At 47.7% G+C, this 144,179-nt stretch overlaps 2 protein-coding genes across 2 annotated transcripts; one reads left to right on the top strand and one right to left on the bottom strand.

Moving 5' to 3' along the window:
• Positions 1-7,348: 7,348 nt before the first annotated feature.
• Sdr42e1 (short chain dehydrogenase/reductase family 42E, member 1) lies at positions 7,349-19,955 on the top strand. Its single transcript, XM_032887970.1, has 3 exons — positions 7,349-7,448; positions 16,624-16,717; positions 17,464-19,955. The coding sequence occupies exons 2-3, from the start codon at positions 16,650-16,652 to the stop codon at positions 18,575-18,577; spliced, it is 1,182 nt and encodes a 393-aa protein (XP_032743861.1). The 5' UTR covers positions 7,349-7,448; positions 16,624-16,649; the 3' UTR covers positions 18,578-19,955.
• Positions 19,956-51,307: 31,352 nt separating this feature from the next.
• On the bottom strand, positions 51,308-132,883 carry Plcg2 (phospholipase C gamma 2). The gene is made up of 30 exons (XM_032887542.1): positions 132,746-132,883; positions 131,441-131,534; positions 130,479-130,526; positions 122,379-122,463; positions 120,806-120,889; positions 112,493-112,536; positions 111,818-111,890; positions 107,393-107,494; positions 105,330-105,448; positions 103,700-103,785; positions 101,198-101,348; positions 99,589-99,757; positions 98,303-98,407; positions 96,265-96,354; positions 95,639-95,814; positions 95,339-95,539; positions 93,327-93,446; positions 88,694-88,874; positions 86,980-87,051; positions 84,208-84,317; positions 81,158-81,254; positions 79,772-79,838; positions 78,013-78,170; positions 76,469-76,571; positions 75,124-75,333; positions 73,221-73,366; positions 72,072-72,186; positions 71,056-71,223; positions 64,886-64,974; positions 51,308-51,527 (listed from the first exon to the last, which is right to left on the bottom strand). Exons 1-30 carry the CDS (start codon positions 132,879-132,881, stop codon positions 51,339-51,341), a joined length of 3,588 nt encoding a protein of 1,195 aa, XP_032743433.1. The 5' UTR covers positions 132,882-132,883; the 3' UTR covers positions 51,308-51,338.
• Positions 132,884-144,179: the final 11,296 nt, after the last annotated feature.

Here is a 144,179-nt window from a genome sequence, read left to right as displayed (position 1 = left end):
CAAGGATACTTGGCAGGGCGATGAAAGGAACACGCCCTCCAACACTTCTCCCTGTCTTGGCATATGCTGTTGTACTATCTTGTCTCGGTGCCAAGGTCAGACTGCTGGTAAAACAGAAAAACCTCCAAAATATTTGCTCATTAAGCCTCTGCCTGTTGTAAAATGGTTAGGAAGGAGCATACATACCAGTGGATACAAGTCAAAGAGAAAACACAGATAAGATATGTGGGGTTGGAGGGGTGACTTCACGGTCAAGGGTGCTTGGTGCTCTCACAGAGGATTTGAGCTCATTTCCCAGCAGCCATCTCACAGCTACCATGACTGCAGCCCCAGGGGAAGCAACATTCTCTTCTGGCCTAAGGCACCTGCACTCATGTTCACATAGCCACAAACAAACACACATTCATCACATAAAACTGTATAACATGATATAGTATAAAAATTATAATAAATATTAACACAATATAATAAATATTATATAACATGTAATACAATGTCATGTGTAATATAATATAAATGAACAATGTGTTTATTAAAATATATAAATAAATATTATATTTATGAAATATGTATTGTGAATATATGTATAAATATATGGTAAATACTTAAAATTTATAATATGAAGTATTTTAATATCTCTGGATTATATTAATGTTAATATTTTGGTTGTAATACTATTCTCTAGTCTCATAAGGAGCAGTTACTGAATTTACTGAAACATATACGGGAGCTCTTTGTATTATTTCTTAAAAGTTATTTCAATAAAAATGCAAATTATATATGATATGCATATGTTATATTGTATTATAAATATATGTATAAACATATATATGGTCTTACATAGTAGTTAGGCTACGTGGGTTAGCCAAGCTAGTACGGGGGCTCTCCTCCATGAGGCCATCTGGGAGGCTAGGTTTCTCTGTCTTACTGCTATCTTCACACACCACACACACACTCACACACACACACACACACACACACACACACACACAATTGAAGGCCAAGTAGACAACTGTTCTGGTTTTCTTTTCTGTTGCTGCAATAGAGAACTGACCAAAGCAACTTGAAGAGAAATTCGCTTTACTGTTTTAGGTCATGGTTCATCACTGGAAGGAAGATAGGACAGGAAATAAAGACAGAAACTGGAGGCAGGAGCCACTGGCAAAGGCTGCTTATGAGCTTGCTCACTGGACAATGCTCGGCCATCTTGCTTACACATCGCAGGCCCACCTGCCTAAGGATGGTGCCACCCACAGTGGGCTGTACCCGCCCACATCAATCACTACTACAAACATGGACACAGGCTATTCTGATCTGGGTGGTTCCTCAGTTGAGATTTTCTCTTCCCAGGCGACTCTAGATTTGCGCCATGTTGACAACTGAGACTTAACCAGCGCAGTGACCACTGAATTTCAGCCCATGGAAAAGGAAAAGTGGATGGGGGTGGGGGAGGGGTGGAGGAGGGGAGGGGGAGGGGCGGAGAATCAACTCTTTTTAACGTCTGATGCAAGAATTGAACAGATCATTTCAATCACACCGTTCTGGTAAGAACTTAGTCACAGGGGCACACTTACCCACAGTGAGGACTGAAAAGTACAGAACTATTATAGATGACCATGTAGGACAGTAAAACACTATCACTGTGGAAGGAAGGAGAGACACACTTTGGGTAACAACCAACGATGTTCCATAAAGTACAAAATGGTTGCCTTTGTTGATTGAGTGTTTTGGATGTGTGCCAAAACACCTTCTTCTGGGTACAATCTCTGACATGTTCTACAGTATTTTTCTGTCTTGACATTGATAACGGAAGCAAATTCTGTCTGTGTTAGACCTAATAATGTCCCCCGAAGTATCATATCCTACCGCCTGAAAACCAGAAACATAATTTAGCATGGCAAAGAGGGCCTTGAAGACGTGGTTAGGTTATAGATCTTGAACCAGTGACTACTGTGGGTTATCAGTATGGCTTCTAAATGTACTCACCAGTATAAATAAGAGAGCGCAAAACGGAGATTAAACTCAGAGGAGAGAGAGGCTGTGCTACACGATAATAGAAGAGTTTCAGCTTCTGTGCTCTTTGAGGAGAAAGTGTCATGAGTCAAGAGATGCAAAAAAAATGCATAGGGTTGACAAGAGAGCTCAGCTCAGTTGCTTGTCACTAAACTTGACGATCTGAGTTATATCTGCAGGACATATATGTTGGTAGAAAGAGGGGGGGAAATTCCATAGGGTGTTCTCCTCTTTAAACACACACACACACACACACACACACACACACACACACGCTCAGTAAATGTACTTTTAAAAAATTTAAAGAACACAACTCTTAACATTGGAATACATAGCACAGCAAATTCTCCTGCAGTTCCTCCATGGGTAGCCAGCCACATCGACACCTTGACTTTAATTAGGTGAGAATGACTTCAAATTACTGCCTCTGGAGCTATAAGAGACTAGACTTATGGTTTTAAGCTGTCATATTTATGTTACTTTGTAACAGGAGACACTGGTAGGAATAATAATCCAGTTTCAGCTAATCAGAAGACCCCTTCCAGCTACGTTCGTTGATTGAGTAAGAGACGGTCACATGACCCATGCCTATCCAACCAGAATCTTGACGGTCACATGACCCATGCCTATCCAACCAGAATCTTCCCTACAACAGACTCAAAAACAGAAAGCCTCCTTTCCGAGGAGTCCAGGAAATAAGGAAGATGCTGGCTTTAGCTACCAACACATTTTATTTTTATTTTTTCTTGCCACAGTAAAGAGGCCAGCCAAACATTAGCAAGCTGAACTGAGAATCGACTGAATTTATCCTTTGAGTTTCCAGTAAAGTGTTTTCCTTTGATTTTCTGGTAATAGGATGAATTTGTATGATCGTCAATTCAAAACTGACTAAGTGACATAGCTGGCCTCTATGCCCCTCATTTCCGGAATGCACTGAAGAGCGGTGTGACAGGCATGAGCTTCAGCAGTGCCCTCGAAGAACTCGGAAAGCTCGAGTGGTCTCATTCCCTAGGAAGTGATACTGACGCCGAAAGATCCGGTCATGTGTCATGTGACCATCTCAACCAATCACTGTCAGTATGAAATGAGGCACCTCTTGGCTCGGAAACTCAGGAAAACATAAAATTTCGTATTTTCTTGTTGACATTTTCATGCATGAATATAATAAATTTTAGCCTAATATCTTCTCTAATCTCCCCTCCTCTTTCTCCCAGTGAGAACTGTCTTCTTAACAAGTGCTCTCCTACTCTCGTGAGTGTGTGTGTGTGTGTGTGTGTGTGTGTGTGTGTGCGCGCACATTAGTATCATGGTTGCATGGGTTGGTGGTTGCCCAAGCAACTTGTCAGTGGTTACATCACTGACAAAAGAAGTCACACCTCTTCCACCAGCTACCACTATCAGCAGTCCCTCAAGGATGGGTGGGTCTTCCTGAGCCCCTCCCCTCTCTATGCTGAAATGTTGATGGTGCTGATCTAGTGCGTGTCTTCTGTAGGGAACCACAGCTGTAGCGAGTTCCTGAGTCAGGTCCAGAAGACACTGTTTTCCAACAGTCCCCCCCCAACCTCTGGCTCTTACAATCTTTCTGGCCCCACCCCTTCTGTGATGTTCCCTGAGCCTTGGAGATGGGTGATATAGATGTCCCTGTTTAACGCCTACTTACTGTCTGTGCTTTGACCATCCATGAGTGTCTCTATTAACTGTCATCCACTGCAAAGGACATTTCTCTGGTGGGGTACTGAGAGCTGAGCTAATCTTATGAAGTTTTTAATCAGCGCTATTTAAACTCGTCATTTAATTTGTACTGAGAAAGGCGACGGTTCTAATAATAAGTTATTGCAAAGTTTTTTTTTAAGGGAAAAGAACAGCCATTGACCCAGATTGGATGCTTGATAATTCTTAATAAGTGCTATAAATGCTCATAAAGGAATGTGAAGATGCTTAATTGCTGAATAAATGAAATATAAACATTCATTAAGTTACTCGGAGAGTTCTTTAATATGTAATGGGGAAATCGTTTTATCAAACACACTGTAAGTAATGCATGCTTATTTTCTTTCCTAAAACAAATTAATTCTTGAAATCATTAACCACCATTTAAATGTTTCTTGGCTTTTGTCTATTTGTTTCCCCCTTTTAATTTTTTTCTAATTGGTGAGGGAATACGTCCATCCAAGAGACAGAGCAGAAAGGACGGGACTCCAAGCCCAGGGAGACGAAGCCTGAGACTTTAGGTCCCAGCTCTGTCATTCATAATTTCTATTTCTGAACAAATCACTTAACTTGATTGATTTTCAAGGGGCTTTGGGGAGGGTTCTATTTTTAAGGAGGTTTATCTTTTTTATTCATGTGTGTGTGTGTGCACATGCACGTGTGTGCCCGTGCACTCATGCATGCACATCCACAGTGCATGCATGCGAGTGTGTGGGTATGGGCTTGCTAACTTGAGACAGGATCTCTCACTGAACCAGAATCTCACTGAGATTTCGAGGTGTTGACCAAGCCTGCATGGATCTCTTTTGTATGTTGTTGTTGTTGTGTTGTTGTCGTCATGTGGGTGCAGGTACACATGTATTACAGAGCATGCGTGGATATCTGCACGGAGGACAACTTTTGGGAGCTTGCTCTCTGTCCCAGGAATCGAACCCAGGGTCTCATTTCCCTGCGGATGCATCTCTCCGGTCTGCACAATGATTCCTTTAGAAACTGCCCCAGTTTGCAGTGGTCGTTCACACTCACGCTGCTCACCCAGGCCCTTCTTCCAGCACTGCCTTGCCACAGCAGACTCCAATAGAGGGTTTGTTTGATCTAAGCTGGGTCAGAGGAACATCGGACCTGCTTAGAGATTTGAACAGCTACAGGCAGAAACATGTCATGTGTTTTATGTGCTTCACAAAATTTAAAACTGGCCTAAGAGCAGGGGAGAGGCTGGACGGTTTCCAGACTTTTAAATAGGATTACTGGGGACAGCCAGGATTGTACTTCCCCTGCCTCAGTGACTCTGGAGGCGCTGTGTGTGGAAAAGGATAGCACATCAGGTGGAGAAAGCTCCTGTCCTTGAATGAGCGTGTGGCTCACAGAGAGAGCACTCTCTCCTTTCCTGCAGGCTGAATTTGGTGTTGATGAGAGCGAAAAGTACACCTGCATGAAACCGCTAAGGTTTGGGAGATATCGTGGAACATCCCCCAATAGTTTCTGGAAACACCTGCGGCTGATCAACCCTTTCTGGACTTCTAAAGATCGGCCTATTAATACTTAGGGCGTTCCCTGGGGTCGGCTTCTGTTCGCTCGCTATTCCAGAACTTTAACCTGAGGGCGCGCAAGAATCCACTCACCTAATGGATGTGTACGAGATTCTCAACACGCAAAGTGCGGCGAAGCTCTAAGGAAGCCTGCCGGAAATGCGATCTTTCTGAAATGCACCGTAACCCAGATTTGCCTCAACAGCAACCTGCGGGGTCCCAGATCCAGTCTCCTTACCCTTGATCTCCTATCCTCTTTTTCTCCATTGTTGACTCTTTCTCTGGTCACCTCTACCTTAGATTTCTTTATCTGGGCTTTTACAAATAAATAAATAAATAAATACAAAATCCACTAACCAGCAGTGAGAACTCAGGGAGCAATTACAAAGTCTGTAATTTTCCTTTCAGATGTAAATGTTTATATTTTAAGAGTCCTCAGGGGACAAAAGAATATTAACATTTAATATAGCACTCTTCATGTTTACCCGTACAGGAAATGTGGGCATCCCCCGGAGGATCCTGGGATTGCTCACAGGAAAACAATCTCCTGTATCGAATTCTCGGGGGCCCCTTCTTCCACGGCTGCTGGTCTCAAGAGTACGTAGCTGGGCTCCCAGCCTCTGAGCATCCATCCGTCTTTTTCTTTCCTAAGTGCTTTTTCATATCTCAAGGAGCCATAGAAAAGCTGTCCCTACAGACCACTCAGTACAACCCTATCTCCCTCTCTGAGGCCTACAGCCAGAAGCTGAAGACCGGGCAGTCAGGAAAGTCAGGGTCCCACCAGCATCTCGACTTTCTTCTTCTGGCCCCTATTTTTATGTCCCGGGGCTTGCATCGTCTACCCTTGCGTATACCTTTATGTATATTCCCGAGGAAAACCAAGCAGTCAATGCCAGAATTCCTGTGAGCCCATCTGAGTCTGAATATGGGACCAGGTTCCATTGACAGGGAAAGCACTTGAAGTAAAAAAAATCTTCATTTTTCCAGTTTGCAGAACAAAACCCCCTGATCCAGGGGCCCATATAAAGCTCATGTCTCCTTGGGTCATTTACACAGATGGTACAGCTTTCTTTCCATAACCCCGCAGCCCTAATGGGAGGGCCTAAGGTGTTCCTAAAAGGGAGAAAGCTAACTTCCTCTCCTCGAGGCTTCTGAGTTCCTCGGGAACAAAGGTTGGTCCTGGCTTGTTACCTAGTCAGCGGCCATAGTATGCGGAGCTGAAAAAGCAAAATCAGGGACACGACTAAACATATCCGCATCCATATAGAGATACCAAAGCTCAGAGAAAATACACTTTGAAAAGAGAAGCTGGGGCTGGAGAGATGGCTTAGCAGATAAACGCACTAACCGCTCTTGCAGAGGACCTAGGTCTAGCTTCCCACACTTACGTGGTGGCTCGCCACTGGCCTGCAACTCCAGTTGTAGGGTTTCTGGGGCCTTCTTCTGACTTCCTCAGGCACCAGGCGTGTGGCTGCATACCATGCAGGCAGAAAACTCATACACATAAAACAGAGTATCTTTAAAGAAACTCGGAGAGTGAATGTTCCGTTACTTACAGACCTGCATCTGTCACCCATCCATTCTCCACCCAGGACCCATCCATGCACCCACATACCCATCCATCCACCCGTTTACTCATCCATCTGTCCACCATCTATCTATCCATACACCCCCAACCACCAACAGCCCATCTACTCACATGCGTACCTACTTACCTACACATCCATCCACCCACCAATCTTCCTACCCGCCCACGTACCCATCCACCCACCCATCCACACTTTTACCTATCCACCTACTCACCCATCTATCTATCCATTCATTCACCCACCCACCCATCCAAGGAAGCCGGCTGAGCTAAACCCCTTCTTCGATCCGTTCTACGCTCATTAATAGGGGTACACAGAAAGGTGGAAGCCTGGAAGCAGAGTTAGAAAGGAGTCTAAATGACCCTCTCGGAGGACTCTGAAACACACTGCTGGAAAACTGGGGGAGGTTAACCGCGAACTGCCTCAGCACCCTTTGAGACTGAGGAACCACTTGCTCATCATAGAGATGAGGGAACCTCCGGGCTTCCTAGAGAGACCCGGAAGTGGCTTTAGGACCAGTCTGACAGCTTTTGCTCCAGAGCCTGGGCAGCGAGGCACCAGAGGCTCTCTCATCTTGCTTCTACAAGCCACGCTGTCATCTGCCTCTGTGAGTGGACCGGGGTCGCCAGGGCTGTCGTTACCCACGGGGTCCCTATTCTGGGATGGCAGGGCGGTCCTAAGCGCACTTCGACGGGCTTGTGAAAAGCCGGCTGAGAGTGAAAGGAGCGAAAGGTGAACATGAGGGTAACAGGTGGCATTGGAGAATGGCGAGTAGTGAGTGGGTGATGATGATAGCTGGTAGTTAAGGTTGACAAGTGACAGCTGAGGATGACTGATAGCTGCCGAAGATGACGGATGGTTCTTGAGGGTGACAGGAGACATCTGTGGACTAGGGTTGTTTAAATATCACCAATTTGGATGCCTCTAATTGCTGCCGCCTCAGAACTGTGCTTAAGCATCCGTGGTATACCTTTAAAACTCCTTGCCTCTAATAAACAAGTGTACCACACTCGTTGTGATTTGCATTGTAAGGAGGAGGAGGCAAGGTTAAAAAGTTGTCCAGGGTCACAGAAGTAGCTGTTAGTAGATCTAAGTCCAGGACCCACAGTTCATGATTCCCAATATAAAAATTGTAATGCTGCATCACACACCCCACTGCCTCATGGGAATAGATAAGGAAGCTCCTCCTTTGCCTTCCTGAGCCATTGCAGAATGTTCTGATTGTGAAATCGTACACAATCCAGATCTATGTTCACTCCATACCTATTGCTTCAGGTCACAGACTCTGCCCTGCCCTCCGGGATTGCTGTGGTTAGGACATGAATGATGGAGTCAGGTGTCCCTTGGCCCAGTGGATACATAGAACCCTGTATCCACTCACCATCTATGGGACATGGAGTTGTTGATCATTCTGTCTCTGGGCCTGAGTTTATTCACTTGCAAAACAGGACCCATGGATCACCACGGTCTCTTTAGGTGTCATAATTTATGAACACATTGTAACACAGTGCCTGGCGCTTATGAAATGGCAGGAGACACCACTGTGGTAGGATGGAGGGGCAAGCATGCTGACTTCGAGACAGAAGGCGACGGGAGTGTAGCAGAGACGGCGAGGGTGGTTTGGAAATCTGTGGAGGGCTCATCCCACCCAGATCACTAGGCTGTAGTCTACTAGGTGCTCTTTGTCCCTGAAGACAGTTCGAGGGAAGGAGTCAATATTCGCATAGAGTTTCCATGGTAATTTGAAAAAAACAGATGGGTAATGATGACTATAAAAATGTTTGCAGGGATGGGAAGATGGCTCGCCACTTGCTATAGAGTATTTGCCGTGCAAGCATGAAATGGATGCTGGCTACAGGGGCAGAGATGTGAAATCCTAGCCCTGGGAAGGTAGAATCAGATGGATCTCTGGGGACCCACTGCCTAGCTAGCTGAGCCAAATCAATAAATCCAGGCAGTGAGAGACCCTGTCTCAAAACAAACTAGAACTACAACAAATGGCTGGGCCTGGAAAGATATAGTTCAGCCTCCAGAGGACCTGGGTTCAGTTCCCAAAACCTATGTTCAGTGGTTCACACCCCCTGTAACTGCAGATGTGGGGGACCCAATGTCCGTTCTGGCTCTGGTGGACACCTGCACATACCCAGCATGCACTCACCTAGACATGTGCAAGCATGTGCATAAAATAAAAAAAAATAAAATAAAAAAGTAGGGAAGGGGAAGGAGGAGAAGGTGAGGAGGAGGAGGAAGAGAAGAAGGGTAGCTGAGGGTAAGCTAAGGGTGAGCTCTGAAACAGCGCTGTCTCTTTAGGGAAGCGATGATCACTCGGTGACATAATTTATAAACACGCTGTAGCTGTAGTGTAGTGCCTGACACGTTAAGGGCTTAGGAAGTGACAAGAGACACCGCTAAGGTAGGATAGAGTGGCTTGCATGCTAACTTCAAGACAGAAGGAGGCACTCGAATAGCCGAGAGGGCGAGGACTATTTGAAATACAAATACGAGAAGAAGAAAAACCACTCCATTTCATTCCCTGATTGTTAGCACTGTCAAAGAATTGCAAGTGCTTCGTGTGTGTGTGTGTGTGTGTGTGTGTGTGTGTGTGTGTGTGCGTGTGTAACAGATATCTAGGTGAAGGGAGAGCGGGGCTGGGCAAGAAGACTGACTCATATAAGGTGATGACAGTTTCACTGTACCCGGGGATGAACTTGAACTGGTGAATCTCCTGTCTCTGACTCCCAGGTGCTGGGGTGACAGGTAGATAGATGTTTTATCTGTATGAAAGCAAGGATTTTGTTTTTGTTTTGGGAGGGGTGTTGTTATTTAACATTCTGGCTTTGAACTCTCTAGCTGGAGTCTCCTGCCTCCACTACCTCAGAGCAGGAATTTCAGGTTTGCACTGCTATGCCCAGTTTATGCATTACTGGAGAAGGGAATCTGGAGCTCCCTATTAGATCAGCCTCTACCTCAGTAGAACTTCATCTCCAGCCCAGTTCCTTTGTTAGCCAGGTTTTTTGTTTGTTTGTTTTGTCTTGTTTTTTAGCATGCAAGGCAACTTAGTTCAGTGGTAGAATTTTTGCCTAGCATACAAGTCCCTGGGGTCCCTCCCCAGCACTACAAAAAAACAAAATATCTAGCCATTAGGACATCTTAAACTCTTTCTGCTTTAGCTGCTGTTGGCCAAATGCTAATTGTGCCTCCTTGTCTGACTGAGGTGAGGTGCCAGAGGGCAAGCGGCCTCGTGGCTTTGAACCATGGGGCTGGAAGAACAGTGTGCATAATCTCTGGTTTTTATTGCTGATCCTTAGATTTAATTAGGTCTTTGTAAATCGAAAATACTCCGGGGCATATTTCATCACTGTGTATCTCTAACTCCCCGTGGGATGGCAACTGTTACCCTTGCTTTACCTTAGCATGATCGAGATTTGAAACTCTCTCTTGGTCAGGCGGATTTGAAACGTCTCTCTTTCTGCCTCCTGTTTGTAATTAAGATTCCTTTCCCTTAATCATGTGCTTAGCATTAACCTGTTTCTGAGAAAATGACAGCTCGGGTCGGATGCTGCCTCTGCCCATCCCAACAGAAAAGCAATTACTGAGCAAAGCTACATTTTGGAAGAGCCTCCAAGCAGTTGCAATGATACAGCGTGACCCCAGGAGGAGTCAGATGGGAGTTAACCATTAAAACAGAAGTCCTGGGGTTGGGGATTTAGCTCAGTGGTAGAGCGCTTGCCTAGCAAGCGCAAGGCCCTGGGTTCGGTCCCCAGCTCCGAAAAAAAGAAAAGAAAAAAAAAAAAAAAAACAAAAAAACAGAAGTCCTAAGCATGGGGAGGATGGAGAGATGCTATACACTCTTTCTCCTCCTGACTTATCTCTCAGGGGGATTTCCTGGGTAGACTGTTTTTGCTAAGATCGATCTCTCTCTCTCTCTCTCTCTCTCTCTCTCCTCCCCTCCCTCTCTTCTTTCTCCCCTCTCTTTCTTCCTCCTCTCCCCCTCCCTCCCCCCCTCCCTCCTCCCCCCTCTCCCCCTCCCCCCCTCCCTCCCCCCCCCCTCTCTCTCCCCCTCCTCCCCCCCCCTCCCTCCCTCCTCCTCCCCTTTCCCTCCCTCCCCTCCTCCTCTTCTCTCCTCCTCCTCCTCCTCCTCCTCCTCCTCCTCCTCCTTCTTCTTCTTCTCTCTCTCTCTCTCTCTCTCTCTCTCTCTCTGATTTCGGTGTGTGTGCATGTGTGGGTATGGGTATGTGCTCATGCACGTGCATATGGAAACCAGAAGAGGTCCAGTATCCACTACTCTCCACCCTCTTCTTTTGAGACACAGCCTTTTTACTGGATGTGAAGTTCCCTTTTTCAGCTAGACTGGCTGGCCTTGAGCACCAGGAATCCGTCCGTCTCTTGCCTCCTGATACTGGGCTTACAGACACATTCAACCATGCCTGGCTTTTGGGTGGGTGCTGGGGATCTGAACTTGGAACTCAGATCTTCACACTTGTGTAGCAAACTCTTACTGCTAGTCCCTCCCCCTCTCTGTTTTTTAATGTTCTTATTGTTGTTATGGGTGAGGTGGCTTCTAGGCCCCCCTTTGTGGCTCCTGACCTCAGAAGACTTTCTAGACCTGGAGGGCAAGCTTTGTTTCCAGTAGTATTTGTCTTGCTAAATTACAAATGTTTTTAACCTTTCTATCTTGGCCCTCCCATAGATCAATTCAGCGGGTTCTTGCCTCAGAACTCTGGAACTAGCTAGAAGGTAACATCTAATAGGCCTGGCAAGTTTCTGAGTCTGCTCGTGACTGGACCTTCCTGACCAACCAGCCTTCCGACTGAACTGGAATGTGTGGTTACGAAAGCAAAGAACAATCCCGAATGTTTCTCTGTCATAAGTTTTTAATTAGCCTTACCTATGCTTGGGCCCCTCTCAGTGGTGTTCTACGGGGATATAGAAAATAGTTTGAACTCTGTTATCTGGCATCGCGTTTGCCACGATGCCTGTGTACGTGCATGTGTGCCTGTGTGCGTGCATGTGTGCCTGCCTGCCTGCCTGTCTGCCTGCCTGTCCTTGGGTGTCATTCTTCAGGTACCATTCACATTAGTTTATTTTAAGGCAGGATCTATTACCAGGATCTGGAGAGCAACAATTAGCCAAGGCTGACTGACAAGAGAGCCCCGTAGATGTTCTCTCCACCTCCCCAGCCCTGGCATCACAGGTACACGCCACGACGCCCAACTATTTTTTTTTTTTTTACATGAGGTCTAGATATACACTCGGGTTCCTGTGCTTGCTAGACTAGCACTTTACCAACTGAGCATTCCCCCAGGCCCCATGGTCGTAGTTCTTCCTACAAGTTGCATAATTTCCAGCATCCCTCTGTCAGAACCATCACCTTCCTCCAGTTTTTCCTTTGTGCTACCTGCCGTGACCTCAATATCTTTCCATCTCATCTCCTTAGTCCCAGCTGAGTGTGCTGGTCCTTAGCTCTTACCCAACACCCCTCCACCAGTGTAGCCCCTTGTCACCTCTTGCCTGGACTCTGTTCCAAGCCTCTTCCTTTCCTCAGTAGAAGCCCACTCTTTATCAGAAAGCATGGATACTCTGCCAAAAACCAAGTTTCCGATTATCTACAGGATGGAGTTCAAATTCTCAAAAGGGAACTCCAGACTGTTTCTATGCCAATTTCAACGTGCCTCCTTCCCCAAGTATATTTGGACATGATAGCCTTTGGTCACATCCCAGCTACATGGAGTCCCCATAGCACTGGTCTAGTATAGCCTCCCCAGTGACCCTTCAATCTATTTGTGATGTGCCCCAAGCCTGTACAAACCCTCCACTTCATGTGAGTCTTCCTGAATCTCCCTGTGGTCCAAACTCAGCTCTGAGCTTCCCCTTCCAGGCAGAGCTCCCTGCCTGGGGTCAGAATCAGCCCCCACCTTCTGTGTTCCTGCAGCACTCTGCTTGTATCTCCCAGGAAAAGTAATTTTGTTTCACAGTTGATCTTGTACGTTTTCATTGTCCAATGTGCTTTAGGCTCCAGCCCACCTCTGGCACCATGGTAGGAAGGAATAGTGGGCAAACCTTTGGGAGGCGGTACCCAGAGGAAGGAAGTTAGGTCATTGAGGGTTGTTGCTGTAAAAATTATTAAAAAAAAAATGCTGTCTTTTATCCCACACTAGGTCCGGCACCGAAGTGCCCCAAGACATCTGTTGGATGTCTTCATCTCAGTCGGCAAAGCGTCTCACCCGCTCTGCTCCATCACATATCACACTGCCGATGGCTTCTCTCTGAGCCTGGCAGCAATCTCTCTCCCCATCTAGTTCCCAAGGCAGGTTGCCACCATGCCAGACATACACGTGTCTCCAGCCAGCACATGCTCTCTTGAACTTAAATCGCCACATGAGAGAACACACAACACAATAACCTCTGACCCAGTTGATAAGATATAATTTGCTCATCTAGACACACAAAGCCCTGCACACACCCATCCCTTAAGAACATTCATAACGACCTGTAAGTGTGCAGAGAGGACTCTTAACGTCAGCCTCCATGCTCTCTCTGCTCCTTCTCCCCACTCGCTCCAGCCTCTTCCTCTCTAAAACTTTTCTCCCGCCCATCCTTCCTTCTCGTCCAATGACAGGCCTCGTTCTATCTTGTACCCGCCTTCGCCTGCGTAATGACATCATCCTACGGAGGGTACATCCTTTGAGGAACTTCGAAGCCTTTCTCTCTTGCTTTGCCTTCATCCGCCATGCGGGGAGCCTCTGCGCTCCCCAGCAGATGCTTTGGTCCATCATGGGCTCCAGAACAACAGAGCCAACCGGCCTCAGATTTACACTCCTGCAGCTACGAGTCAAAATCGAGCTCTCCTCCAGAGAATCCTCAGGTCCCTGTCTTGTCCTTTAGATGACCAGCGGAAGTCTCTCCCCGTAATGAGTGCCCCAGCGCCAGCGCCCTGTTGTCACTGAGCCTGGCATCTGTCCCATTCTGTAACTTGACACTCTCCAGGAAGTTAGGTTAAAAATGGGAGCATCGAACAGCATGGATGATAATGCCATTTGATACCTCAGGGCCCTGCTCGCCTGCATCTGTCACCGTTTTACTAAACTGGCTATGTTTTGGGTGGATAAGAATCATCAGGGCAAATATTTCTTGGGAATCGGTCAGTTTCTGAGTTCGGTGAAGGAATACCCCTGTGGGAAAGGGAAAGACCCCTTTTCTGTGGAATTTCCATTCTGGGAAAGGGGCACAGCAATTTAAAGGCACACGGACATGGAGCCTGCCTTGAAAAAGGCAGGGCAGCTGTAGAGTAAGGAGAACTGAGGTGTCGTGAGGCCTTTCTGAGGAAAACCTTACTCCTGAGGAAGCTACACCTGGCCCGGACCGGGAGGAGCCATGGGTCACACTGTGCTAAGAACAGGGTACACCCGAGAGCCTGTCATGTGGCGGAGAAGAAGAGAGAATCCACACGACTCAAGCAGAAAGCATAGGTAGCAGAGGGTCATGGGATTGAGAAGGTCATGGTTGAGACAAGTCATGGGATGAAGTCAGGAGTCTGGAAATATCAGTCTGTAGTCCCCAGCACGAGCGACATTTGCTTTCATGGCCACTCCAGTTCCAAGTGCTAGCATTCTGTTTTCAGAAAACAGGACTGGGATGTGACTTGGTGGCACAGCACAGGCCTCGCATGTGCGAGGGTTGCGTTCAAACTCAAGCAGTGCAAAAGATAAGATGGCTCAGAGGTTAAGAGCACTGGCTGCTCTTCCAGAGGACCAGGGTTTGATTCCCAGCCCCTACATGGCAGCTCACAACTGTAACTCCTATCCAAGGGCATTTGACCCTCAGGTACTTCATGCCCATGTATACATGAATACGTAAGGAAAAACTCTCATACACATAAAAACCTGTACATACATATATGTATACGCACAGACACATATACTGTTCTAAGGCCAGCCTTTGATATAGTAAAGAGGCGCTCATGTCTTGGTCTTCACAGATTTTCTTGTAGCATAACGATGACACTTGCTTCATGGGACCCAGCTGCCAACCTCCACACCATTTTGCCCAGTTTTCTGAATGGTTCTTGCTGCTGTTCCTTGTTGCCTCACACCTCTGAGACTATGGGTGAGCCTTATCTACAGTTGGGACTCTCTGTGAGTGATTCACTTAGCCTCACCGGCTAGAGACACACTGCACAGATTTCTAGAACATGTTGATCTCTGTTACCCTGCATCTCGAGAGCTCTAATCATGGCTGTACAGGAAATACTGCATTGATACGCATCAGAGTTTGAAAGAAAGGACCTGAGAAATGGCACCTGTGGGGCAACCATAACCATGTTGTGTCTCTGGGAGGTTTTGTCTACACTATCCCACCATATCTTTATAAACTTTCGAGCTTGTCCATGGCTCAACTTTCTGATGACCCTACAGATTCAGAGCAATTTATTGACCCAAAGTTACACAACTAAAAAGAACCCAGGTGCCTGTTCTCTTTCCTCAAAGACCCTGTTTCAGGAGTTAAGAGTATGGGCTCATGGTTATCGCCTATCTGTTGGGAGAGTTATTTACTCTTGGCTGGAAAAACAGGGTGATGACAGTGCTGTTTTTGTAGTTCACGTGCACATAAAGTACCCTGTAAGCTGTGTGACACTCATGGTGTGCACCACAGCACATCTGTCCTCTCTCTTTCTGCTGTACACTGCAGCTTTTCTAGAAGCACAGAGACGTCCTGAAATAGAACAGCACACAGCTTACAGGAAAGTAAGGTTTCGAGAAAGCAAAGTGTCCCAGACAAGCTCACAAAACCATCTCGAGCCTAATGCGCCTGCCCCATGTCCCTAGCTGCCCCATTCACCCTTGAGTTACTACTGTTCTCATCTTGGTTCGTGCGCTCACGTCACGTGGCTCTTCGCACATGCGCCCTCCCTCCCGGGCAGCCCCAGGCCGTGCCGCTCCTTGAGCACCTGGATCACATTCTTCCTTGTTCAAAACAGAGTCATGGCTGGTGGTTGGGAAGGGGCAGTGGCTGCGGTCTTGATTACTGTGTACCTCTGGGTCCATTTCTCTGCTGTGCGGAATGAGTTCTCTACCCCATATCTGATTGTTCCATTCTTGAGAGAAAATAGTACTGAGGCCTGGGGACGAATCTGCTGCAGAGTAAGCAAATGAGGAGGGAGACAGAAGCAAGACACCCACCCTGTCAAATGCCCCAAGTACACTCCCTCGAAGCACTCACAAGGTATCTAGGATAGAGGGCATGATTCGCTACAGAAAGGTATTTTCCTATTTTTAAGCATGGGGTTAACAAAACAACCACACACAAAGCGCACTGTACATGCGGAAGCTTCTGCAGAATTCTACCTTGGGTTTTCTGATGCACGGGAGAAAACCCTCCTCTCAAACAGCTTCAAAGCGATTGTTCCCAAAAGCCCCGATCGGTTCCAAAAATCCACAGGAACGCCTCATATCTGTATTTACTCAACCTTCACATTAATTTTGTAGCGTAGGCAAGGAAGGCACGTCTATGTTTACATTACACAGGACGAAATCGGAAGCCACCGAGTAAGGGGGTGTGGCTAAAGTGCAGACCTGTGACCAGAGCCACACGTCTCAGAGAATCGCCGGCACTAAGGTATTCTGTTTGGTTTGGGTTTCTGGGTGCTGGTCCCAAAACCAGAGTTTCATATCTGCTGGGTACACGTGCTACCACCGAGCAGCAGGCCGGCCACCTTTTTCTTTTTGTTCACGAAGGTGACACATGTTTATACAGGGTCATAATGCTGTGCTATCCTCCTGCAGGTCCAGTTGTCCTTTCACTGTCTCGTATGGACTCCCCAAGGTTCCCAGAGGAAACCGTCCTCATTACCGGAGGAGGAGGATATTTTGGCTTCCGGTCAGTTCATCTACAAAATACCCTCACGGAATTCTTCCATTGGATAGTTTTCTATTCCGGTGCTTAGATACACGTACAAGTTTATATAGTTTCAAAAGAAAAGTGAACTCCGGTGCTCACTGCTCAGGCTTGAAAACTGAAAAACAAAAGTTTATTCCACTTCAAGAAACAATATTTTTAAAACCTGTAAATTGGGGCTTGGTGAATATTCATATCACCAAAGATAATGTTTTTAAGGACAACTGTAATCATTTCCTTCCCATCGCTATGACTAAATGACTATCTAACAAGAAACAATGAAAGGGACAAACTACCTGGACTCATGGGTTAAAGGAGTACAGTCCCTCACAAGAGCAGGGCACGGCGGTGGGAAGGAGGAAACAGGGAAGCAACATGAGGCCGGGTCTGTCTATCCAAGCCCAAGGACCACCTCTAGCGGCTCACTCTCTCCAGCAAAACCACGCCACCAGCAGGGGACCAAGTGCTTAATGACCTGAGCCTGCTGGAGAGGGTTCACATTCAAATCACAGTAGACACTCTGTCACAGATACATTGTGGTGATTCACTTTGTTGAGGAGGGAATCCTTGTTTTTCCAAAATCTAAATAAGACCTGTAGCAATAGATATGTATGGTAAATAACTCAGGATGAGTTAACAGGACTTGCTACCTTACTGGCAGGTCTGACGCTCTCCTCAGACACAGCCGAAGGGTCACCTGACCTAACCCCTGATCTTTCTCACCTCAGCCTCGGCTGCGCTCTGAACCAGAAAGGAGTCCGTGTGATTCTGTTCGACATCATCGAACCGGCCCAGAACCTTCCAGAGGGAATCACATTTGTCCGCGGGGATATCCGCTGCCTCTCTGACGTGGAGGCGGCCTTCCAGGATGCTGACGTCGCGTGCGTCTTCCACATCGCCTCTTACGGCATGTCTGGGAGGGAGCAACTGAACAAAACCCGGATTGAAGAGGTCAACGTGGGTGGCACAGAGAACATCCTCCAGGCCTGCCTAGGGAGCGGAGTGCCCAGCTTGGTCTACACGAGCACATTCAACGTCATCTTCGGAGGTCAAGTCATCAGAAACGGGGACGAGTCTCTGCCTTACCTGCCTCTTCACCTGCACCCAGATCACTACTCCAGGACCAAATCCATTGCAGAGAAGAAGGTCCTGGAAGCCAATGGCTTGGCCTTCAAGCAAGGCCATGGCGTACTCAGAACCTGCGCGATAAGGCCAGCTGGCATCTACGGGGCTGGAGAACAGAGGCACCTTCCCAGGGTGGTTAGCTACATTGAGAGGGGCCTGTTCAGATTCGTGTATGGGGATCCCCAAAGCCTGGTTGAGTTTGTCCACGTGGATAACCTGGCGAAGGCTCACATTCTGGCCTCCGAGGCTCTGAAAGCTGATAAGGGCCACATTGCTTCCGGGCAGCCCTACTTCATCTCGGACGGTAGGCCCGTAAATAACTTTGAGTTCTTTAGGCCACTGGTTGAGGGTCTGGGCTACACATTCCCTACCACCCGCCTACCACTAACCCTCATCTACTACTTCGCTTTCCTGGTAGAGATGACCCACTTCATTGTGGGCAGGCTCTACAACTTCCAGCCCTTCCTCACCCGCACCGAGGTTTATAAAACTGGCGTCACACATTACTTCAGCCTAGAGAAAGCCAAGAGCGAGCTAGGCTATGCACCTCAGCCGTTCGACCTGCAGGAGGTGGTCGAGTGGTTTAAAGCCCATGGTCATGGCCGAAGGCCTGGAGGTCAAGACTCAGAGTTTATTCTGTGGGATGGAATTCTGGTCCTACTCTTGGCGTTTTCTGTTCTGACCTGGATCCCTTCTTCCACAATCCTGTCCCTGTGAAGAGAAAAACTATACACAGGAACCGAGCCTCCTTCCTGGGATGGTTTTCAACGATGCAGGTTTTGAAAGATGTGTCATATTATCTAGTACCATTCCTGGGTCTTCAGATTATTTCCTAACAATGAATCTCCAAACATCATGGCCAGGGCTACCTCCTTATGAGTGGTTGATCAGGGAGACTGCTGAGGCCTCCAAGACAGCATTGGCTCTTGCCAATGCTCTTGGTTGCCCACCAGAACTAGGTAGTAAGCCTCTGTTGCCTAAGGTGCCATGCACCTTAACTACAGCACATAAAGAAGTCCAACTGGAACTGAACTGGAAGCTTCCTCCCTGCCTGCTAGATTTCATAGTTCCGGAAGGGTCTATACTAGCGACTGGAGGAAAACAGTCTTGTTCAGCTGTGGAGCCTGCATGTAGCACTACCAATACTGGGCAAGGTGTACCCTCGAATACACTCCTGGCATGTCTGTTAGGGGATAACCAACTGCTTCCGAGTTGGATTGGAGGCTGGCTCCCTAGGAGGGAGTTTGTTCCTGGTTCCTGGTATAAACCTGGCCGGAAGCTCATGAACAGAGAGAGGACACAGGCCAAGTGTGGCCTACTTCTGTTGTTTTGCTGGATAGAGAAGCCGTACCCATGAAACTGCTCTGTAAATGTTTGTTTATATCCGTAGATTAGTGCTACTCTCAGCTGTAATCAGAGACGCTTCTCTCTGCTGTGGGCACCAGTCATGCTTCCGAGGCTCATAACTGGTCCAAGTGCTAAGTGTTGAGTGTTCATCCAGAGACAGGACGTCTGTATCATTCCCTGAAAGCCTCACAGGACTTTGTAGCAAAAGGGAAAGAATGCATAAGCTGGAGGAGGTGGAGGGGGAGAGGTTGCTGGTGTTGGTGGTGTTGGGGAGACTGTCTCCTCAGAATGACATGACTTCTGTCCTCATGAACTAACTATAACTGTGATACAGTACTAGACTCCGTACGATGAGGCCTACCCCCATTCCATCATGGGAAGGAGAGAAGCTCCTAATACTCAATCCTCCCGAAAAGATGAGGGTGGTTGATAGTTTCTGGGGAGGTGGAGACAGTTTCTCTAGCAATTTAGTCCCTTCTAAGTTGCCCCATTCTCCTATAAACAAGCTTAATGAAACTCTTTCACACACACACACACACACACACACACACACACACACACACAGAGACATGGTTTAGAAAGCAATCTAGATGGGAAGAGGTAAGAGTTCTGTGGGAATGGGACATAACAGGGTGTGGGGGCGAATCCGATCAGACTACCTTATATACATGTTCCAACATGTCATAATGAAACTCTTATACACTGAATCCGTACTAATAAAAAAAGAAAAATGAATTCTTGGGTTAAATATTCACTACTTTCCCTGTCTCACTGACCCTGCTGGGACACAAGAAGACACAAAGGTAAGTTAGAAGTTTGGTTTCTGTCTCCTTGAACCCTAGCAGAGTGCAGCAGGAAGTTACTCTGATGCCAAGAAAAGAGTAAGTTGAGTTAGGAACTCTGGATGTCTCAGAAGCCAAGAAGAACCCATGCTCACTTCATACACTGCGTGTGCACAAAGCAGTAAAATCCAAACTGGTATGGAATAGCCCACAATGAGGCTCGTGTCTTATCCCTAGCAGACCAGTCTCAGGGGGCAGTGGCACCCTCTAAAACCTCTGCCCCTGGTGGTACAAGGGCATCCCGCCTATGTGACCATGGGTCATATTTATGTTGAAGCATAGGACCCTTCTAAAGATTAAATTAGACGTCTACAGCACACACATACATACACACATGCATGCTCATGCAGGCACACATGCACACACACGCGCAGGCACGTCACCATAGTTACCAGAATTGTCACCGTACATTCCCTCTGAAGGGTCTCTTCTCAGGAGCATTCTCTTTGGAGGGCCCATTGTTACCGAAGTTTCTGTAATAGACTCCCCAGGAGCCCTCAGCAGTGTGTGCTGTGTGAAATCACACCATAGCTCTCCCACAGTGCTGCTTGCTGGGAGATGGTGGGCTCCAAAGGCAGCTTCCAGGGAGGAACAGTGGCAGCATTGTCTGGCCACCCAATGAACCATTGTAGACAATGTTTATATTTGCACAGTTGCCCGGGAACCAGAGGAGGAGGAAGAGAGTCTTTACTGTGCCCAAGTTTCATCTGCAGGAAGACAGTAGTGGAGCATGATGGGATGTTGCACTGGAGCATGATGGGATGTTGCAGTGGATGGTACACAGAGTTATTCTGGGGGAATTTGAGAATCTAATAGGTACATGGATGGATACTTGGGGGATGTCCTGCACTCGATGCCCCAAGACGCACATCGTCAACATATGTTTGTCCTTACCCCTGCAACCTGTGAGAGCTTGGCTGTCTACGACTGGGAAATGAAACTGACCACATTGACCCTTTTCAGGAAGCAGTCTGCCTCACTGTTTGTTGCGAACATAGAGGATGAAGCGTTGGGGGTGCTCTTACCCACGGAATCTCCCCCATAGATAGGGCTACATTGCTCTTAGAACCGTATGTTTGTAATCTGTCCCTGGGCTCTCTGAGGAAGGTGGCACAACTATTTCAGGCTTTCAGGCATTTCAAGACAAAATGTCCCTGTGAGAGGATTTCTGACACACGAGGCAAGTACCACTGTCATTGAGCACCACAGTGGGCCCCTCAGAACGTGTTCTAAATGGCTTCGAGTTTGGAGTTTCTGGGATGCCCCATCACATGACTCAGGAGAAGGTCTCACATGTCATGGGGACATCTCTATACGACTGCTGAACATTGTCGTGATGTAGCTTCTGGTATCCAAAACAGGCAATCCAGGAGGGTGAGGCGGGTCTTAAGTGTCACAAACTGTCAACCCCCAGCACTAGTAGAGATCAGTCTTATTCCATACAGGAGAGGAGTGGCTTGGGGTGTTGGAAACCGTCATGGAGTCTGGGCTCTGATCCCCACCACATCACTGATGTTCCAGGACCAGTAACCTGCATCTGCAACTCCAGTTCTTGCCCTGCTTCCTGTTTGGTCCAGACACCTCTTCACATTTCATGTTCCTTCCATGGACCTGACAGTGCTCATTACAAATGTAATTTTTCTTAACACTGTTTCCCATTAGTCTTGTTGCCCTTCGTTCAATTAAACAAAAGTGTTACCCACAGATCTCTTTGGGATGAATATTCTACCCAGACCACTGAGGAACCATGCCCAAAGTTCCTGTAAATTCTGTCCTCTGAAAGCCCCCTCCCCGCAGAGGGTCTGAGGTCTTAAAAGATCTCACAACCATAAACTCAGTCACACACCGCAATTTCCACAACAAAGTGTTAATATCCTTGGGAGACATTAACTGGTCAAAATGCTTAGCTCTATTCCGTGGAAAAGGGGGTCATTCAAGGTCACGGCCACCAGATGGCAGAGGTCATGGGACGCCAGGGTTAGCCTACCACACACCTGGCGGTTTGTGTGTTCTTCCTCCTTGTAGGGGTAAATACAACATTCTGACACATCATTTACTGTCTCCAACCTTCGTAAATAGCCCATCATGATACAATCATGTGTTAGCTAAGTCAAGACTAGGAAAGACCTAGAAGGTAACTGGAGACATTTCACATGGGATATGGGGGCAACTGAAGATCCTGTGGAGTGCTCAGGAAAGTGGGAGGGGATAGGGATGGAGTGCTCTGTTATCTGCACTCTCCCCACAGATAGGCTATAGGCTGACTGCATCTTTGAGTGTGAATGTTCCGGTGTACGGAGGCATCGGACGCACGCATGTGAAGTCAGAAGTTAACCTCGGGTGTTGTTCATCAGAAACTATCCACCTTGTATGTTGAGACAGGGTCTCTTTCTTACAAGCTTACAATCCACCACCTTTCCTTTATAACAAGAACTTTAATGACAAAAGCCCAACCTTCCACTTCCATGGGTGTGGTCGCCGCATGCAGGCCTGACCAATCAGAAGGCTGCTTATAGTCACCTGACCAAGAAGAGCCATTCAGCATCCTCTCCACCTTCCAGCACCTGATCTCAGGCCTCCGGGGACGCCAGAGATTAGTCCTCCCTGCCCAGGTTGCTGCCCTGGGAAGGGCAAGGGTTTAGTGCTATCATAGTTCTCCCTCACAGAGAGGCCTGAGCTCACTTGATGGTGCCCGGGTTCCTGGGTCACTCCAAGTTGGGGAAGAGAAGAGCCTTGCTCACATCACTGTGGACTTGTCACCCACCCAACTTCAGCAAATCCATCCGCATCTACCATCTAAGCCACAAGTCGCAGCCTTTCTGCGTGGGACTTTTTAAGTTAGGTTTCCCAGCCATCAGAAAAAGGTTCTGACTTCAGGTCTCCGTGGTTTCTAAGCACCTGGACCCAGGGGAGCGCATCTGTGCTCTGCCTTTCTCTAGTTTGCCTCTGTGCCCTCTTCCTGACAGAGGGGGACACTTTCGATAACATCTGTGGAACTGAACACTCACTTGACGTTTTCTTCCTGAACTGGTTATTTCTTAGCTTTCAATCCTGTTTGAGTTGTGTTAAGCAAATCACGTGGAATTTGGCCAATTAAACAGTCTAGCTCTCTCGGTCTATAAGAAAATGAACAAACTGTCCCCTTGCCCGTAAGTCACCCCATCAGAGCAGGAAATGGGCCTGTTCTGTGTAGTGGAGCACAGCCTCTGTATCATATGTGCTACTGAGCAGTGGGGTGCATTGTCAGCCAGCGAGGCTCCCCTCTGAGATCACCACTAAGGGCCTTTGCCTGTGACTCTTAATTCTACCCAGTAAAGACACTCGAGGTCCGGTTAAAAATGCAGGCTTGGGGATGTCTACAAAACGGCAGGTGAACGAGCTCTGAAATTGTTCCTTTTCTCGTGAGAACCTGAAATAATTGAGAATGAGGAGGTGATTAGGAAGTGACGTCAGAAGTTTTGTGTGTACTTTAGAGTGGGGAGGCAGAAGGTTTGTGTTGGTTGGGAAGCTGCCCCGAGGTGCGCAAGTGTGTGTGAGCATGTGTGTGGTGATCAAAATGGCTCAGGCCATGGAACGTGGCATATTAGGGGGCGTGGCATTATTGGAGGAGGAGTGGTCTTGTTACAGGAAGTGTGTCACTGTGGGGGTGGGCTTCGAATTTCCTATGCCCAGGCTCCTCCCAATGTAGAAGAGAGCCGCCTCCTGGCTGCCTGTGGAAGCAGTCTCTCCTGAGCACCTTCAGATCAGGATACAGAACTCTCAGCTCCTCCAGCACCATGCCAGCCTGGACACTGCCATGCTTCCCACCATGGTGATAATGGACAGAACCTCTGAACCTGTAAGCCAGCCTCAATTAAATGTTGTCCTTTGGAAGAGTTGTTGTGGTTAGGGTTTATTTTCACAGCAATAAAACCCCAAATAAGGGGGTGGTGGTGGTGGTGGTGGTGGTGGTGGTGGTGGTGTGTATGTGTGTGGCTTGTGTGTTTGTGTGTGTGTGGCGTGTGTGTTATGTGTGTACATGTGTGTGTGGTGTGGTTTATACACACACGTGTATATAAGACAGAAGACAACTGTGAGTGTCCTTCATTGGGTACCATCTGCGTTTTCATCGAGGGACCAGGTCTCTCTCGAGACTGGAACTCTTACGGGCTACATTGGCTGCCCATCAGGTATCTGTCTCAGAGCACACCGCCATGCCTGACATATTCCAGACGGTCCGGGAGAAATCAAACTCAGAGCCTTACACTTTCAAGGCGAGCGAGCTTCACAACTGAGCCGCCTCCCCAGTCCCACAGGTGTTTCTTTATCCTCCACCAAGGAGGGATAAACAGTTCCAGACAGCAGACACAGGTGCTCTTGCAGGATGCTAAGTGGGGCCCCTGAGTCCTCGTGGAACCGCTCTTTTTCGGGTGATTGGCTTAGCAGGTGCTCAGTACCCTGTGGCCGAGTATATGAAGGCTCAGAATTGATTCATAAAAGACCTGGCGTCCCAGAGACCTCTTACCACTTCCTCTGAGCAGGGTTAGATCATTTCTCTCTCTCTCTCTCTCTCTCTCTCTCTCTCTCTCCTCTCCTCTCTCTCTCTCTCCCCTCCCCTCTCCTCTCCATCCCTCCCCTCTCTCCTCCTCTCTTCCCTCCCCCCTCCCCCCTCCCTCCCTCCCCATTCCAAAGAGTCCTCCTTCAGCCAAAAGGATTCTATAAGCCTATCTGCTTCAACCTAGTTTACCTAATTTTCCTGGGCTGCAGCCAATAGATGCCCAGGAGTAGTGGCCAATACAATCAATGATTATTGTTCGTTTGCTTTTCAGGCTTTTTGTTTCATTTTGACATTTTTTTTTTTACCTTTTGTTTTGTTTTGCTTTGTTTTGCTTTTTTTGTTGTTCTGTTTTATTGAGAGAAAGAGAACAAGAAGTTGGATGTTTAGGGAGGTGTGGAAGATCAGGGAAGAGGTAGGGAGAAGAATATATGATAAAATATATCCTATAAATTTAAATAACATATTTTTTAAAAATTGAAGAAATAGGCTCAACCAGTTTACAACGTCTCCAAGCTCTGTGGATCTGTCACTGTCCGCTCCTGTGTTTTAGAGACCCTGGACACCAGGAAATATACTTTGTCACTAAAACACGTAATTGTGATTAAAGCCAAGCCTAACTCATTACAAAATTACACACAGCAAAGAGATCTAACAGGAGATTTATCTGTGGAAATTTACAGTGTTTATTATTCAGAGAGCTGGTTGGAACAAGCAAGTAATTAAAAAATTCATTCCCAACATCTAGAACTTTAATCCTGGCAAATAATTTCAATATTTTTCCTCTCCAGTCTTCTAATGGAGCCTCACAGGAAAAAGCCTTTACTATATACACATGTGTGTGGTGTGTGGTGTTGTTGTGTGTTGTGCTCTTAACAGCTCCTCGGTTCATGTCTGAGATAGACAGCAGGTCTTTTTGAAGTCTTAGCTTTTACAAGGAATTACTCACTGTATTTCTGGAGTAATTGTTGCAGGATATTTGATCGCATTGTGACCCCCACGATTGTGTTATTATTTATGGAAAAGCCCTGTTTCTAGTTGTGTGGCTCCCCCTTAGTCCTCACCTTCAATCCCTCTGGCTGGAATACAGACTTGCCCTTAGGACACACTTTGAATCACAAACAATGGAGGTAAAGTTAGTTTGTAGAAGGAAGCACCTGTGTTTAAAAGTGATGTCTAGTTGAGTGGCAGACAAAGTGACGAATCACAGAAAGATTTGACACTATAATAGGATATGTCCAACTCTCATGAGAAGAGAGAAGAAAGGAAAGCTATTTAAGGGGCAGTGCAGAGAGATAAGGGGGAGGGAGGAGGGAGAGAGAGAGAGAGGGCAGGCAGTTTTACTGGGAGAGTTCAACAGAGACAGGTTGCAGAGAGGGATCGAACTAGACACAGGTAAAGACAGAACAAGCCAGAGAATGAGAGGAAGCCAGAAGATCAGAACACACTGTCAAAGTTAGCATGAGGCCAAACAGAGCAATTCATTGAGAAGCTGAGGAAAGCCAGATTGAATCAGTCAGCTTGGAACAGCCACAACACCTGAGTCGAACCAGCCAGCCAGAGTTTAGGGAAAAACAAAACAAAACAAAACAACAAACAAACAAACAAACAAAACAAGAAAAGGTGAGTTCATTCAGCACGAGTCTCAGAGGCTGAAAACATTCATTCTAGGGCTAGATTAGATTGTACAGAGGCTAGAAGCTTCCAGGGTTAGTCCCTGGTTAGCAGACTGAGGCAGTGAGCCTCAGAGATGACAAATACTACAGGAGAATAAAAAATGCCTTTACAGGTAATCACACACACACACACACACACACACACACACACACACACACACACACACACACACACACTCACACGCTGTATTTTGCTCACCGTGTTCAGCGTGAGGATAAAGACAGATGTCAACCATCGCCCCTGTTCACTAAAGCGCTCAGCTTCCCGTTCTCAATGGGCAATGGCTTCTGCTCCTTAGACGCTTAGGCTGTATGGTGCTCTCTGTTTCTGGGCTCATTGGGTTTTCTCAGTGCCGTAACGACTAGGAACGTTATTACCGCCTGTTTACATGGGAGGAGACTTGAACTTGAAGAGGTGATGTACTTTCCCCAGTGTTACCCACTCAAGTGGCCAAAGCTTAGATTTGGGCCAGGCCTACGTGAATTTCAGAAACCCAAATTCCATTCTCATGCTGTCTATCTCTGTCTCTTCTCAGTTTCTCTCTCTCTCTCTCGCTCTCTCACTCTCTCTTTTTCTCTTGTGTGCTCTCTCTCGCGCTCTCTCTCTCACTCTCTCTCGCGCTCTCTCTGTCTCTTCTCAGTTTCTCTTGCTCTCTCTCTCGCTCACTCTTGCTCTCTCTCCCTCTCTCTCTCTCTCACTCTCTCTCTTGCTCTCTCACTCTTGCTCTCTCTCTGTCTCTCTCTGTCCCTTCTCAGTTTCTCTCTCTCTCTCGCTTTCTCTCTCTTTCTCTCTCGCATGCTCTCTCTTGCGCTCTCTCTCTCTCTCGCTTTCTCTCTCTCTTTCTCTCTCGTGTGCTCTCTCTCGCTCTCTCTCTCTGTCTCTCTCTGTCTCTCTCTGTCCCTTCTCAGTTTCTCTCTCTCCCTCCCTCCCTCCTTCCTCCTCCTCCTCTTCTCCCATTCTTTCTTTTTTTAATGAGGAATATAAAATATTTATCATATAATAATATATGGACATATAAGGTTTATTGTATATTTGATAAGAATTTGTAAAATGCCTACATTACTCTACATAATTACCAGCTTTTTTTTTACTCTTTTTTTCTGTTGTTTTTTTTAAATTTACATTTCAAATGTTATTCCCTTTCCCAGTTTCCCAGACATAATCCCCCTATCCCATCCCTGACCCCTTCTTCTATAAGGGTGTTCACCTCCCCATCCACCTCCCCTTCCTGTCCCCCTGACATTCCCCTACACTGGGGGTTCAACCTTGGCAGGACCAAGGGCTTCTCCTTCCATTGGTGCCCAACAAGACCATCCTCTGCTACATATGCAACTGGAGCCATGGGTCAGTCCATTGGGTAGTGGTTTAGTCCCTGGGAGCTCTGGTTGGTTGGCATTGTTGTTCTCATAGGGTTGCAAGTCCTGTCAGCTCGTTCAATCCTTTCTCTAAATCCTCCAATGGGGATCCCATTCTCAGTTCAATGGTTTGCTGGTAGCATTTGCCTCTGTATTGACATGCTCTGGCTGTGACTCTCAGGAGACATCTATATCTGTTTCCTGTCAGCATGCACTTCTTAGCTTCATCAATTTTATCTAGTTTTGGTGGCTGTATATATATGGACCACATGTGGGGCAGACTCTCAATGGCCATTCCTTCAGTCTCTGCTATAAGCTTTGCCTCCCTATCCTCCCCTATGGATATTTTTGTCCCCCCTTTAGAGGAAGTGAGCATCCGCACTTCAGTCATCCTTCTTCTTGACCTTTATGTGGTCTGTGGATTATATCTTGGGTAATTCGAGCTTTTGAGCTAATATCCACTTATCAGTGAGTGTATTCCATGTGTGTTTTTCTGTGTTTGAGTTACATCACTCAGGATGATATTTTCTAGTTCAATCCATTTGCCTATGAATTTCATGAAGTCATTGTTTTTCATAGCTGACTAGTACTCCATTGAGTAGATGTACCACATTTTCTGTATCCATTCCTCTGTTGAAGGGCATCTGGGTTCTTTGCAGCCTCTGGCTATTGTAAATAAGGGAGCTATGAACATAGTGGAGCACGTGACTTTGTTGTACATTGGAGCATCTTTTGGGTATATGCCCAAGAGAGGTATAGCTGGGTCCTCAGGTAGTGAATTGTCCAATTTTTTGAGGAACCACCAGGCTGAATTCCAGAATGGTTGTACCAGCTTGCAATCTCACCAACAATGGAGGAGTGTTCCTCTTTCTCCACATCCTCGCCAGCATGTGCTGTTACCTGGTTTTTTGTCTTAGCCATTCTCACTGGTGTGAGGTGAAATCTCAGGGTTGTTTTGATTTGCATTTCCCTTATGACTAAAGATGTTGAACATTTCTTTAGGTGTTTCTCAGCCATTCGGCATTCCTCAGCTGTGAATTCTTTGTTTAGCTCTGAACCCCATTTTTTAATAGGGTTATTTGTCTCCCTGCGGTCTAACTTTTTGAGTTCTTTGTATATTTTGGATATAAGCCCTCTATCTGTTGTAGGATTGGTAAAGATCTTTTCCCAATCTGTTGGGTGCCGTTTTGTCCTAACAACAGTGTCCTTTGCCTTACAGAAGCTTTGCAGTTTTATGAGATCCCATTTGTCAATTCTTGATCTTAGAGCATAAGCCACTGGTGTTCTGTTCAGGAAATTTTACCCAGTACCCATGTGTTTGAGACTCTTCCCCACTTTTTCTTCTATTAGTTTGAGTGTGTCTGGTTTGATGTGGAGGTTCTTAATCCACTTAGACTTAAGCTTTGTACAGGGTGATAAGTATGGATCGATCTGCATTCTTCTACATGCTGACCTTCAGTTGAACCAGCACCATTTGCTGAAAATGCTATCTTTTTTCCATTGGATGGTTTTAGCTCCTTTGTCAAAGATCAAGTGACCATAGGTGTGTGGGTTCATTGCTGGGTCTTCAATTCTATTCCACTGATCTACCTGCCTGTCTCTGTACCAATATCATACACGATTTTTTCACGATTGCTCTGAAATACTGCTTGAGGTCAAGGATGGTGATTTCCCCAGAAGTTCTCTTATTGCTGAGTATAGTTTTCACTAGCTTGGTTTTTTTGTTTGTTTGTTTGTTTGTTTTGTTTGTTTGGGTTTTTTTGTTATTCCAAATGAATTTGCAAATTGCTCTTTCTAACTCTATGAAGAATTGAGTTGGAATTTTGATGGGGATTGCATTGAATCTGTAGATTGCTTTTAGCAAAATGGTCATTTTTACTATATTAATCCTGCCAATCCATGAGCATAGGAGGTCTTTCCATCTTCTGAGATCTTCAATTTCATTTTTCAGAGACTTGAAGTTCTTGTCATACAGGTCTTTCACTTGCTTGGTTAGAGTCACACCGAGATATTTTATATTATTTGGGACTATTGTGAAGGGTGTCATTTCCCTAATTTCTTTGAGTAGAGGAAGGCTACTGATTTTTTTGAGTTAATTTTATACCCAGCCACTTTGCTGACGTGGTTTATCAGGGTTAGTAGTTCTCTGGTGGAATTTTTGGGGTCACTTAAGTATACTATCATATCAACTGCAAATAGTGATATTTTGACTTCTTCCTTTCCACTTTGTATCACTTTGACCTCCTTTTGTTGCCTGATTGCTCTGACTAGGACTTCAAAGTACTGTATTGAATGAGTAGGGAGAGAGTGGGCAGCCTTGTTTAGTCCCTGATTTTAGTGGGATTGCTTCAAGTTTCTCTCCATTTAATTTAATGTTAGCTACTGGTTTGCTGTATATGGCTTTTACTATGTTTAGTTTTGGGCTTGAATTCTTGATCTCTCCAGGACTTTTATCATGAAGGGGTGTTGAATTTTGTCAAATGCTTTCTCAACATTTAATGAAATAATCATGTTTTTTCCTTTGAGTTTGTTTATTTAGTGGATTGTGTTGATGGATTTCCATATATTGAACCATCCCTGCATCCCTGGGGATGAAGCCTACTTGATCATGATGGACAATCATTTTGATGTATTCTCGGATTCAGTTTGCAAGAATTTTATTGAGTATTTTTGCATCAATATTCATAAGGGAAGTTGGTCTGAAGTTCTCTTTCTAGGTTAGGTCTTTGTGTGGTTTAGGTACAAGTGTAATTATGGCTTCACAGAAGGAATCTGATAGTGCTCTGTCTGTTTCTATTTTGTGGAATAGTTTGGACAGTATTGGTATGAGGTCTTCTATGGAGGTCTGATAGAATTCTGGACTAAACCCATCTGGTCCTGGGCTCTTTTTGGTTGGGAGACCTTTAATAACTGTTTCTATTTCTTTAGGAGTTATGGGGTTGTTTAGATGGTTTATCTGTTCCTGATTTAACTTTGGTACCTGGTATTTGTCTAAAAAATTATCCATTTCCTCCAGATTTTCCAGTTTTGTTGAATATAGACTTTTGTAGTAGGATCTGATAATTTTTTGAATTTCCTCAGATTCTGTTATGTCTCTCTTTTCATTTCTGATTTTGTTAATTTGGATACACTCTCTGTGCCTTCTGGTTAGTCTGGCTAAGGGTTTATCTATCTTGTTGATTTTCTCAAAGAACCAGTTCCTGGTTTTGTTGATTCTTTGTATAATCCTTTTTGTTTCTACTTGGTTGATTTCAGCCCTGAGTTTGATTTCCTGCCTTCTACTTCTCTTGGGTGAATTTGCTTCTTTTTTGTTCTAGAGCTTTCGGGTCTGCTGTCAAGCTGCTGATGTATGCTCTCTCCTGTTTCTCTTTGCAGGCACTCAGAGCTATGAGTTTTCCTCTTAGCACTGCTTTCATTGTGTCCCATAAGTCTGGGTATGTTGTGCCTTCTTTGTCATTAAATTATAAAAAGTCTTTAATCTTTCTTTATTTCTTCCTTGACCAAGTTATCATTGAGTAAATTGTTGTTCAACTTCCATGTATATGTGGGCTTTCTGTTGTTTTTGTTGTTATTGAAGACCAGCCTTAGTCTTTGGTGATCTAATAGGATGCATGGGATTATTTCTATCTTCCTATATCTGTTGAGGCCTGTTTTGTGACTGATTATATGGTCAGTTTTGGAGAAGGTACCATGAGATGCTGAGAAGAAGGTATATCATTTTGTTTTAGGATGAAATGTTCTATAAATATCTGTTAAGTCCATTTGGTTCATGACTTCTCTTAGTCTGTCTATGTCTCTGTTTAATTTCTGTTTCCATGATCTGTCCATTGATGAGAGTGGGGTGTTGAAATCTCCTACTATCATTGTGTGAGGTGCAATGTGTGATTTAAGCTTTAGTAAGACTTCTTTTATGAATGTAGGTGCCCTTGCATCGGAGCATAGATATTTAGGATTAAGAGTTCATCTTCACTCTCTTCTATACCTGTTATCCTTAGGTTTGATCTTTTCGTTGTGTCCTGGATTTCCTGAATGTTTTGGGCTAGGAGCTTTTTGCATTTAACATTATCTCTGATGGTTGTTTTGGTGAATATGAAGTATCCTTCCTTATCTTTTTTGATGACTTTTGGTTGAAAGTTGATTTTATTCGCTATTAGAATGGCTACTCCAGCTTGTTTCTTCAGACCATTTGTTTGGAAAGTTGTTTTCCAGCCTTTTACTCTTTGTCTCTGAGGTGTGTTTTCTGTATGCAGCAAAATGCTGGGTCCTCTTTACATATCCAGTCTGTTAGTCGATGTCTTTTTATTGGGGGAAATTGAGTCCATTGATGTTAAGAGATAATAAGGAATAGTGATTGTTACTTCCTATTATTTTCACTGTTAGAAGTGGAATTATGTTTGTGTGTCTCTCTTCTTTTGGTTTGGTTGCAAGGAGATTACTTTCTTGCTTTTTCTAGGGTATAGTTTCCCTCCATGTGTTGGAGTTTTCCATCTATTATCCTTTGTAGGGCTGGATTTGTAAAAAGATGTTGTGTAAATTTGGTTTTGTCATGGAATATCTTGGTTTCTCCATCTATGTTAATTGAGAGTTTTGCTGGATATAGTAGCCTGGGCTGGCATCTGTGTTCTCTTAGGGTCTGTATGACATCTGCCCAGGATCTTCTGACTTTCATAGTCTCTGGTGAGAAGTCTGGTGTAATTCTGATAGGTCTACCTTTAAATGCTACTTGACCTTTTTCCCTTACTGCCTTCGATATTCTTTCTTTGTTTTATGCATTTGGTGTTTTGACTATTATGTGATGGGAGGAATTTCTTTTCTGGTCCAATCTATTTGGAGTTCTGTAGGCTTCTTGTATGTTTGTGGGCATCTCTTCCTTTAGGTTAGGGAATTTTTCTTCTAGAATTTTGTTGAAGATATTTACTGGCCCTTTACGTTGGGAGTCTTCACTCTCTTCTATACCTATTATCCTTAGGTTTGATCTTTTCATTATGTCCTGGATTTCCTGGATGTTTTTGCATTTAACATTATCTTTGATGGTGGTTTTGGTGTTTTCTATGGTATCTTCTGCCCCTGAGGTTCTCTCTTCTATCTCTTATATTCTGTTGGTGATGCTTGCATCTATGACTCCTGATCTCTTCCCTAGGTTTTCTATCTCCAGGGTTGTCTCCTTTGTGCTTTTGTTATTGCTTCTATTTTCATTTTTAAAGGTCAATTCCTTCACCTGTTCGGTTTTGTTTTCCTGTAATTCTTTAAAGGATTTTTGTGTTTCCTCTTTAAGGGCTTCTACTTGTTTATTTGTGTTGTCCTGTATTTCATTATGGGAGTTATTTATATCCTTCTTAAAGTCCTCCATCATCCTTATAAAGTGTGATTTTAAATCTAAATCTTGCTTTTCCAGTGTGTTTGGATATCCATATTTGCTTTGGTGGGAGAACTGGGCTCTGATGATGCCCAATAGTCCTGGTTTCTGTTGCTTAGGTTCCTGTGCTTGCCTCTCACCATCTCTGACAGTGGCTTGACCCTCCTGTAGGCTTGTGTGTCAGCACGCCTGTAGACCTGTTTTCTTTCAGCCAAATCTGGGAACAGAGAACTCTGCTCTCAGGTATGTAGGCGCTCCTACCAGCTGGCGTTCAGCTCTCAGCGCAGGCAGAAACCCAAAGGGTCTGCCCCCGACTGCCCCTAGGTCCCTGTGCCCAGGGGGCACAGGTAGCACTAGACGATTTCCTCTTGGGTCACGAATGTGGGCAGAGAGGAGTCTCCTCTGAGTTCTCAGGAGTATCCACACTTCTGAGGGTCCAGCTCTCTCCCCCATAGGATTTGGGTGCTGGGATCTGTGGGATCTGTTCAGTTCGGTCCTCCCATTCTTTCTTGATGGGGTCTCACGTAGCCCACACTGGCCTCTAACTCACTAGGTGGCCAAGGATGACCTTGACCTCCTGATCCTCTTGCTTCTGTCTCTTAGGTGCAGGGATGACATAGACCACCACTGCTGGTTTACACAGCTCTGGGGATAGAGCTCAGGTCTTCATGTGTGCTCAGCGAGTAGTAGTCTACTAACTGAACTCTACACTCGGTCCCCCAAACTCTTAACTGCCATGTTTAAAGTGGCTTTACTGTTTCTCATAAGTTACATCAATAATTGATCAAGGTACGGGTCTATGGCAGAGACAGGGAAGATCTATGAAAGGCTGAAGTCCTGTCTATTCTGTGGGCAGTGTGGCATGCTAGAATCTGGTCTGACCATCTTTGGGCATTCTCTAAGACTTGCTTTTGCATGTATCCATGTGCTGACACAGGTCATGCTGCCTGTGTCTCCATCTCCCCTCTGAATCACTGTCTGGGGAGCAGAGCTGCCGTGGGTTGGCCTAATGTTGCTTGTATTTTCGTGCTAGTTTGGGGTCCCCAAGACTGGTCACCCCAAAGATGAGTCTGCAAATAAGACATTGAGCCCCCAGTTAATCGTGGCTGGCGAATAAAGATGTCAACAGCCAGTAACCAGGCAGAAGAAGCATAGGTGGGGTTGAGATTTCTCAGGTTTGGGGAGAGAAAGGACCACAGGAGGAGGAGAAGGAAGAGGAGGAGGAGGAGGAAGAAGAGGAGGAGGAGGAGAAAGAGGGAGAGGAAGAGGAGGAGGAGGAAGAGGAGGAAAAGAAGAGGAGGAGAAAGAAGAGGAAGAGGAGGAGGAGAAAGAAGAGGAAGAGGAGGAGGAGGAAGAGGGAGAAAAGGAGGTGGAGGAGGAGGAGGAGGAGGATGCGGCCACCATAGAAGAAGAAGAAGGAAGAATGTGCAGGAGGGGAGAAAGGAGAGCCAGCCATGGGTTAGCTGAACCATAAAAACTGTCACCATGTGGGCTGGCCAACTGGAGTTAAGAGCAGCCCAGATAAAACATAGTGAATAGTAACTGATAACTCAGGGTTATCGATAGGAAAGTAGATTCTAACAGCACGGAGGGCAGGCAGTGGCCCAGATACTGTGCTGCTTAAGGCATATCAAAACTATAAAGACGGTGAGTGTCTTTCATCCAGGAACTCAATGAACAAGGCCGGGCAGAAGCCCTGGGCTGGGATTTTCAATAATTTCTACCACACGGCGCCCAGGCATCACTCACCGCTGGTAGACATTGCCTTCCCTGCAGTCTTGCACCACTCTGAAGGTGGGACACAGGCATGAGAAAAGCTTGCAGAGAGCAGAAATGCAGCATCCAGCTGGCTTAACTCCCCCTAGATGCTGACATTCTGCAGAAATGTGACGTTCAGAGCTCCAGGGATGCCTGAGGCTTTCCTTCTAAGAAATCCTTTGGGTTTGGGCATTTGCTAGCACTTCTGAGGGCCTTTCTAGAAACTGCCTCTACTGTATGGGTTCATGTATAGACATATGGAAGCCAAAGGACAACCTCAAGTGTCGTTCCTCAGGCACCATCTACCTGGTTTTTCAAAACAAGATCTAACACTGGCCTGGAGATGGAGCGGTAGGCTAGGTCGGTCAGTCAGCAAGCTCCAGGGTTCCTCCTGTCTTCAGGCCCCTGCACTGGGATTCCATGCATATGCTACTCCTCCTGTTGGTTTGGTCTGTGTAGGTGCTGAGCAAAGAGTTCACGTCCTCGTACACAGCAAACACTTTACCGACCGAGCCATCTCCACAGTTCCCAGGATCCATCTACCTCTTCCTTTCAGCGTGAATTTCCACAATTACGCCCCTCATCTGTAAAGCGGAGAAAATGCATCCCCGCTCTATCCCCTGGGAGACCTGTATGGATTAAACGACAAGCAGCCCTTCTGTATCCTGCACATGGGTCCTTAATTAAAAATGGCTCCTCGGAGAGCAGTAGAAGGGTTCGCATGAGGGAGCTGGTGGGATGTGGGGAAGCTTCAAGACACATTAGTCGGTTCTGAGGCAGTCGAGACAGATGCTCAACACACAATTAGGGATGCTGTGCTGGAGACCGGATGAGGAGGGCTGAGTGCACAGGTATGATGGAAGTGTCTCATCAACTTTGCAGTAAGACATCGCTTGTCTGTCTGTTCTGGTCTTGACTGTCTCCATACAATGTTGCTGCGGGCTCCAAACTGAAATGGAGAACTTTTTGAAGTCAGAGAGTCCAAGCTAGAGGGCAAACGGTAATTGAGTTTTTTCTGCTCCGAGTTCTGTAATCTAGAGACACCCCTACTGTTCTTTCCTGGTTTGAAAGCACACAGGACTCAGAGTCAACCCCAAATGAGGCGTTGGCCTAGCCCTCGTTTCTGTGTATTCAGAATGCTTTTCCTCAAGACATGGTTATTGGCACACTAATTACTGATATTCTGGGGTGTGGTGTAATATTTTGTTACATGCTGTGATGGTCTGTATATGCTCAGCCCAAGGAGTGGCACTATTAGGAGGTGTGGCCCTGTTAGAGTAGGTGTGGCCTTGTTGGAGTGGGTGTGGCCTTGTTGGAGTGGGTGTGGCCTTGTTGGAGTGGTGTGTCACTGTAGGTGTGGGCTTAAGACCCTCATCCTAGCCACCTGGAGGTCAGTCTTCTCCTAGCAGCCTTCAGATGAAGATGTAGAGCTCTCAGCTCCTCCTGCACCATGCCTGCCTGGACGCCGCCATGTTCCTGCTTTGATGATAATGGACTGAACCCCTGAACCTGTAAGCCAGCCCCAGTCAAATGTTGTCCTTATGAGAGTTGCCTTGGTCATGGTATCTGTTCACAGCAGTAAAACCCTAACTAAGACACATGCTTACTGTGAGCAGATGACAGCCATTGGCACAGTGATTGTATTGGAAACAAAGTCTTTGATAGCTGTCTTGAAGTGGGCAGTTGAGCACTGCTGAGTGTTCCTGTCCAGCTGTAGAGCATCAATTCTGTTCCCCTTAACTGGGCTCCCAAACACATTCACTGCCCTCTCTGCCCCACCATCGCCACCTCCCACTCACCCTGTGCACGTCCCATCCTCTGGTAACCATTACCCAAAGGTTCCCTTCTCTCACTCCGTCTGTGGCTTCTGTGAGTGCGAAGATGCAGATGCAACTCTGGGTCTGACTCTTCACTGAACAGTGTCTGTCTTAGGGTTATTCTGCTGCGAACAGACACCCAAGGCAACTCCTATAAGGACAACAACATTTAATTGGGGCTGGCTTACAGGTTCAGAGGTTCAGTCCATTATCACCAAAGTGGGAACATGGCAGCATCCAGGCAGGCACGGTGCAGGAGGAGCTGAGAGTTCTACATCTTTATCCGAAGGCTGCTAGGAGAAGACTGGCTTCCACATGGTTAGGAAAAGATCATGAAGCCCATGCCCACGGTGACACACTTCCTCCAACAAGGCTACACCTCCAAATAGTGCCACTCCCTGGACCATATTCATATTCATAAACATATTCAAACCACCATAGATCCCTTCTCTGATTTACTTAATTCCCATTCATGAGTAGGCTAGCTATTGTGTTTTATATGTAGGTTCTGTGTTCTGTGACCCATCTATCAGTTCTCATAGTCCTTTGGTAGGCTCGTTAGTGGGCTTTTATCATATGGAAACAAAAATAACCCCACCTCACCCCTCATATCCCAAACACCCCCCGTCTCCCTCCCCACATCTGTGCTGTATCCTTTCTCTTGCCCACTTGCTTGGCTAAGATTCTCACCATGTATTGGTGAGAGTGACGAGATTGGAATCCCTTTGTTTGTTCAAGATCTTAGAAAACTGCTTCATCTTCCGTGTTTGTAAGACATAAGCTATGACCTTGTCACGGGATGCCTTTACTATGTTGAGGTACGATCTTTTCACATCAACATTCGTTCAGGACTTTTACCGAGAAGGGAAGTTGAAGTTTATGAAATGGTCTTTTGACATCTCTGGCGATGACCATGTGGGATTTTTTTAATCCTTGAGCGTTTATTGTTATATATTACATTCATTGATTTTGAGTGTCTCGAACCTCCTTGCCTTCCTGGAATTAAGCCAACACGATTATGGTGTGTGATCTCTCTACTGTGCAGATGAGTTTGATCTGCAAATATGTTGTCGAAGACTTTCGCACCTTTGATCATTGGGGGTTCTCTTTTGCTGTTGTCCTTGTCCAGCTCTGGTGGGCATCGTGTCGCCTTATTTTCTGTATTTCTTATATTTCGACGTTAGGGTTTATGCATCTGCGGGGATGGCTCTCCTCTCCTCTTTCTCAGTAAGCAGCTTTTCCTCATGGTGGGAAGGGTGGTGTCATTCCTCTTGATGAGTGTCTTCCCAGTTGAACCCTGTAGGTCTTCCCTGTAGCCTCTTTAGCTGGACTTGGTGGGTTTGAGCACCATGTATATCACATCCACGACAAAGACCCTCTGTCTGCGGGTCTTATAATAATTCAAGGTGGTGTGGTGTAGACAACAGAGCATAAGGTTTGTGTACCATGTAGCTGTCAAATAGTGGGAGTGTAGCCTCTATCAGCTGACGGAGGCTTCCTCAGGCATGGTGGCGATTAGCTGTGTACTTACAGGTGATTTTGAGGCTGGTCATGGTGATAGCCTAAAGATCTTGTTCTCTGATTGGTCACCAGTACATATCCAGAGATCCTGTGAGGTAAGTAACACAGTTCCCTCCTGTAGGACTCATGGCCAGGCAGGTCAGCAGGGAACACCTTGACAGGCAGTGTGTGCCCGTGTAGATGACTGACAGACAGTGTTGGGAGACTGTATTTCTCCTCTCTGCTGCTCCTGTGAGCGTGGCCAGCCAAGAATGGGACCTCAAAGCTCTCCTCAATGTGCCTGCCTGGGGACCTGTCAATAACGGGGAGGGTTGGTTCCTTATTCGTTTGATTGGTTGGTTGGTTTTAAGACAAGGTCTCACAGAGCCCAGGCTGGCCTCAAACTGGCTTATGCAGCAGGGTGTCCTTGAACTCCTAATCCTCCCGCCTCTATGTCCCTAGTGCTGGATCACAGGAGCACACCACCACACCCCGACCAACCCCTAACCTTTTTCTTTTTTTTTTTTTTCTCCTTCATTTTTTATTCTTCTATTTTTGAGATGATAATACAATTACATTTCTCCCTTCCCTTTTCTTCCCCCAAACCCTCCCACATACCCCCACATAGGCTCTCCTTCAAATCTACAGACTCTCTTTTATTGTTGTTGCATGTATGTATGTATATAAATATATATATATATATATATATATATATATACTTCAATATGGCCTGCTTAGACTGCACACTGTTATGTGTCTGTTTTTAGGGCTGAGCATTTAACAGTGGACAGCCAATCGGCGTGTTCTTCCTGGGGAAAACTACATCTCTACCTCCTCCCACTTTTCTTCAGGGGCCTCCTGTAGCCTATAGCTCTTCGTGTAGGGCTGAGGCCTCTTGGGCTTTTTCCTGTCCACTTAGGCTTGTCCATTGGAGGTGTCTTTGTTGAGCTTGTATCTAGACAGTCATGTTGGTGAGGCTTTATGGGTTTAGCTTCTAATAGCACTAGGAGACACAACACCGCGGTCACACTCCTCTGACCTCTCAGAGTCTTTCTGGGCCCCTCACCCCAATGTTTCCTGAACCTTAGTGTTGTGGGGGTGTTTTAAAGATGTGTCCATTGTGACTGAGCTCCGCAATTCTGCGTTTCGGTCAGCTGTGGTTTTCTGTAGTGCGTATAGCTGGTTGGGGATCGGCGGGGAGCTGGGTATAGCCAGAATTCCAGTGGATCCCCCAGATCTCCCTAAGAGAAGGGATAAGGGGATAAAGGAACCCAAACATGGGTGTCAAATGATCTGTTTCCTGGTGTCCTCATCCCTGGAACACACACAGAGCCCCACAGGGCTTTGCATGTACCTGGTCTCAGGTCTGGGTAGTGGCGCCCTCCCGTTCCTTCCCATGTAATGGTCTGCATCTCTCAGGTGTTTACATCAGAGCCACTCCAAGACCGCCTCATGAGGCAGCCACCCGCTAAGGCGGTACTGTGAGACCCACGAACCTGAAACTGAGAAAGGGATGGAATATTGTGGCCCAGGAGTAGTACAGCTTCGGCCCAGAGGCCCCACCTCCAGATGGCCCCTAGCTATAGGACCTCAAGAGTTCATGGAGGATGCAGAGACGCTCCAGGTCTTTTGCCTGTTTAGGACGTGTGTCCGTAAGGCTCTGGCTTTACCAGAGCAACTTTCTGGGACTCTATCCTGCCTTGATCCTGTTACTGTTTTAGGACAAAGGTACAAGCTCTGGGAGTCCTGTGGACTGGGCCCAGCCATCCATCCATCCATCCCAACATGCCCCACAATTAAAGAGCAGAACAGGGAAACTTAATCAATATGGCCACATTGAGTAGAGGTACTGAGAATGGGGGCCAGCAACCCCCAAGTCTTATCTTCAGGGAACTGACCTGAACTTTCAGTTTAAATGGTAGACAAACGGGGGCAGGGTGCAAGAGCTGGGCATGACAAAGCACTGCTGATCGAAGGGTGACCTGACTTGCTCTGTACCTCAGTTCTGCTTCTGCAAGGTCGTCGAAGGCCGTACCACTGCCCTCATTTGACAAAGCAATCTGACAAACACAAGGCTCTATCTAGTCCCCTGCCCCAGGGCACATCTCTCCACTGTAGATAGTTGCCCTCATTTGGAGGGTGGCCCGACCTGTGAGGTTCTGCTGTAATCCAGGATGACTGCTGCCTCAGGACTGGAGACCGTAGGTGCCTCCGAAGTTTGGCACAAGATGATCCAGTCCTGATAGGAAATGTCCTCCCCCACTCCACCCCCGGGTTTTGGTCATGGTACCTTTGGCCTTGAAGAGGGATAAGATGAAATAGCTCCTCCTAGTTGTCTCACAAACACCACCACGGCCGCCACCACAAGTGATTAACCTGTCTGCAGAGTTAAGCAGGTAACTGGCCCCAAGCAATGGTGGGATGTGAAATAAAGGCAGGGTTACCGACCGGCCTTTCAACCTGCCGTGGTGTATATTGCACGCCCAAGTGAGTGACTGCTTTTTAACAATGTAACTTCAGGGCCTGGAGAGATGGCTCTGTGGTTAAGAGCACTGGCAGCTCTTACAGAGAAGCCAAGTTTAGTCCCCAACCCCAACAGGGCAACTCACAGCAGTCTCTAATTCCAGGTCTGGGGATCTATCACCCTCTTCTGGCCTCTATCGGTACTGCAGGCATGTGGTGGTCCTACATACATGCACACAAAACACTCAAACACATATAAAAATTAAAATTGAATACGTATAAACCAGCTTTGAGAGGAGAAAACCTATTTTGTACATTTATAGTAGAACGCACCGAGAAACCCTAAATTCTGGGTTGCAATAGTATTCAGCCATCACTGTGTGTAGAACTCCCTTGCTAAAGAAAAGGTTATGTTTGTCAGTGATCCTCTGAGGTAGACCGACTGGCTGATAGGGGAGTGGGTTTTCTTGTATGTAGCAGTGTAAAAGGATGTACATCAAACACAGAAAAATTACGAGGAAAGACACAGGATGAAACCCAGGTGCCCAGTTCCTGACTGTATCCATAAGAAACAATGAACGGCAGCCACCTATCAGAATGTAACAATGAACGGGGAGCCATCTATCAGAATGTAACCATTTGGGGAAAGCCCTCCCACAAGCAGCCATTTTGCAGAAGAATAAATACTGATACAAATTGTGTCACACAACGCTACTTTGACCAAACTCCCAGTACCAACATTGAGGTCACAGCAAAATTACTCATAGGTGCTATAGTACAGCCAGGAACCTGGAGAGCATTTCCATGGCTTTTTTAAAAAAGACATTTTCAATGCATTCAAAGGGATGTTTGTGCTTCAGTAAAGTAGGCATTCCTAAACCCCCAAAGCACTATTTGGTTTTGTCTTTTAATGGTAAATATTTTGTCCTTCGTTTTCTCAAAGCTGAGCATGTAATTTGGATGTCTGTCTCTAGGTAGCTCTCGCTTACAGTGGCTGTCCCTGGAAAATCAATGCGATAGCTCTAAGCAACACACTGTCTCCTCATCGTGCTGATTGTTCTTGTTCTGCTAATTTAGGAGACAGTCATGTTGAGGGCCAGCCCTGGTGAGGATGGAGACCATTCCTCGTAGATGTCCTGTTCCCAGCAGGCCTCCGCAGGCTCCAAGATGGTGAGTGTCCTGCTTTGTGATTTAATATATGCTCTAGTTTAGAGCAGATTCCATGTGCTACTTAAAAGAATTCCCACTCTGTGGCTGCTGTATAGAACGCTCTACAAATCTCTGTTGAGTGCATTTGACATACAGTATAACCTATGCTTCTCTGTTGCTCTTTTGAGAGTGTCGAATGGTGAACCCAGTAGTAAGGGTAGGATGTTGAAATTCCCAAGTATTATTTACTGAAGCTTACATATCTCTTTAGGTTTCTTGTTGTTATACATACATACATGTTGCATACATGTAACATACATGTTGCATACCTATCATCTTAGATCTAGAGTGATGGCTTAGCCATTAAGAGCACTGTATTGGCTACTTTTGTGTGTCAACTTGACACAAGCTGGAGTTATCACGGAGAAAGAAGCCTCCGTTGAGGAAATGCCTCCATGAGACCCAGCTGTAAGGCATTTTCTCAATTAGTGATCAAGTGGGGAGGACCCAGCCCATTGTGGGTGGTGCCATCCCGGGACTGATGGTCTTGGGTTCTATAAGAGAGCAAGCTGAGCAAAGCAGGGGAAGCAAGCCAGTAAGTAACATCCCTCCATGGCCTCTGCATCAGCTTCTGCTTCCTTCCCTGTGTGAGTTCCAGTCCTGACTTCCTTTGATGATGAACAGCGATGTGGAAGTGTAAGCTGAATCAACCCTTTCCTCCCCAACTTGCTTCTTGGTTGTGGTGTTTTGTGCAGGAATAGAAACCCTGACTAAGACAAGCACATAATCCTTCTTGCAGAGGATTGGAATTCAGTTTAGAGGATCCACATTGGGCCACTTGAAAACACCCGTAACTGCAGCTGCAGGGGACCCAACGCCCTCTTCTGGCCTCTGGGTACACTGCACACACACACACACACACACACACACACACACACAGAGAGAGAGAGAGAGAGAGAGAGAGAGAGAGAGAGGGGGGCAGAGAGACAGACTTCAAAATAAAATCTTTTTAACATTGAGTTATCCACAGTCTTGTAATAATGTCCTGCTGATTTGATCTCTTGGCCATGACTCAGTGACCATCTTTCCTTGTCTCACTGTCCTGTCTGAAAGTCTGTTCTGTTTCCTATGAGCACAACTACACAAGCTTGATTCTGAATTCCTTTTCTATTGCCCTCTCCGCTCAGTGTTGGGTCATAACCCTTTCAGCCGGTCTGTACATACATATTTTAAATGAGCAGCTGGGATCGTTTACACTCAAGTTATTGGTGGAAAATAGGGACTTGTTCCTGTGATTTTTTTTTTTTTTTCGGAGCTGGGGACCGAACCCAGGGCCTTGCGCTCGCTAGGCAAGCGCTCTACCACTGAGCTAAATCCCCAACCCCCCTGTGATTTTTTTTTAATTGCCTAGTTGAGATATTCTTTTCTTTTGGTTGGTTGGTTGGCTTGGTTCTTATGACTTGATGGTCTCGTGGATTGGTGATGCTTGATTATTTTCTGTTTGTACCCGTGTACCCACTCCAGTTAGAGTAGCGTCTTTACTGGTTCTTCCTGATCTTTCTCTTTCTCCCATATCTACGTGACGGAGTCCCTTAAGCATGATTCCTACCGTAGTCTTGAGCCTCCTCAGTTGGTGCTCACCTTGGAAGGTCTTTTGTCCACTGGTTCTGAGAACCATCTTTCCGAATGTTGCTCCAAGGTCTTCAATTCTCTTCATCTCCCTCTGCCTTGGAGCGACTTTAGAATAGACTTCCTTCTGTTCTTACAATAGACTCTCTGACGATATTAACCTTCACTGGCAATTATTTTTCGTTTAAGATTTTTTTTTTAGAATATTAAAGAGCGCCCTCTGTCTTCTTGCCTGTAGGGTTCCTGCTGAGAAATTTGCTAACAGGAGCGCCTTAGAGTGACTTGCCACGTTACTCCTGTGGGGTCTAAAATTCTGCCCTGAACTTTCGGCTATGATCCGGCAGCTAGCATGTTTACCTGTCACCTCTGTTAGGTGTCCCCCTGTAGGTGTTTGTCTTAGGGTTTCCATTGCTGCAACAAAAGACCATGACCAAAAAGAAAGATGGGGAGGAAAGGCTTCACTCAGCTTCCATGTTGCTGCTCATCACCAAAGGAATTTGGAGATGGACTCAGATCAGGAAGCTGGGAGGCAGGAGGCGTTGCAGAAGCCACAGAGGGGTGCTGCTTACTGGCTTGCTTCACCTGGCCCTACTCAGCCTCCTTCCTTATAAAACCCAGGGATGGCACCTCCCACGATGGGCCGGGCCCTCCCCCAATGATCACTAATGGAGAAAATGCCTTACTGATGGATCTCATGGAGGCATTTCCCTTCTTCCTCTCTGATGACTCTAACTTGTGTCAAGTTGACACACAAAACCAGCCAGTGCAGTGTTCCTGTCTTTCTGGAAAGCAAACGGGTTTTCTGTTATTATTTAACTGAGCTGGGCTTTTTAATTAAGCGGTGACTTCATGCATGTGTATCTGGCCAATACGTTTTTCTTTACTCTCAGGATTAACGTCTCTCCCTTTGCCAGTCACGCAAACATTTGATCTTTTAATGGTGCTCTTAATACCTTATGAATTCTCTCTCTCTCTCTCTCTCTCTCTCTCTCCTCTCTCTCCCCCTCCCCCTCCTCCCTCCCTCTCCCCCCTTCTCTTTTTCCTTCATTGCTGTCTGGACATAGTAGTTTGAAAGATGTCTTCAAGCTCCAATCTGCTTTCTTGTGACCCCACCCTGCAACTCTAACACCCAGACAAAACCATACATGACTGGCCACACCGGAGTTGTAGATAGCAGTCCTATGCCTCCCAGGTCTTGGGGATGGCATCCTCTGGGTTCCCCCATGATGTGACATTTAGTGAGTCTGTGTCAGTGAGCCACCTCTGGCTTCTGAGACAGCCAGCGGCTGAGCCAGTACAGCAGGATGTTGCTGGGGTCCTACAGATGGGAATTTTCAGGAATCCCTAAGATAGCTCCTGGCTTTAAGACCCTGCCGGTTCATAGCAAGCCAATCAGAGTCATTTTTTAAAACCAAGCTACTACACAGATTTCACACCCTTTAGACTCTAACCCTGCAGTGGCTGCGAGGCCATCCAGGCCCAGGAGTGGCCAGCATCGGCACTTATGCTTTACTGGAGTCCTTTTCTATCACCGTGCCTCGTACGTCTGCTGCTTTAATTCTTTGTGAAGGATCAAACTGACACCTTGGTTTGGCCCCATTGCCCCACCCACCCACTTACGTGCATGGTGTAAGTCAGAGGTCGGATTTCAAGTCCAGGAACGATACAAAAATAAATGTGAGGTAAACACAAAACAAGTCAGACTGGTTGCCCTAACTTCGTGTCTGTTGCTGAGAATGACCTGACAAAACGCAACCTAGGGAAGGAAAGGTTTATGTGGCGGACACTTGCAGGTTACAGTCCATTGCTGTGGGGAAGTCAAGGCAGAAACGTAAAGAACCACTTCCACAGTCCACGAAAGACCTTGAGCAGAGAGAATAAACACGTGGATCAGGATCTCACTAATTAGGGAATGGTACCTCCCACAATGGGCATCAGTAACTTTAGATAATCCCCCACATACACAGCCATGGGTAACCTGATGTGGTCAGTTCATCAGCTGAGGATTTCCCTGGCGATTCTAGGCTTTGCAAAGTTCGCAGTTAAACTATCACAGTAGTGACTAGTATTCAGAAAGCAACACTCAGCTGAGTGTCCCCAGGACAATAATCACTTAGATTATGGAAGCAAGAGGAAGCATGGGGACCCTATAGACTCAGACACCCAAGACTGTGGCATACCTACGTGTTGTTCTCTGAATTTTCCTTTGACCCAATAGCAACTTTTTTTCAGTCCCTTGTTAATGGGGTTGGTGGAATTTTGGTTCCTGTCCTTTAAGATGTGGAGGCCAGAGTTGACATCCTGCATTGTGCTCCAACTTACTTTTTTTTTTTAAAGATTTATTTATTTATTTATTACATATGAGTACATTGTAGCTGTCTTCAGACATACAGAAGAGGGCATCAGATCCCATTACAGATGGTTGTGAGCCATCATGTGGTTGCTGGGATTTGAACTCAGGACCTCAGGAAGAGCAGTCCGTGCTCTTAACCACTGAGCCATCTCTCAAACCTTTCTGTCCTTTTTTTAAGACAGTTATGTCATAGTTGTAATTTCCTTTGTTTGTTCCTATGCCTTGTTCATGTGCTGCCAAGAGGTTTGCCATAGGCTGTTCTGAAGTCTCACTAGCGCCTGTCCTCCAGCTCCAGGGGTTCTGATGCCCTCCTCTGGCCACTTCAGGCACTGCACTCACATGAACAAACCCACACTCCAGGCACAAATCTACATAGTTTAAAACCAAATTAAAATCCTTTTAAAATATTTAAATAAGACCCAAGTCACATCACTGGTTGACTTCTAAACACCAACTTTATCATCCTATGGCTTTCTGGAACACTCACGTATATGGCTAGAACATAGCTTTGGGGTTCCCTCCAAGTTCGGTACCACCCATGTACAGGGTAATATTCATTTCTGTTACAATGGAAAAGATCAGGGCTCCTTGTACCCATTCTAGCTGCTCAATATAATTCAGAATAAAACTTAATGGCCAAGATCAGCAGTCTTACAGTGCCGTCTCTCAACTACCTCCGACATGATTCTTAGGAATCTGTGTGTGCCCCAGGAACATTCCTGAATCAACATCTAAATGTTTCCTCTTACACAGCCGCAAAACTGGTACAATGTAGACACTGCACCTTCACGTGAGAGCAACATTCCTTGTCAGACATCATCAGGAGGCTCTGATTGACAGACAGCACAAATAGAACGAGGCAATTTCGAACAGGAAGTTTTCCTGTCTCCCCTGGAGCTCCTGGAATTTTTATTTTCATCCCCTCCCCCCACCCCCACATCTGAGGTCCAATTACTCTGGGCTCTCACACCACTTAACTATCTATTAAACAAAATTTACATATTATCTATCCACCGATCACGAGGCTCTAAGGCTTTAAATTCTTTTAATGAGCTTGATCAATAAAAATACAAGATACAAGTGGTAACACATGAATCGTTAAACGCAGTAAAAAGATACATTGGAAGCAGCAGACAATGGTGCTTCCTCCCAGTGACTCATTCCACCTGGCTTCAGGTCAGCACTGCCGTTCTGGGAGGGAGCCCAGGCGCAGCCACCATTCCATTCTCCCTTTTACCTTTCTTGTGGGGAGGGGTGCCGTGAGCCCTGCTCACATAGGTCAGGAGACAGAGCTGAGACACGTCAGGACAGCAGCATAGCCAGGCTCGTTTTCATAGCCACAAGTCAAAACATCTGTGTGACTCATTTGTGAAATTCTTAGTTGAAAGTCAAACAGTCCACCAGGTTTCGGCACATTCACAGATGCAAAGGCCAGGAACCAACATTTGGGGGTCTGTGTGTGAAAGGGCTCGTGTGCTGTTGTCTCAGCTTTTCAAAGGTGAGAACACACCGTCTGCTTAGATGAGTCTTGGGAAAGGGAGGGAACAACAGGAAGCTAGGCGTCTGCAGGCGATACCTGGTGCGTCCTAAATGTTCTAGAATAAGGACTCAGTGGCTTTAAGATCCCTGGCCGTGGTGACTTTTATTTAGGTTGTAACCTGGTCAGGAGGCATATAAAATGGCTAGATTTTGTTAAAAGGAGCAGCACGTGTGGGGGTGGGCTGGAGAGACAGCTCGGAAGTCAAGACCACTAGCTGGTCTTACAAAGGACCTGGGTTTGGTTTCTTGTATCCACACTGTGTGGTTTACAACCACCTCGAACTCCAGCTCCCTCTGCTGTCCTCTGTGGGTACTGCACCCAGGTGCACATGCTGACACCTGAAAATAAAAAATCTTTTAAAAGGATTTGTTGGAATTGCCCCAAGATGTGTTCTACAGTAGACTGGATGCACGCACTATGTTAGGCTAGAGGATCCAGGGGTCACCTTAGGAAACGCAGGCCTCGACATCCCGTTTGATTACCGCTCACCTAAGCCTCATGGCACACAACTGTCTAACGTTGTCTACTGACGTTTCCCACGCCCAGTGACCTTTATTTGTATTTCTTGTGTCGTAACCAATGTCCCAAATCATACATACACAAAGGATGGCGAGCAAGCCAGTGTGATACCATCAGGGTCTCTGTGATTTGTGAAGAATGATACTGCAGACTTAAATAGTATGCGACATCGGAAAGCATGTATTCGTCAGAGAACCTGCATGCAGGGGTCCACCGTACGTCAGGATGGAAGACAGAGGTGTGGACTTTGCAGGGTCAGTCTAAAGTCTGTTAGTGCAGGAGTCGTGACTTTTACCTTCCTTGCCCTTGGTTGGTTGGCTCTGTCTCCAGGGCTATGGATGCCTCTGTGGGTGGTTAAGGCTCTGGGAGGACTTGGGGGACTTTGCTGATTAACCCTACTGGGCTCAAGCTAAGTGGTAGGGCAGCTGCTACAACTCCTTATTGGCTGCCTGTGAAGGGTAGTTTCCCCTGGAATTGACTTGTTTTGGACTTTTCCAATATGAGAAACAGAAACGTAGGCCTAGTCTCCCAGACTGCCAGTTTGGAACCTGTCATGGAGTCAGCCTGCCTCTGGCTAACTCCGTCCTTTCAACTTGACACTGTCCATGGTTATTGTCACCGCTGCGATCATTCAGGATGCCTGTGCTCTCCTGTCTAGACGAGGATACACGGCATCAGGACAGGCTCAAGTGATCCTTCTGTAAGAGAACCAACTCAGACCCTGCCATCAACCACCAAGAACCAAATCAATGCATAACTCAATCAGGCTCCGGCCAAAAGAGCCTCACGAGTGCCCTCTAGTGACAGACCAGGAGAACGTTCTTCCCAGCTCACTGGTTCTTCCCAGGCTCCTGCCCGCCCCTGCCCACCCCTGCCCACCCCTGCCCTGCTGGCTGTGTCTATGGACTTCACACCTCATTGTAAGCAAGATGCTTCTGGCTGTCTCTCACGTTCTTTGATACAGTAGCAAAGATAAACTCATTTTAAGCCATGAAGACTCCAGCCTCAGCAGCTGGACTTTAAAACAGAGGAAGGAGGAGGGAGGAATGGAAAGCAGCAGTCCAAGTTCTGCTGTGCACAGGTGACAATCCAGTAAGAAGGGGCCATCACCTAGTCCCAGCTGGTGGGAAGCCGCTACTGAGCCTGCTCTGCTGCCTTCGCCCAGCCTCTCACCCAAGTCATCCATGTTGCTTTCTACTCAGCTAAAGGAGGACTCCTTTCCTTCCTTGTTACCAAATGAAATACAAAGTTAGAACCCAGCAACAAATGGCTTTCTTCCAAGGTCAGAAGATGTTAGCTTGGAGGTTGGTCTATGGGGAGCTATGCTCAGGAAACTTTTGGAAAATGAGGACCCTTTGGTCAGAGAGAGCTAGTTTTTAATCTTTTCTCCAGTAACACATACATTAAGCCCACCATTTTGGATCTCACCCAGAGGGAAGAGACCCCAGAGGGTTTCTGGCCGCAGGTTTCACTCTGTCATAAAGCAGCTCACTGTTAGCTCCTCCTCCTCCCGCAGCCAGATCACCGCTGTTCATAGCTACACCTGCTTTCCCAAGCCAATTCCACTCACTGGGAAGCTCTGAGTTTACGGTTTGTCTGTCTTGAGAGTTTTATAAAGCTGGAGGCTTAGCCTGGTGGTAACATAAGGGCCTGAGTTCAATCCCTAATCCCCAGCACCATTACAAACATATATACACACATACATACATACATACATACATACATACATGCATACATACATTCATACATATAAATACACACATACATATGCACACATATACTCACACACACATATACAGGTACACATATATACACATATGTACACACACATACATACAAATACACACATACATATGCACACATATACTCACACAAACACACACATATACACACATGTACACATATATACACATATGTACACACACATACATTAACACACATATACTCACACATACACACAAACACAAACATACACACACATATACACACATGCACACACACACACACACACACACACACACACACACACACCCTGTTAAATCCCACAAGTGTTGAATGATGCCTCACAGTTGACTGTGGACCGAGGTAGGTGTGCCTGCCTCTCTGGCCTAGCCACAGGTTTACTGTACCACTCTAACATCAATACCATCAGAGCTTAACTTGATGCACCCGAATGGTGGATAAGGCAGAGAAATCGTCCTATAAACCTACCTGTCCGCTTCCTCTTTAACCAGCAATGATGCTGTTGGCTATGGTCCCAGGACCTTGGCAGCAGCCTCTTACCAGACTCAAGAGGACCCTGGATGTGTTGAGTTGTTGGGACAAGCGCAACTAGGATATTCAAAAAGCTATCACCCCAACACCCCAATACCAGTAGCCATGAGATAAAACATGTCCTGAGGGCAGGCTCCATCCCCTATTTCTGCAGACTCCATGTAGATCTGTGTAGCCAATCACTATGCCAGTGGCAGTTAACACACATTGACCTGCCTTTGGGGTTCTGTGGACTGCTGTGGCCCTAACTCTAGAGTCATTGGCCTCTTAGCTAAAATCCTTATTTGGAAACTAATGAATTAGTTCCCCATATATCGGCTCACCTTCCGTGGAAGTCAATTACCTGGGCCCCTGGCGGAATCTTGTTTGCCACCCAGGAATTCCTGTTTACTGTACAGATCAGATAGAAAGCTTAATGGCAGGAAACTCTTGCCTTTATTCAAAGAGGCTGAGAACAGGGAAGGACAAACGGGAGGCACACAGTTGGGGGAATCCTCTATAAGGAGTATAAGTTAAGTTGTCCAAGGTGGAAAAACAGCAGGAAGGTCTCGACTCCTCCTGCCCATGGGGGGGACGTCTTCAGAAATGTCATCTCTATGGTGAGTGGCTCGGAGAGAGGACAATGAATGTCACAGATGAATCTCTTCCTGGGAACTGATTATGAGGCTCGCCTGTATCCGGATGCGCTTGTGAACACCGCACGCGTGTGCGTGCACAGAGCTTCTAGGAGTAGAACCTGCTGTTACTCACTCTCTTCTCTCTGAGCCTGAAATGAAGGAGATTGAGTCCCATCAGTGGGTAGCTGCCACCCTACTTAGCAGGTCACTTGTGGCTGAGTGGAGGAGGCTCTGGGCTCCTAGCACACCCCCGAGAGTTGGGGAATGCCCACCGTGTAAACAAGGCAATGGTGGCTCTTCTAAGGCTCCAGTGAGAACACACCTGGCGTGCAATGTCCTTTGACGCTTGGTCAGGAACTTGGGGCACCACTGGTTGCCTCTCCCACCCACCTCATGTCTGGGGTAGAAGCAGAGGCTTCCCCTGGGGAGAATTCATCTCCGATGTGAACCACTTAGCCTACAGCTGACCACTCAATGAGGACAACTTCCAAGTTTATAGTCAGTGTAGCTTAATAGAGCATTGCCTCAGCACGCATGAGGCTCCAGGTTTGATCTCCAACACGGCCATTGCGGACAATGGGTGTTCACCATTTTTTCCCATCATTAGACCGAAATGTCCGTGGAGCAAACAGTTCTACGTGAGGGAAGCAGCAGGTGCTTGAGGTGTCAGCCCCAGGCACTGAGGTCACTCCTAGAAAGCTCCAGAACTTTGGGGGCCATTGGAGGGGTCTGGGGGTTATGATTACACCTACCTCCGGTTGCACTTCTCCTGGTACAGCCGCAGCTGATTCTCGTTGACATTGAACTCCTTCACCAGGGCATCCCGGTTGGCTCCTCGCAGGTTCTGGTGTGTGTCGTACAGGAAGAGCTGGTTGTTGAGCTCTTCCTGCCGCCTCCGCAGTTGGCGACAGGAGGAATAGAGTTCTTCTTCACTCTCCTGGGGGGCGGGGGGAGAACAACCTTGTGAGTGACATCTTCCAGGCCTGTAGGGGAGACACAACTTGGGTCTCCAGTGAATGCCTGTAGAATCGCCAGGCAGAGGTTCTGAAACTGGGGGCTAGCTCTTGGAGGCCAGGGCCAAATTAAACAAAGGTGACTTTTGCGACACAGTTGAACTTCCTTCCAAAGTTAGAGTCTCTCCTGTTGACCCCTGTTGGCCTCTGCTTTACCCACATCACCTATGGCAAAAGCTAGCAGCTGCTACAGCCCTTGGTCTTCCAAATGTCGCTCTACTATGAAACCCTGAAACCCAAGAGCACTGTGTGCTTTCCTGAGTTGACTCTGCTCATCCCTAGGTCAGATCAACTTCTGCCTTTTACCTACGTCCATGGATGTCTGTGCAGACATATGTTCATGGGCGGCGGGGGAAGGGTGGCACAAGGTGAGGATGGGTGGTGAGAGCAGACAATGTAATTCAAGGGACTTAACAGGCAGAGCAGAGCTGGGGAAGATGCTTGGTCCAAGAGCTTGGGTTGTAAACATGAAGATGGTTCCCAGCACCCAGGTAAAAACCCTAAACAGAGCAATGCAAAGGGTACTGTCAGCTCTAGGGAGGCAAACAGGTGGATCCCTAGGGCTCACTGGCCCGACAACCTACCCTAATTAGTAAGCTCTATGCCAGTGAGAGGCACTATGTCAAAAACCAAGGCAGGAACTAGAGAGAAGACCCAGGCATTAAGAGTTCTTGCCAATGGGGCTGGAGAGATGGCTCAGTGGTTAAGAGCACTGACTGCTCTTCCAAAGGTCCTGAGTTCAAATCCCAGCAACCACATGGTGGCTTACAACCATCTGTAATGAGATCTGATGCCCTCTTCTGGTGTGTCTGAACAGCTACAGTGTACTTATATATAATAAATAAATAAATCTTTTAAAAAAAGAGTTCTTGGCGATCTCACAGGGATCAGACTTCAGTTCCAAACACCCACATCGGGCAATTCACAGCCACCTGTAACTCCACTCTAGGGGAGCCAACAGGGTCCTCTAGCACCTGCTCTCACTCGTACATAGACAGATACATAATTTCTGTTGTCTTATGTTACACTTCCAAAGAGAGCTACAAGTGTGGGATGGGTGAGGAGCAGGTGTCTCTGATACAATGTATGACTTTTATAAAGCTGGAGTTTCTCCTGTTGTCCCCCAGCCACTCGATGTCCCCCGCTGTCTCACAGATGTACACAGCATCTTTTCCAGAGATGCTCTCTCTCGGCCCATCCATACCCACTCCTCCATAGCAGTGTTACCATTTGACTGGACTGCCCTGTTTCTCAACCTGTGAGTTGTGACCCCTTTGAGGGTCAAACAACCGTTTCACAGGTCACCTAAGACCATGGGAAAACAAATATTACGATTCATAACAGTAGCAAAATTACAGTTATGAAGTAGCAACAAAAATAATTTTTATGGTTGGGGGTCACCACACCAGGAAGAACTGTATTAAAGGATCACAGCATCAGGAAGGTTGAGGACCCTGCTGGAGTGTTTTGCTAAGGTCAGGTCTTTCTACCCTAGCCCATCCACAGTTACTTCCGCCAGCCATCCACATGAACCGGAACCCACTTATCACAGGCTGCTTTTTCTTTTTTGACCGCTCAAGAATCGCTGCTATTCTAAATGGCTTCTAGAAAAGCAAATCCTTTCCAGAAATTCCTCCATGGGAAGAATAACCATGGCAGCCACAGCTTTAGGAAACGCATTTCCTAAATAATAAGCCTCAGAAGTCAAAATTACCCCTTGATATGTGGGCAGCAAAAAGCATCTTGCGTCTGCAGGCATGAAAACATGAATCTCGCCATCCATCTCCACTAGGCCCCTGGGTGACCAGCGCACCATCAGTGCACAGCAATGCTTGGAACGGGGAATTTTTTTCTTCTCAATGGCGGGGCTTAAATGCTTCAGTAAATCATGTCATAAATGGATATGCTGTCACCCTGGCTTCGGAGTGCAGAGTGGATTTGAGATAATCCTCGGGGCCCCAGGATTTTCAGAACGGTAAACTAGCTCTTCACAGACAGCCACCAGCTACGCTCGCTCCTAATCAAGGCGGGGCTGTCTTTTGAAGCTTAGCATTGATGTCTCTCTGTAGCTACAGAATCCACCATTGCTTCCAAGAGGAGAGGACTGCATCTGCTCTAAGACTGTACTCCACCTGTGGTCACATGACCAGTGACTCAGCTGGCCCTCCTGCATCAGCACCCTTTGTGGATTCCTTCCTTAAAGGCTCTGAGCCTCCCCCTTGCAGACTGCCTTTTTTTTTTTTTTGTTTTGTTTTGTTTTTTTTTTCCCCTGTAGTTTTCTCGCAGAACTGCAGAGAGTCAGGACTTGCGAATGCTGTGGCTGCCTTGATCCTCTAACCAGACCACTGTTGCTTTCTCCATATTGAAACAAGATGTCTCCTCATCTGTGCCTATAAGAGTAGCTCCCCTCATCCCCCAAGAGCCTTTCCCTAGTGTTCACAGCTTAACTGGATTACAAGGCCTGACTTCTGCCCCATCTCTGATCTCGATACCCCTTCCTGGGCTGAACCTATTCTAGCTTTGATCGAATGTGACAGATGTGTGACTCTTCCTGTTCCTGGGACATTTTATTAACTGGCACTCTTTGTCTCAGGGAATAAGGAAGCTAGAGGAGGAGCGGTGACGAATACTGACCAATCCACAGAGCAGTCAGAACACATACATTTACCAACTCAGTGCATCACGTGGGTGCAGCCTACAGTACCCCCAAACCAGTTACAACAGCAAGATCAGACGACACAGATCTCCACGGTGGCTATAATAATCTACCACATGCTGAAAATCTGAAACCGATTCAGATGGGGCAGGGCTACACCAAGCTATCAGGGGCTGCTAAGGAAAGCCTACATGAAGGGTTCCATGCAGGGTTGCCCCAAGCCTCAGTTTTCAAAATTCTCAACACATACAAAGTATGGGAAAGTAAGGTTTGCCCGCATAGGTGTGACATATATCTTATTAGCTATTTTCCAAGTAATTTGGGCCTCCTCTTTAGAATATTTTTCCTTCAGGATTTATTTTTATCACATGTGTATAAGTATTTCATGTGTGCATGTCTGGTGCCCGTGGAAGTCATAAGAGGGTCACGGATCCCTCAAAACTAGAGCTTCATGTAGTTACGAGCCATCCCATGAGTGCTGGGGACCAAACCCCGGTCCTCTGCAAGAGCAGCCAGTGGTCTTAGCTTTTGAGCCATCTCTCCAGCCCCCGGGGGGCTTACTCTCAAATACCAACCATTCTCAACATCTGTCCAACTTTATGGTATCCCAGATCACAGGCAGATAATGACTCAGGGAGACAGATCACTGTGTTTAAAGGTACAGAAAGGTTCACTTTCTGACCCAGGACACAAGTTTATAAAGTTCCCCAAACAAAGACATAGATGGCTTTTTATCCATTTGCAAAATGCAAAGGTTTATTTCTGAAGCCAAGGTACCACGGGCTTATTTTTGTGTGGACTGGCTCACCCAGACTAGGAAAATGTATTCTCGTAGTTTTACGTTTATTGACTTAGGGGTAGGAGATGTGCCGCAGTGCAAGCATGGAGGTCAGAGAACAGTTTGGCAGAGTCAGTTCCCTCCTTCTAAACCCAGTGGGGTCCTGGGCATTGAACTCAGGTAGCCAGGCTTCAAAACCAGAGTCTTTACCCACAGAGTGCCTCGGCGGACTCAAAGAATTGCCTGTGTCCTGAATCTGAGTTAGCTTTCACTTCACGATCTTCCCACTGTCCTGTCCTTTGGAAACTGAGCATTCTCGGTCGGTGTATACCATTCCTGGATGCTTTAAAGTATTTTGTATTTCTCAGAGTCTCAATGTGTGGTTCAGGCTTACAGGCTCAGGCAGTCCTGTCTTGGCTTGTGAATAGCTGGGACTCCGGATGTGCCCCACCATGCCTGGCTGTCTTTAGCCCTTTACTTTTATGTGACTGCTTTTCCCAGGACTCTTCCTTCCGTTTCCAGGGGTCTAACTCCTGCCTTTTGTAATTTGTTCTTAGACTTTTTTGAAAACCCTAGACTGTTGGATTCCTCTCCAGTCAGAGTCCAGCCCAGTTGCCCAGACAGACGGAAATGCTTGTCCGTGTCATTGTGCTTACTGCACCCTCCAACCCCTGCCTGATCTGTTCCTCTGTTTACCCTCATGGTTAAGGTTCTGGTGGTGACTTCCTCCCTGCTGCCCTCATATGAGGCATGCGTTTCAAGAGTTCTGTGAAAATGGCATCATGAAAATGGCATTTCCCTTTTGCGTGAAGAATGAAGTCTCCCTCTGCAGGGCACTTTCAACCCAGTCCTTGTCAGAGGTGAAAACCTTTACCTGGGTGTGTGTGTGTGTGTGTGTGTGTGTGTGTGTTGATTATTTTTAGTTTCAGATTGCAGGATTTTTCATTATAGCGTATTTGTTTTGTGCATCCTTCCTTGATACCATCATAAAATCTTAACCAGTGTTCTCGCCTCCGTACGGTGCAATTATACCATGAAACCCCTCATTTCCCCACCTCCGCACTTCACCATCTAGAAGTCTCATTTATATATGGGGGCTACTCAGGGGTTTGCTTTGGGTAAAACTCTTGTAACCTCAGAAATGCATTTGTGCCAAAGGTCAACATTGGGAATCTTCCTCCGTGGCTCTCAACTGTCAGGTTTATGCTTGAGACAGGATCTCACCATGTAGCCCTGTCTGGCTAGGACCTCGCTACACCTCTCCGGTGCTGAGATTAAATGTGTGCACTGCTGTGCCTGGCCACCTTACTTTTGAGATGATGTTTCTCACAGATTTCGGAGCTTAACCAGTCTACCCACCCGATGAGCTCCAAGGATCTCCCACTTTTCCCAGAGGGCATTGGGGTTACACAGATGTGTGCCATGTAGGCTGGCTTTTACGAGGGGACTGAGACCCAAACTCATGGTAAACAAGGGAGCCATCTCCCCAGCCCCATGAATGAGTCTGCACAGTAGCACCTCCCTGGCCCCACGAGGGCATCCGTAATGTCCTGCTGTCCTGGCAGGTGGGTGACTGGACACCTCATTCCCTCCCCTTGCCAGTCTGCAGCCAGCACGTCCCTGTCCTCGAGTTTCCAGGGCTAATGAGGTCATGTCCAATGCTAGACTTTACCTGTATCGGCCATTTTCTATTCATCCCACCGAATCAGATGAACAAGCCTCATCCCTCTGCTAACCGCCTGAAGACTGGCCCAGCCCATTGCTTCCTCCACAAGTTCCCTCTCTAATGGTGGTTTTCTAGATTCTGAAGTACTTTGGCACTCTGCCTTAAACACGGGCACCTTTCTTTACATTGGAATTTTCTTGGTTTTGTTTCGAGTCAGGATTTCTTTGTATAGCCCTGCCTGTCCTGAAACTAGCCCCGTAGACCAGGCTGGCCTTGAACTCACAGAGATTTTCGTTACATAAGTGATCAGAGTCTGGTATTTTTGTTTCCAAATCCAGATCCTCTTGTAGGGCTCCACGAGGTAACTCCCCACGGTGCCCACTGTAGCTGCACAGTGGGTCTTTCTTCCTCTGTGTGTGATAGGGTTTTTGGTTTTTTTTTTTTTTTTTCATTACAGCTTGGGGCTTTGTCTGTTTGGTATCTGTATCCTGTCAGTGGATCTGGGGAGGCAAGCACAGGAGAATCTCTCTCTTAAGCCGCCATGGCCAAACTCTAGCTGGTAAAGCACCAGGAGGGTTTGAATTGATGTCTCCAGGTCCCGACTCCCCCCGTCCCAAGCCCCCAGTAAGAGAAAAATCATTCTCAGTCTCAAAAACTTGCAGACCAGCTCAGTGCTTGGTCCTCTGGGACTCGGATTTATATGTATTCCCTTTCCCTTCCTCATGGGTGGCTCTCAATGTTTTTATTCCTGTCGTTTTATGACTTTCAAAGCCACCAATGCATCATAGCTTTTCTCCAAAGAAGGAAAGCTTCTTCTGTTGGGCTGTGCCTTTAGCTGGAAAGTCAACAAAAGCTCTGCTACCTGTGGAGCTCACTCCCTCTTGCTCCTTTCTCCGACCAGCCCAGAGCAAAGCTTATTCCAGCCCAAACCAGGGAAGCGCTGTTTTTCTAAATATCCCTGCCAGGTACCGCCAGCTTACTCCCTGATGATGGCCAGGGTGTGTGGAAGCTTCCCCACTCTGTTCTGTTCCCCCAAAGCAGGTTATCTGGGCAGAGACCCCCTTCTAAGCGTCAAGGCTGACCTAAAACCCAGACTTGACTTTCAGAAAACATTTCCCCTAAAGCAAATGTTCTCAACCTTCCTAATACCCCCACCCTTTAATACAGGTCCTCATGTTGTGACGATGCCCAACCATAAAATTATTTCCGTTGCTACTTCATAACTGTAATTCTGCTACTGTTATGAATCATAATGTAAATATCTGATATGTAGGATATCTGATATTCGCGCCTGGGAAAGGGTCATTTGTGATGCACAGGTTGAGAACCACTGGCCCCCCTTTTTAACATAGCACCTTCTTATTCTTTGTTCTGTAATTCACTGGTAAATATCTAGCCCATGGGGGATATTTTTAATAAAAAAAAATTTATGTGAAAGGCCTCTACTATTTACAAAGTCAACAAAGGAAGAAAAAAAAAACCTGCCACCAATGAAAGCACCCGTTGGCGGAAGAGGGGCTGAGTGACTCGGGGACCTACAGCTAACGAGACAAGAGCATGGAGGGCTTTGAAAATCATACTCCAGAGAAGAGCTTCTTCAAGCCATCTGCAGAGGGGGAGAGGGCACACGTGGGAATTCAACTTCACAAATATCGCATGCAGAAAAAAAGGGAAAAGGGCAAGGCAGAGGAGACAACAAGCTACGAGCAGGCTGGCGTGGGGATTTTTTTTTCTTTTACCTCCCCTCCTTTTTTACCCTGCTCCCCAAATTAAATATAGCAAGTAATATCACAGTGCTAAAATACTCCTTAAAAACATATATTCGGGCTGGGGATTTAGCTCAGGGGAAAACCGCTTACCCAGGAAGCGCAGGGCCCGGGGTTCGGTCCCCAGCCCCGAAAAAAAAAAAAAAAAAAAAAAGAACCAAAAACATATATTCGGCAAACACGGTAAGGAACCGAGGGTCCATAAAGTAAGCGTGGCATGCAAAATGGCCACCTCGGAAGAGATTTGAATTATTTATTGACAGACTTCCGCCGCTTTAAGCTTTATTTCCAACAAATACTTCATGAGGAAACTCCATCAGGGCTCCCGATGGATCGATCCCTTGTTCAGAAAAAGTCTTGCTGCCTCCTGCATCCAGAGGTTATGGTGACAAACACAGCACGGTTGGACCCTCTAGACGTCAGGGGAAGCCTAGCTTACTGCCCATCTCAGCCTCAGAGAGAGGCCTGCATCTCAGCATGGACGGAAATGCCAACTGGCAGCTGGAGGTGGTGCAGAACCAGGTGACAGATGTACAATTAAATACAGGCTCAGGAGCCAGCCACTGACGTGAAATTTGCACATACTCAGAGGCTTCCTCTTAAAGAGCAGGCCTGTAAGAGGAGACTCTCCATTCAGAACCTCCCTCCCCGTCCCTTGTCTCCCTCACTCCAACAGTGGGGTCCCCAACAGACCGGGCATCCCTCATCAAGGAAGGCAGGCCTAGCAAAGCACAACTTTCTTTAAAAACATTCATTTCTTCTGCTGTCAGTGATTCCTAATAATTTATTTATGACAGTTTCGGGGTGTTTACAACAGCTTTGCAAAGTGCTGTCCGACTGCCTTCCTCAGCCTTGTTCATTGCCTGCAGATGGACTTTACGATGGGCACCGAGGGGCAGCAAAGCTCCTCCTCCCCCAGGCAACAGAGGGAGAAGCATGCTCGCGCGTGCTGCAGTGGGCTGAGAGGCAGGGAGCCTGACTCAGCAAAGCCTCTTCTAGCTTCCTTGTCTTCAAGGTTTAGGTTTGCAGCTCTACAACCCTGTTAAATTATCCTGTCCCGTTCATTCCGTATCTGGGAATGGAGCCTGAGCAAGTAATTCAGACATAAGTGAAGGGAAACAGGCCTAAGGGCCTGAGGGGTAAATGGCATCTAGGTATTGGAGGAATACCGAGCTTATGCCCAATCTACTTAATGGCAGAATCTAATATAGAAAGGTGCTTCAAATCTCATTTTAGAGCAGTGGTTCTCCAAGAAGGATAGGGCCACCCGAGGGATGTGCGACAGTGGCTGGAGAGTCTGTGCTGTTGTATGAGGTGGGAGCTGCCGCCATCTAGTGGACAAAAATGTAGATGCTATGGAACATCTACAAAGACTATTCTGGTGCCAAATGTGCGGTCAGGTGTGGGTGTGAAATTAACACACACACACACACACACACACACACACACACACACAGGAAATGAAGGAAGCAAATGAACTCGATACTGATTTCTCTTTTCCCTCTGTGTCTATACTGAGGGGTGTGTGTGTGTGTGTGCGCGCATGTGCACGTTTGTATATTGTTGCGTATGCATGTGTATGTATGAGAGCCAGGGGACAGTGTTGGATGTCTCCCTCAGTCACAGTCCACTCTATGTTTGAGACAGCGTCTCTGTCTCTCACCGACCTGGATTTCACTGATTGGCTGCCTAGCTAGCCAAGCAGGCGCCAGGAGGTCCTCTGCTCTGCACCTCCTGCCCAGCCATTATAGATCAGCACTGCTGTACCTGGCTTTTATGTGAGTGCCAAGGACCAGAACTCAGGTCCTCCTACCTGTGGGCACGTTACCAGCCGATCCGTCTCCCCAGGCCCATGGGGGTTTTGGTAAGCCATCACACCAAAAGGAATCTCATCCTAATATATTTATCAAGCATCTCGGTCTTGTTTATGATATACTGACTTGTGCATAATTTATTCTGAAGAGGAGCACTTTAAGACCCGTGAGGGCTTAAACATTTGGCTCACTTAAGCCACAGTACAGGAAGGAACTTACAAAAATGTTCCTGCCCAGGCCTTTCTACCACAGAAAGAACATGGAATTGGCTGGAGGGGGGGCTTTGTTTAAGGTTCAAGTGAAAACTATCTTTTATTTTATATTTAAAATTATTTTCAAGATGGGGAACAATTATCTATTATCTATCCCCGTCAGATAGATCTCCTCATCCTGAGGCTATCTTAAATTAGAGAGTGGTGGTACCTTTGGTCGACTGAGTCATTAGCTAACGACAGTCTATCACTCTTTGCCTCCTGCCTTTGGGTCCCTTATTTTTTTTTCTTTTCTTTTCTTTTGGAGCTGGGGACCGAACCCAGGGTCTTGCACTTGCTAGGCAAGCGCTCTACCACTGAGCTAAATCCCCAACCCCGGGTCCCTTATTTTTCTGTCTTCTTTCACCCCAATGTTTTGTGAATGCTTGAGAAACCATCATACTAGGAAGCCAAGTATTCTCACCTAGGAGTCAAGTTCAGGATAAATTCATTCATTCATTCAAGCCCTGACTGAAACTCAATAAATAGACCAGACTCTCAGAGATATGCCTGCCTCTGCGTCCTGAGTGCTGGGGTTAAAGGTGTGTACCACCATGCCTGGCTATAAATTCAGCAGTTTTTACTTCCTGAACTACCACAATGGCCGTTCAAGGCACTCCCCGTCCTACCCCATTTGAAAGCTCTCATGGACCAACACTTTCCTACCTGAAAACACAACGTGGTCCAATAGCAAATTGTCAACAGATGACAGCACACTGGGGCCCACGGCCATGGTTGGCTTAGGTTTCCCAACGGGAAATCTGGGTAGCTATAGAATTCCCTGACTCTCCGAGGTTTTGGTAGAAGAAAGAAGGGTCATGGAAAAAATGAATTATCTGCATGCCAGGCATTGCAAAAAGAGCACTTGCTCAATCGTGTTCATTACAGCTTCATAATAGAGAGAAATTGAAAACAGCCTAAATGTCCATCAACGGGTGAATGGATAAAGAAAATGTAGTACATTTACACAATGCAGCATTACTCAGCCATTTAAAAAATGAAATGGTGGAATTGCACGAGTAAATGAATGGAGCTAGAAAAAAAAATGATCTTGAGTGAGGCCTAGACTCGGACAAATATGGAATGTATTATATGTGGTGTTAGCTATTAAGTCTTCGATAAGTTGTAATATCTATAACCACAGAGGTTACATAGAGAGTAAGGGAGTAGGGGCGGGGAGAGATGGATCTCCCTAGGAAGGGGAAATAAATAGTTACAGATGGGGGGCAGTCAGGGTAGGAGCAGAAGGAACAAGCAGAGAGGGGAAGGGAAGGAGGTGACAGAGAGAATCTGGGGAATGGGGGCTGCACACTAAGGGCCATGGAAGGTGTTGTATAGCTAACTACAGTAGAAGCTTCCTAAAATATATACATGTATGAAGCCGATCTGAATGGAATTGCCAAACGCTGCAGAAGATGGAGGCCCATCTGGGCATCTCTCATCACCAAATGACACTTCCAGTGCCAAGCATGGGTTATATCTAATTGAGGAGTTGGCCAAAGATACCCCATGGGAGCCTGCCACCAACTGGGCTATTCATTGCTCTCCACAAACTGATGGTAAAGGCTCCAGTGTGGAAAGCTATACCTACACAATTCATTGAACTCGAACAAGTGGAGCCGGTGCCTACCTAGAGCCTTTACTCCTATGGACTATGTTCATGATACTTGAAGGCACTTGGCAGGCGGCCAAAGGAGAAGGGTAAACACCAACCCCACTACAAAGTCTTCCGTCTGTAATGATGACCAACCTGCAAGATGCTGTATGCAGTAGTGGTACAAAAGCTTATGGGTGCAACCAGCCAATAACTGATTTAAGGCTAACTCCATGTCCCCAACGCTGCTTGGGTGGCCAAACATTGGACACCGGATAGGCCCAGGGACCTTGGGGGAAACCGAATACTACTGCAGGGAAGTAGCCATGAGCCTCTTAATGACATTCTGCTGTATTTATAGGTCAGATTTTGCTCGGCCATCATCAAAGAAGCTTCATGTTGAGTTTCTGTCTTTTACCGTCTGTTGTGATGCTAAGTGCAGGCCCCTAAGACCTGGAGTCTGCACACAGCCCCCTGGGACCCTGCCCCCCAAGTTAATTCTGATTGGTACATAAAGATGCCGACAGCCAATAGCTGGGCAGAAGAGACAAGTGGGGTTGAGGTTTCAAGGGCTTGGGGAGAGGGGACCCTGAAGAAGAAGAAGAAGGAGGAGGAGGAGGAGGAGGAAGAGGAGGAGGAGGAGGAGGAATAAGTCACTATGGAAGACCAAGAACATGCAATAGGGAGAAGGGGAGCCACCACGGACTAAAGGCCAAGAGAACGTGGCCCAGAGGGCTGCCCCATTGGGTTAAGAGCAGCCCAGATGGGACATAGTAAATAGTAATAAGTCGGGGTTATCGATGGGAGAGTCGATTCTAACAGCATGGAAGGCAGGCAGCTGCCCTGCTAGTGTGCTATTTAGGGTTTATTGTAAATACAAAGGCTATGTGTGTCTTTCATCTAGGGACATAAATGGTCTAAAGTGGGGAAGAAACCCCACACCAGGATTCTTGTATGTTTTATTACACTTCCTCCTGCAGCCGATAACAAAGAACAGAACGAACTGCCACTGGACAGTGTGCAGAGGGTAAGAGACTTTGGAACCCTCAGTCCTAAACAGGATGTCTTCAGGGACCAGGGAAGACCGTGGAAGAGGAAGTGGAAAGATTATAAGACCCGGTTAGGGTGGCGGACACCGAGGAAACAAAGCCTTCTGAACACAACAGGACCAACACACACATGAACTCACAGAGACCGTAGCAGCGTGCACAGGGTCCGCACGGGTCTGCACCGGGTAAAGTCCCAGCTCTGATAGAAGTGGACCCAGCAGCTCTCTCCAATGATAATCACTCAGAAATGAAAACTTACCTCTCTTCCATGGAGTCTCACTGGGGATACAAGCCACTCTTAAGGGTAAGCCCCATGTGCTGCAATAGTTGGCCAACACAAAAGAAATCAATGGTGTCCTTGAAGGGTTTTTGTCTCATATGGCTTTAACAGGGCAAATTTGTTTAACCTTATGGGTCCTTTGTGTGTGTGTGTATTATATATATGTATATGTGTGTATATATGTATGTATGTATATGTGTATATATATGTGTATGTGTCTATATGTGTGTGTATGTGTATTATATGTATGTATGTATATATGTATATTATGTGTATGTGTCTATATGTGTGTGTCTGTGTATTATATATATAGGTATGTATATATGTGTATATATGCATGTATATATATGTATGTATGTATATGTATATGTGTGTGTATTTGTGTGTTTTGGTTTGTTTTTGTTTTATCTTTTTATTTTATTTTTGTTATTCTTTAGATGCCTGCTTGCATTCTAACGAATGATGGAGCGGGTGTGGATTCTGATGGGAGGGAAGATAAGGGGAATCTCAAAGGAGTTGAGGGAGGGGAACCATGATCAGAATATATTATATAAAAAAATCTAATTTCAATAAAAGAAGAATGAAACAAAAAAATCTTGCTACATGAGTTACCAACTACAAGAGCCTAGGGTAAATTCATCGGGCTCTTTGGTGTCATTCAGTGAAGCCAAGATTTACATGTTACAATTTGAATAGAAAACGACCCCACACAGAAATGTGTTTGTTTTAATGTGGTCCTCAGCTGGTGGTGGTGAAACTGTGGAAGAGAGAGTCACTGATTGGTGGGCATTGAAGTTTTTAGCCCAGTCCCACCCACTTCCTATACAGTCTCTGCTTCCTGATTCCTCAGCAAGAAGCTATCCAAACTCTCCCCACCACAGAGCCACCATGCTCCCCTCACCACAGTGAGCCAAAAAAAAAAACTCTCCTCCCTGACGGTGCTCCTTGTCAAGTCTTGGTCACAGTGAGAAAGTGACCGCAATGCACAACCAAGCTTAGTCAACAGAGAAACAAGAACTCTTCAAGACCCCGACAAACGAGGACTTAGAAAGAGGTTCCTCTAGTATGGAGAGAGTCACACACACACCCATGGGAATCAGCATTCAGCCTTCCCACACACAGACCCTTTGAAGCTATGACCCAAGGTCAACAGATGGGAAACACATCCAGAAAGATGAGCTTGTCTGGAAAAGCATCATCTGCCCAGGCTGTTGGCAACAAGTAACCACGAGGACCTTCTTCCCAAGACTTCTCTCCCTATAGACTGTACAGCCCACTCCAGAATCCTATAGTGATCATCAAGAAAGGATGCTGAGGAGGAAAAAAATCCCAGAGCTTTCAATGGTCCTGGGAGAGTTTCAGCTCATTAATCCAGAACATTCCCATTATATTCCCACCCCAGCCACCTTGTCAGTGGCCGCCACTCACCAGGACTGGCCGCATCTCACAGAAAACCAGGAGGGACGCCAGCTCGATGTCTTCACTGTACCCGTTCTTCAGAGGGACTGATCTAAATCCTGGAGCAGAGACAGGAGAAGAGCCAATGGCAGGCCATCAACATCAACTCTGGGCTTTCTTGTGATACCCCGGAGATGGCATGCCCATTCCGAGGGTAGAGAAGTCAGAGTGCCATGCTGAGGCCCAGGTGCCCAAGTTCCCGTCCTAAAGTCATAGAGAGGGACTAGCATTCTTGACAAACCCATCCACATTGTAAAGTTCAAAAATGGCCGGCTCAGAAGAAATCAAAACTGGGTTGACCAGATGGCTCATCAGATAAAGATGACCGCTGCCATACCTGATACTCTGGGACCCATAGGAGAGAAACAACTCCCACACATGTACACTTATGCACAATTAATAAATGCAATTTTAGTAAGAAGTAAGAGTCTTCAGACTACCCCTCATTGACATCAGAGTGATCGATAACTACTGTGGTTCAGTTCCTTAAGTACTCATAAAGTCAAAAGAGTCAAAAGAGTCAGAACAGTAATGAGTCTTCAACCCCTGCCTCCTCTTGGGCCTTCACAAAGCACAGGGCTAGGGTGTAGCCTTCATCTTTAGTGATTTCCTATCTGACTGTCCCTGGGCAATCTGGGGCTGTATTGATCACTCTCCCTGGAATCCATTCCCTATTTGCAATCGGGATCCACGTCCAGCAGACCTTGAAAACATGTCCTTTTTTTTAGGATTGATGAGGGGTGAACTGGGGCCGATCTGTACCCCCAGCCCCATGAAACAGCACTGGCTTCAAACCATCTCGACAGTCAATTCGCTGCCTTGCATAAAGGAATCCACAGGAAACAGGATACCTGTTCCCTAGCCTACAGCACACCCCTGTGACGGGTTTTTCCACTCTAAGATGTTTGTGTTTCTTTTACAAAGCACAGATTCCCTAGCCAATGATATACACATGCAGGTAAACAAACGTACAAGGGTGGATACAATGTGACACTGAGAAGAGAGCAAGAAAGGCTAATGCACAAGGACTGGCTGCAAGGTAATGGACACAAGTTACAAAAGACAATATAAAGCTAATGGTTTTTCTAGTTCTAATTACGTCCACAGAGAAGTGCATAAAAACACTCAATAGTGAGAGTGTAAAATCCGATGAGAAGCCCCAGCTTCCTCATGGCTGCTCTAACTGTATAAAAGCTTATTGATATAGAGAGACTTAAGAGGTCTGCTTCATCTCAGTGTGTCATGTTTATTTGAATTTTTACAATACGGTTTATTTTTTTAAAAAAATAAAAAGCACAGATCCGATGCACGGTCCCTCAGAGTTTACCTATAACCTTCCATCTCAGCCATCCCTTCTAATGGCCCCTTTGTCCCGAGAGCTCTTCTTTTACTTGTTACCTGCCGAGCCTCCAGGATAAGTGATGCATAGATTAGAGATGCCCCATTTCCTTACACCGTCCTCCATCCTGTTTGGCCCATTTCTCGTAGGGAATAAGGACACTATTATCACCTTTATAAATTAACATTTGTTGGTGTGTGTGTGTAGAGGTGAGGACAGCATATAGAAGCCAATTCTCTCCTTCCACCGTGTGAGGACTGAACCCAGGTTGTCCAGCTTGGCTGCAAGCACCTTCCCTTGCTGAGCCACCTCCCCAGTCCCAGCTTCTCGACTTTCAACAATAACCGTTGACTCTCTCCTAGCTGCTGCTGCTGTTCACGATAAGGAAAAGGCCACTCAGCCTCTAGCCTTCTTCCTTCCTTCCTTCCTCCCTATTTTGGATATCTTTAAATATGTTATTGCTTCTATACCAATGTATAGAACATTTGCATCCTCTTGACTTTTTTCTAGAGCGAGCAAGAAAAGTTTTATTGAGCGATAAATTAACAACCCCCTGCGGTGAGGCATCTTGGAAACAAGTTGCCCTGTTTTGCTGCCATTATTCTCCCACAAAGAAGGGTTTTGGGTATATTTTTCGGACATTTTAGAATTCAATTCTTTTCTTCAAAATTAAAGGACCATAGGGAGGAACAATTACATGCCATGGCCTACATTCTATTGTGAGTCCTTTACTGTATATCTTTATTTTTATCGATTTATTTGGAGTGGGGACATGTGCATGCCGCCATGTGGGTGTGGAGGTCAGAGGACAATTTTAGGAGTTATTTCTCTCCTTCCACCATGTTTGTCCCAGTGGTTGAACTCAGGTCATCGGATTTGGTGGCCAGCACTACTGAGCCACCTTCCTAGCCCCCTTTACCATAATTTATCTCATCTTCTCTGTAAATCTAAGCAAGATGAACACACCAATATGTCAATACGCATCTCACTAATCAGGACTCTATTAGTTTGGTCTTTGATTAAAAAAAAAATTCCATTTGCAGGAAATGTTCAAATATTGTTTCACTGTTGATTTGTCTTTGGGTGGTGTTGTATCAAGACAGGGTTTCTCTGTATATCAGCCCCGGCTATCCTGGCACTCGCTATGTAAACCAGGCTGGCCTCAAACTCAGTTTCCCAAGTGCTGGGATTAAAGGCATACACCACCCCTGCCCAGCTCAAACATATCAAGGAAATCAATTCCTTGTCTTCTTTACTGAACTTCCTTGTGACTGTCTTAGTTACCTGGCTCTGTTCTCCTGTGCTCATGTAACACAGAATCCCCAACTGTACGTTTTAAAGGGATCCGTCCTTTGAGTTTATAGATATGTGATAGTTGGGATGGGTATAAAACTCTCAGGCCACATTCCCTCCCATCCAGCAACACCCTTGCCCTGTAGCATTTGGGGGACATTCTGAGTTCATTAAATACTGCTGTACTGAAATCGTCTGACCTATTTCCACCTAATGGATGATGAGATTTTTAGGCAGTGCTTGGTTTGTTGGCTGCTCTAGCTTCTGCTGGGTTGATAATCACAGACTGCAGTCTAGCACAATACTAGTCCAGGCTAATATAGTTTGTGACTCCCATTAAGGTGCAAGTGCAGACTCCGTAGCTCTAGCACCTGGTGAACCCTGTTAAGACACAGATTCTGTGCCTCTCATGGGCTGACCTGAGGACAGTTTAACGTTAATGGACTGGTAGAATAAAAGACCTCAAGGTATCCAGGAGTGGTCCAGGACAATGCCAGGTAGCAGTGGATTCCAGCTATAGGGCAGGACTGACTGATGGTGTATCTCTTGGCAAGAATGGGTTCTGCCCGTGGTCCCTCACACTTCTTACCGCCCAACTCTGGGAAGCCACTCGTGGACTAGAGCCAAGCTATTTCTCAGTTTCACCAACCATGAAAATTGTATTATTTTTAGTTTTTGTTTGTTTCACACGGAGAAGGGAAGTGAAGGAAGGTCTGCACTGGGGGCTTTAAATGCCCACTTGAAATAAGAGGCCCCTCAAGGACAGTCTACAGAGAAGGAAAAACAAGGGGCAAGTGGCAGCCTGTGACCTTGGATGAGTGAATTCACATCTCCAGGGCCCAACGTGCTCAGATTTTAAAAGTAAAAATTATTGAGAGAGAGAGAGAGAGAGAGAGAGAGAGAGAGAGAGAGAGCGCGAGCTCACAGGATTACTGTAAGGATTAAAGAAAAGGAAATTAAGGTAGCTGAGTACAGTAAGTTCCTCCTCTCCCTCTTGAGCCGGGCCCAGCCTGTTTGAAAGCTTAAGTGCAGCCATCTTAACAATGGGCAAAGTTTATTTTCGAGTTTCGACGGCCGTGGAAGCCATCTGCACAAAAGGACTATTCATTTTATTTCCTGCCTCTCATGAATATAGATACGCCAGGAGCCTGCAAGGAGAGGGAGAACAGCCGTGCTGTGATTATCTCCTAGTTAGAACGGGGTGGAGGCTCCCATTATTAACCCACCTCCATGTTTCCTTGTTGGGTTTTTTCTTTTCTTTTCAATCCCCAAGCTCATTCATTTTGGGAGAATTGTTTTCCCTACCAGTAAGGAAAGTCAGTGTGCCGTGAGCTCTTGACTGCATCCTGAGGACACCTCCCCCATCTTCCAAAGGATGATAGGGTCAGGGGAGGAGCAAGACGGTCCAGGAACGGGCTGGCCCTGGTTCCTTAATGACGTGAGGTCATTAAGACCAGAACTGCAAAGATTCACTTTTCTTGATGGGAGGGAGGCAGCATCATTTCTGAACCCTGATTGCTGGGCTAGTCTGAAAAAGCACATAGTAAGTCAGAGTCCAACAGCTCGGGTGCTGGCTTTAAAGTCTCCTGCCGTGTGTTACCCATCAAGGAGTGTTTGTTATTGTCTGACATACTCAAATGTTATTTCTAAATTGCTAACTAGAAATCTGAGGCTTTAAACATTTACCCAGACTCCTACTCTGGAGTTTGGGGGCCAGCCTCCTTTGCTCAGCACTGCCTCGGTTCTCCCTGGGTGCCGGCCATAACACAGGCTGATTCCGGGGCGCCACCCTGGGCTGAATTGGAACATCCCACGGTGGACCCAGAAACCAGCATTTTCAAACAGGAGCCCCTAAGGCATCTGCTGGTTGGAAATGCATCTAGCAGGGAGTGAGAGAAATGGCTACAGAAGCTGAGAGACTCCATATAACAGAAGGGGTGGCGTGATCCAAGTGTTCAAAAGACCCAGTTCAGCGCTTCCAAACATCAAAAGACGGTAATTTGATATAAATGACGAAAAATGATAGTAATTTCTTTCTCTTGAAAAATGACTGCTCTGGGAAACAGGGGAATAGTGACCTCCTGGGGAATCTAGAAGGATCTACGGTGTGTCTGCCTCATGAATCAGCAATGCCGTAGAAAAGAAAGTAAGAAATCCACCACATTGCTGGTCTGCATGTTAGGTTAAATGTAAAATCCAAGGAGGAAGGTCCTGAGAGAAACTATCCCGCAGGAGGATGGCCATTGTGATGGTTTGCATATGCTTAGCCCAGGGAGTGGCACTATTAGAAGGTAGGGCCCTGTTGGAGTGGGCGTGTCACTGTGGGTGTAGGCTTTAAGACCCTCATATACTAGCTGCCTGGAAGCCAGTATTTTGCTAACAGCCTTCAGATGAAGATGTAGAGCTCTCAGCTCTTCCAGCGCCATGCCTGCCAGCCAGCCAGCTAGGGTGCTGCCATGCTCCCACCTTGATGATAATGGACTAAACCTCTGAACCTGTAAGCCAGCCCCAATTAAATATCCTTGTAAGAGTTGCCTTGGTCATGGTATCTGTTCACAGCAGTAAAACCCTAAGAGAAACCCCAGGTCTCACAAGACACTGTCTTAGCTGCCCTGGAAAAATTTAGTCGAGTGGGTTTTGTTGTTTCATGGTTTTTATTGTTTGAGAATTTCACATCTGTATATAGTGTGCTCTGGTCAAATCCATCTCCTCAGCACCGCTTTCCTCTCCCAATGTCATGCATTCTTCTTTTAAACCCACTGAGTACACTTAATGCATAGGCGTGGGACCATCTCCTGGATTAGCCTCTCAGGGGCTGAATCCCTGAAGAAGATGGGACACTCCCTCTCCCAGCAGCCATTGGTTGTTAACAGCTCCTCATCATGGAGTGGGACTTAATGAGCCCTCCCCGAATCTGGGCTGTGATTTGGGCTGGCTTGTTCTCGTACTGGTCTCATAGACTGTGTGTACCTCTGTAGCTCTGGTAACCTTTCTGTTCCCTCTGCCTCAATGCTCCCTGAGCTTTTTGGGAGGGAGGTAATATAATGTCCTATCTAGATCTAAGTCCCTCATAGTCTCCTCCTCTCTGTATTTATTACAGCCTCCTGGGAAGAGAAGCTTCTGTGATTGGAACCTGAGAGATGCCCACATTTATGGGTTCATATGTGATCTGCTTAGGAGAATTGGACCCTGTGGATGCTCAGGGCCTTATGACGCAGGCCAAGGACATGCATGGCTTGTATTAGAACATATTCCTCCAATCGGCTGATGAAGACAAATGCCCAAGGCATCTCAAAAGGAAATTGAGGTTAGACTAACACTAATGGTTTCCTCAAAGATGCCCAAGTTGAAGGGACTCAGCCTTTCTCCACTTTCCCCACCCCTGGGCTAAATAAGGCTTTGTTGTGCCTAAACCAGGAAAGATGTTGGTGTGTTCCTTTCACAGCCAGCAGCACGGACCAAAGAACTTGGCTCCCCCAAACTAAACACCTCTGCTCATGTTCCTTACCTGATTTGATGCCTTTAATGGGGTATGTGGCATGAGCCAGGAAGTTGGGGTCACTGAACATGTCCTCTTCGTAGACCACAAAGCGTAGGAACGCAAGGTTTGGGTCATAAATTTCAAATGTCACCTTCTCCTGAGTTGGAGCCCAGACAGGGCTGAGGCCGTTGTCATCTGGAAAGAGACCAAAACTTGTTACTGATGCTTGTGCCCTACCTTCTCAGGGAAAGCCAGCCTCTGCTTGAACCCCTCCACAAACTCGCAAATGAATTCGCATCTACACCCAGGCCAAAGAATCCCTGAAGGGTTAGCTTTCGTTATTTCTTTCACAGGGAGCAATTCTGCTACAGGCCAGCCTTCCATGAACAAAGCAACATGAGACCTCACCTGTCTCACCTCCTGGGATAGAGTGGAAGTCAGAGGGAGAGGACCAAAAAAAGAGGTGAGGAGAGCACGTGTTAGCTAGAGCACCCCTTTGTCCTGAGGAAGACAGTGGGCTAGGGGGTCTCTGAAGCATGTTGGGAGTTCTCATGGAGGACCAGCCTTGTAAGGCAAAACACAGACCAAACCTGCCACCCTATAAAAAAGGCCAGTTGAATTGGCCTGTACCCAAGTTGTTCCCTGGGCAAGTGGCCCTGTTTCCCCAACCACAGGCTGAAGCTCGGAAAGGAAAAACACACACAACAGCAAAAGTTGATTATAAAAATCACCAAGGAGCTATAACCCAATGTCACAGTCTGCTCTCTTAACCTTTAAAAAGACCAGCAGTGCCTGCCACAGTAAACAGGACAGCCTGAGTGTAGACCCCAGTTCCGTGTAAAGCCAAGCACCGGTCTGTAAGGCACCAGGAGACACTGGCAGATTCCTGTAGCCTGCTGGCCAGCCAGAGTACCTGAGCTAATGAGCACAGGTTCAGAGAGAGAATATACTAGTCTCAAACCCTAAGTCGGGGGAATGACTGAGGAAGCCACCTCCTCACTGCCTGGACACGCTCACACAGACGGGAATCATCAGCTACTTACTCACAACCGTCGTCTTGAATTTGTTGCTGTCGTACTCCGCCCCGCAGATTTCCACCTCTACAAAGGGACAGGCGATACTCCGCCCTAGTTTAGGGAGGTGGCGTGCACCAAGAACCTGGGACACAGAAGGAAAGGGTTGGAATTTCTCCCGGATCTGCCCTGGGAGGGTTGAATTTGAACCGCACAGTAGTGTTTCATGGATTTTTCGGGACGCTAGAGTCAGGCCGTACACGATCAAAGCTACCCTTATTCAGTGGAGAAGCTGCCACCACTCTCAGAGGCATGAATAGATGCTGACCCAGCCCACCATATTTGCTGACCAAATGTGGTAGTGGTTCCCAGGCCATGTGGTTCACCAGGAGTCTCACCTAAAGCCCAGCTACATGGGTACCTTGACACTGGATTTCCCAGACAGAAGACAGTGGGGTGGTTTGTTTATAATTGACCCTTCTTTACTAAGGACCTTATAAATACTTCGTTAAATACTTTGTTTTACTTTTCTAAAATGAAGTCTCATTCATTTACCCTAAGCTGGTTTCAGACTTGCTATATAGAGAAAGCCAGCCTCACCCTCATGACAATCCTATCTCTGTCTCCCTGGTTCTCCCAGGGCTTCATGCACACTGGACAAGCACTGCAAAAACCAAGTTACATGCTAGCCCATCCCATTTTAACTTTCTGGATCTTAGGATGGATCTCTCTCTCCATGCCAAGGACTGGATGAATCTAGAAAAGCTCGTGCCGGGCACATCTTTAGTCCCAGTGCTCAGAGAGCAGAGGTGGGCCGATCTCTGAGTTTGAGGCCAGCCTAGTCTACATAGCAAGTTCCATGATGGCCAGGGCTACACAGAGAAACCTTGTCTCAAAAAGCAAGAGAGAGAGAGAATGGAGGAAAGAGAGAGACAGACAGACTGAGGGAAAGAGCAAGTTCTGACCTTTCTAAGGCAAACAGGAAATGAACTCTCCTCTTGGCCAGAGGTTGACTTCCCATGATCCCCAAGTGCATGTCACACCCAGAGTAGAACAAGTGACACGAGGGTTTTCAGCCCAGGGTGATCCCAGGGTGAACCACATAAGCCTGTGGTGCTGGCTTAACAGAGGCACGAGTGCCCTCAGCGCCAGGGAGCCCCGTCCACCTGCCCCCTCTACCTTGACAGTGAGTGTCATCAGGATCTTCCTCTGGGACTCCGGGGGCATCGGGTCATACTTCTCAGACCGCATGCTCTCGGGCTGCAGGACGTAACCTGTCCGCCCATTGAGCGAAAACAGTGCATGGTTCATCTGCATGTACTTGTCTGAAAAGAGAACAGAGGGGTGCTATGGGGCAGCCAGGGAACACCAGCTCCTGGCGCTCATGGGCACCGACTACGTGACCTTCCTGTGATGACTCGGGGAAGCTGTTCCAAAGAGACATCTGACTCCAAGGAAACATGGGGAGCATTAGAAAAGAATCCGACACCAGGAAACGATCTTAGATGGTGTGTGTGCTATGACACACATCCTATCATCTGACTTCCACATGTGTGCCATGACATAAGCACCCTGTCCTCCATCCTCCACACATGTGTGCATGGTATATACGCCCTGTTCCTCTGACCTCCGTGCATGTTCCACGGCATACATGCCCTGTCCTCTGGCCTTCACATGTGGGCCCTGGCAAACACACCCACACATACACACACAGTAATAAATGTTTTAAAGTTCATCTCCGTTCAAACGACAGGCAGATGTCTAGAGTTGTAAGTAAAAGTCCAGCTCGGTGGGAAACAAAGAGCACCAACCACTTTGCAGGGAAACTGAAGTAAACCTCCCTTGGGTCGGTGAGGGGAAAGAGCTAATGTCACCCAAAGAGCAAAGTCGGAAACTGTAACTACAATTGAACGTCAGTTTTCTCACCTGATGTGCAAAGAGAGAGCAAAAGAGCTTCAGGAAATTACAGTAGGGACCTACACCGGAGGGGTGTGCCCATGCTCACCAGGCTAGAGGAGGAACTGGAGTAAGTGCCACAGGATACAGGTGCCCAGTGGTCCCAGGGCTGGGGGTGGGGCTGGGGGAGCAGTATCAAAACGCCAGCATCTTGGGAAACGCCCCAGGAGTAGGAGAGGTCTACCCCACAGCCGTGCACCTACACCTGGGAACAAGTTTCCAGGAGACAGGGATGGGACCTGACCTACAGATTCCTAGAGCTGGGTTGGGGGCAGTTGTTAAATAAGAAAAAATAAACAAGCAAACCAACAGGCCCACAGGATGCGAGGTCTAAAGTTTGTGCGCATGGGTTTCCCCTACTATATGTTTCTAGAGAGTGAAACTTGGAGAGAAAGCACACAAAGAGGAAGGGGCAAGGCAGCCACCGAAAGCCTGGATCCAGCCCCTCTGAGACTCACCTGTTGCGGGTTTATTTGATCACACGGTGAACCCTGAGATTGTGAACTGGAAAACCTTTTTCTTGTTGTGATGTGGCTCAGCTCTAGCACACACCTTTAACCCAAGAACTTTGGACAAAGAGGACTAAATCATGTCAACCATAGGTCAAGAGGCAGAGCAAGCAACCAGCTGACAGGGGGTGAACATAAGAAAACCCAGGAGACAGAAAGGAGGGTTTTTAAGTTGATGGGGTATTTAAGACAGCGGGGAGAAGGAGCCTTTTCCTTTTGGGACATCAGTGGCGTGGGAAGGTCAGCTGGATGCTTTCTCTGCCTCTCTGAGCTCGGAGGCCTTCACTACAGCTACTAACTCTCGAGCTTTCATTTGGTAAATCGGATGTTTGAGATTTTGCTTTAAAAGCAACACTTACTAGTTCAATAAGCTATTATGGTCCCTTCCTAAACCAGAAAGATAATACCTCTGTCACTTGTGGTCACAGAGTCTGCTTCCGCCACTGTCCCCTTTGTTAGTCCCTAGAGCTTTGCACTAACCAGCAAGTTCAGCCTTGACTGGGACGCCCAGTCACTTGGTTCAGGAACAACCACATCCCACTAGCTGCCCCGGTGACGTTGCTGGCCATGACAGGGCCACTGCCTGGCCTGCACAGGCTGCTACCTTCATCCTTTACCTGGAGTCTGGAAATTGAGCGCCACCATCTGGGAGCCACACAGCCACAGACGGAAGGGGTCATAGTTGGAAGAGTCAACTCTCTGTCCCTTGGGGTAGACACGGGTCAGGCCCTTCTGGTTGTATCGCAATAGATCGACGGGCTTTTGCCTGACAATGCTGTCTGCCTTTGTCTCCACAAAAGAGCGAATTTCCCGGAAGTCAGGATTTTCTGCAGAGAGGATATGATGATTTGAATGAGAATGGGCCAACATAGGCTCATAGATTTAAATGCTTGGTCACCGGAGAGTGGCACTCTTCAGAGATGTGCCCAAGTTGGAATAGGTGTGACCTTGTTGAAGGAAGGGAGTGGGCTTTGAGGTTTCGAGAGCCTAAGCCTGGCCCAGTAGCTCTCTCTGTCTTCCTGCTGCCTGTGGATCCAGATATAGAACTCTCTGCTCCCTATCCAGCACCATGCCTGCCTGCATCCCGCCACACTTCCCACCCTGATGACAACGGACTACACCTCTGAACCTGTAAGCAAGTCTCCAGTTAGATGCTTTCCTCTGTAAGAGTTGCCAAGGTTATATCTCTTCACAGCAACAGCACACTGACTACGACAGAGGAGAGGGCCCCCCTTGCTGCTGGATGTGATGGCAGAAGACCCAGGTGACAAAAAAGAAACCAGGACTCTCTCGAAAAGACCCTGAAGAGAGAGGGTGGTGGCCAACTATGTAAGCCGGAGGTCCTGAGTTTGAATCCACAAGTTACTAATGAAAAAACAAAACAAAAAAAAAAAAGCCAGGTGTGGCATTGTGCACTTGTAGTTCCAGTATGCAGGCTTGGAGGAGGATTCCCCAGAGCTCACTGGTCAGCATCGCCTGCTTGCTGAGTCCAAGGTGACAGAGCCTATCTCAAACAAGGCTCTGGCCTACGTACCCAACACCCACCATGATGGGTAGTTCTAATTGTCAACTTGACAAGACCTAGAATCACATAGACAGAGAGTCTCGGTGAGGAGCTGTCTGGATCAGGCTGGCCTCTTGGCATGACCATGGGGGAAGTAACCAACACACACAAAGATACCTAAGGGGCACGACAGTCACACCTTAATTGGTACCTCCTGCCCTTGGCGGTACCCAGCGCTACAGAGAGGATCAAAAGGGACCCGATCTTCCCCACAGCCTTTCCTTCTTGGCGTTTTATGGTTTCTTACTTAGAACCACCGACATCTTGGCTATGGGATACCGAAAGGGTTTCTGCCTGGATCCGTCAGGAAGCGAAGGGTATGCTCCACGCACTGTCCTGACAGCACTCGACTCAGCGGACACCAGAGCTTCCCGGGAAGGGTCTTCCAGGACACTTACCCAAATGGTCCTTGGTTTTGCTAGTCGGCTTGCAGTACACAACCAAGTCAGAGAGCTCAATAGCAATGGACTGATTCCTCTCCCAGTATTTCATGTTATTCTCCTGTGGAGATGAACACATTACAGCATTGAGGCTACAGCGCTGAGGCAGCATCCACACCACATTCCGGCTCACCTGGACAGCTCTCCCCACCACCCCCGGGCACACAGGGTTGGGCGTTTTTCCTGTCCTGAAGACAATACCTGCTTCTTCTCTGAAGACTCTCCATCATGCTGGTCCCACCCAGAGCTTAGAGTCTAGGATGGCACCGCTCTCTAAAGTCACACAGGCATGAGTTGGGGAGATGGCCCAGTGGTTAACGCAGCTCACCCTACCACCGTCTGAGTATCTGAGTTCAGCTTCCAGCACCCACGTAAGCCAGGTGTGGCCCTTCAGGCCTGCAACTCCAACACGGCAGTGGGGAAAGGCAGGGGGATTGCTAGGGGCTTTTCTGTTGCCAGCCTGACCCCCACAAGCTAAGTTCTAGGTTGAGGGAGACAGCCTGCCTCAAAGGAATAAGGGAAGGAGTGATAGAAGATGGTATCTAACACCCTCCTCTGGCCTCCATGCACGCACACGGGAGTTCATACCTCCATGTATGTACGAGTGTGTGCACATGTGCACAGATAATAAACGAGGACCCACAAGCAGAGGAACGTGGCTTTAATCCCAGCGCTTGGCTGGCTGAGGCAGGGGAATTTGGGAGTTCAAGGTCAATCTGAGGTAGTGGAGACCCTGACAGCAGAAGAGGGAGCTTCTGTCATCCCGTTATGCCCCTGCCTCCTGTCTAATCCCCTCTCCTAAAGCCACACTGTGGTGGTCCACAGGACTCAGTACTCTAACCCCCCGTGGACCCCATGGCAGCCTCCTTTCTCTATACCTTTGAATGTATGCAGCCTCCTCCTTGCCTCAGCTCACCCTTGCAAAGCCCAGTGCAGACAGCTGTCTCCTCAGGGCCCAGGCCACATACATGGACCAGGGGAGGGAGTGCGCCACTCCACACGCACTGTATAGTACTATCAGATAAGGATTAACTTCTCATTTTCTCACACAGAGCTACCCTCTCACACTGCTCCAGACTCTGCCGCCTTTCGTTGGCCAGGGCAGTGGCTAACAGGATGTTTTCACAAGACCGTCAGCATCTAGGAGGTCTCTGGCTTCCAGCATCCTACGCTGAGTGCTTCAGGGATATTATCTAGGTTGGTCCGTACATCCTGAGAGACAGATCACCTCCAACTCTGAGCTACACAGCCAGACAATGTCAAGACCAGATTTGTAACCCAAAGTCCAGCCCCCTCTTACCCTGCCCACCCCACGTTAGAACTCTGTCATCACTGGCCACCAGATTCCAGCTGATACCACTAAAATACCCCCTGTATCCAGCCCCGGAGTTTAGAATGCAGAAGGGCCCTATGAAACACAGCAATGGCCTGTGCCTGGCCTCACCCGGGCAGCATGGGCTGGGACAGGTAGGCACCTCGATCCCCAGTGCGCTTAGACCCACCTTGGTGTCGATCTTCCAAGTGATCTCCCGTATGCTCTGAAACCACTCAAACAATTCCTCCACACGGTCTGTTGCAAACTCCACGGGAGGGTCCCCCTGTTTCTTAGGCTCCAGGATAAAGACGAAGGCTTTCTGGTTTTTCCCCTGGGGGGCCTTCACTGTAGACAGAGGGTAAGAGAAGTCCTGAGGTGGCCACAGAGACTACACCTCACACTAGTGCCCCTACCTAAGCTGCCACAGCTACAGTCACATGCTGATGGGGACATCCGCCCTCTGGCAGGCATCGTCTGAACCTTTTTGTACAAGTTATAGGTAAAGCTTTGTACTGGGCTGAGTGTTATCCTCTGAAAAGATATGTCAAAAGCTCCTGTCCCTGTGAATGTAACATCATTTAGAAACGTAATTTCTGAAGCTGTACCAACTATTTCTAGACCTAAGATAAACCTTAAATCCAAGGAACAATGTCCCTAGAAGAGAAGGACAATGGGGTGTGGAAACCCAGACTGAGGAAGCAACCTATGAGGATGGAGAAAGTTCAGGAAGGCTGTGGCACACCAAGGCTGACTGGCAGATGTCGAGAAAGGAAGAAAATTATAGAGAGGAACATGAAGGTTACCCTGATCTGCCCAGTACTGGTGGCTGCGCTTTCTGAGCTCTGAGATGATGTTCCCAGAAATGACTACATGGGTGGTTTTTATCCTTTAGCAAACCTTGTGGGGACACTGTGACACTCATCCTACAGGAGACAAGACTAAGGCTCAAGGTGACGACGGCAACATTTGGAAAGTCACACTGGCAGAGCTGAAGGGCAGCCCCACCCTGATGACAAGTCCCTACTGCTGAGCGACATCCCCATGTCCTCTAACAGGACAATACAGGGAGGGGGCAACCCAGGCCATCAGCTACAAAGCTGAGAATTGACTCCATCAGTCCCAGTATATCCAAGGAATTGCCAGGGACTTACCACTTTTCTCATGTGGTGGTGCAAAAACCTTCCACCTTCCCTACCAGAGTCTCAGGAAGGGAAAGGAAAAAGAAAACAGGGACAGAAAGAAAGTGCTGGTGAAAGGGGTGGGAGTGGGGGTCATGGAATCGTTATCATGGGAAACCAAGGGGATCATGCTCGGACCTCCCTGGGAGAGAGGACTCAGCTCAAGAATTAGTGAGCCCCCATGAAGGGAGCTTGGGCTTTATGCTTGGACCCACAGCTGCCAACAGGAAGCTACAGCCCAGGAAGCTGCCATGTACATACCCACTTCGATGTGGGCAGGCCCTGAACACAGAGAGCTCTGTGCAAATCATGGCTATCTCTACACAGGACGCTCCGTCACATCCCTGGTGCCACACGCGCTGACCAGGGCAGGACAGGAGCTAAGATCTAGTGAGGAGAGACAGGCTTGAAGCCTCCGGAGCTTAGCAGCTGACGCTCCCAACCCCGTGCTCCACCACAGCCTGACCAATCAACAGCCCAGCTCTCTGAAAGGCAGACACAAGGGCAGATGCTGATCGACAGCATGACAACAGCTAAGTCACGGGCACCCCTTAGCAGGCAGTCCTGCCTTAGCAGATGGTAGCAACAGGCGTCACCATCGGGGACCTATAGATCCACATGCATTTGGTCTCAGCCCCCGCCTCATCTAAGTCTGGGAGGCACAGGGCTCATGCCAGCCGCCTCCCTGCCAGGGATACTCCTGAAGCCAGGCTTGGCAGGGCAGGGTGGATGCGGGCTGGAGTCGAGCTAAGAAAGCAGCACACATACCCACATTATAGGTATTAAGATCCAATATGCCTCTGCAGAGAGACCCGAGGGGGTTGTCTTCAATAATCTGTGAAGAAACAAGACCCAATTCTCAGTAGTCATAAGCAAAATAATAAAGCGAGAGCCAGCTTCTAGACGTGCCGTTTAGCGCCACCACTACCTGTGGAGTTGCTTAAAATGCATTTTCATTACAACATCCACGGGGAGGGCGCTTCTACCAAGGCACGGAGACGACTGGCGGGGGGGTGAAGGAGGAACACGGCAGCACGCAGGCACCCACTGTCTCTGCGATGCGTTTTCCAGTCCACGAAGAACACACCTCGTGAGTTCCAAAACCAATTTCAAACCCCGTTACGGAGACCTCGTCTGAGGTGCGTGTGAAATGAGGCCGCTTGGCCTGCGATTCCTGCAGCTCAAGGGCCTTCTGTGGCTCCCCGTGTCCTGAGGAAAACTCTAGCTGTGGCCTGGTGTCTGAGGATTTCCAACCTCGTCGGGCCAACCTCGGCAGCCATTATAACCCTGCTGCACACATGAAGCGTCCTGGGGTCCAGCCGAGATGGGAAGGCTGCTATTGCTATGCTGTCCCAACCTTCTCTACCAGGCTTTCGATGACGTCATGCAGATGCTGACATACAGAGGCAGTGAAGAGCCCTGTCCCTGCCCCAGCCTCCTGGGGACAACGGCCTTCCAATCGCTACACCCTGGCTTAGGCTGTGTCAACCCTGTGCCTATCTCTTGGTTTAAAAAACAACAAACAAAAACACCAGCTTCACTTTTAAGACTCAAACACTACTTGCCTCGGGAAGCCCTCCCCAGTTGTCTTGCCACCCTTAGAGCCACCTCCCCACCAGGGATAGGGCTCTAAAGGGATGTACAAACATTATAGATTCTTCCCTGGGGCAAACTGATGAACTCGAGTGGCCATTTCCCTCGCCAAGAGCACTGTGGCACACAGTGGCTAGGTACTAAAGTCTGGCTCGCAAAGTCACCAGAAGGCCCTGTCTCACCTTCCAGCTTCCCTGTTCCTTGCTCATGCTAAGCACGTTCTGCATGTCTGCCTCTCTAAACTGAATGTGTTTCATTTGCACATTGCTTTGAGCAGAGGACAAATTCCCTGTCTGGCCACTTTCACTCCAGTGGGAATTCTCTTGTGCTTTTCTAAGCCTCAGCCCGGCGCCGCCTGATTAAAACACAGCTGGCTCATCACGAAGACTTTTACCCACAGCAACTTGGGTCCGGTCCCAATTTTTGCATCACCCTGCCCGCTCCAGTGTCAAGCTCTGCGGAGACCCCAACAAGTACGTGTCAAATGTCGTCCACCCCCACCACCCGGAGACAGCTCAGGGGACTCCTCCAAAGCCTGGGCCGCACATGATGGAGACACACCTGCTTTTCCATTTCCTCAGCATCGCCTGCCGAGATATCTTCAACGTAGTTAGATGGGAAATACTGCTGGATCCGGGTCCCGTAGTCTCCTTTCCACCTGCAGAGAACCACGGACATCGAGGGTTTAGCCGGCTCAGGTCTGAGTGCTCAAGTGACCTGAGGGGGCTATCGCGGTCTGCATTTCGAAGGAAGCATATGCCTTTTAAAAACACTTGTGGTCAGATGATCAAGGACTCGGTCCTCTCTGGTGTCGGCAACACTATGCAAACTCCAAGTTTTCAGGGCTTTAAGAGGGACCAAGGGCCTCTCGGAGGGTGCCCACCCCGTTTGTGGGAAGGCTGTAGTTCTAGAGTCAAATGACCTGTAGTGAAATCTTAGCTCCTTGGGGCTGGAGAGACATACCAACTCCAGCTCCTGGGGGATCTTCTGCCCTCTTCTGGCCTCTGTGGGTACTACACTCTAAGGCACATACCCACTAAACGCAACACGGCTGGTCTCTCAACACAAGCTCTTAGGTTAGTCTGTACTCAACACCTCAGAAACCCCTCCCCAAAGATGATTCTCCCAAAAGTTCAGACACTATTTCCAAGTCATGCTAGGGACTTGGTCACTGTCTCTCCATAGGCTGGTGGTCCCCTAGTTAGCTGCCTACACACCTTTGACAATCTTTTAAGAGTAGCTGAGGTACTGGATGTAATGGTGCCTACCCACAACTCGGGCTGGGACGCTGAGGCAGGAGGAGTTCAAACACAGACACGTACGCTTATTCATAATGTAAAAGTAATAAATCCAGGTACTTCTTTAAGAGAAATTCCAGCTCCTTCAGTGACTATGCTGGTGCTCTGTACCTCAGGCCCCACATCTGTAAAATGGGGTAATGCTGGAGCTGCCTCAGGTTTTATTAGGACTTTCTAGGTCACTGTATGTCAAATGCTTCGAACAGCATCTGGTGTACAGCCGGCATATGATAGTGTCTATCCTTGGCTTAGCATGCAGTTCAGTAGCAGACACTTGCCTAGAATCTGCTAGTGAGAGGCCAAGGGGGGTGCTGAGCCGTCAAGCACTGGCCCTGGGTTCTATGCCCAGCACACCAAGATAGTGTTCTTGTCATGGCTCAGGTAAAATGGCACACCCAACCCCTCATTACAGCACCAGCAGCATATGACATAATTTGTAATAGGTGTGCTGTGATCACTCTGGACACGTCTATACTTCCCCAAGTCCATTCCTGATCGCAGGGTCTCACGCTTTCAAGGCCACGTACTGGGCCCCCTTCTGCAGCCAGAAGGCTCATTTCAAAAGTACCTCTAGCCATACCACATAGGAACTTTCCTAATTCCACACGATCCAGCCTCAGGAGCCTGGCATCACAGCCCCGCTGGGTCTCAGCCCAGGGATGCTCCATGACCCAAAACTACTCCCGCTGCACTGCCTAGCTGCCAGGCCACAAACAGGCTGCTAGCCCACTAACCAAGCCTACTACCTACCTAGGACTCAACTGTACCTTCTCCTCCAGGGAGCCTTTGCAGCTGTTCCTCTGAGCCTCCCTGGCACCTGTGCCCACCACTGTCTAAGCAGACACAGTGTGGCTGCCAAGTGCCAGCCCTTTCTGCACCCTCCACACCACCTTCCTTTCTATGGATCAACATAGACTCAGGCACTACCTGGATTTCAGGACCAAGAACTTGATAACTGTTACTGACAATGTAATTATTCATATCCACCTTGCTTTCACTCTTAAACATGTTTCTACAGGGACAAAAACTATTGGCTGCCCCTGTTTAGTTTTGGGGGGCAGGGGAGTCTGATACAAGCAGTCAGCGAAGTGGCCGTCTTGCCCGTCAGAGAGAGAGAGATGAGGAGCAGCTGTCATTTACCCCCGTCCCTTGCCAGATGACTTCACCCTGTCTCTCAAGTCATCTCAAGACAAGAGTTAGAATTTGGGGGATGTTCACATTAGAGCCATGGGGAAGCATGAGACGTGACAGCATCTTCTCCAGGATACAAAGCAGTGTGACTTGGGTTAGTTCTCACTGGGGTTTACATACTCCGCCCCCACTGGGCACCCTGACTAAGTAGGGTTGGGGATTTGGCCTGATAGGATAGTTCCCTGGGTTGGGTCCCCAATGAAAAAAAAAAGAGACAGGATAATGTGGAAAGAAAAAAAGAAAAGCACCTGAAGCCGAGAGACCCAGAGGGGAGGCTCCTTGGTAATGCCAATTGGAGGATGCTACTGCCCAGAATTAGCCTTCTGAGACCAGGTCCATGAAAAGCCCTGTGTGGCTGTGTGTGTGTACCAGGGCTGAGGTCACCAGGAGTCAGAACATTTGATACCCATGTCTTTCACTAGAACAGAATTTTGGGTTCCTTTGTCCCCTTAGCCATCGTATGTCTTTGATGTCGGGGAGCAAGGTGAAAACTAGCTTGGAATTAGGAGGGTCTTCTGATTTCTTTTTAAATGAATTTGGGAGGCAGGAGAGATGGCTCAGTGGTTAAAAGCACTTGCTGCTATTGTAGAGGACCCAGGTTCAGGTCCCAGCACCCCCACATGGTGGCTTACAACCCTCTGTAACTATATTCCCAGGGTGTTGATGTCCTCGTCTGGACCCTTTGGGTGCCTGCACACATGTGTGCATATACAGACAAGTAGGCACACATGTGTACACATACTTCTTTTAGGGTTTTTGTTTTGTTTTGGTTTGGTTTTCTGGGGTTTTTGTTTTTGTTTTTGGTTTTTTTTTTTTTTTTGTTTGTTTTTTTTTTTTTTTTTTTTTTTTTTTTTTTTTTTTTTTTTTTTTTTTTTTTTTTTTGTTTGTTTTTTTGGTTTTTTTTTTTTGTTTGTTTGTTTTTTGTATTATTACTTTTAATCACAGATAGTCTTGAGCCTGCACAGTAACTGCAACCTTGGGAAGCCTCAGTGGCAAATCAGCACCAATCCAGTCTGGAATGTGAGATGAGAGGGCTCAGAGCCCCACCCAGCCCCTTAGGGTCACCACAAGAGACCACCAGTCAAGTTCACCTCCAAGAGGCCCATCCCCAATCAGCCTTACCATCCCCCGGGCTCCTTGGAGACGTTGTGGATGAGGGCACCGCGGCAGAAGGTCAGCTCGTCGCTGCGCTTGGCTTTGTAGTCATAGAGTGCTTTCACAGTCCTCTGAGGCTTTGGGGGGAAACGGGAAGAAAAAGGGCAGGTGGATGACAGAAGCAGGACCCATTAGGTTAGCTTCTCATTAGGAAGCCAGAGACCTCAGAGGCCGGGGTTACTGCGCCATCTGCTGCTGAGAGTTGGTATTGCATAGGAACCAACTGCAAAGTCCACCAGGAAGTGGAAGAGATTGGCTTAACCAGGAGAAAGACGCCAATTGCTAATTTCAATACCTCTTAGATTAAGCCACATCAGAAACACAGAAGGCCCCCACCCCAGAGCTGCTGTTCTCAATGATTCTCCCAGAAGTTTAGAATTTCAGACACTATTTTCTAGTTGTGCTGGGGACCTAGATGTAGTGGTGCCTACCCATAACTCCAGGGCTTAAGACGCTAAGGCAGGGGGAATAGAATTTCTAAGCCTGCCTGAGCTACACAGTGAGACTCGTCTCAATGTCTCCCACCCCTCCCCAAATCAAACAACAACAACAAAAGCTGGGCTCTGTATGAGCAGCAGCAAGAAAGATAGAATTTATGTGGGTGAAACTTGCCCTGAATTTTCTCGATGCCTGCCGCTTGATAACAGTAAACACATAAAGAGCGGGGGGAAAAAACCCACACAGCAAAGAAATACTAATAGAGAAATCTCTAAAATTATCTAAGCCTGCTTAGATCTTTGGCTTCTCTGTCTTCCCTGACAAAGGAGACAGGACTCGGGGAAAACCACTTCCCGGAGACTAGATACCGAGTCAGCCGTGGGAGTTGTGACCGTGGCTCTGCCCATTCCTCTGTGTAAGCTGGAGCCCACTAAACCTCCATATTTCCCCAACTGAAATGGTAATTAAAGTTTTATATATTTCCCAGGGTTCCTGAGAAAATTCAGTGAAATAACACACACAACAGTAAAAATGCCTATGGCTCTGCATTTCTTAGGTATCTGCCACCAACATGGTTGAGCCTTTCAACCGACAGTGGCTCCCTGAATCCTCACAACCACCCTAACAGGGAGGTAGTGCTGTCACGCCCATTTTACAGATGAGAAAACTGAGCACAGAGACATGAAGAACCTGGTCCAGAGCCGACCATACAGGAAGACACTGAGCCCAGAACTGGGCCAGTGACTGCGAGGTATATGCCATCCTCCATCAGAATCTATAAAGAGTAATGCAGCCTTCTAGAAACTTCTGCCATGGAGAACTCCAACCAGAGACTGGCAGGATTACTCGTGGGCATTCTGGATATGAGAGCCAGAGCCAGGCTCATGGTGAAAGGGAGGCACAGGCACAGTCACGGCACAGAGAAGTGCTACTGAATGGTGTTAGAGAGAGGCTGCTTTTCTAGGGCAGCAAGAAAGGCCCTCAGGGACTAGTGAGAAATGAGCCAACCACTGTGTGGCCGTGTAGGAACTGGGCATATCCGTGAGGCCAAGAGGACAGGCGTCCAATCCGGGTGCCTGGAGTCACCTGATTAACTTCGGTTTCCTCTCCAGTAAAATGGTACCTGCTTTGTGTAGCTGGCGCCAGGAATTATGATCTGACCAAGGCTAAGTGCTTAGAACATACTGGACTCTTGTCTTCAACACACCTTACATGTTACTACATGTTATCTTAAATGTTATCCTTCCGGTTCTGTGAACTTACCCAGGTCACCCTGAACAACTGATCTAGACCCTGTCTCTCCAACAAAAAGAGTCAAGAAGGGGTTGGGTGCCACTGGAAATGCACCTCAGGGCTCCATCATCCTCCCGGGCATACGGGAGGTCCTGGGTTCCATCTCCAGTACTGGGAGGTGGGGGCTGTGACGTCATCCACTCTCCCCTGTCATCTGCCTGACGTTCCTTTGAGGCAGTAGACCTGATTCATGGAATTGTGTTTAGAAGGGAAAGAGACACGAGGCCTTCAGAGCAAACAGTTCATAACCCTGTGAGGAAGATGGAGGTCAGCTCAACACTCTTCCGGGGGACTGCTGAAGCAATGTTCCAAACCTGTACATCTGGGCAGGGCCTCAGCACAGCACAGCCTTCCCTCTGAAAAGCTGTCCGTACTGGTTAGCCACTCTGCTCCTCGCCTCCTCACTCTGAAGCCTCTGCTCTGAATTTACATCCACTGAGGATTTGAAATTTGTTTAAAAAAAAAAAAGAAAAGGAAAGGAAAGGAATGGAGTCCCAGATCTCAGCAGAGCCCACCAGCGAGAGCCGCACCCTAGTCCTGTGTACTAGAAAGAAAATTCGCTCTAGTTCTTCCCCCACTAAGTTTGAGACGGAGCTGCAGGCAAAAAGCAAAATCCACCTTTACCTACACGGAGCTACGAGGCAGAGGCAGGGTGGAAATCTGAGATAGCGCTGGCCTCGCGAGGAGGTCAGCGAACCAGACATAATTCATAAGCGCCTCGGGCTCAGTTGGCAAGCAGGAAAAGAAATTTGGAAGATTCTTAATTAGAAGCTGTGTGGCCCAAAGGTGGTTCACTGAAACTCGGGACTCAAGCAAGACTCGGTTCCATCCGGATGGAATTCTATTAACCTCCATGAAACCACACGGTATCCTGCCCATCACCGGGTACTCAAAAGAAATTTTAGCTGTACTCAGATGTTCCAGAATATTCCCCGCTCTAACTGTAATGGAGACCAGTGGTGGAGCAGGGTCCCCCTCTCACTCTACTGGGTAGGACTGGTGCTGTACCATGGAAGGGTTGATCTCACTTGGGTCCACATACATCCTGCTGACGTCATAGAGAGAGTTGATGTCTCTTTCCTGAAAGAAAGAAAGAAAAAAGAGGAAGGACAAAGAAAGGTCAATGGGAAGGGCTTGAGGAATGTGGTTCAGTGGAAGAAGCGTTTGCCTGCCAAGTGCAAGGCCTTGGGTTCCATCCCCAGCACCAACCAAACAAGAAGTATGGGACCCCATGCTCCTAGAATGGCCTATGCCCACAGCCGGGCCGCAGATTTCCTCGGGGTTTCTTGTTCTTTGGAAAGAAGAGTTGGAACCGCATGGGATTGTAGCTCAGATGTAGAGAGAGCAAGAAGATTCAAAATGTTCCCCCCAAATTTGGAAGCAACCTGGAAATTGTAGGCATGCTACCCTGACCCAGAGGGTACCAGCATCTCCTGTTCAAAGATAGCACAGCAGCAGCTCAAAAGACTGGCAGGCATATCAATGAGGCCTTTCCTGGACAGATGTGCAAATGTTTGCCAGCGGCAACTGCCAAGGCCCCTGGCCCGTCCCCCAGCCCTCCTGTCCCTCTACCTAGAGTCACTGCTGTCAGCTTTGCCCCATCTCCTCAGAAACTATTTGTTCACTTCAGGGTTTGGGCTCACATTTTTGTCCTGGTAAAGTGCCTCTCCTGACCACTCTCCTGTCCACTGTAGCGTCTTCTCCTCTTGTATGAAGATTTGTGTGCCCCAAAGGAGCCCATGCTGACCAAAACACCTCACTCTGGCACACTGTGCTTTCTCCTCTAGGGCCTAAATTTTCACAAGGAAGAATTTGGAAATACTCCTTGGAAGGTGGTTGAAACACAGGGTCCTAGGTCCTAGTCTCATTTCTGTTGCTGTGTTAAAACATCCTGACCAAAAACAAGAGAAGAAAGGATGATAGCCCGTCATCATGAGGGAGTGAAGTCTGGGACAGAGAAAATAAACACATATCTTCTCTCTGATTTGATCTCAGCCAGCTTTCTCCTTCCTTATACTGTTCTGGACTCACCGCTTAGGGAATGGAGCTGCCCGTGGTGGGCTAGGCCTCCTACATCAATAAACAATCAAGACAGTTGGCCATAGACATGACCCATGGGCCAACTTGAGCTAGGAAGTTTCTCACTAAGACTTCCTCCTGCCGATTCTAGGCTGTGTCAAGTTGACAGGTAACACTAGCCAGCCCTCAGAGTCAATCTACCCTCCAATGTACAGGATAAGAGCCAGTGCCTTACTGTGGCCCACCAGACCCTACATGAACCTTCCTCTCAGCCCCATCCTCATTTAGCATTACTCTGGCTGAGCACGGTGTATTTCATGCCTGTATACCACCCCCAAGGCTTTTGCTTCAGCTGTCCTTTCTCCTCCAGATATTTGCATGGCTCACTCCTCAGTAAGATCTTCTCAGAACCTTTGAAGACTCCAAGCCACTGCCCCGTCTCTTCATACACTCCTATGCCGTCCCAGCCCTTTCTTTTTAGCATATATCACCATCTGACATGGTCTGCGTTTCTTTTCTAGCGCATTGCCTACTTCTCCCAACCTCTACTACAGGCAGCATGGGGACAGAGTCTTTGTGGGGTGTGGCCAATTCTGCATCCCCGGAACCTCCTATCCCAGACATACAGTATATATGTAAATGTATGCACATTGCGTATCTAAAGATGTAGACCGTGACATGACTAGCAAGGAAGTTAGCCTACCATATTATATCGCTCCAGGAGCTCCGGGGTCACGGGGTAGCGAAGCCTCATCTTGCGATAGAGTGCGTGCTTCTCATAGTAGCTGACGAGCTCCACTAGGCTCTCAAAGTAAGCAGAGGTCCCCAGCACAAAGTGACGTCCGTCCCGGTTGATACGACAGTGTTTCACCTTGCCCCTGGCCCTTAACAAGTGGAGGGGAGGGGGAAGAGGGGCAGCAGAGTATTAACAACCAAGAATGCTAGCAGCTACACCAATCCGCCACAACCTTGTTATCCATCCTCAGGGATCTGAAGTGAACAGAATCCGATCCTCCTATGGAGCACGAGGCACAAGACTTTTTAGTTCAGATCTGAAAGAATCCATATACAGTCGCTCAGCACCAAGCTCTTCCTTCAGCCTGACCTGAGGTGCCATACTAGGACCCACAAGCCAAACCTGCTCCCTGGTGTGTTTTCTTTTTTAAATAAAGTTTTATTGAAACATGTCCTCTGTTCATTTGTGTCTATGCTGCAGTCATTTTCTCTTATAGATGGCAGGGTTACATAGCTGCAACGGAGTCTACACAGCCTGTGAAATCTAAAGTGTTTGCTCCGTGGGCCCTGCCACAAAGGGCTTTCTGGTCCTTGCTCTAAAACTCCAATCAGTCCTGAGGTCCTTCAGTGGCCAGAGTTACAATGACTGGTGTTTTTGTTTTGTTTTGTTTTCAAAAAGGAGATAATTTTTTTATCTGTTTGAAACAAGAGGCAGAAAAGATTCCAAACAGGACAGACAATAGATCCTTCAGCCTTTTTAAAAAAATGTATTTAATATATATGAGTGCATTGTAGCTGTCCTCAGATACACCAGAATCTGTTACAGATGGTTGTGAGCCACCATGTGGTTGCTGGGAATTGAACTCAGGACCCTCTAGGAAGAGCAGTCAGTGCTCTTAACCACTGAGCCATCTCTCCAGCCCCCAGATCCTTCAACCTTAATGATTAAGAAGAGCAAGAAAAATTGAGTCTGATCCTAACTTTAAAACCAAGAGTATCTGGGCCGGGGAGGTGGCTCTGTTGTTAAGAGCACTTTCTGCTCTTGCAGAAGACCTGGGTTCAATTCCAAGCACCTTCATGGCAGCTCACAACTCCCTCTTCTGGCCTCCACAGGCACCAGGCGCTCGTGTGATATACAGACATACATGCCAGCAAAAGACACTAATTAATTAATAATTTATAAAGCAAGTGCCTTCCCCATGTTACTCACCAGAAAGAAATGACAGAGGTCTGTGGCAATAGATTCAGTAACTGGGTAGTAGTCACCACCCATGCATACATGAGCCAAAACCCTACACTACAAATTTGGACAAATATCATGTTCTGGTTGATTATATTTCTGTGGCATTAGCCCTGAACAGCCAAAGCAATTTTAAGCAAAAAGTAAAATCAAACATGTGGCACTCCTCAACTTGAAATTACCATGCAACAGCTGAGATTGGGGGGAGGGGTGCATGCCTTTAACGCTAGCCAGAGATCTCCGTGAGTTCAAAAGCAAACACAGACAAGAGTGATTACATCAAACCAAAGAGCTTCCGTAGAGCCAAAGATGTCATGGGCTTCAGGAAGAGAACAGAACTGGAGAGAATGTTTGCAAACGGATCACAGTCTGTTCCAGCAAAGATTTACGGAACACAAGTGACGGCACTGCAATAGCAATGACAAAAATCTGACAGAAAACGGGCAATGTCTCTAAACAGACATCGATCAAAAGACGTGTAAATGGCCAACCGGTGAGTGGAAACTGTTAAACCTTGATAAAAATAGAAACCGAAGCCACCAAGAGCCAGCCCTCTCGTAGGTCAGAATGGCTGATATCAAAAAGGTGTGGTGGGGGTTGGGGATTTAGCTCAGTGGTAGAGCGCTTGCCTAGCAAGCGCAAGGCCCTGGGTTCGGTCCCCAGCTCCGAAAAAAAAAAAAAAAAAAAAAGGTGTGGTGCTGCACGCCTTTGATTCCCACATCCAGAGGCAGACAGAGCAGGCAGATCTCTGTGAGTTTCAGGCCAGCCAGGACTGTTTAGGGAGAGACTATCTCAAAAAATAATGGGTGGGTGGGTGGATGGATGGATGGATGGATGGATGGATGGATGATGAATAAATGGATGATAGGCAAATACATAATAGATAGACAGACAGACAGGTGATTGATGGATGATAGATGATACATAGATAATAAATTGTTGGATAAATAGATATATGGATAAATAGATAAATTGATAGATGATAGATGATTGATAGATGATAGATGATAGGTAATAGATAGATGATAGATGGATAGGTAGATGATTGATAGATGATAAATAGATGATTGATAGATGATAGATGACAGATGATAGATGATTGATAGATTATTGATAGATTATTGATAGATAAATAGATAGATGATAGATAGATGACAGATGATAGATGATTGATTGATAGATGATAGATAGATGACAGATGATAGATTGTAGTTGATAGATAGATGACAGATGATAGATTGTAGATTGATAGATAGATGACAGATGATAGGTAGATAGATAGATGATAGAGAGATGATTGATAGATAGATGATAGATAGATGACAGGTGATAGATTGTAGATGATTGACAGATGATAGATATAGATGATAGATAGATAAGTAGATTGATAGATAGATATAGAGGATAGATGATAGATGATTGATAGATGGTAGATAGACAGACGACAGACAGACAGACAGACAGATGATGGATGGATGGATGTGAGAAAAAAGCCCCTGTCCTGTGAGGCTAGCTGAGGGGCAGCAGTGACATCCCTTGGGGAGATGACCAAATAGATAACAGTGCCAGACACGGTCCTGAAGTCCTCCACTTGTGCTTCACCCTTTGTGCTTCTCCCAGATGAGACCAGTCACTGACAGACAAAAGCATCCTGACTGACAATACTAAAACAGTGGGATCCCTGCCCCTGCCCAGGGCCTGGTGCACACAGCACGGCCATGAATACACACACCATCTTCCTTCAAGGCTAAGTGGGCACCACTCAGAGTGTTCTGAAGAAGAGAGAACAAACGGCAGAGATGCCAAAGAGGCCCAGGGCCAGCCGGCTGGCACGACTGGAAACAGGGGTGCCCATGCACACAGTACTCTCTGGCTGGACTGGCACACAGTAGGTCCTCAGCAAGCCAGTAACAATGACCTCCAGGAGGTATCTGAGTAGAAACCTCAGGGTAGGTGTGTAGGAAGGAAAGAAAACACCAATGACAGGGGAGCAGGGTAACAAGGTAGCCAATTATAAAATAAAGGGGGTGGGGTGGCAAGGGGCAGCAGCAAACTGTCACCCCATGGCAGCTGCGTACATCCGGAAGCTACTCTACAGAAGCATGGACCCTGAACTGCGACTGCCCTGCCCCCAAATAAGAACTTCAAAGTGAGGTGACTCGGTCTTTCGAATCAGGCAGGCTGAGGCAAGGGCCTCCACAGGTCTCAACTGGGCCCCAGCCTCTTCTAGGAGCAGATCTAGGAAGGAGCAGCACAGGTTGTGGACGTGCCCTGAAGCTCCAGCTCAGCCAACTCCGAGGTCATTTGGTACTTGGCACCGTCACTTAATCTCTCCGGACTTCTATCTCCTCCCTTAGAATAACTGGGTCAGCCTACCACAGACACACCGGTGTGGGAGACACAGTTATACAGATATAAGCTGCTGCCTTCCCAGAACACCCAACGTGAGGGAGGGGAATACTTGTAGGAGAGGGAGGAGTGTGGTGCTGGGGTTGAAATCTGGCACACCTAAGCGACGGCAAAGGGAGTGGGGGCCATGGGAAGGAGCCCATATCTGGGTTCTATTCCCAGCCCCCCAGTCCCACATGCTTTAAGAAGCCACTGAGCTGTACTGTGCTTCATTTCCAGCCTTAAAAATAAGGTTGGGGAGTTGGAGAGATGACTCAGTGATTAAGAGCACTGATTGCTCTTCCAGAGGTCCTGAGTTCAAGTCCCAGCAACCACATGGTGGCTCACAACCGTCTGTAATGGGATCCGATGCCCTCTTCTGGTATGTCTGCAGATGGCTATATAGTGTACTCGTATAAAAATAAATGAATAAATATTTAAAAAATGAAAGAAAGAAAGGAAGGAAGGAAGGAAGGAAGGAAGGAAGGAAGGAAGAAAAGGATGGTGGTCTTATATCATCATCAAGTGAGATGGCTGAGCAGCAAAGCAACTGGCATACAGGCCCAACGAGCAGAGTTCAATGCATAGAACATGTGACAAGCGGAACTCAAAACCAACTCCGCTAAACTGGCCTCCAACCCTCACATGACCCTATGGAACATGTACACCCTCATACAACAATAATACGATTTCTTGAACGAGAGAACACAAAGATGGTGGTCATAGCCCCTAAATCCTAGGGTTGCTAGAAGTTAAACGAAAGGACCTTAGAGAATTAGACAGAGGGTGCCTAGTACTTGGGACACACACATTTCTGCTTATTGTTGTCCTTGCCCTTGACAATGGGGTCAAGGACATGGAGAGGCATCAATGCTTCCACTGGAAACTCCCTTCTCCTCAGGCCGCATTCGTGTCCTCTCTGTGTCTCCCCTGGGGGGGCACTTACCCTCAAGTACAAATGGCACCCACCTACCTGAAGGTGATGGCGTAAGAGTCGGTCCCCTCCCGCTTCCGGATGAGGAAGGCTCCATCTCGGGGAATCCGCATCAACATGTCCTCTGCTTCCCCTCTGCTCAGCCTGTCATAGTACCACCTGCATCCAGAAGAGGAAAACGAAACGGGTGAGAGTCCTCCCACACGCAGAGCCGGCAGGAGACAGAATACCAACGTACAGGGGCCGTAGAAACCATGCTGGGACTTCCATGACCGTGTGCACCTCCAAAGACAACGATTCCTATTGAATTTTTACTTTATTACAGCACTGAGGGTTAATCTAGGGTCACACGCACAACAGCCAAGCGCCCTCCCATTAAGCTACAGCCTTAATTTTTTGTTTTGTTTTTCATGTTTGAGACAGGATCTTGCTAGATTTTTTTTTCCAGACATGCTATATAACCCTGGCTGGCCTTGAACTTTCAACCTGCCTGCAGCTACGCCTCCCGAGTAGCTAGGATCATAGGAATAAACCCCCATGTCTGGAAGAAGGGCAACTTTTCTTTTACAAAGACCCCAGGAGTATGAGGAGGTCTATGTGAAACTCAGGGGAGTCTCATCTCTGCCCACCTGCCCAGCCCCAAAGGCTGGAGAGCTATAGCAGCGTGTCTCGGAATATGGGAACACCGTTCAGGTTCAGAAAGATGTTGGTTACTGAAGATACAAACTGACAAGTTTGGAAAGGTAACTGGTATGAAAACAGGAAACGGTAACAGTAACCATAATCATCATATAGTAACAATAATAATAATGTCACTAGAAATTATTCAGCTTCCTCCAAAGCAAAACTGTTAGATGCACCTGCTTTAAGATTATCCTGGTATTTCTGGAACATGTTGACCTCTTTGCCAGCGATGGCAAAAGAGGGAAAGGAACTCATCCTTGTGATCACTGTCTGTGGTGATTACTACTGTGGTTACTGTACTGTGACTCCTTTGATCACAGAAGGAGCCTTGGCAAGCACAGACACAGCAAACCCAAACCGACCTCTGAGATCAAAGCCCCAGACAGAGAAGAAAGGGGGAAGAAACCATGGAGAGAAGAGTGGAAGCTGGAAAGGACAAAAAAAGAAGAAGAAAACAAGAAAAACTGTGCAGGGCACATCTTTAATCCCAGCACTCCCCTCAGGAGGCAGAGGAAGGCAGATCTCAGAATCTGAAGCCAACCTGGTCTACCCAATGAGGTCCAGGATAGCCAGGGCTACACAGAGAAACCCTGTCTCGAAAAACCAAAGCAAAACGGTGGAAGCTGGAGAGATTGCTCAGTGGTTAGAGCACTAATGGCGCTTACGATTCAGGTACTGTTCCCGGCACCCACATGGTGGCTCCTAAGGGCCTGCAATTCCAGTTCCAGGGGATCTGACACCCTCTTCTGCCCTCTGTGGGCATCATATCTACACACAGTGCACATAATCTGCATGCGGGCTGAACCAGTCATATTCATAAATTTTTATATTAAAAAGAAGACTGCTCTTGTCTAGTTCCCAGGATCCACGTCAGACAGCTCACAACTGTACAATTCTAGCTTCTCAGCACTCACAAACAGGTACATACCACACACAGACCTACCCACATAATATATATATATATATACATATACATATACACATATATACATATACATATACACATATATACATATATACATATACATATACACATATATACATATATACATATATATATGAATATGAGCAAGCAAGAAAGAATGGGGTCAAAGTCTGGCAGGTAGGAATAGTTCATGTGTTAGTCCCCAGGAATTCTTTTTTTTTTTTTGGTTCTTTTTTTCGGAGCTGGGGACCGAACCCATGGCCTTGCGCTTCCTAGGCAAGTTCTACCACTGAGCTAAATCCCCAACCCCCCCCCCCCAGGAATTCTAAGAAGCCGCATTGTCAAAGGGAATGGGCTCCTGGAAATGAGAACCCCGTATAGGTCACGCCCCATGGGTGTGGCCCATGTGGTCATCCACTTCCCACCCAATCCTAGGACCTACGGCTTGGACTCATGTGGGTTGGGGTTGGGCACCGGGTCTGTGAGCCGCAGCTCGAACTCCGCACAGCGCAGGTGTGCCTCCCGGTAGTGCTGGATGAGGGCGTAGATGCTGTTGAACGTGAGGTTGTCAGTCAGGTAGTACTTCATGACCCCACCCTCCATGGTAGACCGGATTCGGCAGTGCTGCACCCGGCCAGACCGCCTGTTGGGAATAGGGACAGGGATGTCAGTCAGAGCCAGGCAGGACAGCAGCCTGACCACACCACCTCCCACCCAGCAGCCTCGGAGGGAGGGGCGTTACCAGAAGGAGAGTGTGTAGTCGTTGGGGAAGGTCTCGCTCTCCCGCACCAGGAAGGTGCCGTCCTTGGCTCCCGTCTCAGCACAGTACTCTTGCAGCAGCTTCTCCGCACTGGTCCTGCTCTCCACCTTCTTATGGAACCATTTCTCCCCAAAATGTAGCTCCGTGGGGGGAGTGTCCTGAACCACAAGGAGCCGAAAGGGCTTATTACCCTCTGCCCTCTCCTGACAACTCGTTAATGGCCGTTTCCAGAAGCCCTAAAATTCAGGAGTCCCCAGTACCAGAAGCCTGAACGCACCCTGGGCTCTACTCAAGAAAAAGCCCAAAGATGGGTAGCAGGGCAAGGGGCGGGTCCATCACACCCCGCCCTACCCCTGGGGAACACTGGCCCTGGACAAAGGTCAGTCAGACCCCATAGGAAGCAGGAAAGAATCTTACTGGTTAAGCCCTAGGGCCAGCTAGCCAATCAGGAAGAGCTAGTTAAGCTTTGCTACCCGAAGCAATATCTACCTCCTTAGAGCCAAGGATGCTCAAGCCAGCCCAGATGTGAGAAGCCACACACTAAGTCTCCGGGTAGGGATTCTCCAAGGACAAAACCAGAAGGCAAGGGCAGGCAGGTCTCCACCTACCTGGACCGGATCCTCTTCCACAGTCTGTTCAATGTCGTCACTGAAGGACAGCTTGGAGTCCGCAATAGCACAGTAGTGGCGAGTCCATTTCTAGAGAGCCAGGCTGGCATTAGTCTCCCCTTAAGGTCTCAGCCCTATTGACTCTGGGGACCTGTGGGACATCACCCCAGCATTCACTGGGGACCGCCCCGCCCCAGTTTTCACATTTATAATGATTTTTATAAGATCGGCTCTTAAAACATCTACTTCTGGATTCTTGGTATTGTTCGGGACTATTTGAATGAGTGCATCTGGGAGCAGACGAGAGCGGATACAGAATCCCCGCTGCATTGACAGTCTGCAGCAGGTTAGACCACACAACCTCATGAGTAGCTTTTCCTCAGTACTGCAGACTGACTCCAGGGCCGTGTGCATGTTAGGCAAGAGCTCTACCACTGAGCTACATCCCCAGCCTGTTTACCTGGGTTGTAAGCCTTTCTTGGTCTTTTCAGTCAATTGACCTAACAGCATGTTCTTATTTCATTATTTTTTTAAAGTTATTATATAGTGTTATAATATATATCATATTATATATGATATATATATATGGAAAGGGTGTGTGTGTGTGTGTGTGCGTGCGCGTGTGCGTGCATGAGTGAGTACGCGCATAAGTGCAGTATTCATGAAGGCCAGAAGAGGGCATCAGATCCCCCAAAGCTAGAACTGTAGATGGTTGTAAGATGCTGGGCACGGAACTCAAATGCTCTAGAAAAGCAGCAAATGTGATTAGCCTCTCAGACAACTCTCCAGCCCCCAGGTCTTTAAGTATTCTTAAAAATATAGGTCCACATGTGAGATAAAGCACCAGCATTCTTATTTCTCTTTTAATATCCCATTCTCCATGTGTAAATGCTATAATTTCATTCACAGAGGCTGAATCAGATTCTACTGTGTACGCGTGACATTTTGTTGAGGTTTACTTAAATTTTTACCTACTTTGTATTTATAGGGTACTAGAACAGACAGGACTTTGGATAACTCAAGTGAATATAACTCAAGAGTGTCAGGAGGTATGGGAGAAGCATTAAAGCTTGAAAAACTTTTCTCCACCACAAATAATAATTAATGATAATTATAAATTAATTATAAAATAATTATAAATTAATAATAATAATACTGATGGTGATGATGATAAAAAGGAGGAGGAAGAGGAGGAAGAGGAAGAGGAGATAAGGAGGAGGACAACCTAGGGTGGCCCAATCCAGATTGGAAGGCCACAGCAAGTTGTCTGCTAATATATGTGATGGGAAAAGGACATTAATGAATGCTATAACTTAACCAAAGCCTGTTCTTATAAGGACTATGTATTAAAGGGTTGTTTGTCAACTGATAGGGCTTTGGGACTGACCCATGACATGAAGGGGTTAATCAATTCATTGATAAGTTCATAAGTGAATGCAGACTGTCGGGAGCTGGCCTGGTTGAAGATGAGGCTGTGCCTCTGAAGGACTGGACTGACCTCTTATCTTCTCTGCCTCCCATCCACCACGAGGTGAGCCACTTGACTTGTTCACATGGTTCCCTGTTGGGATGCTCTGCCTCATGAACTAACACAGAAGCAACAGAGCCAAGCGGTCACAAACTGAACCCTCCGAAAGGGTTCATCTAACATGGTGGATGGGGGGCGAAGCCAAAGAAAGATCCACAAGGAGCCGATGGCATCACAGCACTGTGGATGCCCTGGATGTTAAAGTTGATAAGCACATGCTCCTATTTGGGAAAAGTTTCTACACGGTCAAGGCAGGGCAAGGGGTAAGGAGCCCTCAGCTGTGGTGCATCATGGGAGATTTATGAATCTAGGGTGTATGACATTGGTCTATGTATAAAGTGCATATTGTATTGAACATGAAATTATTTGCAAACTTATAATGCAGTAAAAAGACAAATCGCATGGCTCCAAAAATGGGGCAAAGGCAGAGACAGTGCCAGACTTTATGGTGAAAGCCTAGGGCAGCTGAGAGTCAGCAGCCACAGCTCTGTGAGGGGCTGAGGGACCCACCTGGTCGATGGAGTCCCACATGTACAGCTCGCCCTGGGTCTTGTGCTCATCTTTCTTGTCCTCCACATTGACATCGACATCACCTCGGGGGCCCAGCTTCTTATGCTGAAGGGGAGAAAGGGAGAAAGTTCACATGGCCCTCCTTGCTCAAGACCCACGTTCTGAGTCTGAACCAACAAGAATTCACCCATCATCAGCCTCCCAGCAGGCACCTGCTCTCTCCACCTCCACCTTCGCTGGCTCATCATGCCCTATAATCTCAGCTCTGCTTGGAGACCTCTCCTCCCTCAGAGGCATCCTCCTTGCCTCTCAGTCTTTAGCCCACCCAGATGGAGCCCTGCTTCTGCCTCCTTATTCTTTAGGAGGGTTGTACTTTTGCGGGAGGTGGGGACTCAGTGAAATGTTACTGTTGCTTATAGGTTAATAAGCTGCAGTATTTCCGCATCCAATCTCCCAGGTCTCTTCCTCCATGCTAAATTCTAACTCTCACTTCCTGGGGATCTGTGGAAACCCTATTAAAAATCCCTGCCCTGCAGATAGAGTAGGGCATCAGGATCCTTAGTTCCCAAATCACTTCACATTCTCCCGTATATGAGAAACATAAACTTGTACTTGCTTTATTTCACTATTGACTTGGTCTTTTTATCCTAACAACAAGAGTATGCAAATGTTGGTGTCCCCAAAGGCAGATAAAAATCACGTGTCACCTCCACAGAACAAGAATACCAGCCCCAGGAACCCACCGTCAGTCAAACCCCTGTTAAGCAGTCATCACATCCAATATGTTCTGAGAGATCCCAAGGGCAGGAATGGGGCCTGAGCCACTGGAGCTCCCCCAATTCACACAAGACCAACTCACAGGCCCACGAATGAGCAGCTACAGGTTCCATTCACTTCATTTTAAGACAGAGTCTCACTAGGACAGAGTCTCCAGCCCAAGCTGGCTGGAACCCATCATCCCTCCTAAGCTAGAATTGGTAGCGTGTAGCATGAGGTTACCATTCTGCACATACCCACCCAGAGCTCCTCCTACCAAGGTAACAATGTTACTAGATTCTGTAGTATCCCCTTTACCAGAGGGGCCCAAGGTAACAATGTTACTAGATTCTGTAGTATCCCCTTTACCAGAGGGGCACAGAGGCACCCAGAGGTTGAATGATCAAGAGCTTGCCAAGATCAGAGAGCTGGTAAGGAAGACAAGAGCTGGAGTGCGGCACCAGACCTCTGACATGTACCCCCTAATGATGACAACCCTGGTAGACAGTAGCCCCCACACACATACCTACCTTGATAATGATCTTCTCACGAAGCTGGCTGGGTGAGGGCAGCTGGTCAGCACTGGCCTCTGTGGGCTTCGTCAACAGCAGGTCTCCTAACACTTCCTTGAAGACCTTGGCCATGTGACGTTGCTGCTCCACGCTGCAGTGCTCCTCGATAGACAAAATCACGGGGAAGCTGCAGGAGGCATAGGGCAGAGTCAGCCAGGGGACAGGAGGCACGGACCTTCCACAGTTACCTCTATTGGTCACTAAACACCCATTTCTCAGGCACTGTGTTTTTGTCACAACAGGAAGCTAACAAAGTCTGAGTAGGCGCTGACCATCTCTGGGAGCACAGGATCCCTCCGGGCTTCTGCAGCTGATAGAGGGAGGAAACGTGAAGGAGGGGCTAAGGCTATGTAGGGAAGGATGTGTATGAGCCCTGTACTCTGACTAAAAGGCTTCCCGAGGAGAAAAGATGCTTGCAGCATCACTGCCTCAGCCCAGGCCCCTACCTGATCCGAGCAAGTCAGGAATCACCTTAGAAACATCTGGTCCTATTTACTGACCATGTCTGACACCTAGCGCTCAGCACACCTCACGCCATTTAGTCTCTAAAATCATCACGTGGCTGTTAGGAATGTAGGGATCATGGCAAAGAACCACAAAGGCTGACCATTCACAGAAATGGACTACAATGAGAATCTCGGCTTCTTTAAAAACGTAGGATTGTTATTGGAGTACGTCTCTGTTTCGATCCTATGTGTGGAATACAGGGCTGCTTCGGATTGTCCACAGCAGCTGACTGATTTGTCTCGTGCTTTGCCAGGGGCGTGATTCTGCCAGCAGAAGATAGTTTATGCTTGGAATTCTGGGGACTCTTGAGAGGGTACTTTAAAAAGCTAGAACCCTGAGAGAAGCAGAGGCTGAAGCTGGTTGCTGTTGCTTCAGTTTGTCAGTGGCCATGAGCAAAGAGATAGGAAAAAAGAAATCGGATACCCTGCTGGCAAAGACTGGACTCGCCCCAAGGAACTCAATACCCCTAATCAGCAGGAAATAGTCTAACAAAATTGATGCTCCTTTCCCCCTCCAATTTCCTTTCTCTCCTACCTGGTGTTGGAGGGTTGGAAGGGTTTGGGGTGGAGAAGGTTGATAGGAAAAAAACAGAATAAAGTAGCCAGAAGTCCAGTTACACTGGACTCAAACTGGAAGAAAGCATCTAGAACTCATGGGTTCTAGTCCAAAGAGATGGCTGAGCAGAAAAAAAAAAGCTCACCACACTGCTCTTTCAAAGGACCTCGGTTCAAATCCCAGCACCAACTTCAGGCAGCTCACAGCCACTCCAGCCACAGGAAAGCCTATGCCTCTGGTCTGCTCTAGCACTTGCACTCATGTGCACATACTGATCAAGCACACAAAGCACATAAATAGAATAATAAACATAATTAAAATAATAAACATAATTTTAAGGGCCATTTTCATTTCTTAAGCACACAAGGGCCACTTGACAGTAACTAGCCAAATGGAGCCCAAGCTCTCCAGGGTTTGGGGGAAGTAGGCAGTGTGTGTATGTATGTGTGTATGTATGTATCTGTCTGTCTGTCTGTGTATCCAGTCCTAGCAGCTTTTCCCTTACAGGCCCACCTCCAGGATATCAGCCACTGACCTGGAGGTAACAAAGGCATGATCCCGGATGGCCTGAACAACATCGTCAAACTTGATCTTGGTGGTCCGTGTCCAGCCGTGATAGATTATGGGTTTCCCATCAGGCCCGTCCCAGCAGTCCACTAAGGAGAAAACACAGGTCCTTAGCATCAGCCACCAGCAAGCATAGCCACCAAGAGTGAACATGTATACAAGACACATGTTGGGCTGAGGCCATGAGGTTAGGCCCTGGTACCCATACCAGCTCTGTTCCCAAGGCTGACCTGGGTGTACACACACACACACACACACACACACACTTACTTCCTGGGAAACGCCTCTAGTGAACTGTTCGTCATAAAATATTCAAAATAGGTTTTATTTTCTTGTGTGAGCTGTTCGAGGCTCCCCTCTTTTGCCAGTAGAAACAGAGCAATGAGACAGATTTTTAAAGGTTCAGTAAATTATATAAATGAAAATAAGACTGTGAGGGAGCAATCCTGAGGATACTAAAGCTGGTAGCTTCTGACTTTTTCTCACAGCTTTTTCCAGAGGGAAAAGCATAAACCCAGGAAGTCTGTGAGCAACTGCAACTAAACTCTGGTACAGAATGAGCAAGTTTGAAACATTTGAGATGCCACTGATTGTTTAGGCCATTTTCTCAGCCACATTCATGGCTATGGCTTAGAAAAGCATCACCCAGCTTGATACCTGGAGTATCATCATTGAGATTGTGTCCTTGAAAGGGACTGTGGGACCCCAGCCTCTTCCTTATCCTCTCTCAGTTTCTACCTTATGATGGAAGTGTTTTCTCTACAGCATTTTCTTGTCGTGGCCTGTTGTCAAAGGCACAAGATACAGATACTCCCAACCCCAAGGTACAGAACAATACACCTGCCATTAAAAGCTCATCACCTCAGTTGTGTTATAATGATAGGATACTAATTAATCAAGACACATTAGAGCCAAGAAGGAGCCTGATATAGCTGTCTCTTAAGAGACAAATACAGAGGCAAGTGCTTGCAGTCAACCATTGAACTGAGAACAGGGTCCCTAATGGAGGAGTTAGAGAAAGGACTGAAGGAGCTGAAGGGATTTTCAACCCTTCCTTTCAAGGAAGAACAACAATATCAACCAACCAGACCCCCCAGAGTTCCCAGAGACTAAACCACCAACCAAAGAGTACACATGGCTCTAGCCACATATGTAGCAGAGGATGGCCTTAGCAGGCATCAATGAGAGGAAAGGCCCTTGGCCCTGTGAAGGCTCAATGCCCCTGTGTAGGGGAATGCCAGGGCAGGGAGATGGGAGGGAGTAGGTGGGTGGATGGAGGCAGGGAGAGGGGGAAAGGGTAGGGGGACTCCTAGAGGAGAAGTTGGGAAAGGGGATAACATTTGAAATGTAAGTAAATGTCCAATAAAAATTTTTAAAAAGACACATGGGTTGGGGATTTAGCTCAGTGGGGGGAGCTTGGGAAGGGGAAGGCCCTTTCTAAATGTCCGAAAAATCAAAAAAAAAAAAAAAAAAGACACATAAGAGCTTTGGTGATAGAATGAGACTGGGAAGGAAAGAGACAAAGATAGACTGGGGAGATAGTTCAAGGGATGAAGTATTTACTCTGTAAGCATAAGGGCTCAGGTTCCAATCCCAGAACCCATGTAGATACTGGACAAGTGGAGACAAAAGATACGTGAGGCAAGCTGACTAGCTAGAGTAGAGCTACAGGTTCACTGAGAGACCCTTTCTTAAAAATAAAGAGTGATTGAGGAAAACAACTGCTGTATGTATTATGCATATAGTAACATACACACATGTGGACACGTATACTCATGTGTGCATGCACACACACACATGTACTCATGCATATATGCACACAAAAGAGCCAGAGAGGTGGGGAGAAAAAGCAGACAAAAGCAAGGATTTGCCACCTGCCCGGCCACAGATTGTCCCGGACTCTCCATTGCATGTTTGCTCTCACCTATAGACATGTGGCTCTTGAGTGTATCATGCTAACTGGTATGTACCTGTGTTCCTCTTAGCAGAAAGTGACCATTGCTGCTGGCCCCCTGCTTCCCATTGTATCAAGACTTTTCCTAGGTGCACCAACCTATTACCCAGCCAGATGTCATTTTGCTTAGGGACAGTTATCTTCTAGGGAAAAAAAAATCCTCAGTCACCTTCCTCCCTAGAGTTGCTCTGCATGGGGACTTCTCAGCCTATCTCCCTCCCCATCTCCCACCAATACTGAAGTCTTTAACACACACACACACACACACACACACACACACACACACACACACACACACACACACACACACACACACACACACACACACACACACATACATACACACACACACACACACACACACACACACACACACACACACACACACATACACACACACACACACACACACATACACACACACACACACACACTGAGCATCATAGCCCTGCTATTGCATCATCTTGGCCAAAACAGAAAACTCACACTCGATGCAGCGACAACCAGCACGCAGACAGCGGATATAGGCTTCCGTGGAGGACTCGCTACGCAGCTGGTCTCCAGTGAGGTACCTGAGGGACAGAACGAGCCAAGTCAGGGAGGCAGCCCTGTACACAGTTCATGCTTGGAGACCATCTGAGCCCGAGATCTTCTGATCTAGAAACACCCAGGCTAAGGTCTGGGCTACACGCATGCCATCCTGAGGCCTTGGGTTCAGAACCACCGAGAAGATATGCACGGCAGTTACCTAAGCTATCTGAATGTAATGAAGACAGCATGGTCCTTCGAGGAAACCCAGGCTGGGGGTGTCTGGAGGAAAGAGGAAGCAGAGCATGCACTAATGACCCCCTGGGGCTGCCCACTGGGCTCTGGTTATCAGCAGAAATAGGCCCACGCTTCACCGAGGTCTGAGGCCAGCAAAGGCAGGCTCAGCAAATCCTGGGAGAATTTATGGTGCCATGGACCTAGTCAGCAAAACTGCCATGAGTAGTTTTTTTTTTTTAAACAAGCGGTAGTCATGTTTCTGGATCTGGCTTATTTCACTCAACGTAATGATTTAAACAGCTCCATTTACTTTCCCGCAAATGTCGTGACTTCTCATTTCTTCTACAGCTTCACAAAGTTCTATTGTGATGTATGTGTTACATATATATGTATTACATTGAATCACATTTTCTTTATCCATGCCTCTCTTGAACATTTATTGATTAGGTTATTTAAGAGAGCTTTGGATGTTTTGAAAGACAAATTATTATCGCCTTGCCTACTCTCCAAACTGCCTTCCCTCTCAGGACATTCCTCCACTTTCTCTAGGCTTGGAGAATCCACTGTCCTAAGATATGAACTTCCCCACCGCACCCCCAGAAAAGAAATCACCTTCCCAAATACGTAGAGAATGACACACTGGGGGCCTTGCTCATGCCCTGTTTGAAAGAGCACTCTGCGGCCTAGAAGTCAAACCCTCATCCTGAAAGGCTGACTGAACACTGAGGCTGGGAGGCAGCATCCCTGCTCACGCCCTTGACCTACCCTACTCATCTGCAATCAGCATAATTAGCCAAAGAAGTGGATGAGAGCATGTCACTCTCTGGGTGACGTGGCCAGAGGCTCCTTGTGACTCTCCATGACTTACAAGCTTCTGCTTGGGCTGGCCCTCTATACTGCTGCTACCCTCCCAGACTCCTCACTCCAGCCTTAAAAACGCCTCCCAGCTATTCCCACCCCGGGGGTGGGGGTGGGGAGCCCTTAGTACATGTTCCTCTCAGCATGAAACGCTCCTTCTCACCCTGCCCCTGTTCAGCCACCAGCTGATGCCCAGGGCTGACTTTCACTGGACGCCTTCCTCTCTAAGCACCAGAGAACGAGACCGCACAGGCAAAGAGCCCGGCCCATGTCAGATGTTTCCACATACACCAGCTCACTGGCTGAGTGTATATTTTGATGGCATTGATGACCAGCTCTGCGAACTTGCCTAAAAGGCCATAGATGATGTATAACCACCCCAATACTGGCTGGAAAGAAAGCTGTGTTCCGGGCCCGACCCCTTCTCCCCACCCTCCCCGCCCCTTCACAGACAGCTCTGCCAGGGCCAGCCTGGGCTCATCCGGGAACTCACGTGTTGTGGGAAGAGGAGATCCAGTAATGGGACAAGGGGTTGTTCATGTCCTGCATGTCCACGGCATCGTACTTCTCGTCCCAGATGCTGTTCTCCCGTGAGAACAGATAGGTGAGGAACTGAAAGAGTCACCAACACAGAGTCACTGTGGCGCAAAAGGCAGGGAGTCTACTTGTTCCTAGCTGGTGCCCATGCAGCTGTGCGAAGTGGCTCCGACCTTTCAAACCTATAGATGGTCCCCAGACATGGGTTTCCGGAGGTTTCAGTATAATCAGCTCAGATTGCAGCCATCCTTCTTTCAGGGTTTGTATATGTTTGGCCCAGGGAGTGGCACTATGAGGAGGTGTGGCCTTGTTGGAGTGGGTGTGGCTTTGTTGGAGTAGGTGTGGCCTTAGAGTGAGTGAGGCCTTGTTGGAGTGAGTATAGCCCTGTTGGAGTGGGTGTGGCCCAGTTGGAGTGGGTGTGGCCCAGTTGGAGTAGGTGTGGCCCAGTTGGAGTAGGTGTGGCCCTGTTGGAGTAGGTGTGGCCTTGTTGGAGTGGGTGTGCCACTGTGGGCATGGTTTTAAGACCCTTATCCTAGCTGTTTGGAAGCCAGTCTTCCACTAGCAGCCTGCAGATGAAGATGTAGAACTCTCTCAGCTCCTCCTGCACCATGCCTGCCCGGATAATGCCATGCTCCCACTTTGATGATAATGGACTGAACCTCTGAACCTGTAAGCCAGCCCCAATTAAATGTTGTTCTTATGAGTTGCCTTGGTCATGGTGCCTGTTCACAGCAGTAAAACCCTAACTAAGACACGTCCCAACATAAGCACCTCATGGACCTACCCTTCATTTCCCTTTTTAATGTGTGTCCCCAGATGCCTGCTGCTGCCATAGCACTGGCTGCCCACACAGAAGAGCTTTAGGTCATTCCAGCCACTAACCCTCTGTGGGTCCAACACAGCTTCAGAGACAGAACATTACAGATATGAGAACATCAAAGGGTGGAAAGACACCAGGCCTAGGAGCTCAGGTCTGTCATCCAAGAAGCTCAAGAGGATCAGAGTCAAGGCTTGTCTGGGCTATAGTGAGTATAGGTACAGCCTGGACAAATTACTTAGAACTTGCCTCAAAGCCAAAATCAAAGGAGAGCTGGGGATTAGCTCGGCAGTGGAGTGCTTGGATGATGCATCCAAAGTCCCGGGTTCAAAGATGAGGAATACCAAACATAAAAGGGAAGCAGAGTGAGGGACAGTTTCCTATCCCAACTCCGGGCAGCTTTAAAAAGTATGAGAGGAAAGAGAAGAGGGCCGGAGAGATAGCTTCATGGGGAAAGACAAGCATGAGACTGTGTGTCTGAACCCCAGAGCCCACACAAAGGCTGAATGTGGGAGCTCATGCCATAATCCCATGTTCCTCTACAGATGTAGAGTGGAGGTGTGAAAGACCCCAGAAGCTCCAGGGTCCATTAGCCCAGCATATGCAGCAGCCATGAAGAGCCGCTGCTTCCAATAAGGAGCCAACCAGGACCTACACCTTAAGGCTGTCTGGAGTGGGGAGAGAGGAACAAAATGAACAGTAAAAAAGGTCTGTGGTACAGCACCTGCCTAGCATGCCGAAGGCCCTGGGTTCAGTTCCTACCACGGCAAAAAAAAAAAAAAAAAAAAAAAAGCAGAGAAGGGGGCCCAGGGACTTTCCCATCTACCCCCCTAGCATTTAAAAAATAATAATTAATAAATCAGAAACACTAACTGGCTCAGAGGTCCATTTTACTGCCGTAAAAACAGTCCCACTGGGCAGGTAATAACCCATGTCCCTTCTGTCCCTCCTCTGCCACCTGTACAAAGTGTCCTTTAGAAATGGCTCCCACAACCCGTGAAGCATTTGTTCTGTTCAGTTGGTTTCTCCCTGGTGGCGAACGCCCTCTAGTGGCGAAATAGGTAATCCCACCAAGGAAAGAATGGGGGAAAATGAAAGGCAGGAATAGTCCCCACACTGGGAAAACCAGTCCCTATGGAGTCAGTCCCTGGACACCTGGATGAAGGAAGTCCTGCTCACGTGACAAGCCCCAGCCCACTCACCTCATCCACAAACAAGAAGGGCTCTGCGGTCTCCCTCATTGTGTCGTCGATAAACTTGGTCATCCGCTCCCGGACTTTGTTCAGATCCTGAGCCCATAGCTCCTTAAAGATGACAAAGACAACACGAAGTCACCAAAGGACAGGCGAAGTCCTTCTCGGGGGAACCTCGTCAAGGTGATCAATGACTGAACCATTACTCAGTGTCAAATCGACTTGTCACTCAGGCCCACACAAGCAAGGCTCCATCCCAGCATGGCGTTCGCCAGGGGTGAGCACCTGCTTGGGTCACCTGCTATCCTCAACTGAGCAGCCACAGATCAAATACAGGAAAACACGCATGGCTGCATCTCAATAAAACTTTATCTAGGAAAGTAATGACAGACCATTGTAGGATGATGTCATTACGCAGGCGAAGGCGGGTACAAGATAGAACGAGGCCTGTCATTGGACGAGAAGGAAGGATGGGCGGGAGAAAAGTTTTAGAGAGGAAGAGGCTGGAGCGAGTGGGGAGAAACAGCAGAGAGAACATGGAAGCTGACGTTAAGATTCCTCTCTGCACCTTACAGGTTGTTATGAATATTCTTAAGGGATGATGTGTGCAGGGCTTTGTGTGTCTAGATGAGCAAATTATATATTATCAATTGATCAGAGGTTATTGTGTTGTGTGTTCTCTCATGTGGCGATTTAAGTTCAAGAGTGTGTGTGGTGGCTGGAGACATGTGTATGTCTGGCATGGTGGCAACCTGCCTTGGGAACTAGATGGGGAGAGAGATTGCTGCCAGGCTCAGAGAGAAGCCATCGGCAGTGTGATATGGGATGGAGCAGAGCGGGTGAGACGCTTTGCTGACTGAGATGAAGACATCCAACAGATGTCTTGGGGCACCAAGGTACCGGACTTAGTGCAGGATAAAAGATAGCATTATATATATACATATATACATATATATATATACACATATATACATATATATATGTATGTATGTATGTATCTTTACAGCAACAGATCATGGTCTGCTAAGAACTCGGGGCACTGACCAAAGGTGTCAGTATGAAACAGCCAGGGACCGTGGTGGGCTATGCCAGTGTCAACAGTTTGATTAGGAAATGTCCCCCCCCACAGGTTCATGTGTTTGAACACCTGGCTTCCCAGGTGGTTGCATTGTCTGGAAAGGCTGTGGAACCTTCCAGAGATGGGAGGCTCGCTAGGGGATGTAGGTCGCTGGGGGTGAGCTTTGAGGTTTGATAGTCCAGCCCCATTTCCTGTTCTCTACTTCCTGACTAGCGAGGCCACGTGGTCAGCCCCAACTCCTATCACTGTGCTGTTCCCACAGGCTGCTGTCTCTTCCCAATTATGACGGGCCACAGCCCCTCCAAGTCTAAGGCAGAGTGAAGCCTGCCCCGTTGAAATAACTTCTCCTGGTCACAGCAACGAGAAAAGTAACCATACAGCCAGGCTACTGGGATGTGTCCCCTGGCTCAGCCAAGGTGACAAGTTACATGTCTTCTTTGTACGCCCTCATCCATGAGAAGAGGGTCCCAAAAGTTAGGCACTGCACAGGTTCGGGGACAGGACTCTATGGAGTTGGTTGTGTGTTTAGTACAGTACTCTCGGTTGTGTGCTTAGCGTGGTACTCCTCACTGCGGGAAACCTCCAGTTCCTGGAGTTTATTCTAACAGCCTCATCCCCGTATGTCCCCTAGCCCAGCCCACCCTACAAGTCACATAAATGTTAATATCACATAGAGAAGAGGACACACGGGCTCAGGATTACTTCAGGTCTCCAGAGCTCATAAGAAGCAGGGTCGGTTTCCAAATCACTCGACTTGGGGAAAGGGACTTAGATACCACACATGCCCCCTCCTCCAGGGGTCAGCCAGGCAGAGTCATCCAGATAGACAAATCCAGTTCCACTAGCAGATTCAGCACAATACAGAAGCATTTCCCTTAATAGAAGCATACGGCGGCTTGTTTCCTGCTGCACACTCTGAAACCCTAAATATCCACAGGCAACGAGATGAAAAGATACCACAGACCCAATGCTGCCCAATGCCTTCTGGGTTTCAGACGTTCTCCAGCATCTCCCCCTGTGTCTGAGATGAATGTGCGGTTGGGTAGGAAGGGACATGGGGGATGTCAGAAAGAACAAAAGCCCAAAGACTGAAAAAAGGTGGCGAGGCCCTAACTTCTGCAACACAGGACTGTGGTTACTAACAAGTCTCCCCAGACCACAGACGCCGAAACAGCCAACAGGCTGTCAGTTCCCCTGAACGGAGGGTTGTTAACAGCATGGAGCATGAGGCTGGGGATTTAGCTCAGTGGTAGAGCGCTAGCCCTGGGTGGAGGTGGGTGGAGCCCACGTGCAGGATACCTCATACAAACACCTTGGCTCCCCTGGGTGTCTCACAGGGCCTGAACGGCCCTTCCCTCCTTCCTCTGCAAAGCACACACACACTTTTATCAAAATACATGGGCGCTTGTTAATAGAACTGGGGACTGCTCTGGACAAAGACCAGGATCTTCCTAAAGAAGTTTAGAACCCCAAGATGCGAGGGGTTCAAGAGTGGGATGGTAAGATGGCCTGAGGGTGAAGGTGTCTGCCACCAAGCCCAACAACCTAAAATTTAATCACTAAGACATTCGTGGTAGAAGGAAAGCTTCTAGAAGCCCCAGCAAGCTATCCTCAGACCTCCGCATGCACACCGTGCCCAACGGAATCCACTGCTCAAACTGTTTAACATTTTGGGGTCTTAAGAGCTCAGGTTAAGCAAACAGAACCACTCCTTCATCTCCTGCATCCAGTGCCCCATGCTGACAGGTGTAGTACATGACCGACATCGAAGTCCTTACTCACCGCTGCCCAGCATACCAAGCCAGCAGCAGCCACTGCCCAACCTGAGGCTGCTGACCTCATGGTAAATGCGCCTCTCTGGTCGTTAGCTTCTATGCTATCACAGAGTATCTTTTATCTTTACCTATCTTTTCTGTGCTATCGTAGCATATATCGTTACGCCATGGTAAAGCTCAGACAGAGTGTGAAGGTACAGGACTTTTGTGTCAGCTAGTCAGGAAGCTGAGCTAAGAGGACTGCAAGTTCAAGGCCAGCCTGGGCTACAGAGGGAGTCCAGTGCCAGCTTAAGCAACTTAGTAAAACATGTCTCAAAAGCATGTATCACAAGGGAAGATTTAATGGCATCTACTCACCAAACACCAGCATGGTAGCCAAGAATACACACACACACACACAGGGATGACCTTGTACCATCACATAATGACATCCCAACAGGAAACTCCTGTGACTTCTTCCACACTGGAAGCCACTATGCAGATGCCGTCTGGGGAGACCTACCTCTCATCCCCCAGAGGACAAGCAGGTTTGGTCAGTCTAGTTACCTCCTCCCATCCAGAAGGGATGGCTTCTCCCAGGAAGATACTCCTGGGGTGTCCTCAGGGGAGGAGCTGACACCAGCCAGGCGAGGGACATCTTATTCAAGCCCTCAAGCATTTGTCCTGCTCTGGCTAGAGTACCTTCCGTTGCTTTTTCATTGAAAGTGGCGACAAGATTTGGTGGGCCATGTTCCCCCTTTCCAGTCTGTACCCGCCTTGATGGCCTTCATCTGTCTTACTGCTCTAAAACCTCATGAGCTCATACAGACTGGAGCAGCAGGCATGGGACCCGCATGGGTCCACACCAAGTCCTCTGTGTAAATGTTATAGATGTTTGCTTGGTGTTTCTGTGGAACTCCTAACAGTGGGGGCAGGTGTGTCTCTCACTCTTTTGCCTGCTCTTGGGACACTTTTCCTTCTGTTGGGTTGCCTTGTCCAGCCTTGATAGGAGGGCTTTTGCCTTGCCTCGTTGTATGTTGTTTTGTATTGCTTAGCTGCTATCTCTTGGAGGCCTGTTCTTTTCTGAAGAGAGGAGTAAGAAGTAGATCTGGGGGAGAGGGGAAGTGGGAGGGAAGGAGCTAGGAGCAGTGGAGGGGGGCACTATAGTCGGGATGCATTGTATGAGAGAAGAATCTATTTTCAATAAAGGAAGGAAGGAAGGAAAAGGAAGAAGGAAGGAAGGAAAGAAAGAAAGAAAGGCAAGGAAGGAAGGAAGGAAAGAAAGAAAGAAAGAAAAGGAAAAGGAAGAAGGAAGGAAGAAAAGAAAAAAGAAAGGAAAGAAGGAAGGAAAGAAAAGAAAGAAAGAAAGAAAGGAAGGAAGGAAGGAAGGAAGAAAGAAAGAGAAAAGAAAAGAAAAAAGAAAAGAAGAAAGAAAGAAAAGAAGAAAAAAGACTATCAGTCAGGCTATACGAGATTAGGAATTCGAGGAGGCCCAGTGGTGTTGAAGCCCCAGCCCACCTCAGGGACACCACAGCTGTTCTATGACAGCAGGTGTCCAGGAGAGCACTTTGTCCCTCACACCCCATCTAACGATCCTCTCACCTGCTGTTCATGTAAAAGAAATCTCTGGAAGTCCTGCAGGTAGACGGCTGAGGCATCAGGCCGGTCTGTGTTCCTGCCCTCGGAGAAATGACACAGGGTGGTTAGAGAGAGGGACATTTGCCAGAAGAGGTCCACCTCCACCCTGAACCCTAGCCCCACCATGCTGAGCACACTACTGACCCTTGAAGTCAAGATATAAGAGGCTCAAAGAGGAACCCCAACCAAAGAGTCTTAGAGGCCCTGGACAGCATTCAGGAGCTCTAGGAGGTCTGAGGAGCACAGAAGAGTGTGGAGTCCACAGACAGAATGGAATGAGAAGACGGGAGCCACAGGAGACAGGGAGGGAAGGGACACAACCAGAAGGGAAGGGGTAGGGGGTACAGAGGAGGGTAAAGCAAAGGGAAGGGAGAAACCTATTGGTTTGTCACATCCCCCGAAGCTTCAGGAAGAAGCCTGAGTTCACGGTCCTCTCTACAGAATCTTCTAGACCTTCCTCACAACGCTCCACATGCTACCGGTTCTGTTCACTCGCTTATGCTGTGCTACAAACCTGGGGTCGGTAACTACACACAGTACCTCACCCCACCCCCATTTCCACCCCCACCCCCACCCACCACCAGAGCTACGAGGACACAGAGGTCCTGAGCAGCAGCAGCCATGTCAGAGGTGCCTCACCCTAGGATGAACACGGAGGAGTCTTTTTTGAATTCGTCAAGTATCTGAAACGAGAAACAGGCAGACCATGAGACCACTGGACAAATCGGCTCATTCCAGTAAGGTTTTCGTTTCTAAGTTATCAGTGGGCAGAAGAGACGGCTCAGCGGTCAGGAGCGCTCGCTGCCCTTACAGAAGATGTGGGTTCTGTTCTCAGAGCCCACATGGCAGCTCACAGCCATCTATAATGCCAGTTCCAGAGGTCCGACACCCTCTCCTGGCCTCTATGCACACCAGGCACACACATGGTGACATGTGTGCCTGCAGGCAAGATCCCCATGTACAGAAAATAAAATAAATCTAAAGAATAATAAAGGAAAAGTTACTTTTAAAACCTTATCGAAGCAAGTGAGTTTTTGGGGGTTTTTTGTTTTGTTTTGTTTTTTGTTTTGTTTTGCCGACTTAACACAGCTAGTATCATTTGGGAAGACAGATCTCAGTTGAGAAAATGCCTGTAGGCAAGTAGTACATTTTCTTGATCAATAATTCACATAAGCGGGCCACATAAGGGTCACTAGGGGTGGGGACACCCCTCAGCAGGCGGTCCTGGGTGTGCTGGCCAAGCCAGTAAGCAGCACCCCTCCATGGCCTCTGCATCAGTCCCCACCTCCAGGTTCCTGTCCTGCCTGGGTTCCTACCTGACTTCCCTCAGGGATAAAGTGCAGTCTGAGAGCTGTTAAAATGAAGTCTTACGGGCTGGAGAGATGGCTCAGTGGTTAAGAGCACCGACTGCTCTTCCAGAGGTCCTGAGTTCAATTCCCAGCAACCACATGGTGGCTCACAACCATCTGTAAAGAGATCTGATGCCCTCATCTGGTGTATCTGAAGACAGTTACAGTGGACTTATATATAATAAATGAATAAATCTTTAAAAAAAAATGAAGTCTTACACAGATTTCAGAGGAGGATCACAAGTTCAAGACTAACCCAGACTATTCAGGGAGACACTGACTCATAATAAATAAATAAATAAATAAATAAATAAATAAATAAATAAATAAATAAATGCTGGACCAGAGAGACTGCTCGGCATAGTTAACAGCTGCCAAACCTTACACCCTGGGTTTGATTCCAGGGGCCCTCAGGGTGGAAGGAGAGAATGGAATGTCACAGGTTGTCCTCTGACCTCTACAATCATAGAGAGATGCAGAGAGAGAGAGGTCATTTAAGAGATACACACATCTAAAAACATAGGCTAGAGATACAATTCAAGGTAGACAGCTCTTTACCTGGGTTTGATCCCCAGTACCAAATATACAACACGCACACACAAACACACATATCACAAACACCATACATACCGCACATACAACATAAATATACAACACACACACATACTCTATATACCACATACACACATACTACAAAAACAACACATGACACACACACACACATACACATCACACACACACACACACACACACACACATCACACACATACACACATACATACCACATCTTACACACACACACACACACACACACACACACACACACACACACACACACACCACCAGAGATCACCTGCGGTATCTCTGTCACATGCATCCGACTCCATGAGCACCACCAGCCTGTCCCCGCCACAGTAGACTGAGACCGTGGGCCACCACTCAGTCTTTCCCCCTTGGAAGTCTCCCGTCTGGGCGCTGTGGTCCCAACAACAAGCGGTGACTTACACTGTTCTGTGTTCATTGCTGTGTTTCAGACCTTTATTATTTCACAGATGACCCTTTTACCATTCCGTTTTCAGAGAAGAAAAGGAATGTAGGGCCATGTAAGCTCTTCCCTCATGGCCTCTGTAATGTCAACCACAAGTGTGAGAAGCTGAAATGCACCTCCCTCCTGGTCTCCAACTGCACCATCTCACTGGCTGAGCACTGTGCACACATACACACATATATGTATAGATACACATGTGTACTCACATATGTGTATATGTAAACACACATACACACATGCACACGTTGAGATACACATATGCACACGGGTGTACCTACACATGTTTGTGCGCACACATGTACACACCCACACGCTCCTGAACTGTTTCTAGCTAGCAGCCTGGCCATCGCTCTGACCACCTTGCCTGCCTGGTCAATAACACAGCGACTGTGTGAAGGTGAAATGTATTCTAGGTAGAAATGGCCCTGTGGTCACTGGCCTGTGACAGACATCGTAAATAGCTCTGCTTCTGACAGCCAAGTCTGCTGGCCATCCACAGGCTGAGTGGGGTGGGGGAAGGTGCCCCAGGTACCTGGGTGTGCCATTTACTCTGGAAAGATGTCTGGAAACTTCTCTCATCACCAGCCTGACGGTTGAGCTGCCCCTTCAAATTCAGAAGCACTGTCCCCCACCACACACACATACACACACACACACACACACACACACACACACACACACACACACACGTGTTTCCTTTGGTAGGGTGTTCAAGTAGAGCCAAGAAATTATTGGTCTTATTTGGCACTTGGCTCACAAGTCAAATCAGGATGTGGAAAGTATTTCTTGGTGAGGTTCTGTGGTCAAATCTAATCCAACAAGAAGCCTGGGTGGACACTGGGGTCTGGGTAACTCCAGACATCTGTGAGCCTGTCCAGCCCAATGAGAGGTCAGTGGGGTCAGAGGACGTGTCTAGGTCAACCACAGTACCCACTTGGGTCATGCAAACGACCGTTGCGCAAGTCGGGTGAATGACTGAAATAATAACGGAGGAATTATTCACTCTCTCAAGTGCAGGGAAGGCCGTGCTTGGACAGGGGAAGGGGCCATACCAAAGGCAGAGAGGAGACAGCAAGACCCACAGGACTGAAGATGGGGAACTGAGTTTCCCCGGGGCTGGAGGATAGCACAGCAAGCTGACAGTCTCATCCTCTGAAGGTGGGAGCCGTGAGTCTCTAGGAGCCCAGGGACAGTCACCAGGAGAGAAGCCAACCAAGTTATAAGCTAACTTAAGTTTGAGGATTTCTGTCACCCATCCGCGGCTACCTCAGGCTAGAATCATCTGTACTACTCCAAAACGGTCCACCAAGCAAGCTATCAGGATGCCGCAGGGAGTGTGGACCCTTCCCTTCCGACACTCTGGCCATGAACAAGCTGGATGGGCAGCCATTGGACTGACTGGACACACAATCCCAGGCCTGACCCCGGGTGGCCTCTCAGGCTCTGTGATCTAAGAGTTTTCCACTTCTCCTGGAATGTGCTCTCGACACAGGGGACGTCACGGGACCAGGATGAGGCCAAGGCGCAGCAACAGACCAGCTGTTCCCTGGCAGCAAGATTTGCCTCCAGACCTCACAAGAAGGAAATGAGAGGCTGGATGTAGTGCTGGGCATCTGTGGTGATGTGGGTAATCCCAGCACTAGGGAGACTGCGACAGAGGATGTTGACTTTAAGGCCAGCCTGGGCTACATGGTAAGACTATGCCTCCAAAGACAAAGTGGAGGAGGGGAAGAGGGAGGAAGGGATAAAAGAATGAAGTTGGAGGGAGGGAAAGGGGCACAAATGAACTCATGAAGACCTAAGTTGGTGGCTACGAATGGCACCTGATGGGTACATGGGGTTAATTGTACTCTTGGCTGTAATGTGCGTACATTATTGCTTTCACATTTATTTGTGTGTGTGCGCACTTGTGCATGCACACACGTGAAGGTCAGAGGACAACAAGAAGGACTCAATGTACTCTTTCTACCACTTGGGGTCCCAGGAATCAAACTCAGGTCATCAAATTTGGCAGCAAGCCTCTCTGCCCACCTAGCCCTCTCACTGGCCCTTGAAATTGCTTTCACCACAAATGTGGGGTTTTTTTTTTTTTTTTTTGGTTCCTTTTTTTTTCCCGGAGCTGGGGACCGAACCTTGGAGGGCCTTCGCTTCTAGTGGCGCTCTACCACTGAGCTAAATCCCCAACCCCACCACAAATGTTTTAAGAATTTAACAAAAAGCATCTGTGCCTGGGCATCAAAGACACTTGGGAAATGTGGAAGCCTGGTTACAGCTGGGGCCAATCGACCTCCAGCAAGGCACCTGTCTGATCTTTGATTTCTTCATCTAGCCTTTCATAGGGCTCAGAGGAGGATCAAAATGTAAAGCGCTGTGCCTGTCACATGGCCTGCCTATGGAAATGCCAGCTGTCATCTATGCTTACACTATCACCTAGCTTCATGCAGCATGAATATATATCTTCCTGCTACTGCCCAACCTTCAAAACCATTTGAGCCCCGACAGCTGCAATGCAGGCAGGTGGTTAGACACAAGGAAGAATTGGCAATTTAAAGCCAGAAAACTTTTGGCTACAGATATGCAAGTACCCATTCCCTAGATTCAGATGTGAGGATCATAGGTTTCCATGACAACTCCATAGACCCTGGAAATCTCAGGAGCCAGAACAATGTGCTAATATTGAAAGGAGGCATTGACATGTAGAGGGCCAGAATGGTTTGGCAAAGCCAGTGAAAACCATCAGTGTAGGTTGGGATGGTATCATTCAAACCCTAAAACCATGGAGCTAACAACATGCAGCCGCCAGACTGGGGCGTTCCACCCACATTGGTGATTAAGTTCCCAACTCAGATCTTCTCTTCTAATGAATATAAATGAGGGGAGACTGCAAGGCAGGGCTGGTGAGGAGATGGCAGCCATTTACTTCCCTCCATGGGGTGTCAGACAGAACCGTAGATGCAAGGATGGACACATCCCAATATGGGTGGGTGGTTTTGGTAGGCAGGTTTGTGGTTTTAAGAAGCCAACAATCTTCTGGGCAGTGGATAATACGCCTTTAATCCCAGCATTGGGGGTAGGGCCCCAGAGGCAGGGGAATCTCTGAGTTCAAGGCTAGCTTGGTCTGTAGAATGAGTTCCAGAACAGCCAGAGCTACACAGACAAACCCTGTCTCAGAAACGAAGATAGAAGTAGGAGGAACCGGAGGAGAAGGGAGAGGAGGAGGAAGGGAAGAAGAAGAAAAAGAAAAGGATGAGGGAGGGGAGGAGGAGGAGGAGGAGGAGGGAGGAGGAGGAGGAGGAGGAGGAGGAGGAGGAGGAGGAGGAGGAGGAGGAGGAGGAGGAGGAGGAGGAGGAGGAGGAGGCCTCCCACGAATTTTGGATTTTAAATGTAGGCCATTAATTTTAAAATGCCAAACCACTGGCCAAACCAACGGAGATGACGACTCAGGCTCCATGTGCCATTCTGAACACCAGGGGGCGACCTTGGCATGGATGAATGTTTACACAGGGTTCCACCTAGCACATTCCAAGGAGACTAAAAAATCCATAAACCTCAACTCAAACAGTTATGCCCCTCCACCCTCCCCACTCCCTCTCTTCCTCTTCACCCCCTCTCTCTTTTCTTCCATTCTCCCTCCCTTTCCTCTCCCTTTCCCTCACTTGGACACGAGCATACAGAGAAACTTTTTTCTAAGTTGTAATAAAAAGTTTAGGTTGTAGCTGAGCACTGGGGAGGCTGAAGTAGGAGGGGAGTTAATCTGAGGCCAACCTGGGTCACATAACAGGTTCTAAGACAGCTTGGGCTACATAGCGAGGTCACTTCAACATGAAAAAGTTGAAATACAGGCTGGGGAGATGGCTCAGTGGTTAAGAGCACTGACTGCTCTTCCAGAGGTCCTGAGTTCAATTCCCAGCAACCACATGGTGGCCCACAACCATCTATAGTGAGATCTGGGGTCATCTTCTGGCCTGCAGGCACACATGCAGACAGAAAGCTGTATGGTGTATACATAATAAATAAATATTTTTTTTAAAAAAGTTGAAATACATCTTGGATTGGGGATGTGGTCATGGTGTCTTTATAACAGAAAGTAACTAAGAAGAGACTAAGTGAGGTGTAATGAGGCATCCTAGTAGGAACATAGAAGACAATGGCAACGTGTATGTGTTACATATGTGTGGTCACACACACACACACTCACACACACACCATACACACTCTCACATTCTCTCTCTCTCTCTCTCTCTCTCTCTCTCTCTCTCTCTCTCTCACACACACACACACACACACACACACACTCTCACACACACACACACACACCACACACACACACACACACACCATACACACTCTCACATTCTCTCTCTCACATTCTCTCTCTCACACACACACACAAACACACACTCACACATACACCGTACACACCATACACACTCTCACATTCTCTCTCTCTCTCTCACACACACACACACACACACACACACACACACACACACACACACACACACACACACACACACACACACACACACACACACACACACACGGGCCAGCGAGATAACTCAATAGATAAAAACTAAAGTCACCCGTTAAGGAGAACCTTAACTGAGGAATTGTGTCTACTAGATAGGCCTATGGATATGTCTGTGGGGGCTTCTTCTTGATTGCTAGCTGTGGTTTGAATAAGAATAGCCCCCCCCCATAGGTTCATTGTGGTGGTTTGAATAGGAATGGCTCCCATAGATTCATGTGTTTGAAAGCTTGGCCCATAGGGAGTGGCACTTTTAGGAGCTGTGGCCTTGCTGTAATATTTTGGCAAAGAATGTAGCTGCTGTTTGCCCTTGTCCTAAAAATCCGCTGGGCACTAAATTGAAGTTTTGATGAGTGGTGTTGGAGGAGAATTCAAGACAGCCTAGGATTAGCTGTTCACATGGTTATGAGTACTCACTTTTACGTATATAATCACTATAATGAAAAGCTGAGCAAGTTTGAGGAAGGGGTGTTGGGGGGAGGGGCACCAGGAAGTGTAATGGAGCTATGTGCTTGTGTTCAAAGAAATAAAAAGTTTAAAGAAAAGCCCAAGTGGAATAAAGGGAGTGGTGCCCTCAGGACAGGACCCCACCCAGCTAAGCTTCTAACTTGTAAAAAGGAATTAAAGGAAAGCTCAAGCGGTCAAAGAAACCATAACAGAAACAGAGACAACTGTAATGGAACGAGGGGGCCAGGTTCCAGCCCCACTGAGCAGCAGAACTGGGCAGCTTTGGTCACATGGTTCTGGCTTTAGAGTCAAGGATAGAAGAAAGGGGATGTGCGATCTCCCTCTGTGACAAAGGAAAGCCACTGTAGCCAGGCATGTGTCAGGGGTGCCCCTGCAGGGAGGCCCCGAGAGGCCATAGTATAAAGCAATGAAGGCGAAGCCCGGATTTCACCAGAGACCCCAGGATATTGGAGATATTGGAGTTGTAGGATGCCTGCCAAGGAGCCCTACAGACAGGGAGTAGAACAAGAGAAAGAAGAATGCACACAACCAAGCTGAAAGGAGTTGGAGATCTGAACAGCTTTGACATGAGACATGGAGATGCAGAGTCAGGAGCTTGCCCAGCTGGTTTTCAACCTTGCTTCGATCCAGTATTTCCTCACTGTGCTGTTCCCTTTCCTCCCTTTTGAAATGGTTTTGTATATTTTCTGTGTCACTGTATATTGCACATGATCTTTTTTTTTTTGTTTTTTTTTTTTGTTTTTTTTTGTTTTTGTTTTTTGTTGTTGTTGGTTTTTTTTTTTTTTTTTTTTTTTTTTTTTTTTGATTTTACTGAGGGCTTACAGTTTAAGGCAACTCCAGGAGCTCTCAGAAGAGACTCCGAACTTTACAGTGGTCTTGGGGCTGAAAGACCCATGTGGACTGAATACATTTTTTTACAGGATGATATGGCTACAATTCTATTTTGGCCAGGGAGTGGAATGGGCTGGTTTGAATAAAAATGGCCCCCATAAGTTCACGTAATTGTGTGTTTGCTGTTGAATAACTGTTTGTAAGGATTAGGAGATATGGCCTAGCACATACAAAGTCCTGGTCCCCTCCTGATCCTATAACCTGCCCAGGGTAATTCACTCAATAACCCCAGCAGCACTCATGGGCTGGAAGAAAGAGGATTGGAAGTTTAAGGCCAGCTTTGCATGAAGTTTGACTATAGAAGATCCTGTCTCAAAAAATAAAGTCATAAAATCATAAAACTCAGAGATGGATAACTTGTTGGATTCCCTTCCTGAGCGAACTAATAGTGTGGTGTGCATTATTCTATAATTTTTTTTTCATACACTCAGAGTTCTGATCAAATTTGTGGCAATGGAATTCCCGCCCGGAGGGTCAGCAAGCCCCATCCCCCAGACATGTCTCCTACAGCTCCACCATGACTAAAGCCATTTGTCAGTCTCCTGAAGTCATCCACGGCCACTCTTGCCTGTGCTTCCCTGACTCAGTAGGAAGACAAACCCTTCCTGTGGGCTTTGGCAGCTCTGCCCCTGCCTCAGAAACACAAGAAGAGCCGAGAGCCCTCTTACCAACTTCTGCTGCTCAAACATGAGTTTTTTATAGAAGAGATGGAACTGTTCAAAACTGAGCTCATCTTTCTGGGCGCCGATTTCCTGTAAGCATAAGTAACAAAGGTGGTCACACACGGCCGCGTGTTCATCGTCACACCTCCACCCTCCAAAACGGAATGGCTGGAGTCGACCGGAAGTCCTCCGAAGTCAGCCATTCCTTAGTCTCCAGCCTGGGAGAACACACAGGGTACCCACCCTCGAGCCCCAGGGAACCCCAGGAGGCTTCCCTCTTGGCCAGGTTTCTAAGAGCCACAGGGATAACTGTTCCTTTTTGGGTGAAAGATATTTTTTTTTGATTGCCAAATTCAGATATACTGATCAAGTACACATTCCTGATTAATGTGTTAAAGTCAAAATAGATAAATAAATAGACATGAGAATATATATATACATACACACACAGATATACACACACACATACATACATATATATATATACACACACGCATACACGCATACACACACACACATATATATTGAGAATTCCAAGACTCTCAGAAGAGACTTTGGACTTTACATCAGTCTTGGGGCCGAATGACCATGGAAACTTTTGAAGTTGGACTAAATTCATTTTGCATGATGAAATGGCTACCTGTCTATTTTGGCCAGGGAGTGGACATTGACGTATATAATCTATCTGATGTATGTGACGTATATATTTATGTGTGTGATGTATGTGATGTATATGAAGTATATGATGTATATGCATGTACATGTATGTATAAAAAGAGAAAGAGAGAACCACACAGGGGTAAGTAATAACATTTTCCTCTTCTCCCTCTCAGTCTCTCATGCCTGCTTTCTGTCTTGATGAGGGGAGCATGAAGGGATGGTCCATGAGGGGGATGGGCAGGTCCAAGAATGGCCCAGTCAGGACCAGCACGGGTCTGCTGTCCCAGGAGCTCACTACTACTCCGAGGAATGAAGGTGTTCAGCAGGGAGAATCCCACGAATGGCATTAACAGGACTAGGTGAACCTCCTATGGGGGCTCCCTGGATCACGTGTTCATTTCCCCCGACAGCATCTCTCTGTGGGAAAGAGGTGCCTTCCTCACCTCCATCCATCCTTGCCCTCCCTGCATCCCATCATTCCTGGGACAGAGGGACTTTGCTGGCTGCCCCACCCACAGGTCAAGAACACAGCCTACTTCAGTGATGGGGGAAGAGAGGACAACGGTTAGGAAAATGAGTGGGTGGAACAAGAGGACAAATGTGGGCAGATGTCCCTGGTACCCTCTCAAAAGGCACCTGCCACAGCAATTTACAAAGGACCCGTGTGCTCCCGTGACTAAGGTGAACGGCTACAGGAAGGCCCAGGGAATGCGGAAAGGCAGATGGGTTGAGACGAATCTGCACAGATGTTCCAGTCACACAGTCCAGCCACATATCGTTCACTTGCTCCATCCTCAGAAAGTCCTCCAATAGTCACAAGGTTCCTCTGGATGGACACAGCCCTGGGCCAGCATGGGTTCCTGGGAGAGGCACTAAGCAAGCCTAAATTCATGTCCCCCAGCTGAAGCGCCATACTTACCACCAGCTTGTCCTTGAGGAACTTGATGCCGCTCACTTTGAAGTTGACCAGGGGCAAGATGGTCTTCAGCTCCCGGAGGCTGATGCTGCAAAGGAGGAGATCTCGGTTCTATCAGCCTCAGGGGCCAGAGAGGGGGGCGTTGTACAACTCTACCAACACCCGCCTCGGCACCCCTCTGTGAGAAAACCAACTAGAAAAAACAAGACCCTTGGGGACAGAGGAGAGGGACAACCTAATAATGGAGGCTGGTCCCTATCCCTCGGTGATGGTGGTAGACGTGGGTCACATGAGAGACGGCTCTGGAAGCGAGTGTTGTGGGAAACCCAATATGGGTACAACACTGTGAGCATCAGCCACCCGGAGAGTCTCGGAAACAAACTCACGTGGTTTCAAAGCAAAGTGAGCCGGAGAGGGGCTGATGGGAAGGCAGGTGATGCCTGCTATGGGACAGGCAATTTGGTGTCACCGAAGCCATGGCACGTCTCCACACTACTCCCATCTAACATTACACACACATAGAGCACCAAGCTCTGACCTCGGGGTTCATAGTGGGTGGAGGCTACAACTGGGAGTCGGGTGGACAGTGGTAGCCTAGATCCTAACCAAATCCCATAACAGCCGGAATACCAGTCAGAACTTTCCAGGAGTTGCTCCTAGGCTTCTAGAAGCTTTTAGTGAAGAGGAGAGTAAGACTTGGGGTTGGGGATCTGCTCCCTGAAGTCTAGCTACATACTCCCCAGTTTCAAAAGCCTCATAAGGCAGCCCTTAGGGCCATCTCAACCTCCATGGAGGAAACTGAAGCTCAGAGGGACCAGCTGTGTAAGCAATGTTAGATTAGGCTCATTGAAGCCCAGGCCACCCAGAATGACCACATCCAAAGACCTTCAGGACAGGACACCAGATATGAGGGTGCCAGATGGGTCATGGGTAAGAGACTCGTTCGGGTCCTTCTGGCCAGAGATCCAAGCTTCCAGCAGAATTAGGGAGGGCTGCATGCTCGAGAACAGGTATAGGCAGAAATACACCCATGTCTTCACACTATCAACTTGGCATCTTCAGAGAAGAGCCGCATGGGTGAGTCCACATACTACAGCAGCCACTTCCAGCCTTCTTGTCCTCCCCAACACACACACACACACACACACACACACACACACACACACACACACCACAAACAACGCCCCAAGCTCCCGTGGAGGCCCTTGTGCTTACAGACAGGCACTAGGGAATCCGGGAGTATTAAACTCATGGGGTAGTCCCTTCAAGAGATGTATATCCTGGTTTCTGCCCACAAGGCTGGGAATGGTAATAACCTGGTGACCTCAGACCTGGCTTCCCGGACTCTAAGGTTTCTCTTACGGGCCCCATACTCTTAGTGCCATCCTCCCAAGGCCCTTGTCTTCATCATTGTCTCTCAATCTATTAAATCCCTCTCTATGGAGGGGCTGCATAGACTTTACAAAGAAGTTTTAATGCAGCCATGCCTTAAGCTTTATTGTACACACAGGATTGAGTTGATTATCACCCAAGAATCTTTCTCTTTTCCCAAATCGTGCTGTACTTAAATGTGTCTGAAAGAAACTGCCCAGTGTCAGACACTCGAAGCTTGAACCAACACTGCCTTCTGAGTTGTGCTGAACTGGACTTCCTACTTGACTCACACAGATCAGCACTCTGCTGGCCGTGGTATCTGCAGGGGCACCCACGGCTCCCAACACTGGGCCAAGAGGTCTGACTGTACAGAGATGCTAGCAGACTACAGAAGGGGCCTCGGAGGGTGACACTCCTCTCGGCCAGAGCAGGATGAAAATACATCATCAGGTACCACATGGCAAGACGAGAAGAGAAAGATCGAAACGTGGGGGTGAAGGAAGAGGTCAGAGGCTCCAGGAGCCCAGGCTGCACCTATAAAGGAAATGCCCACATCTGGAAACAGAGTGAGGAGGAGGGAACTCAGGAACCTATGCAGCTGCTGGGGGGCTGAGTAACGGTACAGCCACAGACGGCAGGAGCACCTGAGTCGCTGACCCCATGCACTCCAACCCAGCACCCAACCGAAGGCACCACTTTAGACCACAGAAGCAGGGACCAAAGGGCCATTTCAGGTTCTTCATGATAGGAACAACTGAATTCCCTCCCTGAACTCTTTCCTCACTCCCATTTCTGGGAACACACACCCAACAGAAGCACTCCCCAACAGCTGGAGGGAAGCAAGTCAGCTCTTAGCTGCACCTGCCTTGTGAGATGGCGAGAATGCTTTGCTCACAGACCCATCCCTTGTCAGGGGCCCTCAGTACCCAGTGACGGATCCAAACATAGAAAGCGGATTTGACTCTCTGGACCATGATTCCAGAGAGCTGGGAGGCAGTGTGTTGAACTCCCCCAGGAGCAGAGTGCTGCCTGGATTCCTGAAACTCTTCATAGCTCCCAGCATCCAGCTTCCCTGGATACAAACCAGTAACTCAGATAACATCCTAGGGCTCAAGCAGAAACCATGGCGATCTCTTTTTAGGAACTACATAAAAAAAAAAAAAAAAAAAAAAAAAAAAAAAAACCTCCTCCCAAGGGGCAGCCAATACCCTCTTTCATGCAGACATCATCAACCAATCACCATAAAGTCTAGCTGAGTCCTGGAGCCTTCCAGGTTCCCATCACTAGAGGAGCCCCTGAAGCCTGCCTGCTTAAAAAAAAAAAAAAAAAAAAAAAAGCCCTCTCTCACCCACAGCTATTTAGAATAACAATAAATATTTAATGTGGAATGTTTTCTGTAAGCCAGGTCCTATCTAGGCACTTTGCAATGTGACCTCACTGAATCGCACAACAGCATCCAGCCAGGATACAAGGTAAAGGGAAACATCATGGCTGTCCATGGATAGGGAAACTGAGGAAGAATAACCGATTACCCCAAATACAACATAAGCAGTGTTACAGCTTCTATACTGTTTAGTCCATCTGTCTGTCTGTCTGCCCCTTTCTTTCTCCCTGTTCCTGTGTGTGTGTGTGTGTGCACGCACACGCACAAGCACATGTCTATGCATCCCTGTGTGTACATGTATGTGTATCCACATGAACAAGTGTGTGCATGCATGTGTGTGCATGTGTGTGTGCTTGTGTGTGCGTGCATGTGTGTGTATGTGTGTGTTTTGAGGGCAAAGATGACAGGCATGTGCCTCCAAACATGGCTAACCTCACAGAACTTTCTAGAGTGGTGCCAATGTTCTCTATTTGTGCTGGTCGGCACCCCAGCAGCCAACCATACACAGCTACCTTGGTGGAGGAACTGGGTCACGCACTGTATCTGTCAATGGCTCATGTCCTCAGCAACCCCTACATTCCCTGCGAAGATCAAGGGCTTCTTGAAGCTGTTTGGGGACCCAAGGACTAGTCAAAATGCAAGTTCTTCAGGTCTGGACTCTGCAGAGGAGGAGGAAGAGGGCTGGTTCTCCATGCCTTTGAGGGATTGAGAACTCCTTTCCCTTGCGAACTTACTTCTCAACCCTGGCTACACGGTGAAACACTGTCTCAAAAGGGGGAGTTGGGGCTGGAGAAGTTACACTGTCTACTCTTTCAGAAGCCCGGAGTTCCAATCCACACACCCACATGGCAGCTCACAGCCATACCTAACTCCAGTTCCGGTTCCCTTGAGCACCATACATGCAAATACATACTCATACACATAAAACAAACCACTTTTTAGAAAAAAAATCCTATACCCAAAATGATGGCGAGTGCAACGGAATCTGCACAGGTGTGGCTTGGGTTATCAACCACGCGAAACCTATTTGCATCCAGGAGCTCCGGGTGAGCTCTCCCCTGTCTCCCACCTGCAGCGCCTCCCCTCCCACATCCCTGCAGACCCAAGAGTCTTCCCTAGTTCCCTGTGGAGCCTAACAAGGAACTCTGTTCTGCATATGCAAATTCAGTGGTGTAACCCGGGGGGGCAGGGGTGGAGGGAAAGAGTGTTGGTAAGGATGAGGAAGAAATAACATCTGTGCTCTGCTGAGGGGGGCTGGGTGAGAACACCACCATTATGGAAAACAGCACAGGAGAGCCTCAGAAGGTTAGCCAGTCTCCACTGCTCCAATGTGAAGGGCAGGACCCCCAGCAGGCGTTTCTACCCGTGGGTGTACCCTGTCACAATGGCAGGAGCCCGAGAGAGAACAAGCTTCGGAGTATTATTCAGCCTCAAAAAAGGATGTGGTTCTGCTACTCCAGAGACAGAGGCAGGAGGATGACAAGTCCAAGGCTTGCTGCCTAGACAGCCACGTGAGACCCTGGCTCTCAAAAGAAAAAGTAAAAAGGAGGCTTCAAGAAGGGTGTAGCTCCACGGTACAGTGCTTGCCTGCAGCCGGGGTTAAGCCCTTTGAGAGCCTTACTCCAAGTGAAATCAGCCAGAGTGTAAGGGACAATGACTTATGATCCCATTTACAGGAGGCACTGAGGGTGGCCAAGACAAACACAGCAGTGGCTCCCAGGACCCCAGGAGGGAGTTATTAACTTACAGTGATTCTGCTAGGCTCCTCCCAGGGACCTGGCAACAGCTTATGTCATCATCTGCCGAAAAGGACTGCTTAGACACTCCAATTCTCAGTCAGTCTGTCAGTCTGTCTGTCTGCCTGCCTGCCTGTCTGCCTGTCTGTGTGTCCATTTGTCCACCCATCTGTCTCTCTCTCTGTCTCTCTCTCTGTCTCTCTCTCTCTGTCTCTCTATCTCTCTCTCCATCTGTCTCTCTCTCCATGTGTCTGTCTCTCTCTGTCTCTGTCTCTCTCTGTCTCTGTCTCTCTCTGTCTCTGTCTCTCTCTCTCTCTCTCTCTCTCTCTCTCTCCTCTCTCTCTCTCTCTCTCTCTCTCTCTCTCTGCGTGTGTGTGTGTGTGTGTGTGTTTCCCAGCCAGGCTTTCTTCCCCTTTCTCCCTCTCTGTTCCCTACCCCTATCCCCCACCCCCTGTACCCTCATGGCTCTGCTCTGGTCTGTCTGCCTCTACCCCTTCTCCAGGTCCTCACTCCCCACCCTTCCCCCAAATAAACCTCCCTTATAACAGGTTTGTCCATGGAGTGGTTTCTCGGCAGGGTACCTTGGCATGGGCTGGCCGGGTACCCCCACTTGCTGCCACATTATATTTCATAATGGGGCACAAGAGGGGAGGTTGTGGAGTAATGGTTTAATGAGGACCGTGTCCATGAGATGGAACTCAGGAGATAGAACAGAGCAAGAATTGCACAACTTAGGAACACAGAACTGTGCACTTGAAACTCGTACAAGGTAAGTGTGATGCTGTACAAACCTTACCATCATTTTAAATTCTTTTCTTTCTAATTGCAATGTTATTGGCTTGGGTAAGAAACAATGTCTGCACTAGAAATATGTGTGTGTGTATGTGTGTGTGTGTGTGTGCGTGTATTTTTTTTTTTAAAAAGAAATGAAGCAAACCAAGGTAGCAAACCGTCATCTCAGCATGCCAGGTTGCTTTAGGCAAGTAACTGGATTTCTCTGGGTCTCAGTGTCTTTACATGTAAAATGGGTGCCTAGCTCAGTGGTTGGCTGGGAGCATTTGGTAGGCATGTAATGGGCCTCATACAGTGGCTGTTACCAAGCAAGTCTCTTCCACAAAAGCTGCTACCGTTTTGCCCTAGGAGAAGTTAGAAGCTGGACAGGGCTTGGGCCAAGGAAAACACCTGGGGTTTCGGGCTCTGCCTGAGCTGGGCCAGTCCATTCTTGCCTTTGGCAGCTCCTGTTTTCCTCTGGGAAACGGGCTTAGTCAGAGTCTATGGGAAACAGGAAAGGGAGGGAAACTGGCCCAGCATCCCTTTCTGGAGCGCTCTGGTCAAAGTTCTTTTTGAAGAATCCCTGAAGCTTCCCAGAGAAGGGGAGATTCTCAGTGCTGACAAGAAGAAGGGCCGGCTGGGAGGGAGCTGGGAGAGGAGATGGGTGCAGAGACACCTCCAGAAACAGTTCCCCTCTTGGCTAAAGGGAAGATGGGTTTCTAGACAGGATTTAAAGAATCCATCCCCAACAAGGGGCGGGCAACCCATCTCTGCTCCATCCAAGAGACAAAAGTAGACAACTCCACCGCCATGGAGACAGTGGTGACCAGAGTGACCCCTTCTGTTCCCTTGAGCCAGTCTGCACAATGAGCAGAGTCTCTGAAAAGACAACAACACCCCACTAGACCAACCCTGGTGACACCAGAGGGCAGCCAGGGGATGATGGATGGAAGGGAGAGGTAGAGGGGAGAAAGTATGTGACTAGAGGTCGAGAATGCCCCAGCTGGGTACAATAAACAAGACGGAGATGAACAAGAAACAAGAGGCAGATGGAAATGTCAGACACCAAGTCACCCTCATGACGCAAAGACAAAATGGGGAAGCTGGCGTCCTTTAGTTTTATCTCAAATATGAAAATCAAAAGGAAAGGAAAGAAAAAGCAGCTAGTTGATAGATGGTTGGTTGGTTGGTTGGTTAGTTGAGGTAGGGTCTCACATGGCTCTAGATGGCTTCCAATTCTCTATAGCAGACAATGACCTTGAACTTCTGACCTTCTTGCTTCAGCCTCCTGAGAGCTAGAGCAACAAGCATTCTGCACCTCCACCCTCGCCTGGACGGAAGTCAGGGCTGCATGCATGCTAGGCAAGCGCTCTACCAGATAAGCCATAGTCGGGTCTCAAAACAAACCTTTTTTAAACAAAAGGTCAAATGTGAGACGAAAGCTAGACAAGGATTATCAAGAGTTAACCCTGTCCGGCTGCCAAGTTCTCCACAACTCCACACAGGGTGATGTTTGCTTGTTTGTCTGTGGGGATTTTTTTTTTTACAGATTTATTTACTTTATTTTATGTGTATGAGTGTTTTGCTTGCATGTATGTATGCATATATGTATGTATGTATGTGGGCCTGGTGCCTATGGATTTCAGAAGAGGGCATTGGATTCCCTTGGAACTAGAGTTACACACGGTCATCAGCCACCATGTGGTGCTGAGAATCAAACCCAAGTCGCCTGCAAGGCTGAAGATTGCTCTTACCTGTGGAGCCATCTCTCCAGCCCCAGGGTGACTTTTATCATTTCATTATTAATTAGAGGAAGGAAATAAAAGGATGGCCTGTTACCAATTCAGAAAGAAATGCAAATTTAAACAAAAGATGCTAGGCCTCTCATCCTCCAGACTAACAAAGGACAAAGACCGGTGCGGCAGAGAGAGTGGGCCTGTCAGCACTCAGCGCCACAGCTAGAAACCTACCTTGCCACCATCTTCGCCACCACACACCAAGAGCTGACCAGGCAACTACAGATGCCCCTGACTAACATGTACAGGGCCCAAGTTCACACTCCAAGGTTGTCTTTCACAAAATCAGCATGAAATTGAAAGCCACTATATGTCTACCAATGGGGAAATAGTTCCCAGGTTAACGTTGCCTTTGCCTGAGGAAAAACCCAAGCTGAGGATCTGTTTTTAAAAAAAAATCTAGGCCTGGAGGTACAGGTCTCTCAGTCCAGCTATGCAGGGGCCTGAGGCAGGAAGATTGGAAGTTCAAAGCCAGACAGGAAAAGGGTCAATGCCAAGTGCAGAAAGAGGGGTAAGGGAGGGAGAGGAAGAGGAAAGAGGAATGGGGAGAAGGAGGGAGGAAGGCAAGGAGGGCGGAGGGAAGGAGTGACTAAAACACAGAATCCGACAGAGAGCCCTGTGTGCTGACGTAGTCCCATCCTCCAGAGACTCTGAAACCCACAGAGGGCACACCACCACATCTTACCTCATCCCTGCCCAGAGCCACACCACTGTCACCAAACGAAGCTTGCCCCCTTAGAACCAGTCTTTCCCATCATACACTGCAGACACTGTGGTCACAATGTTTCCCCCTGGGTTCCCAGGCCATGGTAGGTGTTCCAGCCTTTGTGACAAGGCCCCAGTCCCCATGTCAAATGATGTCACCTCGGCAGCTGGACTGGAGCTATCCATCAGAAGTTTCATTAATGCAGAGGACTGGTCACCATCGACCCCAGAACCTGAGACCCTTTCTACCACAGGATATGCGCTGACCCCTCACCCCCACCCCAACACTAAAACAAGTAAGTGTCACAGTTCAAAGAAAACTGCCAATGGGCCTTACCTGTTTCTTCGGGTTTGATCTACTGAATAAATCTGTTTCCGCAGCCAACTGCAAAGAAAATTTGAAGCCAAAAATGAGGGGAAAGTCAGAAAATACTGCAAGTTCAAAGAGCTCTAGGGAATGAGGGCGAAGTCCCCAAAGGGAGAAGAGGTCCCCAACATCCTCCACAAGGCTGCATGGGAACTAGAATCCACCTATGGCTGAAGACCCTGACTGAGCCCTGAGGGTATGTCCATGAGCTAAAGTGAGCTCTCCATAAAGGACAACTCCCCATCACTAATTCCTAACCAGCTGAGAAGACAAAGTGGTACATTAAGGAAGGTTTTGGTCCATTGGGGGAGGGGCAATGACCCAACTCTGAATCCTATGCACACATCACACCAAACACATCATCATGGGGCGGCCACCTGCAGACTCAGCTTCAGTCCACTTTAATCCATCATTAAATCCTTTCAGGAAGAAGACCTACCCTTCACACATGCTTGCACACAGATGATGACACACACGTATACTGAACACACACACACCACACACCACCTAGAAACACATGTATGCACACATGCACTGGGAACATATGCACAGATACACAAATACATACTCATCTACACATAGGCATATACACATATAAATACATGCACATGATAGGCATAGAAGAATGTACATGAATAGATATTTATATGCTTGCAGATATACACAGGAAGATTCATATACACCCGGGCACGCACACATACTCCCATGGGTACATCCACCTCAGCTTAAGTGCCCTGTTCATGCCAAGGGCAGAGGCGAAACACCAGGGAAAGAGGCTCTCATCTGGAATAGTGGAGAGTTCTTAGTCATTACCAGGTGCGGCTGCACACAAGGCACTGACGAACTCGGGGACTCAATGTGCCATTTTCTCCCTCTGGTCACATTCCCAAGGGCTCCAGAACAAGGGAAGACGATGACAGTGGGTTGTGTACCTCTCAATCATTGTGGGAGTAGATGCGTTCATCGCTTCCTGGTGTAAGATCTTCAAGCCAGCGAGCCACTTCACTGCATCCTCCTTTGAGTCGGCTGTAGACAGAATGGGGGTTGGGGGTGAATGCTGGGTGACTCTTGTTTCTGCTGGAGGATCGTGAATGGTGGCTCTACCTCTGAGCTCTATCCCGCTCACTCTTCGGCTTTTTAATGGACACAACCACTGGGATGGCCAGAAATCCCATTTCTAGATATGTGAGTTTATATGTTCTCACATGTATGTATATACATGTACATATGTGTTATGTGTACACTGTGTCATATGTATATGAATGTGTATAGTATGTGCATGTATGTTCTGTGTGCATGTGTGTGTACTGCAAAATGTGTGTTTTGTATGTACATCCATACACACACACACACACACACACACGTGTATGGTATGCAGAAGCATATGAGAGTCACATGCATGTTCATGTGTTTATTGCTATGTGAGTTCATGTGTGTGCTTATGCATGTGTGGTATGTGCATGCATATTGTGCTGAATCTGCATTGTGTGTGCTATGTGTATATGTTATATACATGTTTACTGTGCCCATGAGTGTGTGTTGTATACAGGTGTGTGTGCTGTGTTCATGCATGCATGTGTTGTGCCCATATGTGCACGCATGTATTCTTGTGTGCAGCCATGCATGTGCAGAGTATGGGCATACATGTTCTGCTGTGTGAATACATATAAATGTATGCCTATGTGTGCACATGCATATATTTGTGTGCTGTGTATACATGTGTGCTGTTTGCATACATGCATGCTTGCATACTATATACATGCATGTATATGCTGTGTGCGTGCATCTATATGTGCCGTGTCTATTCACGTCCATCCATATATGTATGTGCTCTGTGCCTGCATATGCACCCAAGATCTCAGGACAGTCCATTCAGATGAGTGTTTTCTATGCAGCAACCACTGTAGGAAAACAAGTGACATGTTTGTCCAGCAGAGCCCAGCCCTCAGTGACCAGGTTAACTACCTTCATTCAGCTCTCAGCTTAAGCCGGGCAGACACATAACATACTTCTCACAACATCCCAAGGGGAAAGCCACATCGCTCTCCCCAGTTCACAGCCAAGCAAACTGCTGCTCAGAAAGGCTAAATACCATGCCCAAAGAAACAAGCTAGAAAGCAGTAGGACTGGGACTCAAGACAAGGGTTTCCAGAACGTGCATCAACGAGCATGAAGTGTGATCTTTCTCAGAAGAAGGAGGAGGAGGCAGCAGGGTGCCCAGACAAATGTGTACCCACTTGCCAGACTGAGAGTGCTGAGCACGAACTGGGTGCCGTAGAAGATGGTGAAGCAGCAGTCCGCCTTGTGACGGGCAGCCTTGGCTCGCTCAAAGTCCTTGGAGTTCTTCCCTGGCCGGATTTCCTTTATTTCCATGATGTCCACTGAGAGAAAACAAACACAGCCCATCAGAACCCCCAGTTCCCTGGAGAAGAGGGTACAGACTTGCCCTGCAGCCAGGCACCCCAGCACCTCAGTGCTAGAAGACAGCTTTGAGTCCATCTCTAGCCAGAGTCCCATCTGAGTTCAGGGTCCGCTCCTCCTGAGTGTGGACAGGAAACCAAAAGCTACCAGGCACCTGCCACCTCCAGTCAGCCCAGGAGGAAGGGTGCCACGGTGTGAACATTAAATGTACCCCAACACTAATGCATCAGAAGCTCGGACCGGACACTGAAAACACTCATCAGGAATGGAGCTGTGAGGAGGTAACTGGATCTGGATCCTGGCCTGGTCAGTTGACAGGTTTAGAGCCTGATGGGGTCTTAGGGGTGCTAGACAGGAGACGGGGCCTGGCTGGAAGAAGGAAGCCATTCCTCCACCCTCCTCCCTTCGTTCCACCCACACTCCCCTTCCGGGCCACCATGAGATGGGCACCTGTGCTTCACCACATGCTCCCCTCCGTGTGTCACCACAGTTCAGAGACAACTGAACCAAGTGGCCATCGGTTGAAACCTCCAAAACCAAGGATCCAAACCAAACATCTTTCCGTCTCTCAGATTGTCCCTGGTGTGTTGTCACAACCTCAGGAAGCTGGTTGACGCCAAGGCTTTAGGGATTCCCTACCTCAACTACCATCCCCTCCCAAAGACAGACATAGTAAACAAGAGCTTTGAGCATTGCCAATGGAACTGGCCTTTAGGGACAAGTCCCAGAATACTCCATCACAGCAGGAGATGCTCACACACAATGGCATGCTCACTGGCGACCTCTCATGGTGTTGCTAAGAGCACCCGTGCCACTGACTAATTCTGCTTATGATCTCCTTTCCCCTTGAGTCCCAACAGCCACAAATGTCACTTGCCTCAACTGAAGCAAGAAAAAGGGTGACACTGAATGGCTGCTTTGAGGTGCAAAGGCTGCAAGAATCAGACGACCGGGATGCCCATTGCTACACAGCATCTCCTCAGCCAGATATGTGTATTATCTTCACCTAAACAAGGCCTGCATATTGACGCCACTAGCTGAAATGCCAACATGGATTCTGCAAACGTCACAAGTCCCCAGATGAAGAGCTACAGGCAATCAATGGCTGCTGAGAGAGAACCAGCTTTCTCCAGGGAAGAGCTCCCTATGGGTCATCAGATCTCAAGCAGTTACATGCAATCAACACTAAGAGGACTCGGTAGATTCTAGATAAATAGATATTGATAAGTTAATATAAGAGGTACATATTTTGTCTCCGACCCCATATCCTGAGGCGCAATTCCTAAAACTTACAGTATCTCCAAACTGATGTCTCTTTCCTGTGATCAGGAGCTCTCCCAATGGAGTCTTGGGATGGGAGCTGGCTGCCAGAGTACCAGGTGACTTCAGGATCTAAACTTGCATCCCCGCCCTCTCCCCTCAGGGAGCAGGGCAGGGCTGAGGTAGAGGTGTCACCAGTGGGCAATGGTTTAATGCACTGTGCCTCCAAAATCAAGTTTCCACATGAGCCCAAGACAAAACTGAGGGCACCTCCTGGCTGTTGAACATACGAAGGTACGGAGGACGTAAGCAGGCTGAGATATGTGGGATGAGGCCGAGACAGGACTCTCCACACATATCCTGTCCTGTGTGTGCGTCTCTGCTATCTAGACATCTTCCCGCCTCCTCTGTGACAGTTTTTACAGTAAACCAGGGGAGACGACAGGTTCCCTGAAGTCCACGCGCCACTTTAGCAAATTCCTCAAACCCAAGGAGATGGTTGTCATCGTGAGGCTGTCGTTGATAAGTAAGAAGCAAAGGATCTGAACCAGTAAAGTGAGGGGGGGTCCAAGGGGAGGGTACCCCAGTCTGTGAGATCAGATACGCCATCTGCTGAGAACTATCAGAACTGAACCGAATCAGAAGACACCTAGCTGGTGTCCGATGGAGTGCTGCTGGCTTGCTTTAGAAGAGAAGGTGGTGATGGAGGCAGAGGAGAAGGAAGGGGAGGAGGAGGAGATAGAAAAAGAATAGAACAAGCCAGGTGGTACTGGCATATAATCCCAGCACTCGGAAGGCAGAGGCAAGAGGCTGTCTGTGAGTTTGAGGCTAGCCCGGTCTACAGAGTGAGTTCTGGGACAGCCAGGACTACACAGAGAAACCCTGCCTTGAAAAAAACAAGAATAGGCAAGAGAAAATTTTCATAGCACACGTACCAGAGAAGGCCGTCAACTTCAAGTGACCCTGAGATGCTGGTGTAGCAGTTTTGGTGACATGCCCAACAGGAACCCTGCAATAAGCAGGCTCATCCCCCAGGGTGATGGCCCTACCACCTCAGGCACAGAGCAACACAGGCACCATCTGACCTAAGACTGGGATAAGAGCCTAGGGTTGGGGAGACATCATCTACACTCCTGGGTTCATCCATCTCACGAGTCATGATGTGGCTGGTGTTCAGGCTGAGGGACTCTGGATCAGCCAGCCTGGGTTTGTCACGCAAGCTCCCCATCAGCGTGGTAGCCTCAGATAGTAATTTTACTCTTCCTAACTCTGTTTCCCCAGATATAGAAGTGATAACATTACTCAGAATTTTAGAATGTGTGTGTATGAGTGTGTACGTGTGTGTGTGTGTGTGTGTGTGTGTGTGTGTGCGTGCATATGGTGTTCCCAACAAAGATAGCTTCTAATCACTTCAAGGATATGGTTAGAGGAATTGAGATAGGATCTTGATGTGTAACCCAGACTGGCCTGAAGCTTACAAACCTCCTGCCTCAGCCTCCCACACACTGAGATTACAAGTGTATATCTATCTGTACCTAACAGCGCCTAATAGGTTTAGACTAAGCGTAGAAACTTCTATGTATGTTACCTATCCATTCTTAAATTACTAACACAATTGAACGATGATACACAGGAGTCAAGAAAGAAAGGAAGAAAGAAAGAAGAGAGGGAGGGAGGGAGGGAGGGAAGGAAGGAAGGAAGGAAGGAAGGAAGGAAGGAAGGAAGGAAGGAAAGAAAGAAAGAAAGAAAGAAAGAAAGAAAGAAAGAAAGAAAGAAAGAAAGAAAGGAAGGAAGATAGATAGATTGATCTTTCCTGAGAGACACACCCAGAATACAGCAAATACATAGGCGAATGCCAGCAGCAATCCACTGAACTGAGAACGAAACCCCCATTGAAGGAATCAGAGAAAGGACTGGAAGAGCTTGAAGGGGCTCGAGACCCCATATGAACAACAATGCCAACCAACCAGAGCTTCCAGGGACTAAGCCACTACCTAAAGACTATACATGGACTGACCCTGGGCTCCAACCTCATAGGTAGCAATGAATGGCCCAGTAAGAGCACCAGTGGAAGGGGAAGCCCTTGGTCCTGCCACACTGAATCCTCAGTGAACGTGATTGTTGCAGGGAGGGCGGTAATGGGGGGAGGGTGGGGAGGGAAAGCACATATAGAAGGGGAGGGAGAGGGGTTAGGGGGATGTTGGCCCGGAAACCGGGAAGGGGAACAATCGAAATGTAAATAAGAAATACTCAAGTTAATAAAGATTAAAAAAAGAAAGAACGAATGAAAGAAAGAAAAGCAGAAAGAAAGAAAGAAAGAAAGAAAGAAAGAAAGAAAGGAAGGAAGGAAGGAAGGAAGGAAGGAAGAAAGAAAGAAAGAAAGAAAGAAAGAAAGAAAGAAAGAAAGAAAGAAAGAAGGAAAGAAAGAAAGAAGACAATGTAGGGCCAGCAAGATGGCTCAGTGGGTAAAGGCCAATGACCTGAGTCCAATCCCCAGGGCCTACACAATGGTAGGAGAGAACTGATGACACAAGCTGTCCTCTGACCTCCAAACCAACATGTTCAGTTCTCACTTTCCCGGTATCCACACTACAGTCTGCCCAAAATGCACCATCCAGACCACAGACCTCCTATTAGGTGTTCAAGTACAGGCACCAAACATAACACACAACCAGTGAAGGCTTGCATCGGTCAGCAGCAAGAGAGGAACACACCCACCGCTCTGCATGTTGACAACCATCATGTGTAAAAGCTGGTGCCCCTCTCTATGGGGTCCCTTCTGACACCTAATGTTGACAACAAATAAGCCTGGGTACCATAGTAACAGGGCTGAACTTCAGTTACTGTTTCCATGACAACACAAAGCAGACAACGCAAGAAGATCATGGTAACTCAGAACTCTACAGTGAGTGTGTATGTGTGTCATATGAATATGTACATGTGTGTACATGGAGGGTACCCTTGGGTGTGTACATGGAGCACAGAAAGGCTAGAGGTCAACATTGGGTATCTTTTTCTATTGCTCTCCATCTTGCTTTTAAAACATTTGTTTAGTGTGTGTGTGTGTGTGTGGTGGTGTGTGTGTGTGTGCGTGCACGCATGTGTGTACACGTGTCATACATGTCAAGTCTAAGAACAACTTGTGCATGTCAACTCTCTCCTACCCTGTAAGTTCCAAGGATAAAATTCAAGTTGTCAGGCTCAAGGGCAAAAACCTTTACCCTCTGAGTCCATCTCTCTAGTCCTCCACTTTACTTTGGAAACTTATTTTAGTTTACCTGTATGCCCATGTTACCACATGCATGCAGTGCCCATGAAGACCAGAAAGTGGTGTCTAACTGGAGTTTAGATAGTTGGGAATGACCGTGTGCATGCCAGGAACCCAACCCCGATCCTCTTTAAGAGAAGCCAGTACTCTTAACCACTTAACGATCTCTCCTGAAAGCTCATCAATTCGGCAAGACTGGCGGTCAGTGAGCCCCACAGATCAATCTGACCTCTGGCCCTTGGGCTCTGAGATTACAGCTACGCATCTCATGTGAGCACTGGGGATCCAAATTCAGGTCCACATGCTTCCCGGCAAGCACTTCCCGAATGATCCGTCTCCGTCCCTTCCCTACAGCGTGTGGCATACACTGCATTGGATGGGCGCAGCTGTACTACAACACCTCACATAAACAACCGAGGGAAGAGTAGTTTATTTCGGCTCCCAGTTTCTGGTTTTACTCTCTCATGATGGATATGGGGTGTCAGAGCAGAGTTCAGCCAGGAGAAGGATTTAGGGGAAAGGGACAAGGACAGACAGACGGATGGATGGGCAAATGGACAAGAGCCCCAGGCAAGATGTAACTCCAAACGGTACACCTCAGAAACATTCTAGCTAGTTCCTACTTCCTAAAGTCTCTAGAACCTTCCAAGAGTGCCACCAGCTGGGAACCAAGCCTTCAATACATGAGTCCCTGGGGAAAGATTTGTCCCATCCAAATCATAACACATGCGTCTGTGGGGAACGGCTCATCCTATCCAAATCTTAACACATGCCCAGCAATATCATCACTACAGAATTAAAAAAAAAAAATGGTATTCTCAGAGTAGATGCTCTCTAACTGGGGAGGGGGGAGGGGGAGGGGAACTAAAAGAGTCCTCTCTGAGTGCTGAGCAGTGCCTAGGAAACTGGTTGGGATGCTCAGACTACGTGACAATCCCCGCAGCCTTTGGATCGTGAATACGATGGAATATATTGATAACCTCACAAACCGGCTGTCCTTTGTGTTCTCAGAAATGTTTTAGATTTGGGAGCTGAGGGAATGACTCAATGGGCAATATGCTTGCCATGCAAGCGTGGGGAGCCGAGTTCAGAGGCCCCGGTGCACCTATATAAAAGCTGGGTGTGGCCACATGCATCTGTAAGGCTGGCCCTGGGGGATAGAGACAGGTCCTTGGATCTCGTGGGCCAGCCAGCCTAGCCAAACCGGGAGGCTCCGAGTTGAGTGAAAGGCTCTGTCTCAAAGAAAAGGGTAAGGAGGAGAACAATTAGAGGCGAGCAGTTGATGCTGATCTCTGACCTCACACAGAGATACATGCACACACACATCACACACACATCACACACACATCACACACACATCACACACACATCCCACTGCCATGCACACACACACACACACACATACACACACACACGTCACACACACATCTCCCACTATGCACACACACACACACACACACACACACACACACACACATTCAGTCCAGCCAAAAAGAAAGAGCCATATTTGTACATATGTCTGAAACAGCACAAGAAGACAAACGGACGCTCCACCCACCCACCTCAGTTTCCTGACAACAGACACCACTAATGGGAAGGATTATGGGGCAGGATGGTCAGGGGTCATTGTCTCTGCCGGTGGGGATTTCTGCCTAGGGCACACAGTTAGTAAAACAACCGCCTGTCTTTGCAAAGCAAGCTAAGGGGTAGCCGAGCTCAGACCACGTCTTATGTGGTGGGGCTCCGTGACCGGGCTTCCTGCTTGACGAAGCGAGATAACAGCCACAAGAGACGCCTGGCCTTTGCATGTCCCTCCCCTTCCGGCATCATCCTCAGTCTTCCCCGGGTCTAGATACCCTCGCTACCCTGGTTCCTGGAGTTAGCCACCCTTCCACTTCCTGTCCTCCCTACCCCACCCCCGTGGGGTATCCTCCCCATTAACACACTTTTTCTTGTCCCTTGCCTTATGTCGTCCACCCTCGGTTGCCCTGCCTGGGATGGGACACTAATCTTTATGTGTACCACCAGGCACAGTAGCTCACTTCTGTTAATCCCAATATTCAGGAGGCTGAAACAAGAGGATCAGGAGTTCAAAGCCATCCTGGGCCACCTGAGACCCTGCCTCAAAAACAGAACCAAAGAAAGAAAAACTTTCCAGAAAAGCCTTCCTGTCTCGTTGGTTCTCCCTCTAGTGATCTTCAACCTCCAGCAGTGTCCCCTCGGGAAATCCTGTCTTTCACACCCAGAGCATGGCCCTCTCTCCCTGTACCTGTCCTTAGGGGGCACTGTCTGCCAACAAACTGTGTCTTCAGATAGCTTCAAGACACAGTCAAGGGGAAGACAGACAGACAACTGCACACATGTGCTCCCACCTCCTTGCTAAATCATCATTCACCCACCCGTGTAGTCTCAGTACCACAAGGAGCTAGCACAAGGGTTGTCAAGACGACATAACAAACAAGGCTCTGTCCCATTGAGCCTAGAAATCTCACCAACACATGCAAGTCTACATATATGTACAAGAAAATAAGAGGCCAGGAGGGACCAGTACCTACAGGGGAGAAGCTGGTTCTGAGTGGGCGTGTGCTTGTCTGGCCCAGATCTTGAAGATGGGCTCAGGTAGGGAAGAAAGAACAAAGCCCATGAGAACATCCTGGAGTCCAAAGACCCAGGTTCAAACCCCATATCTGCTCTCCACAGTTATGGATGGGGACCCGGCCTGGTCATCTCCCCACCTCAGATCTGCATGGATAGAGACTTTGTTCCACTGCTTTGTGAGCCAAAAGAAACAAGCTGCCGCCCCAGGAGGTCTCTATCAGTTACCTCAGCTACTGGGGATGACATTCCAGCCGCCTCTCCATGGTTCCTCCTGCCGGTTTCAGTTTGAGAGAGCAAGGGCTGAGACAGGTTGGCCAGGGACCCTGCTTAAGGAAACTAAAGATGCCAGGCTGTTTCACACACGGCTGCATCTGGCCAGACTCTAGAGACCAGCCGAGGCCACAGCCGCCTGAGCAGCCTAGCAATTTGGAAGCATCTAGAGGACCTAGGCTTGAAGCCCCCACTCTTTCCTGGCTGGGGGACCCAGGGTGGGTCACTCTCTTCTGGTTTAACTGCCGTTGTTCCATGAGTATAAAACGCAGAGCCAGGTATGGTCTTCTGAGCAAAGTCTGGGACATTAAAACCTCCTTGGGAACTGAGGATAAGCTCAGTGGGTAAAATGCTTGACCCTCAGGCATGAGGACCCGAGTTCAATCCCTCGGAGAGCACATAAAACATTTGAGTATGGTGATGCGTGTTTATCACTCTCAGCACTGAGGAGATGGGGACAGAAGAATCAAGGAGGCTCGCTGGACACCCACAATTGTTCTCTGACCTCCACAGGCAAGAGTACACGCGTGTGCAAGCATGCACGTGTGTATGCACACACACACACACACACACACACACACACACACACACACACAACCTTAGCACTAAGGGTGGAGAGGAAAGACTGCTCCTATTATCTTGGTTAAAAAGTGACCGCACAGCTCTGGAGACTGTACTAAGAGCCAACGGAAGAGCGCGCTCAGACCTCCTGCTTCTGCTGAAAGTGTGTTCTGGTAACCATATGCACACAGTGGTAGCCATTTGCTGAATGTTTTGTGTTCCTGTGGAGATGTTAGCCCTTGGATGGGTTTGAGGTCACAAAAGCCCCCACCATCCCACCTCCTGCCCCAGACACTCTCTATCGAGGCAGACACAGGGACGCTTTCTGATGATGACTCTGGAATGGTCAGGCCATGTTCGGCTCAGCCTCCTTGTCCTTTTCTGGTTCTATGGATACCAAAGCAACCACCTGCCCCACTCAGCTTCCTGCCCCTGAGAGGGAACTGGCTACAGGCCACCTGTGAGCACCCAAGAGTGCTGAAGACAGGGTGAGCAAGTCATCAAAGGCACAGGGCACACTTCCAAACCCACTCTCCAGGCAGCTCCCCAACCAAGCCCAGGAGCCCATGATCTGGGCACACTGTGGTAGGTACCTTTCACTCCTGGTTTCTGAATGGAGGACGGAGTTCATTTGGTGGAGTGCTTACCTAGCAGGCCCTGTGTTCAATACCAGCACACAATAAACTGGGTATAACGATGCCCATCTGTAATCTCAGCGTTGGGAGGTCTAGGCGGGTAAATCAGAAGTTCAAGGTCATCCTTGGTAAGTTTGAGGCCAGCCTGGGCTATATGATATTCTGTCCCTCCCTGCCCTCCCCACCATTTTTTTTTAGCTCAATTGCTTACAAAATGAGATTTATTCTCTGCCCACAAAAAACCCCAGCATACAATCCTTTCAAGTTCAATGCTAAGTGACCCTTATATTTGGACCTTTCTCCTCCTGCTAGAAGCCAAGTGAAAATAATCCCACACAGACACCCTTTGCTGTGTCTTCCTGCAGTGTACCTTAATAAGCACTGAAAAAAAATATATACCTTATACCTCTAAGTTGTGAAATCTATCTTCCTTCCTATGTAGGATTATAAAGAGGGTGGCCATTTAAATGAGTACCGAGTGTCACGCTGAACATGTCGTGTGCATCTAGAAAGCACTTGTCAGGGACTAGGAGGTGGCACAGTTGGCCAAGTGGTTGCTTCGGGAGCAGGAGAACCTGAGTACAATCCCCTGACTCCACGTAAGAATGCCTGGTACAGTGACATACACTTGTAATCCCAGCGCTGTCGAGGCAGAGGCAGGAAGATCCCTGGGGCTCACTGACCAGACGGCCTCATTTGGTCAGTCCTGGGCCAGTGAAAACCCTTGTCTCAAAAAGAAAACAAGATACACGGGACCTAAGGAATAATACCTGAGCTTGAACTAACTCTCTCTCTCTCTCTCTTTCTCTCTCTCTCGTTCTCTCTCTCTCTCTCTCTCTTGCTCTCTCGCTCTCTCTTGCTCTCTCGCTCCTGCTCTCTCTCGTTCCTGCTCTCTCGCTCCCACTGTCTCTCATTCTCTCTTGCTCTCTCTCGTTCTCTCTCTCTCTCGTTCTCCCTTGCTCTCTCTCTCGTTCTCTTGCTCTCTCGCTCTCTCTCGCTCACTCCCGCTCTCTCTTGCTCCCACTCTCTCTCGTTCTCTCTTGCTCTCTCTCTCTCGCTCACTCCCGCTCTCTCTCGCTCCCACTCTCTCTCGTTCTCCTTTGCTCTCTCTCGTTCTCTCTCTCTCTCTCATTCTCCCTTGCTCTCTCTCTCGTTCTCTTGCTCTCTTGCTCTCTCTCGCTCACTCACGCTCACTCACTCTCGCTCTCTCACTCGCTTGCTCTTGCTCTCACTCTCTCTCACTCTCTCTGTCTCTCTCTCTCTCTCTCTCACTCTCTCTCATTCTCTCTCGCTCTCTCACTCTCTCTCTCGCTCTCTCTCTCTCTCTCTTCTCTCTTGCTCTCTCTTGTTCTCTCTCTCTCACTCTCTCTGTCTCTCTCTCTCTCATTCTCTCTCTCTCTCTCTCTCTGTCTCGCTCTCTCTCACTCTCACTCTCTCAATCCCTCTCCCTTCACCCCCCACCCCACCCCCTTTCTCTGGCACACTCACACCCACTGACACCCACACATAACTGTTAGTGCAACGCAGAAAGGACTTGCCTACCACATGTAAAGACTACTTAATATTTAATGTGCTTTGCTTCCGTTCATCATAACCACCACATAAAGCCCCCAGTACACAAAATCTATTTCTAGATTCCATTCCTCTGTCTTTGTCTGGGTGCTCGTTTTGTTGTGTTTGACTTCAGCCTCTCTGGTTGAACACGCTTTCTCCAATTGCAAAATACAGCTTTGTGATCCGCAGTGGCTGCACACTGCTGACACTATGTAGCTGATATTTTTTCCTCAAGTTGCCTTCTTTTTTTTCTTCACTGTAGCAGATCAATTCAGAGGATGTTTAATAACTCTGACAGAGAGAAAACCAGAACCATTCAGCAAACAGCATAAGAATGCTCAAATAGCCATGGCTTCGGTGGAAACGAGACCAGATTGTCAAATTCTACCCAGAAACAACTGTCAGCTTGCTACTGAGTTCTAAAGAGTAAGAAGAAACCAACTGCCCAGAGGATGAAGCCAAAGGCATTACACGAGACCTATCAATGGAAATAGAGATCAGAGCAATGTCACCTGGAGACGGGGCTGGGTCAGGGGAATAGTCACAGAGATGCAGAGGCTAACTCTCCATTTGTGCTACCCTCACATCAGAAAGGATCTTCCAAGAGACTAGCATTTCAGAAGGTGATAGCGGTATATATGGCTAAGGACAAAATGTACCTTATATTGACACACTGTCCAGTACCTTCCTGGGGATATAAACATCTACATGTGCAGTGGAACTGAGTAGCCACCAGGACTTGGGTTCCATTCCCAGAAACCACGTAAAAGCCAGGCACAGGGCTGTATGTCATAACCCTGGCACCCAGCAGGAGAGACAGATAGGTCCTGCCAGTCAGTCCAGCCAGCTCAGCAAGCATCAGATCCAGTAGGCAACCCAGTCTCAAAAACTAAGATATAGGGACTGGAGACATGGCTGAGAAATTAAAAGCTTGCTCTTACAGAGAACCTGGGGTTTGGTTCCCGGCATCCACGTGGTGTTTCACAACTATGACTCCAGGGATGTTCCAGGGGAATCTGATGCCCCCTTCTGGCCTCCAGAGGTACTGCATGCACATAGTGCCCTTTAAATGCACACAAGCAAAATACCCATATACATGCATGA

The sequence above is a fragment of the Rattus rattus genome, chromosome 17, assembly GCF_011064425.1.
Source record: "Rattus rattus isolate New Zealand chromosome 17, Rrattus_CSIRO_v1, whole genome shotgun sequence".
NCBI classification, from domain to species: Eukaryota; Metazoa; Chordata; class Mammalia; order Rodentia; family Muridae; genus Rattus; species Rattus rattus.
Note: the sequence above shows the minus strand (reverse complement) of the source record. Positions and strands in the feature narration are given on the sequence as shown.

Coding starts and splice junctions, on each gene's coding strand:
- Plcg2 (XM_032887542.1), bottom strand. CDS start 132,881: ATGGAAATAAAGGAAATCCGGCCAGGGAAGAACTCCAAGGACTTTGAG. Junction 81,255..84,207: donor TCCAAGGAGCCCGGGGGATG/GTAAGGCTGATT, acceptor GGTTCTCTGCAG/GTGGAAAGGAGACTACGGGA. Junction 75,334..76,468: donor CAAAACCAAGGACCATTTGG/GTAAGTGTCCTG, acceptor TCCTCTCTGCAG/AAAATCCTGACTTCCGGGAA.
- Sdr42e1 (XM_032887970.1), top strand. CDS start 16,650: ATGGACTCCCCAAGGTTCCCAGAGGAAACCGTCCTCATTACCGGAGGA. Junction 16,718..17,463: donor GGAGGATATTTTGGCTTCCG/GTCAGTTCATCT, acceptor TTCTCACCTCAG/CCTCGGCTGCGCTCTGAACC.